Source organism: Sceloporus occidentalis, unplaced genomic scaffold, assembly GCF_023333645.1.
Source record: "Sceloporus occidentalis isolate IW3139 unplaced genomic scaffold, rSceOcc1.0.p SCAF_6, whole genome shotgun sequence".
In the NCBI taxonomy this organism is placed as follows: domain Eukaryota; kingdom Metazoa; phylum Chordata; class Lepidosauria; order Squamata; family Phrynosomatidae; genus Sceloporus; species Sceloporus occidentalis.
In genome coordinates this window covers 101,588,893-101,729,467 of record NW_028316986.1, presented here as the reverse complement: position 1 = coordinate 101,729,467, position 140,575 = coordinate 101,588,893, and the positions used below count along the sequence as shown (strand labels likewise).

The following is a 140,575-nucleotide window of genomic DNA, read 5'->3' as shown; positions in this document are numbered from 1 at the left end:
CTAGTAAGTCCACTGACATTTTGAACTTCATATAGAATATACTTCCCTTATTGTCTTTTGTGGCTAATGACACCATTGGCACACATTTAATACACTCTTGCCCTTGCCATGCCCCTTCTATTTTGACAGCTTTAAACTAATTTAAATTGCTTTTTTAATTTTTTCTAACTTTTCCAAATGCTGTTCTGTACCATCAGAAATGCTCTCATGTAACCTCCTGGTTCTTTTTTTCTTTTCTTCCTTCCTTGCATTTTTTTCCCCAAACACTAAGTAGCTGGTGGCTTATAAAATACAAACAAATCCATCTTCCTAATACAAAATGGGCATATGATTTAGGAGTACAGAAACTTTCCTCTATCTACAGTGTGCTTCCCTTAACATTTTCCTACCTATTAAGAATAATAGATCTGGAAAAAGAAGAGAAATATAGGGGAGGGAAACTATAAATTACAAGTACAGGAAGGTGCTGCATTTGAGGTTTTTGTTTTGCTTTGTTTTTCATTTCTTTCACGTAACTGTCATTTAAAATCAAGTGGAATTTTGCTGACTTGATTTAGAAAAACATTACTCAGGTAGCAACCCTGAAGGAACTGGGAAGTGGTTCTCCCAGTTTATCTGCATTTCAAACATAGCAAATCACTACAACAAAGCTATGTGCTCAATTGAAATATATCCAGTTTTCTCACACAGACATCCTCATTGAGTCTTCATTCATCATCACACCTTTCTTCTTTTTCATAAGAGATGTAGATTATGTCACAACAACTGGGAATATTCTAGGAAAGCCACAGTGCAGGATGACCAACTGAGTGATTCAAATTTGGTTATAGCAATTTCAGAACCATGTAACATACCAATCTGGCCAGTACAATAAGAAAAGATGTGCTTAAAAAGATTTAAAAGAAAGGCAGGTAGGTCAAGATCGTCTGTCCATTTTGTGACGTGTGCCCACAGACCTTGTTACTCACAAGGCTCAACATAGCTACCACTCAGATAGGATAGTTCCAATGATCTTGCTACCTGCCTGGGGTTGCAAAAATGAGATAATGGTCCTATAAGTGTTTGAAATAGTGCTATCTGTAGCAGATAGCAGAGTTTGTGTGTAAGTCATATTCCCATGAGTTATTGTAATAATGAGTTAGTTCTTCAGTAACAAGCTTAGGTAGTTACTTTTCTCTTGTAGAAACAATGATTGTAATTCATGACTTTTCTTTGCAGCAGGAACGGGGTGACCTCGTTACTATATAAATAAAAACTAATAATGATAATGATAACAACAGCAACTGAGTGTATGCCAACTCAGTTTGAGCATGAAAAAAGAAGGATCATGTGCATGACCTGTCTCCTGCTCTCTCTCTCTCTCTCTCTCTCTCTCTCTCTCTCTCTCTCTCTTTGGCGCTGGATAGACGGGCCCTACGGGGCATCGTCATGACATGCGAGGGGCGGCGCTTCCAAACGCGACACGCCCCTCACATGTGACGAGGGCATCAAAATGGCGGCGCCCTGTACATATGGGCGCCGCCATTTTGACGTGATGGATGCATAGCATCCGCACGTCCTGGTGCCTTTGTGATGCCGCAAGTGCACCATAATGACACCGCAGAAAGAACCCGCTTTTTGTGGGTTCTTTTTGCTGCACAAGGGAGCCGCACAGTTTATCCACTGCAGCTCCCTCATGCAGCAAACCAGGGCGGCGGCAGACCACCCTTTTTGGGCGATCTGTATCCCGCCAGAGTGTGCTTTTAAGTGGCCTGCTGACCTATGGCAACCACATTATTTTAATAGGGCTTTCTTAGGCAAGGAATAGTAGGAAACAATTGGCTTGTAGTAGCTTCATCTGCATGGCAGAAATAATGCAGCTCAACACTGCCTTAACGACCATGGTTCAATGCTATGGAATTCTGAAATTTGTAGTTTTGTGGAATATTTAGTCTTCTCTGCCAGAGAACTACAAATCCCAGGATTCCAGAGGATGGAGTCATGGCAGTTAAAGCAGTGTCAAAGTATTATTTCTGCAGTGCATATGTAGCCTAAAGTCTTCTGCCTTTTTCTCATAATTTCTGCAGTACAGTACCAGAGAGCCTATATTTTCCTATGACATAATACAGTCAGCCCTTTGGTTCCACAGATTCTTTATTCATGGATTCCAGCATCCATGGCTTGAAAATATTTTTTAAAAGTATACATTCCAAATAGCAAATCTTGATTTTGCCATTTGGTCTAAGGGACAGCATTTCACTATGCCACAGTATATAATGGGGCTTGAGCATCCACAGATTTTGGAATACACGTGGGTGTGGGTGGTCTGGAACCAAACCCCAGTGGATAACAAGGACCCACTGTAATAAGAATAATAGAAATTTGTTTGTTATTGTTAACTGATGTCATGCTGTCAACTTATGGTGTCCCTATAAATAAGAGACCTCTGAGTCACCCTGTCGTCAACAGCCCTGCTCAAATCTTGTAGATTCAAAGCTGTGGCTTCCTTAACTGACTCCTACCATCTGTAATGCACTTTCCTCTTTCCCTACTGCCTTCTATGGACTTTATCAGACTGGCAAAAAAAGATGGGAGCATAGCAGTATGCTCCGGTCAATACCACTCAATAATGCAAATATTATCACATGTCGTCACACACCGTCACAATTATTGAATGATTGTTCCATGAATGATGAGGCATTCTAGCACTACTTTCTATTCATGGAATTTTCCCATGAATAAAAAGCGACACTAGAATGCTTCTTTATTCATGGAATAGTCACATGATAATTGTGATATCATGCAACATCGTGTGATCATCTTTGCATTATTGCACAATATTGATGGGATCATACCCCTATGTTCCCACCTTTTTTGCCAGTCTTCTAAAGTCCTGCCTTAGTAAGTATTATTGCCTTTTCTAATTAGTCATGCCTTCTCATGATATGTTCAAAGTACAATAGTCTCACTTTAGTCATCTTGGCTTCTAGTGAGAGTTCATAATTGATTTCCCCAGGGCCCATTTATTTGTCTTTTTAGCAGACCATAGTATCCATAGAACTCTTCTTTAGCACCACATTTCAAATAGGTTGATTTTCTTCCCATCAGTTTTCTTCACTGTCCAGTTTTCACAACCATACATAGAAATGGGAAATACGATGGCATGTACAATCCTAATTCAGGATCTTGTCTGGTTCCTTCATAGGTGCTCTTCAAAATCTTAGCCTTCTCCTGATTTCCTTACGGTGGTTTCCAGTTTCCATTCTGATTAATGAGTGAGCAATGTGTTACTAGCAAGTAATTCAGTGAGTTATCTTTCTGTGGTAACAGTAAAAGTAAATATTTGTTGGGCGATGAGCAAATACTTTAAAGAAGTTACATTCCAATCTCTGAAAGTTTGACTATTTCTGGATTAGTGGATCAGTGTGAACACAAGCCTGATCATGTACTTTGTGAGGATTTTCTTGGAAATAGAGAGTAATAATGTTCTGCTTACTTTCCTCTCACTGGAACAAATATTTATGAAGAAAAGGCTGAACAGATAGAATCAGAACATCAGGAACATGGTAATAATTTGCCTAAGAATGGATTTGCCTCACTTTCTTGCATATTTTATTAGCATTGATGACCACTTAGCCACAAGTAAACCACAGCTGCTCTGTTCTGTGGAGCATTCTGTTAGGATCCAACCTGCTTACTGGCATAGAATTGCCCTCTGTAAAGCAAGTCTCTAAACTGAAGACCTGCACATTTGCATCCATGTTCAGTTACAAAGCATTCACAGATAAAAAATCTCCAATTCAAAGTTTGAATGAGCTTAAAGTGTTGAATATTTCTCAAAGCTGCATAGTTACTTCTGGCCACAGAACTGAAGCCAAACTGCTACGTTTGTATTATTATAATACCATTAGTAGTATTGTATTATACATACTACTAAACACTATTATATCCCATTGCACATCTACTATCTGTCTTGTATTAAAAGTAATCACATATGGTAAAATACTAGTACTGATGCTCACAAGTTCTTTTTAATGTCATAGGTGAAACTGCTCTAACAGCTTAACTGTTCAGCTTTATATTACTAATGTAAAAAGTAACACCAGCTATTAGTATTTCGTTGACGATTAATCCTATATGGAACTGAGATGTGCATAGGGAATTAACACTGAAATTCTTCCTTTACTACAGCTGACCAATGCAGAATTTATGGCTTCAACATCAGGCTGCTGCCTCCTCCAAACAGGTCTCCTTTGCATATTATACCTATATAGTCCTGTGATGGAAGGAACTGCTCATCAACAGTGGTTATATGAGAACTTGTAACTTCAGTGCTTAGCCTACATCCCAGTACAGTCTTACGTAATATGGATTTTTGCTATCTAGTGACTGAAGTTTCAGATACATTAAATAAGTTATAATTAAAGTGTTTTATATAAGCAAAAATACACCTTCCTGGGTCCATAGCAATTTTCAGGTATCCAGTTTTCATAGTCTTGGAGATATGGCTCTAATAGACATCCTTGCTGAACATAAATGAAGCAAATAGCTTCTTCAAGCATGTAGAAAATAAGCCAACTTCAGTACTAAGGTTCCAGAAAACACATATATGAACTTCCCTATAGCTCTCTTGCTGCTTCTAGACAAGCCAAATTCATTACTTGCCCTCTATCTACACTCTATTGCATGTTGAAGGGGCTCACCTTCTCAAGACAAAGAGGATGGGGTTTCCAGAGCTTGTTATCCAAAAAAAGGGGGGGAAGGTGAGGGTCCACACCAGGAGTGTCAGCATCTCCTTGAAGTTTGGGGGAAATTATAGCTCAAAAAGAGGCCTGTGTGAAGATGGTTACTGGGATCCTTTCTCCTATGTATAGCAGTGCTAACTGCAGAAACACTCCAGTTTTATTTAGAAAAGTGAAAAGGTTGTGCAAACCAATGCAACCTTAAGAATCATACAAGGCTATCAGAAAGAAAAGTGTAGAAGACTGGATAGAGAGGAATCAGGAATTAGAGAGGACAATGATTACCAGTCCTGAAGATAGGTCCAAAGAAAACAGGCAGTGGCTCAGACAACATCTGAGGCTACCCAGAGAGAGTGAGTGGGATGCTCTGTTCACACATGTGGCTAGAGCTAGAGTGTATATTTATATTCTATTTCATAGCCTCGAAAGGTGATTGAGGATACCACATAGTGTAGCAAAGGCTTTGGTAGTTTTCCCATGGAATTGACAAAGGGAATCCAGTACGGCAGATGGCTTTAACTCCAGAGTGATAAAACATTTATTGGATTTGAGACAGTCCCTGAATAATGGGAAGTTGAAGGCTTTCACAGCCAGCATCCATAGTTTTTTGTGGATTTTTCAGGCTATGAAACTGTGTTCTAGAAGAGTTTATTCCTGACATTTCACCAGCAGCTGTGGCTGGCATCTTCAGAGATCAGAGAATAAACTCTTCTAGAACACAGCCTCATAGCCCAAAAAAAACCCACATAAAGCTATAGTCCCTGAATAACTGGACAGGAAGGTTGAATAGGAACACAGCATAAGATGAGGTAATATATGTGGTCTTTGACTGCTTTTACAATGGGACTCACTTCATCTTCACTGTAAGAGGAAATGCAAAGAGCCAGGGGGGTAGTGGTGGTGGTTGTGGAGTGATCAGCAAACCCATTTAGCATTTTAGTACCATCTAGCTCTCTCACATATCCTTAGGTCAGTGTGACTCTCAAAACATGCCCAATGCTAAATTTTGATTATGAAACCCCATTTCCAGTGGGAGGGGTTTAGGATTTGCTAACAACCTCAAGGGATAGTATTGTTCTTCGGTTACATGGCCAAGCAAATTGTTCATTACTTATTAGTTATCATATTCATCTCACAGCAATTAAGATAACCAAACTCATAGATTTCCAGACACTTTTCCATTCAAGGTTACAGATTTGCATCCCTGCCTGCCTGGCCTCTCACACTTCAAGAACCATTATTAACCTCATACAACCAAATATAATTCGATCTTTTCTCTGTGCGATTGATTTCAGCACAGCATTAACCCTGCCAAGGTACTCATACATACATGGATGAAATGTCAGAATTACATCTTTATTCAGGATTCTGTTTTAGTGCCAGTATATATAGATGGTAAATTCTAATCTACAAAGCAAACATACCTCACATATCTTCATTTATAGAAATTTCATGATTGCCAAAAATGCTAAAAGTATTGATTCCATTTTTACAGTGATATGAATTGTTCATGTGTTGCTTTTATCTTAGTCAAACCATTCATATGACCATATTAAATAACACGCTAACAGATTGGTGGAGTTTACAGGAACAACATGATAAGTCACAGTACCTAAAGTACATAACTGTATTTACCTTCATCATTCCATAAATATATCAAACATTCTTACCACATTCTTCTTGCCTTAGCATTTTAAATTCCAAAGAACACTAATTATCCCAAGTACGCAGTAAGATATACAGTCATCCCTCCACATTCACAGGGGTTAGGGGCACAAGACCCACACAGATGTGGTAAAACCACAAATAACTTCCCTCACCTAAAGAAGCCAATTAAAGGGACTTGTGGGTGGGGGGAAATGAGCAGAAGCATGTGCACTCCTTCCTCCACACTCCTGTCCCTTTAGCTGGCTCCTCATACCTTTGTCAGGAGGGAGAGTCCTGGAAAAGGATGGAGGATTGGTCCCCCAAGCCTCTTCCCAGGAGGGAGAGCTGCCTGGGGAATCAAACACATACACATTCTTTTCCAGGATGGAGAGCTGCCTGGGGAAAGGCAGCTCTCACTTCTGGAAAGGGGTGGGGTTGGTGCATGCCATGCACCTTTCCCGGCTGCTCCCTCCCACCTCTGCTTTTGTCCATCAGAAGGGGGAAAGCCTCGAAGGAAGGAGAAGGAGGGAGAGTGCGCGTGGCAGCCTTGACCTTGTGAATGATCAAAACCACGAGTGTCAAAGGCGCAAACATCAAGGGAGGATTATACAACATTTCTGAACTATTTTATACATTTTAAACAACAGGGAATTCACACACACACACACACACACACACACACACACACACACACCTTTTCTAAAAACCAAAGTGCTAATACTTTTTAAAAAACCAAATAAACATCCAAATATCATAAAATCCAAATGAACTAGCAAAAAAAAATCAGCAGAATCACAGAGCAGAGCAGCAGATAAAATATAGCCCAGCTGGCCTTTAGGAAACTCTAGATCATGATGAGATAAAACCAAAATAAAACAAACATATGACAAGCATCCCCTGTAAAGCTTTCTCATCGTGCCATCACTATAATTGAAGAGGTCCTGCTGCCCCTCATTTGGTAGGGGCAAGATCTCCCATGACATCTGCAGTGTATAGGAGGGGTCATACAGAAGAGACAGGTCTTAATCTACTCTAGTTTGAGTACCGTAGCTAAAACTGGTAGAATTAAGTAGTGAAAACAGAGCAGAATTAATGTAAAAGATGAATGACAATGAAGTTTAGAGTGGCAAGAATTAGTTCTGGCAAAAGATTTTGGAGACATAACAGGAACAAGCAAGAGAAGCAACTAGTGAACTGTGAAATGCAAGTGAGCGCTCACTACTTGAAAGGAAGAGAAATGGGGTGACTTGAGACCAGTTGTTGATTATTTTGATGCTGCTAGAGTAGCAGGCTCATTCATCAGTTCTCCTGTTATATGAAAGAGCCAGAACAGACTGGCAAAAAAGCCTGCTTCCCAGCAGCTTGGAGGCATGGCATACACACGATACATGCTTGCAAGCCGACAGGCAGCCGCCGTGAAGCCGCCCAGCAGTTTACATGGAGCAACTTTACGGCACTCTGGCAGTGTGGCATTTTTCTACAGCAGCCCCAATCCGACATTTTTGAGTAGTCTGTTTTGCCCCAAAGTTGTGTTTATACGTGTGTTTTTTTCCTCCAGTGTGAACTGAAGACCAGTAAGCAATGAATCTTTGAGACGCATTGTGAGAAAGAAGTTGGTAGCATAAGCTTTTGTAGATTTAATGATGTGTCAGTGACAACTTATATTTCCAACTTCTTTTTCTCAGTCTCAGAGATTCTACAAGACCCCTTTGCATACAGATCGAGACTAACATGGCTATGGAGTTTACATTATCTCACTAGGGAGATCCCGATGAAAAACAGGATTTTAACTAGATTTGTTGTGTTTTTTTAAAAAAATCGCAAATGCAGGAAGTTTATCACACATAATGACCCCCAAAGTGAAATAATACAAAGTTAAACCAGTGGTAAAGCAGAGAAAAATGACAGTTTTTTTACTTTCGGGAAGTTCCAAAAGTGAAAAGCTGCCATTTTTATTTGCTTTACCTCTAGTTTAACTTTGTGTTACTTCACTTTAACTGTGACATCGTCTGATAAACTTCCCGCATTTGCCGGGGTGTGTATGTGTGATTTAAATCTCTTTTAAATCAAGTTTTTCTTTGGGATCTCCCTAGTGTGATAAACTTCTATGTCTTTGAAGAACAATATGTTAATTTCAGGCATAAGAACAGTGTGAATTGTCTACTAATCTAAACAGAAAATATCTGGCATAATTGCACAGAGAGTTACAAACTGTTAGTGGTTCAATTTTCCTAAATTGCCCCTGCTGCTATTAGCATTGTACATACATGCCCAGTTTCTGGAAATTATAGCACTTTAAAGTTGCTTTAAATGCACAGCTTGTAGTCTGTTGGTGAACATCCTTTTGCAAATAACATTTTCCCTGATAAAATGCTGCAGTTACTTCTAATTCCATTAAATTCTGTTCCATTTAACTTAGTATCATCTTAGCTCTTGTTTACTTGTACAAAACAATTGTAATGATTAAACATGGCTGTAAAAGATGTTTTGTTTCGTTTTTTGCTACGAAAGGAGCAATCATTCCACAAACAAATTAGGAGTTACTGTAATGCAGGGGAAACCTTGACTGCAATATTATTTTATGTTTTGTCTTTATTATTTTCTTTGCACTGGTTAATTAAATCACAGCTGCAATATAGCTGGAATAGTTTTAACTTATTATTTACACATTAATAGGCAGCATAGTTTATAATGATGTTTTGGAAGACAACAACAAAATGGCCTCCTGTGCTATAGATTAAAATTTGCCATTTTATGAAGCATAGGTTAAGTACTCATTGACAAGTTTACTTTTACAAGGTAGAATTCAGAGCATTTTAGCACATCTTCCAAGCAAATTATGACTTGTGCTTCAAATCAACTTATTTGTTTTCTTTACTTTTACTTTAGTTTAAAATGTATACAGTGTTAAAAGAAAAAAAGAAAAAAAATGGTAATAGAAAAAATTAGCATTATATAATCAAACTTTGTATCCTTTCATCATATCAAGGTGCTGCTGCAAAGCCTTTTAAAAATCCCTTGAAATTGCAGCTGATCCACAAGAATATCATAAATAGTTTATTTTTTGCTAGTAAATAAAATGAAAGGATTATGTGTATTTACAAAAATATATTTGTTTCCAAACTGCCTTATACTCTCAGGACTTTTAGATGAGTTAAACCAACATACCATATATACTCAACTATAAATTTATCTCATGTACAAGTCGAGGGTAGATTTCAGGGGCCAAAATAATAGATTTTGATACGACCCTTGGATAAGTTGAGGGCAAAACCTTGGGGTATGTAACAAAGGATGACGCAAAGGAAAACAATGCTAAAGACTTTGTAAAAATGCAGCAGGCATAACTGTTCGTGCTCACACTAAAGCCTAGATGGATGAGAGAGTAGAGAGGGGTCAGTGCTTTCAGGACAGATTACACTTCACCAGGGGATGGTTCCTTTTTTAAAAAAATAAGAGTTAAAGTACAATACTTACATTCATCCATGGATAAGTCAACTCAGTTTTTGGGGGTCAATTTTTTGACTAAACTTTCTAGACTTATATACATGAGTATATACACTACCTGTGCATTTAAATAAAGCCAGCTTATGTGAAAGTGTTCCATTTGAAGACAGAATTCAAAATCCATGTCTATGTAAGAATGAATACTGGTGGAATGGGACTGGAGTTTATAGGATGTCCACAGAAGGCTGGGAGGGGCACAGACACTGAGGAATAGGCAGAAAAAGGTCGAAATGAAAGTTGTTTGGAAAATATCTAGAGCCATATGAACAAAGCTAAAATCTGGCTATTCTCATTGACTTGGGTTTCAGTTGTACAGTAGGAGCAAGGAAACGTCAGGTTTTAAAGATGTTTTGGATGACAGTTTACCATTGGCTGTGCTCGGTGGGGCTGATGTGAGCTGCAGGCTAAAACAGCTGGAGGAGTAAAGTTTTCTCCGTCCTTGATTTAGAGACAGTATAGCTCAACAGCAAAAAATAAGTTGATAAGGACGGAGTAAAGTTATGATGAAACCGGGAAGGAGAATAGAGATATTGCTACAGTTGCTTAATGCAGCCTGGACTCACTTTCCATGGGAAACAATTGAACATAGCTGTCTTCTCCATTAAGGGAGTTCACCCTTTTTGTATCTTACAATTTTGAGGGAAATACATTGGGTCCTTGGTATTCACTGAGGTTGGTTCTAGGCCCCCTCGTGGATACCAAAATGTGTGGATGCTCAAGTCCCATTAAATACAATGGCACAGTAAAATGATGTCCCTTATATAAAATTGAAAAAAATCAAGCTTTGCCTTTTGGGATTTATTTATTTCTTTATTAATTTCAAGCCATGAATGGTTCAATCCATGAATAAAAACAATCTGTGGATATGGAGGGCCAACTGCCTCTTAAAATATCTGCATGTTGAAATATTTTAACCGAATGCTGAGTAAACTGCCACTCAGGCACCAGTTACATAGTGACAGAATGAAAGACTGCTGTATCTCCTCCCACAAATGAAGGAAGGAAGGATGTCGGTACTTTATTTTTTTAAAAAGAAAAGAAATGAAGCAGCAGTCTTAGAACAGAATTCCTCCTGAAATCAAACAATACAATGTTGCCTGGTTATGTGTTGCAGCATTACTTTCCATTTATAAAAACAATCTTAACAGGCTCTATTTTTAAACATCTGAGCTGCACCAGCCAGCTAAGTGCATGTAGTTTGTGACTTCAGGCTGATCGTCTGAAGTACTTATCTACTGGAACACTAAATCTTGTGGCTGGGCTCCTAGCTTTTCATTTTTTCTGTACTTTAAAGAAAAACTAATTTATTATATCAGGAAATATGTGGCTTTGCTTTTTTACTGCAGGAATTTCCAGTAACATTTGTTTACTTCACTGCTATTAAATGGATTTTTATTTTAGCTGTCGAATGTGCTGATCCTTTGCATGGAGAGTTTCATTAATAGAGTGGCTCAAAAGTAGGAAGTACATAGGCTAGAATATCCAAAGTTCAGATCTCAGTACCCTGACTTTCTGAAATATGGGACCTATTGTGCACATGTTGTGATTTAACAGAGAGTCAAATCACAATTAAGAAGGGACATGGATTTTATAGAAATAACAATTAAAAATCACCTAATATTTGGGAGCTCTGAATTTAGAATTCTAGGAAAACCGGGACAATTAAAAAAAAAACCTATCCTGATTGTGCATGGTCCAATTAATGGAGGGCAATGAGGGTGGGATAAGCATAGTAGTTCCCATTCTCTTGCGTACAACACATGAATAGAACTTAAAGGGGACATGATAAAGGTTTATCAATAGCTCAAGATAGTTTTAAGAAAGGACAGACTGCATAAACACTTATCAAGATGTGACTGGCTATTGGTCATGTTATAAAAGGAACATTTACCTTCTGAGAATGAAGTGCATTTTCGAATACCCATTGCTCAAGTCAAAAGACAAAAAAGGGCCAACTAGTTTCAGATCAATCCAACAAGTTGCTGTTGGAAACATGATACTAGTCTGGTCTAAGAGTCTCATTCCTGCAGGGGAAAACAAGGTTGAAATTGATTACTTATTCCAAGTTTCCAGTTCTTTATTTGGGCAAGTGACACTCTCTCAGCCTTATTTGCACAAAAGTTCAAAACATAGCTAATCGTTCAGATGAATGAAGACATAATTTCTTTCTGAATGGATTATCTTTATTTGTGTAGCTCACAGTCAATGTACCAACCTCTGTTCATTAACTCCAAAATCAAGCTAGTAGAAAACAACATTGATCTTGTGCACCTGAAGACAAGTTGCAAGTCAGACCAAATCACCAATTTCATAATAATAATAATATTTAATAATAATATTTATTTGTATACCGCCCTCTGGCAAACCAATCCGGGCGGTTAACAACAGTAAAATATAAAACATGACAATTAAAAACCTTTTATCCCTCCCCCCCCTTAAGACAGTATTAAATAGTATAACATATTAAAAACACAATATCAAGCATAAAAACAGCAATTAAAACTAAAAACCCTGATATCCCTCTGTTGATCCTCAACCATCACTAAGATGGGGCCACGGGAGGAATGAGGGAATCAGGGGACCTGGGAACCTGGGCCGGGATGGTTAATCTGGAAAGGCCTGCCGGAAGAGATCATATCCATGGATCTCTCCTTTCTGAGGTGAGATTCAACCCATCAGGCATAAAGCAGTTTTTATGCACATAAAACATTCAAATGTGCACACCTGTGCTTATTAGCACAAGATTTATATATATATAATGAATTCTGCACTTCAAAACAAGCAGCCAGTCTTTCTAAATAATTTACTTTCATTTCTGTGGCACTCTGCTATCTGTGATGGCAGTGGCATCCACCCAACCCAAACCTTTAGCTACATGTGAAGTACTTTCATACTGAGAGCTTGTTTAGTAACTAATTACTGAACTTGCCAGATGTTTAAATACATTCAATTCCCAATTACTACTGTAGTAGGGGATGGAGTATGTTTTTGGATGGTACAGATGATTAACCTTTTTCTTCCTTTTGCACACTTTATTTACTAAGCAACATACATTGTTTGTTTGTGGTGCAAATATGAACAAAGAGATTTGGATTGGACCAAAGTGAGCGTTTGTTGCTGTGTGCCTTCAAATCATTTCCAACTTATTTTGATCCCAATGCAAACCTATCATGGTTTTCTTCACAGGTTTCTTCAGAGGGGGGTTGCCATTGCCATCCTATCAGGCCGAGAGAATATGACCTGCCCAAGGTCATTCAATGGGTTTATATGGCCGAATTGGGATGGTCTCCAGATTCCACAACATTGACTCCTAAAGTGACTCCCAAGATATAAGGAGGCTGCTGTTAAGTAAGCCACCATTTTGGCAGGGGTGGGGGGTTGCACAGAGAATTCCTTCTTGTTTATTACAAATTTGTTACAATTTCGACATCTCATAGTAACATGTGCATAGAAACACATTCTATTCAGACATCATTACTGGCATCTTAGGCACGAGACAGACAGGTGCTTTGTGGCATGGTGGCAGCAATTCTAGGGTTAGGGACCGCGCACCAACTGCACGGTCCCTAACCCTAGAACGTCAGGGTGACAGTTTCATGACAGCCTCCCATCCACACGGGGGCTGTCATGATGATGCCGCTGCTGTGCAGCATCCCCACGGCCACGCGGGGAAGCGATGTCATAAGGGCTGCAACGCAACTACACAGCCGCGGGAACGATCCTGAGGAGAAAGGGGTCTCCCCTTTCTCCCCTGTAGGGCCAGAGTGTGCAGGGGCAGCCCCAAGGATACCCCTTTTCCGAGCCAGGGAGAAGCGGCATTCCGTGGCCCAGAAAAATGCCAGATTGGAGCCACAAGGCTGCCCATGAGGCTGCCCTGGCCCCAATCCAGCACAAAAAGGCCTCATCTGTACAGCTCTTTAGTGAAAAGATCACTCTGAACATATGGACGGCTAACACCCCGCCCCATGTCTCTGGATGATTTTGCCCAGCAGCTTCATGTAAATGTTAAGTAGCATTGGGGACAGAATCGTACCTTGCCATATCCCACCTGGGGGCGGGACTTTCCCGGTTTGGGGCGGGTCCACACGGTCCCGCCCCGGTTTGGCCCCGCCCCAGGGACACCCCCCTCCCAGCGAGGGCCTGGAGGCTGGGGCTTGGGAGAAGCTGTCCCCAGGCCCCAGGGAGGCCTTGGAAGTGGCTCCGCAATCGCGGAGCACTCCTCCAAAGCCTCTGGGGCTTGGGAGAAGCTCTCCCCAGGCCCCTTTGGAGGCCTTGGAAGCAGCTCCGCAATCGCAAAGCACTCCTCCAAGGCCTCTGGGGCTTGGGAGAAGCTCTCCCCAGGCCCCTTTGGAGGCCTTGGAAGCAGCTCCGCAATCGCAAAGCACTCCTCCAAGGCCTCTGGGGCTTGGGAGAAGCTCTCCCCAGGCCCCTTTGGAGGCCTTGGAAGCAGCTCCGCGATCGCAAAGCACTCCTCCAAGGCCTCTGGGGCTTGGGAGAAGCTCTCCCCAGGCCCCTTTGGAGGCCCTGGAAGCGGCTCCGTGATCGTGGAGCACTCCTCCAAGGCCTCTGGGTCTTGGGAGAAGCTCTCCCCAGGCCCCTTTGGAGGCCCTGGAAGCGGCTCCGCGGTTGGAGCTCCGGCTGTGGGGTCCTCCAAGGCCTCTGCGAGGCCGAGGAGGAGGCCGCTTGCCACCGCGGCGATGGCCGTGATGACAGGCGGCCCCCACGCTCCTTCCCGGCCTGGGAGCAGCCTGAGGCTTCCTCCCAAGCCGGGAAGGAGAAGGAGGACAAGGTTCAAAAATGTAGGACCTTTTTTTTTTAATTTCCTGGCCAGGAAATTTAAAAAAAAAAAAATAAATAAAAAGGTCCTACATTTTTGAACCTTGTCCTACATTTGTCCCGGTTTGGAGGTCCTCAGCTATGGCAACCCTACCCACGTGGCCAGCCTGCCAGCCATAGGACGAGCTCCAGCCTCCGATAGAGCCCTGCTCGCACGGGGCACAGGGCCCGGGCGGGTGCCAAAGGCTGCGATGGTGGCGGCGGCAGCCAGAGGGGCCACATCAACAGCCGTATTGGCGGCGGCGGCGGCAGCAAGAGCCGCTGCACAAACAAAAACAGCCACAGCGGCAGCAAGTAAGAGCGGCGCCGCTCTAACCCGGGGGGGGGCATCCCGGGAGAGAGGCAAAACCGGACCGTGACCGTGCAGCATGGTCCAAAACTGGGAAAGTCATGCCCCCCACCGGGATATGGCAAGCCTACACGTGGGCCGCTGAGGGACTGAGGCAGCGGGCAGAGGTGGGCAGCGAGAAGCAGCCGCAGCAGCAGCAGAAGCAGCCGACCACTCGCCTCTACCTCCTCCTCCTTCGCCGCCTCCTCCCTTTCCATGGCTGCGGCTGCTCATGCAGACGGCCGGCTACCCTCCTCATCCTCCTCCTCTGTGCGCTTCTTTCCATGCATTGCGCGCCGACCTAAAAAGGGAGCTTGTCCCCTTAAGGAGGCAGAGCCTCGGAGGAGGAGGCGGAGTGGAGGAGGACTCTGGGCGAGGGGAAAGGGCTCTTTCCTGGCCCCATATGGCTCCAAGCAGCAAGAGAGTGCTTCCCAAACTCTACTTTTTTGTTTTTAGGACTTCAACTCCCAGAAGCCTCAGCCAGTTTAGCCAGCTGGCAGGGTTTCTGGGAGCTGTAGTCTAAAACACCTGGAGAGCCCAAGTTTGGGAATCACTGACAAGACGAAAAGCAGGAGGAGGAGAGTGGCCATTTCCGGTCAGCCTTCTTTATTTATTTCTTTTTTCAGGGCAGGGTTGTGTAAAAGAGTCAGTCTGGATTCAGTGTATTTATTTTTATTTTATTTTTGTTTAATTTTATTATTAATAATATATGTGTTTCCCTTGTTTTTTATTTTATTTTTTGTTAATTTTATTACTAAAAATATATGTTTCCTTTGTTTTTTATTTTATTTTTGGTTAATTTTATTATTAATATATAAGTTTGCCTGTCTAGGAATAATGCCAAAATGTCCTCCATTTTGATCATGCCTAAGAAAGATGCATTTATATTAACATTTTTTTAAAAAAGCATCAAACTTTCTGCGTGTCCTCCATTTAAAAAAATGTGCCCTACATTTGAAAATGTTGTCCTACATTTGTCCTACATTTGTCCCGGTTTGGAGGTCCTCACTTATGGCAACCCTAGGCTTACAATCTAAAAGACACGACACAAAAGGAGAAGGGAATGGTGAGGGAGGGAGGGAATCAGGTCCAGCATTCTTCTCTCCCTCTGAGGCCTGGACCAAGGCAGATGGACCGGAGGGAGGGCTCTTCTTCTTCAGGCTAGCCCTTGATGGAACTGGGCCAGCCTACACTCTCCCTCAGAAGGAGAATAAATATAGTATGCCTTCCATATCGACAGGTTCAACCATCCACAGCTTGAAAATATTGAATAAATATACCTCTCTCTCTCTCTCTCTCTCTATATATATATATATATATATATAGCAAACCTTGATTTTTACCATTTTATATAAAGGACACCATTTTTCTATACCATTGTATTTAATGGGACTTGAGCAGGCATGGCTTTTGATATCCACAGGGTATCCTGGAACCAAACCCAAGTGGATACCAAGGGCCCACTGTCACCAATTTCAGCCTCCGCAGAGAAAAGGTGTAGTCTCTAATAATTGCTTTATCACACTAGGGGGCAAACAGGATTTAAACAAGAGTTAAACAGGAAACGCCTGATGTTTATCACACGACATTTCCTGTTTAACTCTCATTTAAATCCTGTTTGCCCCCTAGTGTCATAAAGCAGTTACTGCACTGCAGAAATAATTCTGTTTGACACTGCTTTAAATGCCAGGGCTCTGTGCAATGGAATTCTGGGCATTGTAGTTTGTTGTGGCATCAGAGCAGAGTTCTGAAATGGCTGAAATGTAGGACAAGTCCTGGAAGAGGAGGATGTCTGTTCACCCTGTGAGAGAGAGACTTTTTAGTGGCTGCTTCAAACCTCTGGAACTCCTTGCCATAGGAGGCTAGTAGGTTGGCCTCCTTCCTGTTTCACTTTTGCTGGCAAGTAAAACTGGTTTTATTCAAGCATACTTTTAATATCTAATCATGCCAGGGTGACTTTTATAAGGGGTGTGAGTTTTAGTCATGCTTTTAAACTTCTGTATCTTTTTATGTGGTTTTATACTGTTTTTGATTGGATGATTTTGGTTGTTTAGAATTTTTATTGTAAAGTTTTAAAGATGGTTTTTGTCTCTGAACCACCATAGGAGAGGCCTGGTATGCAAATATATATAATACCATGGATGGCCAAAAAGACAAACAAATGGTTCCTTGAACAGTCAAGCCTGAGCAATCCCTGGAAGCCAAGATGATGAAACTGAGGCTGTCATATTTCGGACACATCATGACTCATTGGGAAAAACAATAATGCTTGGAAAGGTGGATGATAGAAGGAACTGAGGAAGACTGCATGTCAGATGGTTTGACTTGATCAGGGAGGACATGGGCCAGGGCCTGCAGGACCTGAACAGAGAGGTTGATGAGGTGGATGTCTCATCCACAGGAACAACTGGAGGATAGTTAACATATATGTAATTTTTTTCCCATTTCATTCTGTCATGCAGCCCTTCCCTTGATGCCTTCACCCTATGCTTATTTAGCTTAATGGTTAATCCATCCCTGCCAGCCTCCCAACTGGGCAGCAATGAGAGGAAAAAGCATTTTGGTGTGACAAAGAACAGCTTTTGGTGTTGGTGGCAGTGCCCACATGACCACTATGGCAGCATACGCACAGTGTGACTAGAGGTTCTCTCTTTCCAAGATCTGACCTTCATTTCAGCCATCTGTCCAAGAGGAATTCCAAAATGCCCTTCATTTTGAGCATGACGAAGAAGCATGAATTGATATATTTGTATCAGTGCGGTTTTTAAAAAGCTTGTATTTGGTCATGTCCTACACTTTTCTTAAAACGTTCTCCATTTTGTGGTGCCTTGTCCTCCTTTGTGGTTAGGACATCTGGGCTGCATCCACACTGCAGAAATAATCCACTGTGAACACCACAGCTCTGTGCTATGGAATTCTGGAATGGTGATTTGTTGTGGCATGAGAGCAGAGCATTCTGATGAACATGGTTGCCCTTCTCTGGACATATTCCAGCTTGTCAATATTCTTCTTGAACTGTCACACACAAAGCGTGAGCCTTTTTGGATGATGGGTGAGCTTTGTGACTATCTTTGGTCCAAAACACATGGCAGATTTAATAGTTTGAGATTGCTTTAACTGCCCTGGCTCAATGCTAGGGAATCCTGGGAGGTATAGTTTAGTGAGCCATTTAGCCTTCTCTGTTAGAGAGCTCTGGTGCCAGAACAAACTACTATTCCCTGCATTCCCTAGCACTGAGTTACAGCAGTCTCAAACTGGATTATTTCTGCAGTGTGTTTTGGACCATAGCCACTTTCTTAACTTTTCCCATACTGATTATATATATATGTTTTTGGCCACTGGTGAGTCACCTCATCTTGTCCCTTCTCTTATATTCATCTTTCCAGGATGATGCCACTAATGTGGCCGGAATACAATATACAGTAACATGCATAGAAACACGTTATATTGAGGCCCCTGCTTTTTATGAGATGTACTACAATGTGTTCAAATTGCAACAAGTCTGTAAGAAAGAAGGAATCCTCTCTGTGCAAACTCCGCTCCTCTGCTCTTGCCAAAAGCAAAGCTCTGGTGCCACAACCAATTTACCATTCCCAGGCTTCCTTAGCACAGGGGCCATTAAAACAGTGGTGAAGTGGATTCTTTCCTTCTTTTCTGAGCATTTAATGTGACAGAGTCAAAAATACATACATGGCCATGTAACAGTGCAAAGGGTTGCTTTTGGTGGTGTAGTCAAGCGGAAAGCAGAAAGAGCAAAGCAGCCTTGCAAGCTACCCTCTTAAGAGTGAAGACTCTTTCACTTTGTAGCTGATCAGACCGTCCCAGCATCTGGTTTCCTCCAGCAGAGCCAACAGGTAAGATTAATCTTCCGCCAGGCTTTAACTGATCAGAGTTTATCACATGAAGGAGATCAGGATTTTATCCTGTGAACATCCCGGAACAATCGCGTAATTATGCGAAACGATTTCACACGAAGTTGCACAAAACCTGCCATTAAAGTGGTCACTGAGAAGCATCTTTTTATTTTTATGATTTCAGCAACAACACATTTCCGATATCATTTTATTTGCAATTGCATGTAATAATCATTGGCGCAATTACTTGCCATTGTCGCTTTATTTACGGGATGCTTCAAAGGGGCTTGACTCTCTTTAATGCCGAATTTAGCCCCGCTGCAATTGAGGGCTGAGACAGACTGCGGATGTCATCCAGCTTGAAACCGCTTTAACTGCCCCTGCTTAGTATTTGGTAATCCTGGGAACTGTCGTTTATTGTGGCCCCAGAGCTCTTTCTGATAGAGAAGGCTGAAGGTCTCCCAAAACTACACTTCCCAGCATGCCCTAGCCTTGAGCCGGGGCAATTAAAGTGGTCTCAAACTGGATTGTTTCTGCAGTCTGTTTTGGCCCAGACCCAGCTCATAGGGGCTCTTGGTCCAACTGGGGGCAGCAGCTCCTCCTACAAGGGATGGATAGCATTTTCTGATGGTGCTTCGTCGGCGAAAGCGGATTATTTCTGCCGTGTGGACGCAGCCATAGCGGGCAGGCAGGGCTGGAGGCTGAGAATAACTCGGGAAGGGAAGAGGAGGCGGGCCGAGGCAGAGAAGGAGCTGCTGCAGCTGGGGCTGCAAGAGGAAGAGGAGGAGGCCATGGCGCAGCAGTCCTTCTCGCTGGGCGACTGCGAGGTGCTGGGCTTCGACCTGGACCACACTCTCTGCCGGTACCACCTCCGAGAGAGCGCCCGGGTGAGTCAGCCTCCTTGCCTCCGCCTGGCTCTAGTTCTTGGGAAGGAAGAAAGGAAGGAAGGAAGGAAGGGATTGCCAGCCCCTCTCTCTCCCTCCCTCCTCTCTCTGCCAGGATTAAGGAAGAAGGACCCGCTCTGGCACTGCTTCCCCTGCCCTGGCTCAGCGCTAGGGAATCCTGGGAGGGGTAGTTCAGGGAGGCCTTTTGCCTTCCCTTGTCAAAGAGAGAGCTCTGGGGCCCTAGCAAACTACGGTCCCCATAGGTCCAAAAACAAACAAACCCCAACACACTCCAGAAATGCCCCAGTTTGGGACTGCTTCAACCGCCCTGGCTCAAGGGTAGGGAATGCTGGGAATTGTAGTTTGGGGAGAAATTGAGCCTTCCTTGTCTGGTTTCCTCAATAAACTCCAGTTCCCCAGAACTCCCCAGGAAAGAGCCAGGGCATTGAAAGCGGTCTCCAACGGGGTTCTTCCTGCAATCTTTTCTGGCCCTATGATGGGGATTGTGGAAATACTTTCCTTGTGGCACCAGAGCTCTCTGACTAGAGATGAGAAGGCTAGAGCTGGAGGCGGCGAAAAGCCTCGCTCTGACGTCTCTGCTGCTAAATGGAGCCCCTCGGGGGGGGGGGGGGGGGGCGGTTATTTGGCCAGCCTAAACTGCCTTCCTTGCTGGTGCTTTCTGAGGGCTTCTGCTGCTGCCACTTCCCCAGGAAAATCCAAAACACACTGCGGAAATAATCCACTTTGAGACCGCATCAACTGCCCTGGCTCAGTGCTAAGGAATTCTGTCGTGGCTCCAGAGCTCTTTCTGACAGAGAAGGCGAAATGTCTAACCAAACCACACTTCCCAGGATTCCCTAACACTGAGCCAGGGCACTTAAAGGGGTGTCAAACTGGGTTATTTCTGCAGTGCTGATGTAGCCCCAGTGAGCTACATGGCTTAAGTGGGGATTTGAACTTTGGTCTCGAAGGTACTACTAGTGCAACATGCTTCGCTATGAGCTGAAATACTTCTGTTTCCACCACTGTTACAGGTTCAGAAGCTGCAAACCTTTGTCTTTGGCCACCATAAAGATTCATATGTACATCACTTCTTCTTCAAAGCTATAGTAGCTATGTTTATATTGTGAGAGAATTACCCCGTAGGTTGCAGCCTTGTAGGGCCTGAACAGACAAGCCAAAATAAAGCTGCTTTGGGTCACTTTGGAGGTATGCTGTTTAAATGACACACACACCTTAAGAGGCCTTAGGACTGGAGCATGGCTTTGGCGCGGCTTCTGGACTCTTAGGACGCATGCATCATTTGTACAGCATACCTCCAAAGTGACCCAAAGCAGCTTTATTTTGGCCTGTCTGTTTGGGCCCGTAGTTGATGAAATAGATGTGTTCCTGGGCATGGCTTCTCTAACAGAAAATTTGATAGGAGAGAGAGAAATAACATGGAAAGAATAAGGATAGATTCCCATACAACACACACACACACACACACACATACACAGGATAACAGTTCAACATGTTTGAGAAAATTATTTATCCAAAACTTACAATAAGCACATGTGAAATAAAACAACTAGGCCAGGTATACCCTGAGAAATAATAAAAATATATTGAATCTTCTGGAGACCACTTAGAAAGCTTCCAATAAAATGCATGCAGAGATTATTTTTGCTTTCACCAACTTCCACTTTTATTATGATTTCAATTTTGGGGGCCAGATTTATAGACCTATAAATTGGTTGTTATTTTTGTAACATGGTGGGATAGCTGGTAAGGCAGGCTTATCTGCTCCCCTGTTTTCTCTCTCTCTTGCTGTTTATGCATGCGCAGAAAGGGCTTGTGAAGGCAGCTGCTGTTTGCCGTACCTTTTGCAGCAAGGCAGTAGTAGTGGGTAGAGTAGAATCCCATTCTTTTCCAGCCCAAACTTTATTGATTGCTTACAGCAGCATACATAGTACTGCAATCCAACACTGAAAGTCTGTGTTTCTCCAAATTGGTTTCACTATCCTTTCAGTACCAATGGTGCTTAAAATCCTTTTCAGCTAGACAGAGGATGAGGAGGAAAGAGGGGCTGGATTGGGAGGAGAGAGAAGCTTCTTATCAAAAGCTTTGCTAACTGAAATATGCATGTACAAATTTACATACAATCTTCCAAACAACTCAGAATAACATTCTTCTCAGGCATTGTGCATGGGACGGTGCCGCAAATGTTGCCGCAAGAGGCTGTATTGAGACAATATACTCACATTTAGATTGTATCCATGAGAAGGTAAAGATATGATATATTCATAGAGAAGTAGCATTTTTTCCACATTTTATCCCATTTTTCAACTTTAAAAAGTGCCCATGGTGACTAGCACCACTAAAACAGACAACAAAGCTGTTAAAATCACAATAATCTTGACCTGACAGGTCTCCTAGATCACAGGCAGCATAAACCTTACAGCAAATGTGTGCCGACAGGGACAGGTGGTGGTGAGATGCAATGACAATTTCCTTACCACATTCATATACTTAACTATGATGTATGGTAAAGAATAATTATTATTGGAGCCATTATTAGAAGCAGAAATCCTTGAGGCGTGCAAAGGTGACATTTCTGTGAGTTTCACTCTTCATTCTTAAACTGTTAACATTTTGCTAAAGAATCTGACTGTTAACAATTTGAATTGTTGACACTTTTGCATACCAAACATTTTATCTATTCCTAATAAGATAGACCCCAAAGTGTAAAGTAACAGAGTCTTGCAGTGCCTCAGTGTGTTTCGTTTTTATGTAGTGTTATATTTTTTTTCTTTCCCTCTTAATTTGCAGCTTATATATGAAAGCTTTGCTCAGTATATGGTAAAAGAAAAAGGTTATGACAAAGAGCTGCTGAATGTAACACCAGAAAGCTGGGATTTTTGGTAAGTTGATTTCTTTAAAAATTGTAACTGTTTATGTCCATATTTCTTGCCAGTTCATTCATTGAATATGGGGAAAAAAAATGCCTATCTTTCATCGGCACGTTCCGGATACCCTAACCTTAGCACGTACCTAGTACATACAAAATGGCAGCGCCCTATACACATGGGCACCACCATTTTGACGCAGCGGACGCTTAGCGTCCGCACGTAGTGGCACGATTATGATGCCACAAGTGCGCCATTGGCACCTTGCGGCATCATAACCGTGACGCAAGAAGAAGCCGCTTTTTGCGGCTTCTTTTTGCTGCGCAGAGGAGCCGCGTGGTTTGTTCACTGCGGCTGCTTTGCGCACCAAACATGGGCGCTGGCAGACCACCCTTTTGGGCAGTCTGTAAAGCACCATCATTTCTTAGAAAATGGAAAAGACTATGCCTATATTTCATGATTACTCAAAGTGATGGTCCCTCGACTGGTGCCAATCCTTGGCAGGTTTCTAGGAAAGAAAGAAAGCACTGTACCCAGTTGATACAAATTTAGTGCTGGTCTCTGGTACATTGGAAAACAATTGGGCCTGAACAGACAGGTCAAAATAAAGCTGCTTCGGGTCACTTTGGAAGTATGCTGTTTAAATGCTGCATTTGTCCTAAGAGGCCAGAAGCCACGCCAAAGCCACACTCCAGTCCTAAGGACTGGAACGCTGCTTTGGCGCGGCTTCTGGCCTCTTAAGATGTGTGTGTAATTTAAACAGCATATCTCCAAAGTGATGTGAAGCAGCTTTAATTTGGCCTGTCTGTTCAGGCCCAGTTATTACTGGTCCCCCACACCATGTTTTTCTTTGCCTTTAAGTAATTTCTGACTTATGGTAACCCCGAGGTTGCACTTCTTTCTTTTCTTTTGCACAATTTGTTCAGAGACAGTTTCCATTGCTGAGTGGGTCCAACATTCAAAACAATACACTATACTGGCTCTTATTTATTACTAATCTGTTGTTTATTTCTTAAATTTACTATGTATTAGTAATAGCAATAGCAATAGAAAGTACATTTCTATGCCGCTTATCAGTGCACTTAAGCACTCCCTAAGCGGTTTCCAACTGTAAGCTAATTGCCCCCAGCAATCTGGGTACTCATTTTAGCGACCTCCTCGGAAGGATGCAAGCCTGAGTCGAGCTTGAGCCCTTTGGCTGGTATTGAACTTGCAACCTTATGGTTTGGAGTGAGTAGCTGCAATACAGGCATTTAACCACTTCACCGCCAGGGCTCCTACTGCACCACCAGGGCTCCTTATATTTCAACTTCCCTCTGATGCGTTCAAGACAATTTATATGGCTGTCTGCATCCTTACTTAACAGTACTGTTCTTTTTTCACAATAACCTTGTGAAGAAGGTCAGACTGTGAGAGAATGACTGGCCTAAGGTCATCCACTGATTCATTTTTTTAGCTCAATGGGGACTTGAAATTGGATTTCCGAAGCTCTAGCCCAGCACTAACCAGTACATAGCACTGGTTCTCAATATAGCTCACTATTCTTTGGTGAGGGACAGACCTCCCCAAAAGGGCGGCCTGCCGGCAGCTTAATTCTCTCCAGAGAGAAGCTGCATCCACCAAACCACGCAGCTTCCCTCCAGAGGAAAAAGAACCCAGAAAAAAATGGGTTCTTTTTGTGCCACAGGGCGGACGTCATGAGTGTGCCAATGGCGCACTCGCAATGTAAGCACAGTGCGATGCCATGCGGTGCTTATGTCACAATGGCAGCACCCATGTACATGGGATGCCACCATTGTTACACCATCACACCATGCTAGGGTTAGGGACCGTGCATTTGCCGCGTTGTCCCTAACCCTAAAATCAGTGCCAGTACGGCACATTTGGGCAGTCTATACAGCGCCTTAGTCTGCCAAAGGACTGAGATCTGTTGGAGGGGATCCCTCCACTCTATCCCAACAGTGGAGGCAACACACAACAGAGATGCCCTGGTTGTGGAGTGCCCTCTCTTTGGAGGCCCAGTTGACTCTGACATGGGTTTCATTTCAGCATCAATTTAAAACTTAGCTGTTTTTAAAAGTTCTTGCTGATTAGGGATCAGGCCTGATAAAGCTGTGAATTTCTCTTTCAGTCCACTTGGTTTTGATGGTTTTAATTTGTTTTAAGCCATTGTAAAATATTTTCAGACTTCTAAAGTATTAGAAGTTTGTTGTTAGTGTCCTGTCCTGAAGTCTTTTCATAGAAAAAAATGTAAATATTTTAACAAAGATAATAAAAATAAAATCTTTTGCTTACACCTTGTTGCCCCTTGTTTCATTAGTCCCATGGCTCAGTTATGACACAGCATCATCCATTACACTATCAGTGGGTGCCAGAACTTCCAGTTTCCTGTCAGGATTATTGGGCTGAGTAAATGGTTTTGTGTTTTGTTTTTGTTTTTTAGTTATGTATAGTTTTTCTGAGAGGTTCCTGACTGACAATATTTAGACAAGCCTTGTTCTGAATCCTTTTTCTTATGACTCCGCAGTCTCTACAGCAGGACTTACAACCTACCAGAGGTTTTGCCTGACAATTCCCATCAGCTGGACTTAATGTGACTGGTGGTAAATGATTATGGGAGTTGTAATCATATATATATATACACACACACACACAGAGAGAGAGAGAGAGAGAGAGAGAAATCTAAAGGTTCCCCACCCTTGCTCTATATCCAGGCCATTTTGGTTTGAATGTGCAGCTGGCCTGATGATGAGTTCTCCCAAGCCACAGCATGCAGGTAGTATTGAGCTGCCAGGCCTATCTCTATTGCCATAAATTTATTGAAGATTACAGTCTGTATTATATGCTCTGCCACTTGTGTATATATTTAAAATAATAATAATAATAATAATAATAATTGCACACACTTTTCATTTCCCTGTTGCTGACTTCAAATACTTTTAGCTGTAAAGGCCTGGTTCTAGATATGGAAGATGGGAACTTCCTTAAACTTTCGGAAGATGGAACTGTTTTGAGGTAACACTTCAATCTCTCATGTCTCAATAACTTGTGTGTTTCTGACACATTTATATTTTTATAGCACTATTCTGTTTTCTCCTGTGTGTTCTGTATGTTAGGGTTGGAGAATTTGGGACACATCAAATACAGTTTCCACCATAGTTGACCACTGATGTAGCAGATGGGAATTAGAGTCCAACAGCATTGTGGGGCTACAATCTTGCTGTTAAGTATAGAATGTATGCTTGCCATCTTCTGCCAAGTTGCTGCCCTTCTGAGTTGTTGTTGGGTTTTTTCCATGCTGGCTGGGAAAGTTGAGAATTATAGCCCAACATCTCTGGAGAATACCAGATACCACATGGGGGAAGGGATTATATCCTTCTCATATATGTCATGCTCTTCCTGCATGCCATCAGAGTTATCCTTTTCTGCATTGCTGGAATGGTGAAATGAATCAGTTTAATTTGGGAATATAATCTCCCAGAAGTCTAGAGACTGACATTGCCATACAAGTGTCATGCACTTTTATATGAAAGTCAAGGTGTCCCTTCTAAGACTCATGTCTGAAAAAATATCCAGTTATAAAATGCTGAACAGAAGAAGGAAGCTTCTCACTCTGTAGTACAAGCGCAGTTCCTATAGATAGTACCCTATGCTGCACCCAGTGGTTCTATCAGCAAACATATTGAACATGAAATAAGCCATCTATCTATCTGGAGTGTGTGTGTGTGTGTGTGTGTGTGTGTGTGTGTGTATGTGTATGGAATTCCAGTACATACGCTATTTGCACTTCACATGGCTGCTTTGTATATACAGTAACTCCAGTGTTCACATAACATTCTGATTTGCCAAGTGTGTTGCGAAGCCACCTAAAATTGATATTCTCTATTAGTGTCAACCTGGAAGACTGCATACTTTTAGATTTGATCAAGTAACTTTTTAATTGTCATAAAAAAATAAGAACAAATGAAAACATCAACACACTCTTGATTCCTGGTTCCATTCAGCTTAATCTTCTATTACTGACATCTTCAAATATTTTAACTTTCAATGAATTCATTCAGTTAATAGGATCAGCTCATACCCTTCATTAGACAACATTCCTATATCTACCAATTAATGTATGCCACTAAAATAAATATTACTTCTGAATAAATACACTTAGAATTGCATTTCCAAAGACCAATTCAGTAAATTACTTAAGGAAAGGAATTAAAGGGGGGGGGGGGGGGACAGGAATAAGGATAAACCTGTAATTTCTACATTAAACTTAATAAACTCAAGTGGTTGGATACAATTCAGTAAATAACCAGTTCATTTTGCAAATTAATTGGTTCGACTATATAGAATTGATATAACAGTAGGAAAACTCTTTCAATAAAATATCAATAAAATTAATTTGCTCAGAATTCATTTGATAACTTTGTAACACATACACTTGTAAATGTAGCTCATTCACTAAATGAAACTGCTTTAGATGCCCTAATGGGAGAAATGTGGGATATAAATGAAATAAATAAAACAATGGAGCAATAAGTAAACCATTCCTAGAATAAATTTCTTAAATAAAATAAATCATATGCAACTCATTTCTAAGATGCTTGAACTGATAGCATTCATGGGTCAATTCGTCCCCCCCCCCCCCCGAATATATCAATGCAATACAGAAACATTAATAAGATCACTCAGATTCTTAAGAAAATCAGTGAATGTAAATAATTAATTCTTCAGGGAAATAAATACAGATCAGCTGGAATTAATTTCCAAAGAATTTTAGGAGATACTAGAAAATTGGGTGATACTCCATATACTTTGGCTTGCCCAACTCTCTGAGTACCACAAGTTGATATGACAAAGTTGATATAGTACCCAATGTCTGTTACAAAAGATCTCCTAAAGGTTGTGGGTTTCTTCTCTTGAAGAAGTGCATAACCATTAACTTGAGACTATTATGTCGTGATCTTTGTTGTTCAAAGACATCCTACTGCAATTTTGGGGAAGAGAGATAGAAGAAAATTCATACATCTGGTTGAAATGCCTGTTTTTAATTCTGGGTCCATGCATATGTCAAACAGGGCAAGTCATGGGACAAAGCACATGACCCCTGAAGAGATCTTGGAGACATATGGAAGGAAAGAGTGGAAACACTTCCAGACAATGAGTGGAATGGTTTCTCGTTCAGGTATTTGATATAGATGTATAGATATAAAACAATGTTGCTTTGGCCTCACTGACTGACTAAAGGCCAGATGGGATCAATGACTGGATTTCTTTTTAGCCAACTTAACACATTATTCTGTGTGAAGTGGCTCCAGCTGACTAAAGGGTCGTGTGGTGATGCTATTGGCAATTGTGACAATAAAAGGGGAAGAGCAAGGGAGAATTGAAGAGAGTGTGTCAGTTTAGAGCTCAGACTCATTTAACAAGTCAGTTCATAGCTGCTTTGTTCTGTGGGTTGTCAGTTGAGATTCAAGCCAAACCTTAGAAGAATTCATACTTCTGTTAAAGGGAGTTATATTAGAGAGAGTAATTCAAAAGAAGCAGAAAACAGTTTAGAACTGAAAGAAATTCAGTGAGGGAACTGAAGAAGAAATAATTTGTAACAAGTGAAATGCTGTAAATACTGTAACCATACGATCTGTGTACTAACCTTGAAAAGATACAATAATAACATCTGCTTGTAAATAAAGTTTACTTTTATTATTGTTTCCATAAGTAAAGTGGCATTAGTGAATTTAGGAGAATAATTTTCACAGATAACATGCTATCTACAGTAAAACATATATAGGAGAAGGACACTCGGGGACCTCAACCCTACGTGTGAAAGGGATCTAGGAGTCCAAGTAGACCACAAGTTGAACATGAGTGAACAGTGTGATGCGGCAGCTAAAAAGGCCAATGCTATTTTTGGCTGCATCAATAGAAGTATAGTGTCTAGATCAAGAGAAGTAATAGTGCCACTGTATTCTGCTTTGGTCAGGCCCCACCTAGAATATTGTGTCCAGTTCTGGGCGCCACAATTCAGAAAGGACATTGAGAAACTGGAGCGTGTCCAAAGGAGGGCGACAAAAATGGTGAAGGGTCTGGAGACCATGCCCTATGAGGAACGACTTAGGGAGCTGGGGATGTTTAGCCTGGAGAAAAGAAGGTTAAGAGGTGATATGATAGCCCTGTTTAAATATTTGAAAGGATGTCATATTGAGGAGGGAGCAAGCTTGTTTTCTGCTGCTCCAGAGAACAGGACCCGGAACAATGGATGCAAGCTACAGGAAAAGAGATTCCACCTGAACATTAGGAGGAACTTCCTGACAGTAAGGGCTGTTCGGCAGTGGAATGCACTTCCTCGGAGGGTGATAGAGTCTCCTTCCTTGGAGGTCTTTAAACAGAGGCTGGATGGCCATCTGTCAGGGATGCTTTGATTTGGATTTCCTGCATGGCAGGGGGTTGGACTGGATGGCCCTAATGGTCTCTTCCAACTCTACGATTCTATGATTCTATGATTCTATAATTCATTCAAGGAAAAGTGTATTGGGGGTAAAAGCGAGGCAAGTGATAGGACCAAGGAGTCAAGGAATGTTTCTGAGGCATAGGAAAAGCCTCAGAGCATCAGTAGGAAGACCCTGTTGGTCACAGCCATGCTCCCAATGTTGTGCCTGTTCACTTGGCTTCTCCTCACACTAAGAGTGTAGAACCATGGTGAATTTCAACATTTTCTTCTCCTTCATTTACTATGGCCTGTTACAAACAGGCACCCTAGTACGCGACGAGTGCATACTAGGGTTAGAAAGGGGCGTCACTTCTTGATGCCCCTAACCCTAGTACGGACCCAGTCCATACAAAATGGCAGCGCCCTATACAGATGGGCGCCGCCATGACTACGTCACCACTGCGCCGCCTCCAAACGAGGCGTGCGGTTGTGATGTTGTCATGCCGTGCACCTAGAGCGCCCTTTCCGCGGCATGAGAAGGAGCTCTGAAATGGAGCTCCTTCTGTGGTTTGCGTCGCTGGCGCAGCCTTTAGATGGCTGTGCCGGCAAAGCAAGGGAGAAAGGGCCCGAGCGGCCCCTTCCTCCTCCTCCCCGCCACCCTCGGATGTCCTTGGGGCATGAAGCCCCAAGGACACCCCTTTCCAGGCCGCGGGGAAGCGGCCTCTTGCCACTTCCCCGCGGCCTGGAAAGCGGCAGATCGGGGCCTCAGAGGCTGCTGTTGTGGCAGCTGAGGCCTTGGTACAGCAGGGAAAGGGCCGGTTACAGGCCACCCCAAAGGGGCGGTCTGTAACACACCAAAATTTTACTTGCCCACATCCTAGTTTTTCCATACAGCTGGTTCTCCTATCTTAATGTTAAGAGCAGTTTGACATTAAAAACGGTTATTCAAAGGGGTGATATAGCAATAGCAAATACATTTCTGTACCGCTTGTCAGTGCACTTAAGCACTCCCTAAGTGGTTTACCATGTGTAAGCTAATTGCTGCCAGCAAGCTGGTACTCATTTTAGCAGCCTCCAGAAGGATGTAAGGCTGAGTGCATCCTGAACTCCTGGCTGGTATTGAACTCACAACCTGTGAGTGTGTGGCTACAGTAGAAGCATTTAACCACTGTACCACTAGGGCTCTTTGAATGGGTGGTCCCACATTGGAACAAATACTGAAAAATTATCCAGTGCTTTAGCTCTAGATTTCTTATATCGTATGGTTAGACTGGGTACCTACAAGATGCCTTACAACTTTTATGGTAATATTATATTATTATCATTATTATCCCACTTTACCCCCAAAATTGGGATACAGAGTAGCTTACAAATAAAAATATGAGTCTCATATGCACATCTCATAATGGCTAATCATAAAGATTTGACCAGGGTGTAGAGGAGCACCTCTTTAGGCCCACCACTGAAAAAAGTCCACCATGTGGAGATGCACAAGGGTTTTCTCATCTGAAACAGTTGTAGAAATCATTTCTTATGGAGGCCTGACTGGTGTCAACATTGATCTCATTTCTGAAAAAGTTAAAACCTAGCTGTTCACCCAGGCTTTTTGGAAGGCAGTGATCATTTTTGGTCTGTTGAGACATGAACTTTGTTTTGTTGTTGTTGAATTGAGCTGCATACTTTTATTCATTTGACTGACTGACAGCTTCAGAGACAGTGTGGGACAGAAATAATGTTTGCAGATGAGTTTGCTGCTAAAAGGCACAGGAACAAGGTTTGGTTTTGAAAAAAGAAAAGAAAAAGGTAATCCTGCAGGGGAGTGGTCACCAATGGAAAAGTAAGAAAGATCAGTTTACCAAAATAATTAGCCAGACTAACACATTTTCCTGCTTTTTCCAACTAAATTTGTTATAAGAACCTCTGAATTGCATAGTTTCATGTGAGAAGTTGGAATCACTGCTTTTCTAGCAGAATACCTGGTATGATATTACAATTTTTTCTTCTTCTTTGCAGCTAAATATTATTCTTATGACAACTATTTTGATTTGCCAGGGGCACTTCTTTGTGCACGGATTGTGGATGGTTTAAACAAAGTAAGTATTAACCTGATTTACAATCCAATGGAAAGAAATCTCTGTGGCATAAAGTAGTCTTTGTCATATCCCTGCTTCTTGTGCTTCTCACTCTATTCATGTGTTACATTCCAAATTTCTTAACAATTAAATATACCATGGAAATCATGAGTTCCTAAGGCAGAATTCACACATATGGTATATAGATCAGAACAGCAGATCGTGCAGGTCTCCAGAAATTGTTGAACTACTACTCTTATCAGTTATAGCCAACATAGCTAATGGTGAGATTGCTGGTCAACAACATCTGGAGGGCCACATGATTCTAATCTGTGATGTAGAATTAAATCCATACTCCTGTCTGAATTCCCATTGCTCTCCTATTCTAAGACTTGGCCTATACATACAGCAGAATGATAGGGTAGAATACTGAGCAGCTAGAATAGACAAAAGCATTTTGGATATCTGGTGGTGACATTTCATGTTTAAAGGTCTTCTACAGAGGAAACTCTCTGCAAGGACAAAGCCAGGATAGTAAATAACTGCTTGCCCAGAATTTCCTCTCTTGCTTTATTGTTGCAGGATATTTTTTTTAAAGTTTTAGCTTTAAGCAATGATATATCACACCTGTTGTCTGAAGTACAACATCACCTGTTTCCCTTCTAACCTACTTTTTGGTAGATACACTGGGCTAACCACCTCTGTTAGTTTCTGCCCTTGTGGATGGCAAGTCGTTGAAACATTACCACACATTTTGTTATCAAGTGTCTATTATAAACAGAATCGTAACCAGCCGATTTTCCCTTTATTGAGCTGTAAACTGGGCCATTCTGAAATGTTTTACATCAAAATGTTGTTGGAAGACAAATGCATGAATATTACCCTATCAGCTGTAAAATTTTGTCTCTAGCCACTAAAATTAGAGATAATGAATTATGGTATTAAAAAAAGGTCTGACTAATGGCAATATACCCCAGATTTACAATTAATAAATCTTGTGTTGCAACTCAATCTGATAACTTGATTTTATTTAAGTTATTTGGATCTTCCTATGTGATTTCTCTATTTTTATTGGTTTTAAGTTACAGCATGTTTCACTGGGTCCATTGACCCTATATGTATTGATTGATTGATTGATTGAACATCTCCTGTTTATCTTATATACTTATAGCAAACTTCTTTTAAAGTATCTAAATCAGTACCATGAGGTATGTACTTTAGGAAACTGTTTTTAGAAGTTAAAACTGAAAGTGAAAACATTCTAGAACATCTCAATGGTGGCTGAGTGTGCTGAATCCTGACTGTGTGTGCCACAGAGATGGTATAGAAAATGGAGTGATGGCAGTAACAGAATGGAGTGGCCTGGAATAGGACATGATTTGAATCCTGAATAAGGACACTCCCCAATGAAACATGTTGCAGGTTCCCCTTTCTCAATGCTGCTGCTTCTTACATTGGAGCCATTAATTTTGAAGATACTCACAGGATTTCTTTTTACAATTATAGCACAGTCCTAGGAGAAAGTATGACTTTTGGAAGGACATTGTTGCTGCCATACAGCATAATTATAAAACTTCGGCATTTAAAGGTGAGTCAGCACTGCCAAACAATGTCTTTTTTTAGAAAGCTAATATTTTTGCATCTATCACAACATAGCTAACCCTTAATGTTTATCAGAAATATGAGCCTTGGATGTTGGCATTTAGAATTAAAAATGTGGCCTTGTTGACTGAAACATAACTTTATTTAGATTTGTTTGTTTGTAATGATGGGCCTATTTCAATTTTGATGTGTTATTAAGGCTGAACATCTGTACAGACTTGCCTAAAAGCAATTCCCATTGAACACGATGGGATTAGCTTCTGAACAGACCTGGAGTACAGAACTGATAAAAGGGGTAAATCTGGTGTTAGACTAGTATGTGGAAGACTACTTGGGTGTCAGAGCAGAACGAGGTCTTTGGCAGCAGATAAGCAGAATTCCCAGTTTTCTGTTTGAAGCATATAGGCAGGGCTTTTGCAGATAGGAAGTAGAGCAGACATTGGGATGCATAATGTACCACCAGTAGGATGTAGAAGTAGCCTACCTGGGATACAGATTTCCAGTAGAATACTTAAATACAAATTAAATTATTTTCCTTTTTCTAAATTAATAGAAAGAATTCAGAAATGAAATGTGGTTTTTGTAATGTGCATGCTGCATATCATGTACAAGCCTTCACTGGACTAGACATAAGGGAAAACAGCAATAACTTTGTGTCGACATGCATCTGAAAAATTAATTGGGTAAAAAAGCTAAATAAAAAGAGGCCAAACTCTAAACATGTAGTTCATTGTTTTATTAAATATGATTTTCAAATCAGGTTTAAGAAACACAACTAGGTATTTGAAAACAACAAATGGCTGATTTCCAATCAATACAAGAAAGAACATACATTTTCATTTCTCGAAAATGTTGTGCAGTTAACGACTTTGTGTGCAATTAAATAGTAACATAATTTTTAAAATAATTGATCTCATGTTAGTATAATAAGTAACTGTACAAGCACCATAGTGTAAAACTAACAAACATAAACAATATTTTTCTATTTATGTAGCTGATGCATATCATTTTGTGAATGCCATATGTAAAAAGACAACTTTCTGTAGCAGGTAACATTATAACGTATTTTATAAGGCTGAGTTAAAAGGTCAGCCAGCCAAGACTGTTTATGGAAGAGTAAAAATTGTTTCAGTTTAGTATCAAACATGGATACAGTGAACATGACCAAGCAAGATTTGCTACTGAGGGTAGCCTTCTGTGTATGCAACTGATGTGGCTGCAGCTGCACAACTGGATGGACATGTCCATCCAAATTGCAGTGATCATCTGGGTCTTATTTGAACTGACTGGATATGTCCTGTGCTGCAGATACAGCTGCCATTACCCTCTAGCACCATTAGCTGTTGCATTGAATATTCGTGCATGATTAGGCCTGCTGGGATGGGGCCAATGTGCTGGTACATTAAATGGCTGATGACCTGATTTTTAGAGTATGCTGTGTTTGCAAGCAAGTGCTTCGATTCCAATTTACAGACCCCCATGCCTACACAGTCCCAAAGAATGGCTGTTATGCTGGTGTTATGGACAGTGAATTCACTGCAAATGCTTAGAAATTTAATGCCAATTTGGTATGGGAAGTATGATACGCAAAATTTACAATGTAAATTTCCCAGTCTCTTCTCAGTTATGTTTTTTAAAAAAGGCATCCCTCATACCTAAATGTTTACTAATACTCAAGACATTGTATTACAAGGAAATATTAAAGTGAGAAAAGGTTTTTGGAAAGTACTTTAATATATGTATTTTTAGTACTGGAACAACATAAGCTAATTTTATTTTGAATATTCCAGTCAATGTGGAACACTTTGTATTCATTTTATCATATAAATCTCCAAATGTTTTTGCTAATTGACTGATGTGGAAAAAAAGGATCAATTTATATTGAATTATTATAATAATTTCACATTGGATTAGTAAATGATCATTATAGTTGTAATGTGAAAGTCCTTTTATGTAGACTTGCCATCACACTCTTGCATTAAAATGGTTCCAGATAAATTAGCCCTTTGATTTCAGAAGGAAAAAATGTTATTGTTATTGTGTGTTGCTGTTAGGAGTTTTTGCATCTTTTTACTGTGGAAATAATATCTGTAACCAAATAAATACCCTGTGTTAAACTACAATCCTCAAGCCACGTAACCTGCAATAGACACCAGTGTTATTAATCACATAATTCAAAAATAGGATGGCAGGATTAAATTTATAATAGTGCTTCCTTTCTACATATCATGAATGAGAAGGTTTATGCAGGATATAATTATACCCTTTTCTAAGACCTAATCTTGGCAATTATAATTAATATTTCTGTATTTGGACAGATAAAATACATATCTGGGTGTTGCAATAACATGTGGTTATAATGTGTGAATAATTACATTACCCTTTAAAATGGCTTTTAAAAATAGCACCTAAGATATGCATCATGCAACATTTGTCTTAGAAATTTAATTCTGTGTTCAGTTGCTAGTAGACACCTAGCAGTATGAAATACATAATAAGATACTCCTTTAAAACCTTGTTTTTAATGAGCTACTATATTTGTGCAAATAAGAAACCTGAGAAAGAGGAATGGACATACTCTGAAGAAAAGAGGCCATTTGATTCATTGTTGGGTAGCTGCAGCCAGACTTGATCATTTTCCATTAGATCAACAACAGCACTACCAGAAGCTTGATCAAGGTATCCTTTCTTGTATTCATCAAATGTGTACATGATGGGTGAACCATTTTTGTACAGGCCAACCCAAACATGTGTCCCTTTCACATGAACATGGTAAGCAAAGTAGTAAAGTCCTGGTATCCTGCAGGTGAAGATGCCTGACCTGGGATTGTAGTGCTGTTGCCTGTTGTACAGAACCTTATCAAATCTAATGGGGGCAGCTGATGGAGGGTAAGCTTTTGAAAGAATGACAGTGAAAGCTGAGACTGGCATACCAGTTAAGCCTTGAATTGCACCTCCAGCTTTTATAACAGGGACACCTGCCAAGGCCTGACCTTGTGGGATAGCTGGACCAGGGGGACCTGGGGGACCCGGAGGGCCAGGCAATCCAGGCTCCCCACTGTGGCCCTTGGGACCTGGAAGACCAGGAGGTCCCATAGGCCCATCTAAGCCCTTTGTAGCGATGCCAGCTGGACCTGGTAATCCTGGTGCACCAGTTTCCCCTTTACTGCCAGGGAGTCCTGGAATACCTGGAGGACCAACTGGTCCTCTTGTACCTGGTATTCCAGGTGACCCTCTTGGCCCGGGCTCACCATCAATTCCTTCTGCTCCTTTAGGTCCTGAGGCACCCATTGGTCCAGGAAGGCCAGGAGGTCCAGCATGACCAATATCTCCTTTAGGACCTGGCAATCCTGACTGCCCTTTGGGCCCAGGAAGTCCTGGTTCCCCTGAAAATCCTGGTTTTCCATCTGATCCTGGTAGACCCCGCTCTCCTTTAATGCCAGGGAACCCTGCTGGGCCTGCAGGGCCTCTTTCACCCTTTAGGCCAGGCATACCACTTTCTCCAGCTACACCCCGGAGCCCTTGAGGACCCATAGTTCCTGGGGGTCCAGCTGGTCCTGGTTCCCCGGAGGCTCCAGTGGGGCCTTGTTCTCCCTTGGCTCCTGGGATGCCAGGAAGACCTTCAGGGCCTCTGTTTCCTTTCATCCCAGGCAACCCTGGTTTTCCAAACCCTGGGAGACCAGGGGGACCAGTCAAGCCAGCAGGCCCTGGGAGACCTTTTGCCCCAGGAATGCCTGGTAAACCTGGTGATCCACTGGGCCCAGGTTTTCCAATTCCTGGTTCTCCGCGTTCCCCAGGAGGTCCTTGGGGGCCTGAGGTGCCAACTGGTCCTGGAGTGCCTGGTAAACCACGGTCCCCTTTGATACCTGGTTGACCTGGAAATCCCCTTTCCCCAGGCTTCCCTATTCCTGCAAGTCCTGGTGACCCTGCAGGCCCCTGTGGCCCTGGCAAACCTCTCTCCCCTGGACGACCTGGAGCCCCATACCCAGTTTCTCCCTTTTGTCCATTTATACCAGGAACACCTGGCTCACCTTTTTCTCCAGGGGCACCCCTCAGACCCTGTGGCCCTGGAAGTCCTTGTTTGCCAGCAACAGAAATCCCAGCGGGACCAGGAATCCCGGGGGCCCCTGGGGGACCTCTTGGACCAGGAAGACCAGCAGCCCCCATGTCTCCCTTTTCTCCTGACAGTCCTCTGTCCCCAGGGTTTCCTTGTAAACCTGGCAGCCCTGGCTTTCCAAGAGCTGAACGTCCTGGTGGTCCTGGGGGACCCTGTGGCCCTGGAGGCCCTTGGCTTCCATATCCTGGTTTCCCTGGAGATCCTGTAGGGCCCGGGAGTCCTCTTGGGCCAGGAGGGCCAGCTGGGCCAGGTGGCCCTTGTTCTCCTCTTGTCTGTATAACTAAAACCAAATTAAAATAATTAGTAGGGTGCAGCATTTGAAATGTACGTCTGTTTGGAATGAGTAAATACTATTTCACCTTAGTCCCCCCACATAAACATTTTTTTACAAATGCTTTTATAGTTCCAATACTCTGACTTTGAGAAACAAAAGTAAATTAAGTTGAGTAGGTGATGAGAAAGCTAAATCATGAGAACAAAACTGGGAGCATCCCATTGATTTCAGTGTGCTTGCAGTTAAATGCTTCTCAATGTTTGTTTCGGCAGTCACTGATAGCCCTAGGGTTGCCACCTAGTCATGATTTTTATTCATATTTTGGAATCTTTGTCCACAGTGTAGGGAACATGTATTATCACTAGACACTGTCCATATTATATCATAAGAAACAAAATCTCACAGGATGACAGTAAATTTCATGCAAATAGATTACAATTAATACTACATCTCCTACTGATAAAGAGTACAGCCTGCATTATTATCAGCCTCCTGTTTCTTGAGTCTCCCTTTCAGTCTTGGGACAGAGAAACTGGAGGACTAATTTATACAGAAGGGAATGGACATTGAGGAGATTATCAGATGGGTGATGAAATGTCCTTGTCCCATCCTTTCCCCTTTCTCATAGCACAATATCGAGAAGATTTTCATATGACATCACTCTTATCCAGACATTATACCATTCAAAAAGCATGATTGACCACAATCGGGTGAAAGACTTTCAAACTATGTCGCACAGATCCCGTCATTGAAGTGGCATTGCCCGCGTTAATTAGAATTTCTGTTAATGCAATGCCGCTTTGGTAACGGGACAATAGTGTTGCGATCTGAAAGCCTTTCACAGGATCACAGTCAAAGACGGGATAAGGATGGGAGAGCGATCCCATCCTTATACCATTCCTATGTGATAATCTCCTGAGTCTGTTTTGCCTGTGAGTCCTTTTTCATTCCTCTGGCACAAAGAAAGAAGGTGCACACTACAAGTCTCTTGAAGCTCTATTTCCCATCCTCTACAGTATGCAACATTAAAGACCCACCATTCTAGCCTGTTCAGAACAAATTAGTTAGGTAATATGCATGTTTCTTCAGAAGTAAGTCAGTCTGGGTTCAATAGAGCTTACTGCCAAAAATGTCTGTTTAAGACAACATCTTTATCTGGAAAGAAGCACTACTGAGATTTGTCATTTCAAAACATGATTATTTTAACTTTAATTTAATTCCTATGTTTTAATTTAATACCTACCAAAGCAATTATTTTGTTATTGAGAAGAAAAGCAAAAGAAATAATTTGAGTTCAGCTGACTTTAACATGGCTACACAGTCATGGTTGCAATAATTTATATCAATCACCTACAGATAGATGGTTGTATGATGTTTTATAAACCAGCAGATGGAGCCATTCAACCATATGTCAACCACAAGGAAAGAGGATACTGAAACTTTTAAGAGCTTTAAATGAACAATTGAACATGTACATGCTATTTATCGTTAAAAATGTACCTATGACAGAAGTAAAAATAATGCTTAATGTTTCATGTAACACAGATTGCATAATATAAACCACAGCTTTTGAGCCCAATTACACATTTTATCATCACAGGAAACTGAATATCTTCCTAATTTTTTAGTTAGCTAGTGGAGGTATCTTGTCTGTTGGAATGCTATGGAATAGGGATCTTCCAGGCAACTTTCTTGCCAGGGCCTTAAGAACTGTGTTTAACAAATCTAATTCTGCATGGTTTTTATTTATAGTTAGGAACCTTTGCCCATAATGTTTGAAATGTATTGTCACAGGAGTTAGTCCATATTATATCATAAGAAACAAATAAATTACAATTTCACCAAAATTGGTTTGGGAAATTTTTAAGAATTTTGCTTTATTTATAAATAAGAACACAGCCTCCCAATTTTGTACATGCATCGCAAATTAGCAGAGCCAGGGTGATACATATAAAAACCTTCCCAAGGTTTTGATCATTAAGGCTTCAGGAATAACAATCGAATCATTGCCCTTCTTTGTCCTATATTCCAAATGAAGTGAGGTTCTTTTCATAGCACAGTTTGAGACTGTTTCTCTGTTGAGGTCCTGTGTCTGAATTTGCCTCATGAAAACTCAATTTGTATGTACCTAGCTCCTCCACAGAAGTATAAGTTCAGTAAGTTCAGTTTTTGAATCCAGAAGATAATTAGGAGTTTAACAAGGGAACAGTCTTGTTTCCTTAGAATGTAACCTAGATATTGACCTTTAATGAACTGCAGACTGCAATTGGTTTAAATACCTTTCAATATCTCACTTGGTCTCGACATAAATCAAAGCCAAGTTGATGGCAAATAAAAGCAGCAACAAATCTCACTGTTAAAAAACACACTGAATCCCCAGAATATGTCTAATAATGTGTGTGTCTATGGGGTAAAGACCTCATTCAAAATTTATCCCCTAGGAACAACCAGGTTTACCCCCTTTTAAACATGTATTATATTAAGAGAAAAAATTGTGCCTTTTTAATCATAGTAATAATTAGTGTTTCTGTAGTATATTCCAAATGTTTAAAACATCTGAGACATCTCAGAAATCCTTGCAACACTGTTATTATTATTACAATTATATTACAGTTACAAGACTGACATCAGGTTGCCTAGTGAGTTCATGACTGAAGTCTCATTGAACTCAGTGGAATTTAGTTCTGAGTACATAGGATTGTACTGTTAGCTACTAATCTGCACCAGTCAGTTGATGATCCTATGTATTCCTAATGCTCAAAAGTTGGCTGTGGTTCTTCATTTAAGCCTTCATGCTAGCAAAGAGGTGCTTACTTATCTTAATTTTTATGGAACCTTGCAAAACAAACAAAGCATCCATTTGACCACTCCTATTAGTTCAGATTAATCATTCTGAGAAGACAGTGCATACATATTGTGGAAAAAGTTACAAGATTTACTGATTTTTAAAATCACTAATAGACATTGATTTGATGATTATTATTGAAAGAGAAATGATAGGAAAGCAAATTGGCCTTTTTGTACTACCACTCTCAGAATCCACAATAGCAGATACATTTCTATACTGCTTCATACTGAACTAAGCAGTCTCTAAGTGGTTTACAACATGTAAACTAATTGCCCCCAACAAGCTGGGTACTCCTTTTAGCAACCTATGGAAGGATGCAAGGCTGAGTGAACCCTGGACTCATTTGCTGGAATCAAACTCACAATCTTGTGGCTGTGAGTAAGTGGTTGCAGTACTGCCATTGCACCACCAGGGCTTACAAGCCAAACTGTCACTTGTCTGTATTTGAAGCAGTACAGTATTACTTTTCCTCAGCTCATGTTGAGTTAAGAAACCTTTTTTGTTTTGGAGAGTGGGAAACAAGGAAGCCTGCAAACAGTTCTCTCTTCAGCAAAGTGTTAATTGCTGGAGCACATAGGAAGCACCATTAAGTTAAAAATGCAGGAAGTACTGTTTAGCTACTTCATGATCAAGCTGGTCAGGATCAGAATCTAAACACATCAGAAAATCCAGATTGTCTGTGCCTGATCCATGTTTCTGACATGTTTTTCTCCCAGATATCGCTTCAGTTAGTATATTTAAAAATTAAACAAATGAAATTTGTTCACTGGAATGTACACATGATTTAAATTGTCTGGACAAAAAGCCTGGCTACACAACTTACTCAGTGTAATGAAAAAAGTAGGTATGATGGTCAAAAAATTCTGAAGGCCACCTGTTTCTGGACATTTGACACTTTTAAAAAGCTTAGAGACTTGCAGCCAGCCTGAGAGCAAAGAATTTAATGCTAGCTGAATGACTTTTGGCTCTTATTATTTTGCTGAGTTCATTTCCCCCATCAATTGAAAAAGTAGGGTTATGCTAATTTTTTGCTTGTGTGTTGTTGTTTATAGAGCACTTCCAGAATTCTCAACTGTCAAAGCCTATTTTTGTCTGTGTAGGATGAATGTCACTTAGCACTTGTGAAAAGGTGAAAACATATACATTAAGCCATGTATAGACCTGTCCATCAGTACATAAAGAGTACTTCAGCTAGGTTCAGCTTCTACCTTATTCTCACTGCCATAGAGGTGGGGAACATGTGGCACCTCAACATTAGGAGGAACTTCCTGACAATAAGAGCTGTTTGACAGTGGAACACACTCCCTTGGAGAGTGGTGGAATCTCCCTCCTTGGAGGTCTTTAAACAGAGACTGCATGGCCATTTGTCAGGGATGCTTTGATTGTGATATCCTGCATGGCAGGGGGTCGGACTGGATGGCCCTTGGGGTCTTTTCCAACTCTATGATTCTATGTTGTTGGACTTTCAATATCCCTATTGAGCATAACCAGAGGAAGTATGAGAATTTCAGCCTAACTACTTCTGGAAAGTGGTTAGGCTGCAACTAACTCAATGTCCCATCCATGTTTTACAAAGTCAAAGACACCAGTGACCCATGACAAATTTACATGTAACTTATTTATCTTGAATAAAGGGATTATGGGAGCAAAATCAGATTTGTTTTAGCTGATAAATAATGTTAATTATTTTTGAAGAAGAAGACTCTTAAATGACATAAACCCATGAAACTAAAATTTGTTGGAATTTCAGAAAAGGGGACAATCCGATTAGTAGCCTGGGATAAGAATTTGCTGAATGTCAGTTGTAGAGTTCAAATAGCAAAATGCTCAGTTGTTAGTTTTATATGGGCACATCCTTTAAACATGAATTGAATTAAACAGCAAATGGCAATTTTTTATAAGAACAATAAATTTAACTGAAATCATAATGACTGTAAATCCTTTTAATGGAATATGTTTTTGGGTAAGGGACACTTTATGCCTTTCAGCTGGATTCTTATATTATCTCAGCAGAATGGGGCTACAGGAGTGCTAAATCTCCTGTGCCATGAAATCATAGAGCTGGAGGCAGGTAATCTACATAGGTAATCTAATCTAACCCCCTGCCTGCTGGAGGAAATCAAGAACCCCAGAAGATGTTTCTTAAATATTCAAGTGAAACTATATCTTAACAACCTGCTATCTGTGTTAGCTGAGGAGCAAAGCTTTTCCTTCTCTGTCATTACAGTGAAAAACACAGAACCCTATTGCTCCTCCAACCTTGCCAGATCCACATCTTCCCCAAGGAACTGAATCATAAAGGAGTGATAAAATACTGCTACTTTTTCTGGCCTGGTTCAAAACCAAAGCAACAGCCCAGATCAGGGCCGGGTGCATGCAGTTGCCACGGCCCCAATGCAAAAGGCACCATTATGGCTGCCTACTGAGTTATTTGGCCTGTCTGTTTCTGGCCTTTGTCTTCTGTCTGTTTCTGGCCTTTGTCTTCATACTTTGAATTACATGGTGCAGCAGATTGAACCCATTGTGATTTTTTAGCTAAATAAATACAACTCTTTTAAGAGTACCTACATCTATTTGTCACCACCCAGAGTGTATTTACCACCCAACTGACACCAAAGCAACCAGCTGCAGTTATATATCACAGTATCACTGACATTTAATACTATATAAACTTCTAATTATAATTATAGTCCCCAGAAAAGTAACTTAACTGTTGTAAAATATAGTGGGCCCTTGGTATCTGCTAGGGTTTGGTTCCAGAAGCCCCCATTAATACCAAAATCCATGGATGTTCAAGTCCCGTTATATAGAGTGGCCTAGTAAAATGGTATCCCTTATAAAAATGGCAAAATCAAAGTTTATTTTTGGGAAATTATATATAATTTCCAACTGTGGATGGAACACAGTTGGATATGGAGTGGTGACTGTACAGCTAATAGACAATTAAGATCTCATTTGAGATTTCCTTGATTGTGGTTGCATGTTCTGGTTGTCAGGGGTATTCATCCATCGCTATTGTGCATCTATGGTCACTTATGAATGTAAAGGTAATCTATGCACAAGAATAGGGGAATGGTACTACTTCTTTAGGATGACCAAAATGCAGGTGGGAAGCTTTTTGAATGTTTTCAAAATAAATCTCTTTTCCAGCCAACATAACTAGAAAGTTTTCCCTGGGATTTATTTTCTCTGTCCTAGGCTGGAACCTTTTAAACAGAGAGAATTCTAGCATGCATCCCCCATGTATTTTCTGAAGTAGTACAATCCAAGCATGACTCTTATGTGCTTCTTCCAGAATTTAAAGCAGATCTTAGTTGTGTTAAAAACCAGATTCACTTGCTGTTTCCCTGCTATCATTTTCTGTAGGCAATTATTATAACATTGGTTACTATCATTTAAAAAAATATACGTATTTTAACCATGGACAAAATCTAATCTTTGGTACCTCCAAATAATAGTTAAAAGGTAGTAAGTATTTGGCTTAATGCTGTAAAATAATGAACATATACACCACTGAACTATACATTCTCCATTGTTTTAAAAAGGAAATATAACTTACCATGGCTTTTCATGTTGAAAGGTAGGAAAGCTGGCCCTTTCATTGGCAAGCTAGATTGTTTCTGAAATCGTTCAGGATAAAAGCCTTCGCCACCCCGGACAATGTTCATGGAAAGCAGCATCAGCAGGAAGGATATTTGTGACTTCATATTCAGAAATCCACACTGTGTTGAAGAGAAAAAAGTATTTACTTGTGTACTACAAAGCTGAGTTCATGTGTTTTTCACTACCTCCAAAAATAGCAATATTATCCATAGTCTTCTGCTTCAGTACTTTTCCATTTTAATAACTATAATGAAAAACGTGTTTTTAAATGTTGAGTCTTTTAGAAAAATAAAGACAAATCATTGCAGACATTGCAGATATCAGAAATCTAGGCACATTTTCTAGCATGGACATCCTTTCTCTGTGTGGCAGTGCTCTACAAAAATGTTTAGAAATAAAAGGTGGGGTCATAAAGCTATCTTGGTGCCTCACTTTTTTATGCCTGTATAATCCTATCAAAGTTTCTGAGTCCTCCCGATTCAAAAGCAGTAGTCTTTAGAAACCTATTCATATTCAACAAGCCTTCTGCAGTTACTGTAACCAGACTACCCTCAAGTGCCTTTAATGAGCACCTGAAAACCTCTGTCCCACTTAAATGCATTTGGAAGCCAAGACAGATGGAAATGCAGCATACCGGTATGTTGTAGGATTACAAGTGTCCAGCAGAGCTGACTTCAGTCCTGGCTCAAATGTCCTTCTGCCACAGGTGTGTAGAGCAGAAGAAGCTGTTATTCCAAGTGTCATCCTGAGTTATTTATACAGTTTGTGCCTTCTTACATGAGGTTGCCCTGGGTTGTAGTACCGCCCCCAAACCAAGAAAATGCTAAATATGGTGGAAACCTTTCTTGGCAAGACGTTTTGTGTCAGGTGGGACTTTTATTATTTTAGATGCCCTTCTCCAAATATGCTGTCATTGTACTAGAATTGAGACAGGTTAATTTGTCATCAGAAATAACTTGAAAATAGACACATGTAAGATGCATTTTGACTGAAAGAAAAAGTAAGCCACATTAGAACTGGATTTCTTTATTTTCTTTTGATAGGCAATCCTATTACGTAAGGCTGATAAGCCTTCATTAGTGTGCAAGGAGTGCAGAATGTCTTTACCAGCCTTCTGAAAAGCTGAACTAAACTGGCTTTGCGTTCATTCACACAGTAGAAGTAATGCAGCTTAACATCACTTTAAGTGCCATGGCTCCATTCTACAGAATCTGGTTAACTTTTGGCCTCATGCAAATACTTTTTTATTCCTTCAGGCCTCTATGAATAATTGTATTTAGTTAACTACCCATGCTCTCTTTACCTTCCTACTTATCTACTTCTATATAGATTCTGTAGGTGGATAAACTGCTACTAATTAGCTTACTTGCTAATTAGCTTATTTGCTGTTCACCGCTATGATCTTTGGAATAGCGGTATATAAATAAAACAAATTATTATTAATTAAATTACTATGCATTACAGTTACAAAACCCCATTGAATTAAGGGCCTCTTCATAAGTATCCTTCATAATCTACAGTACAACCAAAGACAAGGTTTGGGGTGCAACTGGCATTCTGAGTTATTTTAAAAGTCTATCCTTATCACTAAAATACATCTTCAAAGCAACTTACAATAATAAGAAATAGAATATGAATCAATCTAAAATTAGATCACTCACACAGTTAATATCAACAATAGTGAATACAAAACAGCAGCAATTTCCTGTTAGCTATATCAGTTGCACCAACACTAAGGAAAATATTAATGATAAACACTAGTAGTTAACTACTGATAGTTCATGATAGACTGTGATAGATAGCCCTGCCCTTTTGAAACACCTAACAGCTGTCTATCAGATATCATACTTGTACATGAGAATATAATGTGCATAGAAACCAATGTAAGTAGCCTAAATTATGTGATCTCTAATGACATAATGGAGATCTCATGTTGAGATCACAGTCTGGATCTATACAAATATTGCATCTCATGCAAGGATAACAGTACCGAATTAGGGTATCATGTGTCAGCTGCCGTACAAATATTAGAATGCCTGCTAAATAGTTCATGCATTTGTCTCTATGGTGTTACAGTCCAGAACAATCTGAATACTTTCAGGGGACCTAAATCTTTAGTGGACCAATGGACCAATTAGTTCACAATCAGACAACCAAAGTATATGAAGTTCCTTGTACAGAGAAAGAATTATCAACAGCTACTTCATGTTAAATAGATTTGTGTGTATATTAAAAGAAGGAATGTTATAATCATAATTCCTTGAAGCCCAGAATTAGGTCAAATGGGTACTTTGATATACATGTGTAGTGCTTTGTGCGTGGCATACTCCAGTTGTTGTTGGTTTGGTGTTATTTTTGGAACTGAAATAAAGGTTAATAAACAAATAATAAAGGAAATTCATACCAGCAAAGGAAAGTAATAATATGAAAAAGGGAGCAATGCTTCCAAAAAGTGTAACTCCATAACTGAAGTTGTTGATAAGAAATGGCAACTTCATGTGGTAAGGTGCTTAGCTTTATCCTACATTCATGATGGAGGTTTTATTTTTTATGTTTTTTTAAAAAGCAAAATATTTGTGAAACTAAAAACTGGCAAGAGTAGACACAGGAAGTCAAAGAGACCAAAGGTCATTGAAACATTTCCCACCAAAATTATTTGTAACTGTGGAGGTGAGGGAGCCAGCATGGTGTAGTGGTTTGAGCATTGGATGACAACTCTGGAGACAAGGCTTTGAATCCTCATCATGGAAATATCTTGGGAAGTCACACTCTCTCAGCCTCAGAGGAAGGCAAAGACAACCCCCATCTGAACAAATCTTGACAAGAAAACTAAGTGATAGCTTAGAAATCTGAGAACTTTTGACACCAACTTTTCAGCACCATGGCCCTGGAGATAATGGAGTTTTAGTCCACTACATTGAGGAATACTGCACAAGACTCAGGAGAGTCTGCATTTGCACTAATGCTATGTCAGATCTTCACAATTCTCAGTTATCCATTTAAAAACCATAGCACAGATATTTGGAGCTGGGGAAAATGATCAAGAAAATGGGAAGCATTTTCCCTAATTTATGCATTAGACCTATATTAGTGAGAAAGTACATTCACCAAGGTTTTGGGAAGACTGATATAGACTGATAACATCATAGTAAGAATGGCAAAATATATCCTCAAGCATATCACTCATAGCTGCAAAACTAGCCTTTCCATTAGGCAGAATGGGATGACTGCCTCAGGTGGCAAATGCAAGCAAGGTGCCAGGTGAGAAATTTGTTTTCTATGGCTTGACAAATGCCCCCTAGAATGATAACTTGCTGCTTTCAGATGATGTAGAGAATGTTGCCCTGGGCCGCCATCAGTTCTGAAGCCAGAATCAACCTTTAGTCTACTTTGCTTCTTGTCAGTCGAGTTGATAGAATACCATCTTATTCTTTGCCTCAGGCAGCAGATGTCTTAGACCAGCCCTGTATAGCCTAATTATTGCAATCCACTTCACAAAAGCTGTAGGGTTTGTCACTAAGGGGCTTGACAGATGGGGAGAAGGGGGGCAGCAAGACACCACCCTTTTCTGTCCCGGACAGAGGCCACAGCAACCAAATGGCACGGCCTCCACAAGGCAAAAAAAGAACCTGCTTCCAGTGGATTCTTTCTGGGGTGTACTTGGGGTGCCATTGGCACCCTTGTGTGCACTGATGATGTATGTGCGGTGCCATTTGGATGCTGCGCTACATGTACATCATCATGGCAGCCCCCACGTGGACAGGGGTGAGCCATGTTGGTGCCTACGGCACGTGGTAGGGCTTGGGAGCATGTGGATGCTCTGTTCTCCCAAGCCCTAAAATCGGCCCCAGGCCCGTCTGTACAACACCTAAATAAAATAGGCAATGAATTGATATTATATTCTTGGAAATTTTTGGTTTCTTTAGTTTCAGAGGTTTCTTAAAGGTTTCTTGTAGAGGAAAAATCAATAGCCCCATTGTGGTCATATATATATATATATATATATGTGTGTGTGTGTGTGTGTGTGTGGGTAAGAAAAAAGTACACAAAACTATGTTGTAACTTACAATTATTCCTTACTCTGGAATCAATCTTGGTGTCTGACATAAGATATTTCTATTGTAGGCTTGCATGTGAATTGTGGGAGTATTTGTATGCCTTCCCTGCTATTTGCAGTAATTTCTTGCTTTAAAAATGCACCTGTTTTTCTTATTTGACTATCTGACCAAAATCAAATAATTTAAAATAAATTTGTACCTTCTTGGAGCCAGAGTTAGTAACAGGGCTGTGATTCTACTGTTAGGTCCTCCTTCAATTTATAACTGTGTGTCAAGGCTAGCCTTAAATTAGGCAGAGCTTTGAGGAGCAAACACTTATAGGTGTATAAGTAAATGTGTGTGTAGGGTGTGTAGAGTGTATTTGGGAAGACTGATACAGCTAACAGGAAATTGCTGCTTCTTTTGTATTAAATATTGCTGATATTAACTGTGATTGATCTAGTTTTAAATTTGATTTATATTCTATTTCTTATTATCATAAGCTACTTTGAAGATGTGTTTTAATGTTGTATGGGATAAATTTTTAAAATAAATCAGAATGCCAGCTGCACCCCAAACCTTGTCTTTGGTTGTACTGTAGATTATGACAGCTACTTGAAGGGGCCCTTAATTCAGTGGGGTTTTATAATGTAAAACATAGTAGCAGCTTATCCAGATACAGAATCTATAGAGAGGTAGATAAGTAGGAAGGTTAAGAGAACATGGGTAATTAAATTAAATATAATTGTTATTAGTGTGTGCCTTCAAGTTGTTTCCAACATAGTGACTCTAAGGAAAACCTATCATGGGGTTTTCTTGGCAAGTTTCATCATGTGGGTTTGCCATTGCCATCATCTAAGGCTGAGAGAGTGTGACCTGCCCAATGTCACCCAGTGGGTTTCCTGGCTGAACTGGAAATCAAACCCTGGTCTCCAGAGTCATAGTCTCATACTCAAAACCATTATGCCATACTGGCTCTCTATAATTGTAGGCCTTAGGGATTAAAAAGTATCTGCATAAGGCCAAAAGTTAACTGAGACAGTGCATGATAAAGTTTCCTGACTAAACAATTTCAAAGGAGGGGAGCCACAAGTGACAGGCCGTATAAACGATCACAGTTCCATTGTCATGAGAGGTGTGATTAAGGGTTTCAGATTAGTTTGAAAGAGCTGAGAGTAAAAACTAAGACAGAAGAGCTTTTTTGTCCAGTGAAAAAGACTACCTTTCATGCTACATCATTTTAGGTACAAAGGGGGAGATAGAACTGAGATCTTATTTGAAGTTGCAAAGCCAGCCAGCCAGCCAGATAAAGGCCCAAGGTAGCCAGGGACAGCTGAATTTCATTCTGGTGCCACATAGAAAGCATTGTGGGTCCTGGAACACTGATTGTATAAGGAGGTAGCATATCCTTTCTTACATAGCATTGGTTATGCTAACATAAATTACCATAAAAGGATTCTGGTCCTTGACTGATAGACTCACTGCTAGGGAGAGTTTCTTTCTCCACCCTTCTCTGAATAACGTACACTGTCAATGTACTTTGTGCATGTGTACATACATAAAAGTAAAGTATAAATATTTTTTGTCCACAGACACTAGAGTTTGCAAAGTGGTTCTTGGTTAAAATTGCTAGAAAGCTTTTAAAAATATCCATTGCCCCAATTTTAAGGAGCAGAAATTGGCAGGTTACATGGATTTATTGGCATTATAATATAAAATACTTGTGGATACACATACACAAGTGACAAGTGACACATTTTAAGGTGACACATTTTTGTGTCACCTTAAAAAAGAAAAGAAAAACCTCTGAGCTTACAGGACCGTGTAATTTACCATCCATACTATCTACTTAAAATTCGTAACTGTGAAGAAAATTATTGGGCTTCTTATTTCAAAATAAAAATCTTTTTAAATATATATATATATTCTTGCTTCCTTTTTGCAGGAAACTTATATTTAACAAGTAGCTTGTACAGAACCATGTTTTATTATGTAAGGTAAAGCCCATTTTGTCTCTTCTGAAGAGTCATGAGGCTAACTATACTTTAGTTAAATTGAATGAATTAGGATACTATTGCTATTTAATACTTTGTATCAGTAAAACCCATGGAGTAACATTATTGAGACCCATACTGACATTGTTACAACAGGATAATATAAGCTGGACAGTGAAGAAAACTGACAGGAAGAAAATAAACTCATTTGAAGTGTGGTGCTGCCGGAGAATTCTGAGGACACCGTAGACTGCAAAAACCACAGATGAATGAGCCCTAGAGCAAACCAGGCCTGATCTCTCACTAGAAACCAAGAAAGACAACTAAACATAGGCTTTTGTACTTTGCACCCACCATGAGGTGACATGATTCACTGGGAAATAATAATAATAAAAAAACTTTTATTTATATACCGCTTTTCCTTCCGATCAAATAATGTATGGCAAAGTGGAAAGCAATAGGAAAAGGAGAAGGCAACCTTACAGGTGGATTGATTCAATCAAGGAAGTCACATCTGTGAATTTGTAACACCTGAGCAGGGTTGAAGACTAGAACTCTTGGAGGCTTCTCATTTATAGGGTTGCCAAAAAACTGAACCTGAGTTAATGAAAATTAAAACAAGTTTTACACCTCTGTAATTTGTTGATGGAAGTAAGGGAAAAATGGTAAAGGAACTAAGCAGCATGATAGTAAGAAAAGACCATGTGTTCTTCAGGGATAGATTTTGCATTCCCTGCCAGTATAGACTTACTCCTGGAATATCACTGTTGTAAATGCATATACACACCCACAAATCAAATAAGAACTTCACTCACTGATATCTCTTCCTCACATGCCCCATACATTATCTTTTTCTGCCTGAGGAAAAGGAGAAAATCTCATCTTTCCACACTCAGAATCTCCTCACAAAGCTGACCATACTGGCTGCTGAATGTGAATTTTACTTGAGTGCATAAAACGCTAAGGGGGCACAGGGCAGGCTGTGCAGTGAACAACGTTTAATGCTGCCTCATTAAACCTAATGGCAGTGGCAGTTGTACCAGACATATTGAGCAATAGGATTTTGACTCATTTTGCAGCAAATCTTGACTCAGCGCGCGTGCGCACGCGCGCACACGCACACACACACTGAAAGAAGGAAATCAACATCATACATATACCAAGAAGCATGGAATGGGCCCATGTCATTTTCTCTATGGAACTGTGAGCACTCAACTGAAAGAATACAAACAGAGTCATTCAGGTCACAAATGAGCTCAACATGAGTAGCTGTGAAATCAGCTGTTTCTATTTAGCTTTGATATTCTCCCTTTTAGAGTTCCTGTGTGTTTGAAAACCGTGTGAGGGACAGAAATGTGGAAGAGTTGATGATGAGAAAACTATACCAATTACTTTTCTGTCCATCTTGCATCTTTCAAAGGTATTGCGAGTCCAGTAATGCTACCAGAACCTCCTGATAACTGTTCAAGTAAATACTATGTCTTGGTTCTTACGTTGGTTAATACTGTACATCCTTTTTCCACAGTTTGGCATTAGTGGGCACCAGCAGACACTGGCAAACAACCCAATAAACTTCAGAGAAGCATGGCTGAATGGAATTACAAATATTCTGGGGTTAAACTGAGTCACAAAGTTACCAAAATGAGGCCATTGGTCCCTATGCCTGTCATTGCAGTGCCGGGAAATATTCATAGCCAATTCTCCTGAGATTCTATAGCCAGTAATTGAACTTTGGTTCTCTTATTACTTCAAAAGCTTGTGTTGTACTAAGCTGTGCACAGGGTTTTTCATACTAGTATATAACAGACAACCACTGATCTGTCATGGACTAAGTAAGGTAAGAAGGTAAGAATATGTGTCATGGGCTAAGTTCCTGGAAAACTATAAAGACTTAATTGTGAGCCACTATTTATTGACTTTTATGACTGCAATTGCAGTAAAGTTTTCTGAACTGAGGGTATGGTTATTAATCATATTATATTTTACTTTATCTACCAAAAATATTGTTGCTGATAGGATACCCAAAAGTTAAGTTTTGCCTTATAGATGTCTTCTAAACAGATGCTTTTCCACACATGGCTAATATGGAAACTTCATACTGTGCTTGCATGCCCAGCTAATGTGGCTTTGTTGATAACAAGGAACATTGTGTTGGGTGTGCATGTTAAGGTATATTATTTTCTTCATTTAAATATTTCTAACATTTCCTAGATCTCAGAGTGGGATGGTGTTAATGTTGTTAACTGCCCTTGAGTTGGCCGTGACTCATGGCAGCCCTATGGATGAGACAGTTCCAAGACCTCCCTGTCCTCCACTGCTCTGCTTAGGTCCTGCAGATACAGGCCTGTGACCTCCCAGATAGCATGTATCCATCTGGCATGTGGTTTTCCTCTCTTTCTACTGCCTTCTACTTTCCCTAGCATTATCATCTTTTCTAGTGGCTCATTACTTCTCATGATGTGGCCAAAGTACAACCACCTCAGTGACATCTTGGCGTCCAGAGGGAGTTCAGCCTTAATCTGTTCAAGGACCTATTTGTTTGTCTGTGTTTGGCCATCCACAGTATTTTCTCCACCAATACATCTTGAATGAACTGGTTTTCTTTCTGTACGCTTTCTTCACTGTCCAGCTCTCACATCCATACATGGTGATGGGGACAGGGTGGGATGCAATCAGTAAGAACAATTCTATTTAAATAATAATAATAATAATAATAATAATAATAATAATAATGTTCCGAGGTGAGGTACAACATTTTAAAATACAAAACATAGTTTAAAAAGAAAACAAATAAAACCAGCAGTTAAAATTCAATACTATAAAACCATTAAAATACACTCATATAATTCATTCTTTAAAATATAGCAGTTAAAAAAAACCATGCTTTAAAATAGACTGGGTAGGCCTGCCAGAAGAGATGTGTCTTTAATGTTGTTTTAAATGATATCATTTATATCTCTTCAGGCAGGTCATTCCACAGTTTGGGGGCAGCAGATAAAAAGACCTTCTGGAAGTAATAGTAACAAATCAGAATTGATCTATAGCCAAAAAGAATCTTTAAAAACCTTGAATAAATAGCCTCATTTTAAGTGTAGTCACAAGAGATTCTATAAGAAACACTGTAGGTAATGGCTGGTGCTATGGGAGCAAAGAAATCTAGCTTGTTTTGTTGGTATAAGCTTTATCAGAGGTGGCCATCTTGACTGGCCAATAGGAGTGTCTTATAAGGCCATACTCCTAAATATGTCTGCTGCAGTGAGGGCCAGTGAACTGAGAAGGGCTTAGGCATCAGCCAAAATCTTTAGCATTTTTTACTTTTTTATGTGTCATTCTAATAAAAAAGTTCACATCTTTCATAATGGGACTGCACAGAATCGTAGGATTTCACTGTGATTCGTTCTTTGCCTGAATGCATTCTCCAATGAAGGGGTGGCTTGTTTATTTTGGCTTTAGATGTGTGATAACTAGAGTGGTCATTTCGGTTGACTCTTGACCAAAGTACCTTATTTAGTGCAAGATATTTTTAAAAAAATTTCTCCAGGCAACTCCCAATAGCATAACTATGTTTCTCTTGTTTACCTGCAGTCAATTGTGATACTGTACTTGTGGTTTTAGCTGAAAGAATGTACACATTATAATCCTAGAAAAATTTGATGCTATGACCTGAGTTTACCAAACTCTCTAAATATGCACAGAGTTGCCCTGTATAGATGTATTTATTCAGGTTTCAGTCAACTGGTGGTGGTTAATTTGGTTTTTTTAAGATGTCAGCTTCTCCTGTTTTGTTTTCTGAATGAGAAGTACCTAGTTCTAGCTTCAGGTTTTGCAAGATTAAGTTAATGGTTTCCTGTCATGGTTTCCTGTTCATTAGCTTTCTGAGACTAATCCATGAAACTGCTAAGGTGAGAGTACAAGGCAAGGAGAGGATACTGCTTTATCTCTTCACTCTGATCTTCAAAGAGAAGCAACAGCAAGGCCATGCTGCTTGGGGGGCATCAGTGAGTTGCTTCCCTCAAGTGGGGCTTGGCAAATGCCTAAGAGTACCAACCTGTGGGGATCATTCTGCTGGTATCTAACAAGAAAAATGCCTTTGTATGAGTTATGGCAGTTCCTGGATGTTAACTGTATTTAAATATGGCAATTTTTAAATTGTATTTCAATTTTATTGTTAAGTTAATATTGTTTTATTCTTTGTGGGCTGCCTTAGATCCCACAGTGGGAGAAAAGTGGCATATACAGTACATCTGCACCAACCACTGGTTTACCATAATAAATAATAAATAAATAAAAATTTTATTTGTATACCGCCCTTCCTTCAGATAAGGGCGGTTTACAGCAGTTTAAAATACAATAATAAACAGTAATAACTATACACAATTACAAAAGCATAAAAACAAATGGCCCCAGGGTTAGCCGATCCCATTGTCAGTGCGGCGGAGGAGGCCTATAGGACCTTATTCAGGGAATGCGGTCCGGAACAAAAAGGTCTTCAGGTCCCGTCTGAATTGGGCCAGGGAGGTAGCTGAGCGGAGCTCTATGGGCAGCGTGTTCCAAAGGGCCGGGGCGGCGATAGAGAATGTCCTCCTGGTAGTGGAGGCCAATCTCGCCCCGGGAACCCTAAGTAATTGCTGCTCAGATGTTCTGAGGGTGCGGGGCGGAATGTATGGGGAGAGGCGGTCCTTCAGGTATCCTGGGCCCAAGCCATTTAGGGCTTTATAGGTCATTACCAACACCTTATATTGCGCCCGGAAGCGGATGGGCAGCCAATGGAGATCTTTTAATACCGGTGTTATATGGCTGGCCCTGGACGTACCAGTGACCAGCCTGGCTGCCATGTTCTGCACCATTTGAAGCTTCCGGGTTTGGTATAAGGGTTGCCCCATGTAGAGTACATTGCAGAAATCCAGTCTCGAGGTTACCAAGGCGTGTACCACAGTTTCAAGGTCCCTCTGGGCCAGGTATGGGCGCAGCTGGCGGATAAGCCGAAGCTGATGACAGGTGCTCTTGACCGTCGCATTCACCTGAGCAGTCAGGCGAAGGGACGAGTCAAGAAGCACCCCCAGACTGCGCACGGAGTCCTTCACAGGGAGCGTGACCCCGTTCAGGACAGGTGGAACCACCGCCATTCCTGGACCAGGGGAACCTATCATGAGTACCTCCGTTTTCTCTGGATTCAGCTTGAGTCGGTTTTCCCTCATCCAGCCCATTACTGACTCCAGACAGGCCACAAGAGGAGAGACGCCATCCTCAGTCACTGCATCAGTCGGAGACATAGAGAAAATTATTTGGGTGTCATCAGCGTACTGATAACCCCGCGCCCCATGTCTCCAGATGATCTCTCCCAGCGGTTTCATGTAAATGTTAAATAGCATGGGAGACAGAATGGCTCCTTGAGGGACCCCAGTTTTAAGGGCCCTCTCGTCGGAGCACACGTCTCCCAGCTGCACCATCTGGGACCTCCCGAAGAGGTAGGACCGGAACCACTGGAGCGCAGTGCCCCCGATTCCCACCTCTGCCAGGCGCCCCAGAAGGATACCATGGTCTATGGTATCGAAAGCCGCTGAGATGTCCAAGAGTACCAACAGGGACACGCTTCCCCTGTCGATGCCCAGACGGAGATCATCGACCAAGGCGACCATGGCCGTCTCAACCCCGTAACCCGCCCAAAAGCCAGTTTGAAATGGGTCCAGATAATCCGTTTCATCCAAGACCCCCTGAAGCTGGATTGCAACCGCCCTCTCAATCACCTTCCCCAGAAATGGCAGCAGTGAAACTGGCCGATAATTATTATACACCAGGGGGTCAAGGGAGGGCTTTTTCAGTAAAGGTTTTACTATGGCCAATTTTAGATCAGATGGAAATTGCCCTTCCCTCAGAGATGTATTAATAATCCGGCGCAACAATAAAGTTACAGCCGGACTCCCCTGGGCTGCTAGCCACGAGGGACAGGGATCGAGAGAGCAGGTTGTCTTCCGAACACTTCCGAGGATCTTGTCCACATCATCGGTACTTACCAACTCAAACTGATCCAGTTTAACCAAGTCCACGGAGGCTCTGGATGCCTCTACCCTAGGTTCTGCCTAAATGTCGGCGTTAAGACCTTCGCTTATCCGAGAAGTTTTATCCGCGAAGAAGTTATTAAATTGGTCGCAGCAGGCCTTAGAAGGTTCCAGGATCTGGTTCAGGGCAGGAGGGAGCTGAGTTAGCTCCCTGACTACCCTGAACAACTCTGCTGGACGCGACTCCGCAGACGCGATACGAGCACCATAGAACGAGTTCTTTGCTGCTCGTATCGCCTCTCCGTAGTCCTCTAACCGTTGGGCTAGGAGAGTCTTGTCATCTAAGCGAAGGTGTTTCCGCCAACGGTACTCTAGCCGTCGCAGCTCCCGCTTCCTCGCCCGGAGATCTTCCGTATACCAGGGCTTACGTTTGGAAGCGGGTCTGAGAGGGCGCTTGGGAGCGATACTGTGTATAGCCCTCGAGAGACCGGTATTCCAGATACCGGTCAGGGCATCAACAGAGTCGCCATCACTGCCAACCATGTATCCCTCTAGGGCTTCCTGGAACCTTTTGGGTTCCATTAGCCTTCGAGGGTGGACCATCCTAATAGGTCCACCACCCCCGGGAGGGATCTGGGTAGAGACCTTGACTTTCGCCTGAACCAGGAAATGATCCGTCCATGGCAGGGGGAAAATATTAGATATTTCCACCCACGGATTTTCCGCGTCTGAACAGAAGACCAAATCGAGAGTATTACCTGCACAATGCGTAGGACCCAGAATCAGCTGGGACAGGCCCATGGCCGCCATGGTATCCATGAATTCACGAGCTGCTCCGGGTGGAACATAGCTGGCCGAGAGGGAGATGTTGAAGTCGCCCAGGACAAGTAGCCTGGGCGTCTCCAGCATCAGTTCAGTGACCAGCTGAGTCAGCTCGTTAAGGGAGTCCGTTAGCGCACGGGGTGGCCGATACACCAACAGAATCCCTAGACTGTCCCTAGCTTTTAGGGTCAGGTAGATACACTCGATATAGGACGTCTGTCGAATGTGGTTCCTAGTGAGGGACATGGTGTTCCTATGTATCAAGGCCACACACACACACACCCCCACCCACCTAACCTGGGCTGGTCCTTCACCGAGAACCCGGCAGGCAGGGCCCACACAGCATCCCCTTCAGGCCCAAGCCAGGTCTCGGTAATGCAAGCCAGATCGCAACTTCGGTCCTCCAACAGGTCGTGGAGGATGTGGGTCTTGTTGTTAATCGATCTGGCGTTGCACAGGAGCAGCGACAGGGTTTGTGGCAGGGTTGGAGTGACCCTCAGGTCCCTTGGGTTGGGAGAGGGACAGGAAGGGGAGATAGATATGAGGCATCGATCTCGCCTTCCCCTGGAACGCAAGTCCCTTTTCCCACCGCCATACCTCCCCCTGCCCCACACAACCTCAATAGGAGCTCCGCTCAAGGTGATGTTATCCTCTTCCTCCCCAGCCCATGCATCCCCTGTGTCCATGCCCTCCCCCCCACCCTACACCAACAAATTAAAGAGCAGAGGTTAGCCACCACAGGCATCCTCTGCTCTAAGCTAACCCACAACCTCCCAAGCCCAGTAAAAACTGCGCAGCTGCGCAGATGCGGAGTCCCGCAGCGGAGGCCCTTCAGTCCGTGGGCGGCACTCCCGGGGCGGTGCGCAGATGCGCACCTCCGACACCCATCCTGTGCCAACCACGGACATACTATCCCTTGCCAACCATGGGCTTGTTTGAGCTTCCGCAGATGGCATACACTGGCTTTTTCAATGGACTCATGTGCATGTAACTGTGCGAGCAGGTGTGCCTGCTGAAAGAACAGGACTTAGGGTTCCGGTTTTTTTCTATCCATGGGGGTGTGTATCTGGAACAGATCCCCCATGGATAGCAAGGGACAGCTGTAAATGTGATAAGTACAATTATAGTAATACATTTTTGAGAGGTTTCACCTCAGGAGCCTTTGTGCTGTGGGAGGCAATTAGATAGATGGATGGATGGATGGATAGATAGATAGATAGATAGATAGATAGATAGATAGATAATGTACTAGCAATTGGGAAGCATTGTTACAGTGATTCAATCTTTTTCTCTTAAATGAATTTTCCTTGTGAGAAAAAAGATGGAAGGAATGGGTAGGGTAGAAACAAAGGAAGGTTACAAGTGGAAGACAGTGAAGTGTGAAGCCCATTACTGCTAAAATTTTGTGAATGAGGCAAGGTGATTCTGTGATAAAAGACTCATCTGGACTTGTTCCCAAACATTAATTTCCTAGTTGTTGTCACTCAAAAACATGTAATTAAAAAACATCTTTTAAGTTACAGTTTCTGTGCTGCAAAAGAAAATCAGCACTTTGCCAGTCCTTATTATTTTTCCTGATTTCTTAGCTTTGTCTTTCCTTTGGTCTGTGTATTCTGACAGGACATTGAATCAGAGCTGTAGAGTGGGAGCCACCCTGTCCCCTCAGAGGTAAAAATGTTTAAGATTCCCCACCCCAGTCATGTAAGTAGAGGAATCTTCCACAGTGGCTTAGCAAAGCATATTTTACAGAGTGTACCTTCTACAGCAGGTAGCAAAGTTCATGAATACAGACATTGATTTGACAACTACCTGGCCCTGGGCAAACATCTGATTCATGAAGAAGAACTCCATGTGTGTAAACAGGTGCTCAAGTAAAAACAAATAATTTTTGGATCTTTTGTATCAGAACAAATAAGTGTCTGAATATATTATTTTGAAAAAGAGGTTGGATATTTTACTAAAATGATGTTTTAGAACTTGCTGGTTATTTATGTTGCATCTTCTCTGTTCCTCATTTCCTCATGAATTAGAAGCTCAATTGTATCTTAGAAAATCAAAAACTCCCCTTGGTTTTAGAAGATGTCAATATGCACTTTTCTCATTAGTCAGTGTGGCAGTGGTAATTACCTGATTCAGGGATGTGTAATATGTGACCATGGGCAACATGCAGCTTCTAGTCATTTTTGCAGTTCCCTGTGGTCCTCGACATTCCTGCTGATATGGCATTGGTTGACAAAAGCCTAATTTTTATCATTAGCACAGCCCTTCTCCATGAAAACATAGGGTTGAGGGATCAGAGAGCTTTTTTGACAAGGCAGTTAGAATTTAAAGAAACAAACTTGCTGTCAGTGTGAAATAATAAAATTCTTTTACTGTATTTTTAACCAGTTTCTCAGAATCCAGAAGAAGGAAGGGGACAAATGATTGAAAGAAAAGGAAGAGATGAAAGCTTTATGGGCACATAGTTATTTATTTATTTTTAAGTTTTTCATGATTTATTTCTTCTTCAGTGGTGCTTAGAAAGTACGCTGTAGTGTTCTCAGAAAAAACGTGAACAGGCTGGAGTGTGCTTTTCTGAAGAACAGAAGCCTATTTTGAGCAGCTTTGGGCCAATAAAATCTTAATTTTTCTGCACCACTCTGATTCCATCTACTCTTTTTATATTTCCTCTCTCTTTTTATGTCACACACTAACAAAGAAAAATAATTCTGTCTGGATTTTTGTATAATATAGGAAAGCTGTAACTTACATGGTTTGCATGTAGCAGATTCCTTGTTTTAAAAGAGTCCATCATTTCATTGATCACGGTCAGAGAAAAGCCCTGCCACAGACACTTTGGGGAGCTACTGCCAGTGCTGACAGAAGGTAGTCTGTCAGGCAAAAATCATGCCCGTCGGGACTGGATGTGAATGGGTGCGCGCCGGGGGACGGAACAGGGCCTCTTGGAGGACGTCTTCGTGTGCGATAAACTCTGTTTTGTGCCGGACGCGCGCACACATGAGCGTCCTCCTTCAGTCCCCAAAACGTTGAAAATTGTGTGTGCGATAAGGTCCTCAGTCTTTGTCTCAGTTCGCAAACTGGTAGAACATAGTAATAACAAAGGGTTTTTTTTAAAAAAAATATGTATTTTTATTTTTGATAAAGTCCAATTGATTGCAATTGGACTTTATCATTAAATTATTCATTTATAGTCAAGGATGAGATTTAGTATGTGTTAAGGACAAGTTTCCCTTTTGTCCTTGTGTTTTGTCTTACAAATAGTTGAATAATATTCAAGAAACCTCTCTTTGGATTAATGTAATTAAAATATTTTCCTCACACTATCTGTTCTGCCTTAGATGTGCTACCAAAAAATAAGAAAAAAGTTTGAATTGGTCCAGTCTGTAGCAATTCCTTGCTTCCAGAAAACCTTGTGCTTTTTTTAGTTCCTGTAGAACTCAGCAGTTTCCCACTATTCCTTTTTCTTCTATGTTTGTCTATTCAAAGTGAAAAGAGCCTGGCAAATTTGTTAGGACCAAAAACGGTTTGCATCTCAGCTGATGGAGCCAGAGGTTGGTTCCTGGCTGCATCACGGTGGTTGGCCTGTATTCAGTCAGCTGCCTAAAAGGATCAGGAAGAACAGCCAAAACAGCCTTACATTACTGTACTCTGTTTACTCACACATTAGGGGCAAATGCTCAGCTCTGGTATGCCATACAAACAATTTATAAAGCATGGCTTATTTTATTGATATCTCACAGGTTGTTGAAACCAGCCTATATTAATTTATATTTTTGGTAACAGACATTTATTTCCTCTGTTATTATTTTTTAAAAGAAATTAAATTGGCTCATTAAATATTGAAATCTTTATTGAACATTGATTTTATACTGTAATTTGATCTGCTTTTTTCAGAGCATCCCAAGATACCCTTCTGAGTGAAAATATCTGTTGTTTAACAGAATTTGCCTTTTTCCTCCAAGGAAATACGTTTCTTTGACTAGTTATTGACTACAAACAAATTGTGTCATTACTGGCAAAGGGTTTGATAGTTTTCCCTCTGTATCTGCCATAATTCAATCTGCCCTTAATATAAACTGCTTCTGTAGGTTTTGGCATGTCATTAGGGGATCGGGGTGTTGTGCTACTTATTCATTCAGGAAGCCTGAGTATTTTAGTTAAGGGCTGCATTGGTGGAAGCCCTGTATCTTGCAGAAGTACTCTTTCACACACACATCTTTGGATTTTTCCACATTTTGTTGTGCTACAACCTGGAATTAAAGTGGATTTTATTGAAACTTTATTGGAACCACTTAAAGTATACAAGATGTTTGACCTTATAAAGGTGTAAACCATTTTTATTGTAACAGAAAAATTAAGTAATCAAAACAAACTGGTACTTGTTGAGTGCCTAAATATGCACACTCTGCTTTGACATACCTAAACAAGCTCTCGTGTATCCCACTCCCTTCAACAATCACATAAGTATTTGAGTGGAGTCCACTTGTGAGCAATTCCAGTACCACATGAATTCAGATTAAATACACATGTTTCTGAAAGAGTGAAGAGTTTGTTGGAAAACATATATAAACAAACAGCATCATAAAGACCAAGAAGCTATCCAAACAAATTTTAGAGTGGTTGTGCAGATGTACAAATCATGCTGAATTATTTTTAAAAATCCCAAACTATAATCATTGCTTGGATCACTATTAAATCCATTCTTATAAAATGGGAAAAACATAGTTCAACTTGAAATTGGCTCTCAGAAAGCCATCCAACAAAAGTTATTGACTGAATAAGGAGGACATTAGCCAGAGAAACAGTCAAGAGACAAATGGTATCTCTAAATGAGCTGGAGAGATCTGCAGCTCAGATGGGAGAAGTTGTAGATGGGACAACTGTTGCCTGCATGGCTGGCAGAACTGGGCTTCAGGGAATAGTGTCAAGAAGACAGCCACTGCTGAAACAAACCCATATCAGAACCTGTTGGGTGTATATGGAAGGGAATATAAAGCCCTATATGGCTTGGGCCCAGGGTACTTGGAGGACCGCCTCTCCCCATACATTCCGCCCCGCACACTCAGATCTGTTGGGAAGCAATTGTTACGAGTCCCAGAGGTAAGATATTCTACCACCACTCAGAGGGCCTTCTCTACCTCGGCCCCCAACCTCTGGAACTTGCTTCTGGACGAGCTCTGCTCGGCCACCTCCCTGGACCAGTTTAAAAAGGGGCTTAAAACTTTTCTGTTCCAGCGGGCCTACCCCTAACATTCCAATGTAACCCCCTTCTCTCTCCTCATTGTTTTTGTATATCTGTGCTAGTTGGATAATTCTTACCTGTATTTAATAGATCTTATATTTTGTAATTCTTGTATTTTAATTTTATTGTTTATTGATTGTATTGTGCTTCTCGCTGTTGTAACCCGCCTTGATCCCAGGAAAGGCGGGCTAAAAATAAAGTTTTTATTATTATTTATTTTAATATGAGAGGCACAGCAATCTTATGCAAAAACATGGTGTGTTCTGATGAAGTCAAAGCTGATTTTGTTTTGGCCTTGCTACACTATGGGAAATGCAAAGCCTACAGTGCTCATTGCCCTGAGGAACCATCTTTGCAGTGAAGTAGGGCTGTGGTGACATCATGTTCTTAGGATGGTTTTCCTCACCAGGGACTGGGAAACTGGTTGGGACTGAGGATGGGGACAAATATTGGAGAAAATCTAGAGGAAAATGGTGTTTCAGTCTGCAAGGAAACTATTGCCAAGTATTGACTTGGGGTGTGGATACTTTTGCCTATTTGGTTTGGGTGTTTGACTTCTCTTCCCCAATAAAACTATTTTGCGCTTTACCAGTGTTTAGGGATGCCATAACCCGGCTGCAGGCAGGGCAATCACGCTTTTGGCGGTGCTGCCCTGGTCACGGTCCGGTTTCATGCCAAAAGCAGGACTGCCCCGCCCGCAGACATCTCTGCCCCCGCGCGCGCCTTCTTTATGGCCGCGGCTGCTCATGCAGCCGGCTGGCCACCCACTTCCGCCTCAGCCTTCTCCTCTGCCTCCTCCTTCTCCTCCGCCCCCTGCGCGCTCCCTCTGGCCAGCCAGCCACCCGCCTCCGCCTCCTTCTCCAACATCCTCCTCCCCCGTGCGTCCTCATTGCCTTTCAGGGCCGCGTGCGGCCGGCTGGCCACCCACCTCTTCCTCTGCCTCCTCCTCCGCGTGCCTGCCTAAAATGGGAGCTGGCCCCTTAAGGAGGCAGAGCCTCAGAAGAAGAGGAGGAGTGAAGGATTACTCTGGGCCAGAGGGAGGGGAAAGGGCTCTTTGTCTTGCCCTACCCTCCCTTCAAGACGAGACTTCTGCAGAGAATACGGGGGTTTGGTTCATTCCCTTCCCCAGGTGACTGAAGGGTGTGTGTGTTTTTTATTTGTAAACCTCTGGAATTACCCATCGTTCCCCAAACTTCATCGTGTTGTTGTCAGGCTGCTGGTGAGCACTGGGCTGTCGGAGCTGGGCCTGCTCCAGCCCCCCAAAGATGGACCCTCCCAACCCCCCTCCTCCTTTGGATCAGTCTTAAAGCTGATGGAGCCCAGGAGGGAAGGGGCAGAGTGGGCAGAGTCAAGAAGGTCCAGGGAGGCCTACCTCACAGGGCTGTCCTGAAGACAGGCAGCCAAGCAGGTAGCCCTGGGTCTTGCTAAGAAAACCCAGGATAGGTCGCCTTCCTCTCTCTCTCCAGCACTTGCGGCTACCCTAACCTTTCTCTGTGTGTTACCAAAGTCCTTATCCAAATGGTTGTGTGAGATGTTACATGGATTCGAGGGTGTGGTCCGAGGTTGAAACTACTACTACTGGCTCTGGGTTCAAACAGCTTCTGAGGCATGCCTGCACTCTTTCTGAAGGTGAGACAGTGTCACCATCCAAAGTGTGTTTTTTGTGTATTTTTTGTTCTTACCCTTGATCAAGTACACACTTCTGAGAAGTATAGTTGGTTCAAGAAGCCTGAAACAGCAAATCCACTTCTTGTGAAACCACCTGGACATGTTCAATATGCATAGCCATGTGAACCCATGTTCAGTGTGAAACCCAAGGGGTTTGGTTATGCAATAAGCCTCTGAAATATGCAAGAGGCCATCTTAAGTAAAGCCATGTTCAATGCCCAAATGTGCTCTATGGAATGTGGGGAGGGGGGGTTGGCCAGAAAGGGAAGAACATTTCTGCCATCTGTCTAGGAATAATGCCAAAATGTCCTCCATTTTGATCATGCCTAAGAAACATGCATTTATATTAACATTTTTAAAAAATTATCAAATTTTTTCGCATGTCCTCCATTTTTACAAAAATGTGTCCAACATTTGAAAATGTTGTCCTACATTTGTCCTACATTTGTTCCGGTTTGGAGGTCTTGACTTATGGCAACCCTATCAGTGTTAGATATCTTGTATATATTGAGTGGTAAAAATTTCAATTAAATCTATATCAATTCCAGGCTGTAACACAACAAAATATAGAAATATAAAATAAAATATAGGAAAACTCGAAAGAGTGTGAATACTTTTACAAAACACTATTGTATAGAATGTGCCCAAGTGCCATCAAACAAGTGAGAACTTGGTTATTTATATTTCTGTGTCAGCTTTCACTGAGTGTGTGCCTGAGGCCAGAGAGGTCACCCAGAACTTGTTTAGCCATAAACAAACTAGTTCTGCCAATAGGAAAATAAATAATATTTGTATTCAGCTGTAGTTAATATTTTCTTACAAGGACTAAAAGATTCTGCAGTTGGTGCCAGGTTTCATAGGAAGTGGTTGTAGGGGTGGAGGGTGAAGTAAGGCATACAGTGATGTTTTAGCTGAACTTCATTTTACTATTATTACTACATTACTGCAAGTCTTATACTAGTATTTAAACTTTTAGCAAGTAGAAATATATATGTAAGAATCTAACCTGCTTGCTTCCTGAATTTTAGTTACTAGGTAAGTGTTCTGCTGTGTGACTAAACCATTGTGACTATATTTGTAATGTAAGGGTATGAAGGATCAGAACCAGCATGCATTTTGGCAAATTATTATTGCTATTTCTTATCTGCCTCTCTCTATGAATCAAGGTAGGGAACAACAGATTAAAATATAGGAAGAAATAGATACAGTTAAGAACATGGACATCAATTAAAATACATTATCACTAATTGTCCCCCAGAAGACTAGAAAGTACAGGATGGATTGTGTGAGAGAAAGCAATCCCATAGATAACCTGGACTCAAACTGTGTAGGGCTTTAAAAGTAATAACCAACACTTTGTACCTTGCTTGGAAACTAATTCACAGCTAGTGGAGTGATTTTAATATTTTTATTATATGATCACTCTTACATTATAATATGATCACCAGTAACCAATCTAGCTGCCTTGTTTTGCACTAACTGAAGTTTCTGAAATTGGTACAGAGGTACCCCAATGTACAGTGCATTGCAGAAGTGTTCAGCCTTGATGTTATATGTGTTTGCATTATCATCTTTAGGTCCTCCAGCTTTAGGAAGGGACATAGCTGGCATAACTGCTAAAGCTAATAGTAAGCACCCCTTGCCATCATATTTATCTGAGCTGTCATTTGGAGAGACAGATTCAGAAGCTCCTCCAAACTGAAACGCACCTCCAACCCCAGGTTAGGACCCTTAACAATAAGCACTTCTGTCTTATCTCGATTCAGTTCAGTTTATTTTTCCTAATCTAACCCATTAACTCCTCAAGGCATACATTCAGAGGCAACAGTATCCTTAGTTGATGTTATTTTTGAAGGCATGGAGAAGTGTACTTAGATGTCATCGATATATTGATGGCATCTTGTCTTCCGATGATCTCTCCCAGCAGTTTCATGTAGCTGGTAAAGTTTCTCCGGTCCTGCTCTAGAGCGGCCGAACGTCTTTGGAGAAAGTCCAAACAGTGGGCTGACTTTATCCACTTCAAATTTGTTCTTTCGCCCTTCTCACGCACCCTCTCTATGGCAAAACAAAATTATTACAGATCATTGATCGCCGCCAATGAGAGGCACCCGCAGCGTCTGTTCTCCACCTTCAACACTTTGCTTAAACCTCCCTCTCCTCCTGTCTCTTCATCATTCTCTCCTAATGACTTTGCTAATTATTTCATCTCAAAGATTACCACTATTCGCTCTGAGATAGTCCCTCCTGATTCTTCTTCTGCTCATAATCTTCTATCGCCCTCGCCTAACAAATTTTCTGTGTTTCCCCCTGCTTCTTTGGATGAACTCGCTGCACTTCTGAACTCTTCCAAACCTGCAACTTGCTCTTGACCCAATTCCTACTCGTCTTCTAACCTCTATAGCTCCTTCTTTTCTGCCCTCACTTCTCCATATCTTCAATCTCTCTCTCTCTACAAGCTCCTTCCCATTGGACTTCAAACATGCTCTCATTTCCCCAATTCTGAAAAAACCTTCTCTTGACCCCTCCTCTCTGTCTAGCTATCATCCGATTTCTCTTCTTCCCTTTCTTTCTAAAGTTTTGGAACGGTTTGTTTATTCTCGCTGTCTTGAGTTTCTTAAAGCCAACTCCATCCTCGATCCCTTTCAGTCTGATTTCCGCCCAAGGCATTCTACAAAGACAGCTCTCACTAAGATCTCGAATGACCTTTTACAGGCCAAGGCTAATGGCCTCTACTCTGTTCTCATCCTTCTTGATCTGTCTGCAGCCTTTGACACCGTTGATCACTGTCTTCTAGTTGATATACTTTCTGACCTTGGGTCACAGGTGGTCAGACTTCATCTGCTGTCCCCTTATCTGTTGGAGTTCCCCAGGGCTCTGTTCTGGGTCCCCTTCTGTTTTCTCTCTACACACTGTCCTTAGGTAAACTCATTAGCTCTTTTGGTTTTTCCTACCATCTGTATGCCGATGACACCCAGTTGTATCTTTCCACCCCCAACCTTTCTCCAAGGCTTGAACAGCAAGTTTTGTCTTGCCTCACAGCTGTCTCGCAGTGGATGCGCCATCGGTGTTTGAAGCTCAACATGTCCAAGACAGAGCTTCTTGTCTTTCCTCCTAAGTTCACCCTTCAACACTCCTTTTCTGTCTCTGTGGACAACATTTCTATTCAACCAGTCCAGCAAGCCTGCAGTCTTGGTTTTAACTTTGATTCTTCTCTGTCGTGTATCCCTCAGATCTAGACCACAGCCAAGGCTTGTAGATTCTTTTTGTACAATATTGCTAAAATCCGACCTTATCTTTCCGCCTCTACTGCCAAGATCCTGGTTCATGCCCTAGTGGTCTCACGACTCGATTACTGTAACATCCTCCTGGCTGGGCTTCCTGTTTCTCACCTCCGTCTTTTAATTTCTGTCCAGCATTCAGCTGCATGCATTCTCACATCTGCCCACCTCTCTGACCACATCTCTCCTGTGTTGGCATCCCTTCACTGGCTCCCCCTCCCTTTCCGTATTCAGTATAAGCTCCTGCTCTTGACCTTTAAAGCCCTCCATGGGCTGGCCCCTCCTTACTTATCAGACCTTATTTCCCCTCACCTTCCCACTAGGGCCCTCCATTCTGTTAGTCAAGGTCTGCTGTCCCAGCCCAGGATTTCCTCTGCCCCATCTCGGATTCTCCCCTTTTCACTCGCTGCCCCTCACTCCTGAAACCTTCTTCCCCCACGAACAAGAGCCATCACTTCTTTAACCAGCTTCAAAACGGAGCTGAAGACCATCTTGTTCAGAGAAGCATTCCCAGGCATTGCATAATTGTCACTTGCTATTTGATGCTCTTTTGTTGTCTGTTTTATTGAATCATTTCCTGTATTGCTATGTATTTCATATGGATTATCCTACTAGAAAGGCCCCTTCCCCACCACCACTCCCTTCTCCTTTTGTGTCGTGTCTTTCTAGATTGTAAGCCTGAGGGCAGGGAACTGTCCAATTAAAAAGATTGCATGTACAGCGCTGTGTAAATTTACAGCGCTTTATAAATAAAGGTTAATAATAATAATAATAATAATAATAATAATAAGTTGGAAGCCTTCAGTCATCTTGCCTTAAAAAAAAGATTTGATACTGCCTTACAGTTGTTAAAGCCCAGAGGGTCCAGGGAGGTTTGTTTTTTTAGAAGTAATTGTAACACCACATCTTCTGAACAAAATGGAAAACTTTCCATTAATATGTTGCATCTGAGATCTAACTGCATCTTGTCCGTGGATGACCAACCTAGAAGGACAGGAGTAGAACGAACAGGTTGTCCTCATGCGTAAAAAGAAACTGATCCAGTGTAATGCTACTCATGGAGTCTCTGAGCACCCCATTGTCAGTTTCTGCCATCATGATGGCATCTAAGTCAACTGCTATCCAAGAGATTTTATCTGTGAACCAGTTGTTAAATACAACACAGCAAATTACAGAAGGCTCGAGAACTGGATTCAGGGAGAAGGTGGGTGAGTTAGACTCCACAGTAATCTCAGTAGTTCAGCTGATGTGAATTCACTGACACAATACATGCAAAGAAGAAGGCTTTCTTCGCTACATGTAAGTGTCCCCTCATAGGGAAAAAAGATGTTCTCTATATTGTGTGTTGTGAGATATAAATTGTGTTTTCCTATATCTGTTCTCCAGTTGCCATCCTTCCTGTTTCACCTCACTGAGCACTTCTGTATACCAAGGGGCTTGATTAGTAACGGCTTAATGGGTTAGTTGTAGGCTTTTCTTTCTAGTTGTTTTATTACTCTGTTACTCAGAATGGGAGAGGAGTTGTGTATTTGGGTTTAATTTTTTCCCCTGTTGACATTTTTTCAACATATGACTGAACTGCATATGACTGAATAGTTTATAACTTATTAATAAGCAACTTTTGTTGTTTCAAATGTTATCTGATCTACATTATCTGAAACCTAGGGTGTTTTCCATCTATTTTTAAAATTAAAGGAAGTTACTTTATTATATTTCATACTATTCAATCCTTGAAGTTCTGAATACTGAGTTTGCTTTTCTCACCTCTGTCTTTCTCAGGAGGTGAAATACATTTAACATTCTGCTCCCATATTCATATCCATCACACTTGTCATACAACAAGTCATACTTGTTGTTTTTAAAGGGGGGGGGGGTAACCAGGTTACCAGATCAACCCACACTTTTTACTTTTTTCACCTTCTGTTTCTTTTCTGGCCATTTGTTTCATTTCATAATTTTGTTGTAGACAAGAGAGCGTGTTATCAAATCATCTGCACTTGATATCAAATATGCTAGGTATGCCACTCAGTAGAGGTGCTACTGAAACACTATGGAGTTCATCACACCCGAGGGCTCCCGCCATGCTCCCGTCACGTAAAAGTCACCAAACTGCAATGGGAGCCTCCTCGTGGGATCGCGGATGGTGCTATTAAGGTGGAACGCTTCTGTTTTTGTCATGGAAGCGTTCTCGTAATTGTTTTTAAAAGGACCCTTTTTAAATAACTATTTAATCCATTATTTAAAAAGAGCCCTTTTTCTAACAATTATGAGAACACTTCCATGATGAAAACGGAAGTGTTCCCCTTTAAAAGTGCCATCTGTGATCCCAGAAGGAGGCTCCCGTTGCAGATCGGTGACGCTGGGGTGACAGGAGTAGAGCAGAAGGTAAGTAATGTGATAAACTCCCATGGACAATGCAGACCTCATCACTGGCGCAAAAGAATTGCATTTTTGTTTTTGAATTTTTGCAGCACTGTACCTCAATCATTGACTCACAATTAAAGTAGTTAATAAAATCATCTATTTAAATTAAACATATTAAGGAACAAGAATTATATATATGTTTGAATGTAGTTAGCTAAAATGTGAGGATTAAAAATTAGAATGTAAAAGAAAGAGATACAAAAGCAATTTATCAGTAACCAATATTATATGTTCTTATCTACATATATTTATAGTTTAGAAAAGCATTGCTATGAGCTAGAACCAGTATGACCACTTGGTAGAAGTAAGGAAATCAGAAGTATAAGGAAGGGGTAAAACAGACGGGCAGAAGGGCAGCTTCCAAAGATGGATTGGGGCCATGGCAAACACATGACACAGCCTCAATTGACCTTGAGGTTGGCCAAAAAACAGAGCAGCAAAGATCCACTCCTTTTTCGGTCAGAGAAAAGGCAGCTTTTCCTGCCCCACAACAGCTCCATGGTGGCTTCAAGCTGCTCCAGCAGCATGCAGCATATAAATGCCATGCTCCCAAGCTGCCAAGATGGCAGCTTTAACAGGTCGTCTGTTCCAACCCAAACTCACATTTTTTCTTTTCATGTAACATTGTCAGAGAAACCTGGGCAGTGAAACTTATGACAAATAATTGATTTCTAGACAATTAAATTTAGTTTTTGGAGTCTTACATTTCCAGAGAATTACTTTTGTATCTTTTGGTTTTTTAAAATATGTAAGGTTTCTTCTTGCTTCTTCTTAATAAACCAAGTGAATAATATGTGATGATAAGTGTAGCCGAACATCAGGACAGAAAAGTGTTCTCAAAATATATCTTCCCTGGCAACACATCTTGTGTTAATTATATGCTTGGCTTGATATTTTTAGAAAACAGTTTTGTACATAATTCATCATGTTCTAAACAATACAGATGACTTTTTGCAATGTGTTAATGTTCCTTTAAATTCACATAATTACTCAAAGGAAGGGTTAAATAAAAGCTTGAACATTTTCAATGCAAAATAGGAAAAAAGTTCTCACAAACAGAAGGAAATAATGTGATTTCTACCACTGATGTCTAGACTGACCTCTGTTTTTCACAGCAGGGTCAACACAGCCACTCCTTTGCTATTCCTGTATTGACACAAAGTCCTCCCATAATCAAAGGCCTCTCATTGGAGTAAATAAGCAAGGCCATCAAGTGTAGCCTTCAGAATAGACAACAAATCCAAAAAGTAAAGTCTATGACAGAAAACTAACTGTGGTGACAGAATGAGTCATTAAAGAGGTGCTCCAAGAAATAGTAAGCCGAAAACCTGACCTACATTAAATGCCACACACTGCTTCCATTCATAGTCTTGACAACCCTCAAAGTGAAAAAAAAGTCTTCTAAAACCAGGAAGAACAAAATAGCATTTCAAAAATGGAAAACAAAACATCTGCTGTGAAACTGCTAGGCAGGTAAAGAAACAAACTTAGGGTGCAAAATCTATTTGTAAGGTCAAATATGCCCATCCTTCCATTCCCCTCCTCATAACCTCATTCAGCTTTTCAGAATTATTCCAGAGGTCTTCTGGCACAAACATTAGACTTTTAAACACAAGAAGAATTTGTTATAGCTATCTTAGAAGGGACAACAGCTGGTGGCATGAACATGTATGCATGTGGTACATATTAGACATTGCTAATGTAATTGAAAGAGCCATACCTCCTGAACTGAATTTGCGGTCAACAAAATACCATATTTCAGAACTTGTTTTTGGCAAATACACCATTAAGGTTACCTTTTGAAATCATCAAGTGGTTGCATAATCCTTAAGGATTTTAAATGTGTGGCATCTATGGCAGCAAGTTACAGTTGCTGTAGATGCAAAACAAACTGACTTTAATTTTGAAGTAACCTAATATTGAATGGCTGTTTGCAGCAAGCACAGGTATGAACAAGTAGCCAGTCAATTGAGCTACTTCCTTTGTCCTTTCTTAGTTTAAAATGTTTGCTGTAGTTACCAGGTAAAATACAGTAAAAATAAAGTAGATCAATATGTCCCAAACAAAACTAAGAAATTAAAAGCAGTAGAGGAAAGCTGTACGGTTAAAGAGACAGAATTCAAAAGGGAAAATGCCTCACACTTAAAATATGTTAAGGTGGGTGCAGGCATAAACTGTGGATGGGAAATATAATGGCCCCATTATATTCCCCAGCCCCAAGCCAACCCCATTCAGTGCTGAGGGGCGCCATTTTGCTCAGCAGGAAGTCTTCCGACCCAAACATTTAACCCCCCTCAACACTGAATGAGGTCGGCTTGGGACCAGGGAATGGAATGAGGCCATTTTGAGGACACTTTGGTGTGCGGTAAAATCCATTTTTCTCAGTGATGCGCAACCCCGAGTGTCCCCTTCCCATTCCCATAATGGGGAAAAATGGGTACAATAAGCTTCCTGGTCTCCAGAGTCACAGTCCAACATTCAAACCACTATGTCACTCTGGTCTTCGGTAAAGAAAGCATTTAAAAGTCATGTGAGCAGCACACATATTGGAAACAGTAGAAAAGGGTTGATAAAAGAGGAGACATAAAGATCAGTGGCAAAGCTGAATTAAACAGGTTGGGAGATGAGAGCTTTTACTTCAGGATAGGCTTTCCTAACCTGACAATTTCTAGATGTATTGGATTTCCACCCTCCCTAGGAATAATAGTATCATGAGCCCTGTAGTCCATATGGAGGGAAAAATCCAGAAGGTAAATTTAAAAGAATAAAAAAGCACCTCTGAAGATGCAATGACAAAATGTTCCCCTAGAGTCAGTCGTGACAGCCTCTGTGCCATTCTCTGTAAATCCCATGATCTGCCCCAGAACTAATGATTTAAAGAACAAGTTAATTAATACCTGACATGATTAAAAGATTAAGTGTTATTAGTATTGGGATAATGAATTAATTTTTCAATTTCTGACATTTAACATTGATTTTAAAAGCTTATTCTTTCTGAAAACATTTTATGATGGATAAATTAAGTTAAACTGTAAGATTTGCATGTAACAGTTGTATGAACATTATGTCATCTTTTTGTAGCATAGGTGTGTGTGCATATATATGCCTTCAAGTCACTTTTCGATTTATGACAACCCCATGAATTTAATAGGGTTTTCTTAGGCAAGGAATACCCAGAAGTGGATTTGCCATTTTCTTCCTCTGAAATAGGAATGCAATGGCTTAATGGTTAAGATGCCAATTCTGACGATTGGAAGATCGGAAGGTTGCAGTTTGAGTCCAATGTGCTGCATGATGGGGTGAGCTCCTGACAATAGAATTAGCTTCTGCCAACCTAGCAGCTTGAAAGCATGCAAATGCAAGTAGATAAATAGGTACCACTTTGGTGCAAAGGTAACACTGGCTCTGTGTAGACCAGCCTTAAAGACTGGCTTGGGGGGGGGGGGGGGCGGAGTCAGGACGTAGCGTCCACATGACGCATGCCCCAATGCTGCTCTCAGGGCGGCATGATGCTGCGCGCTGCTCCACACAGTTCACAGAATCACAGCACTCCTCTGGCGCTGTGTTCACATGATGCAATGCCGAAGGAGCACTGTAAAGCTGCGGTGGTGTGGCTATCATGCCCTGCAAAGGCCAGATTGGGGCTGTGGCATGCGGTTGCCATTACCATGTTCTGGCTGTAAAAGGGGCAGCTGGAGGCCACCCCTTAGATGCTGTCTGCACAGCCCCACCATTCAGTGCAATCATGCTGGCCACCTGACCACCAGATCAGTCCTCAGATAATGCTGGCTCTTCGACTTAGTAACAGAGATGAGCACTGCCCCTATACAGATAGTTACAACTAGACATTCATGTCAAGGGAATACCTTCACCTTTCCTCTGAAATATAGCGCGCAGCACCTGGTATTCATTGCCAGTCTCCAATCCAAGTACTAACCAGAACTGACCCTACTTTGCTTTCATGATCAGGCAGGATCTCGCTTACAAATTATTCAAACCAAATCATTAAATGTGGTAAAGTATAAATATATATCCTACTCTGTATGTGTACAGGAGGAAGCGATATTTAGCTGAAAATGTTGTGGAGAACTAAATTAGCCAAAATAGTTGTGGAATCAAGACTTATTTTAATTGACTGTTTTTGGAACTATTCTTATATTTGATGCAGTTAAACTGAAATCCTTATATGCAATGTTCACTTCTTTACCCCTTTCTAAAAGTAGCTCTCAGTTTAAAAATAGGCATGACCCTGCAGCTTTTTGAATAATGAGGTATTACAAATATGTTCCCATTACTAATATAGTTACCCTTTTATTTAGATTTAATAAACTTATAAATGTGTCTTTCAAGCTGACCTTTGCTTATGAAGTATAGCATGTTTATTTTGCTCCTGCTGCTTTATAAGGGGTTTAGTATTTTCCAGAGTTAAGTGCTAAATACCTTTTTAAATAAAACATGGTACCTATTTTTATGGCAGAGAAAGCAATTTTCATGTCTCAACACCACCACAAACCCTTTCAGTTTTAAATCAGAGCTTGCCATGTTTCAAATTATATCTTTAGAGGGTTTCACAGATGACAGTAAATGCACTCAAGGGCTGGTACATGTGGCAAGCCCACATTTTGCCATGTAGTATTACAATACAGTGAAGTTTATCGCACTGGCCCTAAAACGGGCCCAGTGCATTCCAAATGTGTGTGCGTGCACGGAATGGGATCGGGCCCAGAAACCAATTTTATCGCATGCTGGAATGCCGCCTTTGCCGCCGGGCATTCTAGTTGCGTCCCCGTTCTGTTCCAGAGGGCGCCATTTCTGGGAACTGCTTCCAGAGGGCGCCCAGAAATGGCGCCCTCTGGAACGGAACAGGGACGCAACTGGAACGGCAAAGGTGGCGTTCCAGTGTGCGATAAAATGGGGGTATTGGCCCCATCCTGTTCCGTGTGCGCCACACGCGTGCACATTTTAGAACGCACTGGGCCCATTTTAGGGCCAGTGCGATAAACTCCAGTATCATAATATATGGAAAGGAATTGTCAGACAACATACAGCATTGCTTGCTTAGATTCCGGGGGAGACACCACTGCTCCCAGACATCTGCCTTTTGGCAGAAATGAAGTGTGATGATCATCTTCATTGCTCTAAAATGCTAAAAAAGGTGGTGTATATGGGGTAGCCTTAGTTGGAAGAGAAAGATGAGGCCCCAGTTTTTCTTTTTAAAAAAATTAAGAATTATTTTTTTAAAAAAATTAAAAAACAATTTTTAAAAATAAATCTTTCTTTTTAAATACATCACATCTTACCATAATTTCATTTTAACCACATGAAATAATGTTGATATAAATACATTTAGGCTGTGTGAATATTGTAATTTAAACATATAATTTTAATTTTCTAGTTGTTTATGTCACAATTATTACTATTGCATTTATTGATACAGTGCGTCCTTGCCTTACGCAGGGGATCCGTTCCGGATCCCTCCGCGTAAGGCGAATTCTGCCTATGCTCGAGCCCCATTGGAAACAATGGGGCTCGTGTGCAGCGGCGCGGGTGCGCGTGGGGCGCAACGGGCGCACGCGCCCATTCAATTGAATGGGACGCGCCACCCCTTCCGCCCTGCGCGCGCGCCGCGGCTTAAGCACATATGCTCAAGGCCGCGTGTGGCGCGCCCGCGTATGGCGCGGGCGCACTGTATATGGGAATACAATTTATGAGTAACATTAGTACAAAAACATTATTAAGGATTCTGTATGGTGTGTCAAGGGGGGAGGACACCATGAGTTTCCACACTGGGTGACTCCAAGCTTAGTGGCACCACTGCTTACACTTACTTTCATGTCATTTCAGCCTCTGAGAGATAGCCATTCACATCACATGTCACCCTGTGCACAGCTGTATTTGTTCCTAACCTATTCTGCACTGTGAAAAACAGTCATTTCTGATTCTGTTACACAATTTCACTCTGTGAGAATGATTAATTTTTGATACTGCTAAATTTTCTTTACATTACTTGCTTTTACATGCATTCATTTCTAATAACCCTCAGTAGATATGTTCATGCAGATGAGGTTGAGCATACATTTAGAAAATTGAATGACAACAGTCATTTACCTGATCCGACAAAAAGATCACAATGATACTGACAGCTCCATTGTGGCAAAATCCATCCTGTTGCGCTGATTTTCTTTTTTTTAACTTATTCAGAAAATCAATGACAAGATGTTTCACACAGGCCCAAAACACATGGGCTAAATAAAACAGTTTTGGGCTGCATTGGAAGTGTGGCATTTAGAAGCATGCCTCCAACATGGCCCAAAGCTGCTGCGAAGTCATGTACCAGTCCAAAGGACTGAAGCAAAAAGGAGTGGTTTAAAACTGACTCCTACAACATGTAGCTTGAGACCATTTGGGGAATGGGCTGTGCGGTCATCACAGGATGATCATGGCTGGAGCAGCCTTGGGCCGCTTCTTTTGGCCCATCTGCTTTGCCTCACAGATGACAGACTCTGCCCTATAGTATCGTTATTGTGTAGCTTGGTCATGAATGATTCTGCTCCTTTTGATTAAGCAGTTTTGTGAGAGATTGATGACGACTGGTTATATTTATCCCTCTAGCTTTTCCTACTACAGGGATGAAAGTATTGTTTACTTGCTGTTGCTTCCTCCTTTTCTGTGCTGGCCCAGTTTGAAAACTCAATTCCTGACTTGCTAAGATGTTGTTGTTTTTAACCTCTGAGCATGAATTACAGAAACATATTCAGCTTCTTTTTCCCTTCCTTTATTTATTTAGGCCACATCTAGATGGAAAATGTAGGACTGTGTTTTCATGTCAGCTTACTAACCAGGATTTTAAACAAGAGATAAAATTCATAGTAATAACACTTTGAAAATCATCCTTTACATTATAGTTCATTTTTTTTCTATTTTGCACGCTGTCTACTTTGTTTGTTTATTTATTTTGACAACAGATGTACAGCAGCAAAGGGAACCAACAAATGCTAGTGAATTGTTTTAAAGAAAGTAGCTAGAAAAGAGGATCCAACCAGGCAAGTATTTCTGCAGACCCAAAGCAAGGGTGTGGATAGTTGCAGGTATTGACCACCATGCCAAAGTGCATTGGGAGAAGTTCCAAGGGGAATTTCTTATTGTCTATAAGGGTCTGATCTTTAATTTTTAAAAATTAGGCAGATAGATAGATAGATAGATAGATAGATAGATAGATAGATAGATAGATAGTCATTTGGCACCTTAAAGACTAGCATACTGTATTGTCGCATACCCTTTTGTGAACTACAGTGTATTTCATCTCATCCAACATGAACTAAATAATTTTTACCATAATGTCAGTCTTTCCTTTTTTTTCCCCTTGTCATTTTAATTATTTGTTTATTCATTTGTTTGATTTATATTCCATCCTTATTCCAAAACAGGACCCAACATGAACAATACTTAATAGTTTACAGGGCTTAATATTCCATTCTGACCCCTTATTAATTTCTTTCACACGTATACATTGACTATCATACCACCAGTTCAGAGTGCAAATATTTTACACCATGATTCTGTTCTTGATTGCTGTGGGCAGTTTCTCAGCCTTCTCATGATGAGCTTCTCCATAGTTAGCCCACCTGATCTTCAGACAGCAGACATGAAGTTTGCCACTGCAACTGTATCTAAAGTTTTACCTGTTTGGTAGAAACTGGCAGATATTGCAGTCCACAAGTAAAGATCCGAGGAGCTGAGAATCACCATGTCACGAATTGACAGAAAAGTAGGACTTCAAATGTATATTACTGTGGAAGTCTTAATTTGCAGATACCACTGTAATTGCTGATTATAGTAACCCCTCAAACTGTAATTCATCCAAATATGCAGGGTTGGCCATTTAGCAAATTCAAACAAAATTCCACCAAACAGTGATATCTTTATTGGCCAACCAAAATGCACAATATACTTGTTGCAAGCTTTTGAAGCTCCACTGGTGTCTTCATCAGGCAAGATGTTACAAACCAAAGAGGAGAAAAAAAATTGGAGATGTTAGTACGATGCCCACATTTTGTTGTTTCTGTTCTTAGTTAAGATGGTATGAGGAGGGCAAATTTTGCAGGAACTCCCAATTCCCACATGGCCAGAAGGAAGAGAAGCCAGCCTGCAAAATTTACCCTCCTCATACCATCTTAACAAAGGACAGAAACAACAAAATGCATGCATCTTACTAACATCTCCAATTTTTTTTCCTCCTATTTGGTTTGTAATATATATCTTGCCTGATGAAGAAGCAAGTGGAGCTTCGAAAGCTTGCAACAAGTATATTGTGCATTTTGGTTGAACAATAAAGGTATCAATGTAATTCATGCAAGTATTTTCATTCACAAAGGGATGTCATTCAACCCACAAATGTCCCTTTCTCCATGGATGACCACTTCACATTATTGGCTTGACATATATTTACAGTATGTAGACTTGCAACTCTTCTCCAGCTGTTAATGGTATTCTCTGCAGGAATATGTGATAGGGTTATTTGCATATTATTTAAATCGGTTGATTTGTATTCTACATTTGTCTTTCATGTCTAGATGACAGGTAATAGTATGATTTACTTTCCTGTCTCCATTTCTCTTTTGCTTGCTTCTGGCTTCAAAATTAATCTACTATCTGCTCTTAACATGACTGATGGCAAGATTATTGAATGTCCATAGCCTGTTCCTCAATATTAGAACTGGCCTCTCTGTGTCACAATTTTTATTGTTGTTGTTTGCTTTCAAGTCATTTCTGATTTATGGCGACCCTATCATGGGTTATTCCTGGCAAGATTTGTTCACAGGAGCCTTGCCGTTGTCTTCTCCTGAGGCTGAGAACATATGACTTGCCCAAGGTCACACAGTGGGTTTCATGGCCAAACTGGGAATTGAATCCTGGTCTCCAGAGTCATATTCCAACACTCAAGCCACTATGCCATGCTGACTCTCTGTGTCACATCCTACTAGGTAGTCTCTCCCTCATCTGAATAGTTCTATGAAGTAATGCAGAGTGTCACATCTTACTTTGTACCATTTCCTAAAAGTATTCAGATAAGGGAGGGGACATCCCAGTAGGAAACCTTGGGCTTTATGTAAGAGGTATATCACACTGAGCTTTTTCGTGGTTTTCTGGCTCAGTTCCGGCTCACTTCCGAAGTGATTGCACTTCCAACGATGCAGTTTCACGTCGTAAAGTGACTGTGTTATCAGACATGATTGCTTTCTATGGGAGCTCCTAGCGAGGTGCTTCAGCAGTGATTCCAAAGTGACCCCTCATTTTGGTAAAACTGGAAAAAAGTGACTTCACAGAATTCGCTTCCAGGCTCACTTCGATTGCACTGCGAATTGATCTGGTATGGAAAAGCACTCCGATGCCACCCCCCTTAGCGCCTGCATCCTGCTCCGTCATTCCCCTCCTCCTCCTCCTTCATGCCATCTCCTCCTCTCTGCCAACCAGCCGATCCCATCATCCCCTGTGTCCCTTGCGTCCTCCTAGACCCTGGTCTGCTCCCCTCCTTCACCCTGACACCTAACCCATCATCCTCTGACTGCTCCTGCATCCCCATTTCACCCCCCTCTGCCACCTAACCTGTCATCCTCTGACTGCTCCTGCATCCCCATCTCGCCCCCTCTGCTACCTAACCCATCATCCCCTGACTGCTCCTGCATCCCTATCTTGCCCCCTCTGCCACCTAACCCATCATCCTCTGACTGCTCCTGCATCCCCATCTTGCCCCCTCTGCCACCTAACCCATCCTCCTCACATTCATGCAAACACACACACACATATATATGTATATTCACATTCACACAAACACACACATTCACGCAAATCCTAATCCTGGCTCCAGCAACCCCCAGCGAGCTATCCCATCATCCCCTGCCTTCTCCTGTATCCCAATCCTGGCCCCAGGGACCCTCAGTGACCTATTCCATCATCCCCTGCCTTCTGCATCCCACTCCTGGCTCCAGCCACCCCCAATGACCTATCCCATCATCCCCTGCCTTCTCCTGCATCCCAATCCTGGCCCCAGGGACCCCCAGTGACCTATTCCATCATCCCCTGCCTTCTGCATCCCAGTCCTGGCTCCAGCCACCCCCAGTGACCTATCCCATCATCCCCTGCCTTCTCCTGCATCCCAATCCTGGCCCCAGGGACCCCCAGTGACCTATCCATTATCCTCTGCCTTCTGCATCCCAGTCCTGGCTCCAGCCACCCCCAGTGACCTATCCCATCATCCCCTGCCTTCTCCTGCATCCCAATCCTGGCCCCAGCAACCCCCAGCGACCTATCCCATCATCCCCTGACTGTTTCTTCACCCTGATGAAGGATGACAGCTAAGGAGGGGGCAGGGAAGGAGGGCAGTGTCCAGAGCTCCACTGAGCATGCCCAAGGATGCCGATTCGAATCGTTGAACCCTCCGGTGTGGTAATACAATGTGCACTCCCCTTTGCTTGAATCCACATCACATGACTTGCTTGGAATCGAACTGACTTCGCTTCCCCCTCACTTCAGAAGGACAACAGAAAGGCAACCACGTGTGATAAAACATCACAGTTTAATCTCAATCCACATTGCTAGACAGGTGTGACTCCAGATCTGGTGTGGAAAAACATCACACTTTGCATTGCTATAACAGGAGTGACTGCGGATCTGAGCTGCAACCCCCCCCCCCCCATGTGTGATAAGGTCCTAAATCTGAGTATATTTTCTGCTGTCAAGGAGTTGTGGGATCATGGAAACTTTTGCTCCTGTGAGCTGTTTTAAATTCTGCCTTACACCTGGATGTTCAGGTGACAGCTAAACTCAGGAGTGCCTTAACCTATCTTTGCACTTGTGGTCATTGTGACACAGGCTCTAGATACATCCAGGTGAAGTTATTGCAGTGTGCTCTGTATGAGACTACCCTAGAACTTTCTTTAGAGAGTCTAGATGATCCAGAAGACAAAATAATTTAGGAGGCACACTAATACCATGACATTTTCCATCACTTTTGTTCACCTCATATGCATGGAGGACAATGAATCTAACTCAGATTACCTCTGCTTTCCATAGAGGTTCACCATGTGAATCAGAATCATGTTTTCACAGAGTTCTGACTCCTGTGGATATCCTTCAAAGCTAATGGAGATTCTCTGTTTCATAAGTAGAGGGGCAACATATGGGATAGAAGAGGAGGATGTACTTGCTATGCATATTTAGGATTGCTTGAATAGTGCTGTGGATTCCAGAAGAAGTGGAAGCTAATATAAACTGATTCCATGGGACTAAAAACAAAAAGAGCAAGAGCAGGGGAGCATCCAGTGAAATAAACAAGAGAAAAAGGAGACACATCTCAAGATTCTGGAAGGATAGTCTTTCATTCTGGAAATATGATCTGTTAAAAACGGTGATATATTTCAGTCTGTGGATACTCTTAAGGCCTTTTTCGGGGGGCTGTATAAAGGTCACCAAAGTAGATTTGGACCTGAAAATCCATGATTAGATTCCATTTTATTCCAGAACTCAGTGCTATTTATCTCTTATAGCTAGGTGATTTGGGTGGGCGTAATTCTCCCACTCACAGTAGAAAATGGGTTGTTGAAAAGTTCTCACTATGAATCATTAAGCAGCAGAAACTGGGTTTGCTGAGGGAAATAATTAAGACAGCACTCCTCTGCCATATTTACTCGGGAATAGGCCTCACTGAACTCAGTAGGTCTTATTTGTAGGTTAACTTGCAAATGATTGCATTGAATGTTGTTTGGGAGTGTGGAAAGTTGTACAGATACATCCAGAGTTCATCATGAGTCAGTGCTTAAAAAACTATGTCCCTGTTAAGGGAAGAAAATACCATTGGGAACAATGAAGGGTAAATATTGGATCACAAAGAAACAGGAGGTCTTTTACTGAAAGAACAGATAACTCAAGCACATATTGAATAGTGAAAGAATTAGGAGAACATTTCTTTGAATAAACAAGGTAATACCATATAGGTGTAAAAAGTTAAACCTCTCTTTTAATTGAGGTATAATGACTAACACCTAAATATGAATAGTAGCATGACCTTTTATATGAAATTGGTAGATTTAAAGAATTGTCACTGAGTTTTATAGTATGTGAATTTGGAAATAGTTTTGTGTTTACATATGAATGTAATGATTGCCTGTATTTTCATAGTAGATTGAAATAACACAGGTGACTTTCTCATGACTCATATTTTTTTCTCCAGAAATGTTTTCACATAAAATTGTGTGCAATGTTCTTATAATTGAAAAACTGATGGAAAATATTTTTTTAAAAAAATCAGAATTTAAGGCCTGTAAAATTTGTTACCATAATGAAAGCAGCCTTCCTTATTTTGTATTGAGGAAGTCTGGAATCTTTTCCTGGTTTTTAGAACCAGACGTATCTTATGAGAAAATACTGCCTTTTATGAAGAAAAAAAAATTAAGCTGCATCTTCAAATCTTCATGTTTTCCTTGATTCCTGATAAAATTTGGGCATTGTGTCTCAAAAACTATGTAATAGTTAACATAGGATTAAACCAACTATTGCACTAGCACAATCCTCTAGCAAAGTGAGATTTTCTCTGTCTCTCCTTGTTCTCTCCTAATCATCCTAGCGACCTGTCCCAGAGAATTTCCATGCCATCCAAAACAGATTTTAAGGACTGAATCAGGAGTTGTTATCCTGATTCAGCATTAGGAGCTAACTAGCTAGCAGAATGACAGCACTGGAACCAAGCCATCATTTATCCTCGGAAACGGAAGAATTATTAGTACTATAGTTCATAATGAAAATACTGCTTGTGGTATTGAGAAGGTGGTTCTAGGATCTTATTTTGTGTGTCCAATGGGCAATTTTCAAATTTTTAAAAAGTCAACAGATAATAAATCCTAAAGATAAAAGTAAGGGAATCAAAGGCTATCCAAGCTTGAATTCAAAGTGAGGATCAAGTGCACATAAAACTATTTTTTTCAGAATGAGACCACAACCACACATACACAAAGAGTTCCTTTCCATCCCTTCTTTTGGGGTGTATTTTAATACAAAACAGCCCAACTGATTTAAGAAGAAATGTTGGAGAGACATTAAATAATTCTTTCCACTTGAAAGCAGAGTATGTTCTTTTACTGGTGTTTTACGAGTTTGGTGTATTTGCAAGTTTATTTTAAATTGTCAATGACCCTGTGTACATTTTTTTCCCAAGTCTATCTAGTGGGTAAGACAGCTTTTTACAAGCATTTCCTTTCTTCTGTTATATTTTGCAATGTAAGCCTTGCCACTTATTTAAATAAAATGAGTTAATAGGTTATATTTTAAAGATATTAATCATAGGTTTCACTTTCTATATTACATATGAATTTATATGGTAATGTTAACATTTATAAGCTAATGTCTGAAATTGTGACCCATTCTATTTGTTTTGTTTCTGTAATGCCTTTCTGGACAAACTCAAGTTATTCACAGAATTAACACAGTTAATTTGAAGAAACAGTAATAGAATTTTATACCGCGGGGTATTGCCCATTCTTTGTTGAACTGTATCCCAGTGGAAACATATGAATAAGAACAGAGATTTTATGTTTGGTTCTCCCTTCCCCAATTTTTGTTTTAAACAAATACATTACACAAACTATGGAAATATTCACTATCCAAATATTAAATTTCAAACAAATGGAGCAGAATACAAGTGCGTTTATGACAGGATCTTCTGAATTTTTTATTTTAAAAATGGAATGTACTTTTTCTTACTTGCAGACATGTTGGTTTATTTTTTTTAAAATGATGCATGCTTTCTGAAATGTATGAACTAGTGTATCTTAGCCATGATATATATGGTATATTGTGCTATAGATATCACTTTGTTCCAGGCTTTACTTTGCTTTTCATTGGATTCTTCCATTTGGCATTAATTTTCTAAGGAAAGACTGCTTTTACAAATTTTAATTAATTCTTAATGATGGATTCTTTTTGCATCTCTAAGCACATGCCTTCATGTATTTCATTTGCATTTCCTACCTTTAGGTTGTGTAGACGAGGTCCACAGGTAGAGGGAGTGTCACTTGTTAACAACTCCCCACTTTTCTCCAGACTCCTCTTCCAATAGACTTCATTCACAAAAGCTTTGAAGCGACATTTCTGGAATGCTGAAATGAAGCACGCTTTCTTTTCCTCCAAAGGACTCCTTCCCTTGCAGTTCGGTTTTAGATTCCACCACCACCCCTCCCAATAAAACTAAGTTGAAGCATATACTGACTACTGGATAATGGGTTTGTCTTCTGAGTCCATTCCAGAAGAGAATAGCTTTTGTTTTTGTTGCTTCTTCTTCTGCTAATTCCAAACCGGCTGTAACTCCATAAGAGGAGTGGTAACAAGACTGGGGAATTCTTTCACATCAGATCCCATGCCTTCTTCATTTAAAGAAGGATATGCCATTTATTTTGGCATCCAAACATTTTCTTCCCTGTTCAAATTCCAACTATATATGTGCATTATATGCATGCCCAAAGCAGGCAGGAGTGGGTAGGAATGCTGTTAAAATCTCCCTCCTGTAATTTGGTTGTGCTACGGAATCAAATTTCACATTTGTTTCGATGTTGGGCTCTGCTTTCATGTCTGCTAGCTCTTTCATTGTAGAACAAGAGCTATTTCAGTGCAAATTATCCATCTGCCAGAGCTGAGCAGATAACTCCTTGCAGCTGAATAGCTGCCATGTTTATAATCCTGTGATGTGTGTGAGGCAGGAGAGGTGCACTTAACTCTCTAGAAGTTTTGGACCAGAGTTCCCATTATAATCATAGAATCATAGAGTTGGAAGAAACCACAAGGGTGATCCAGTCCAACCCCCTGCCATGCAGGAAATCTCAATCAAAGCATACCTGACAGATGGCCATCCAGCCTCTGTTTAAAAACCTCCAAGGAAGGAGATTCCACTACACTCCGGGGGAATTTGTTCCACTGTCGAACAGCCCTTACTGTCAGGAAATTCCTCCCAATGTTGAGATGGAATCTCTTTTCCTGTAACTTGTATAACCTTACCATTGTTCAGCCTTGTGGAGCCATCCCCTCCTCCTGTCCATTAACTGTGAGGTACTATGCGGTATATCCATGTTAGTCTCCTGCCTTAGATACAATATTCGTATTTGGCACACAGATCTCCACCATGAATCCTGTGTTGGGAGAAATATGGGATATGATATGAAATTTGTTAAATATATGGGATTTATTTTAAAAATAAATAAATTCTAGCCTCTGTTTTTCACAGAAAAACAGATAATTACCCCCATGGTATACATATGTACACTTCACAAAATTAAGAACACATGTCAGAGGCAATGAACACTGCCTTCTTACATGAAGCACTTGTAGTTTGGAATGAATTGGATCTGAGGTTATGTATTCTAGACCTCTATGGGAAAATGTCCTTTAGAATTGCCTTTTAGATTGTGATGCCTCTTGAAATAGTATTCTGGTCGTATTACTTGTGGCTGACAAGCTTTTGCTTGTCAGAGCAAATAGAGACAATTTGATGTGTGAATGAAGTTGAGACATTCCAAGCTGAGAATTTAGGACAAATGGCTGCTTTTCAAAATCTTTAGCCAAGTATAAGAAAATCTTTAGACTGGAGTGGGTGTAAATTCCTGCAAAATGAAATATTGTCACAGGTCTGTGTAAGCTTCTGAGTATTACAGAATTGTTTATCATTAATTAATGGATGGAGCAAAAGCCACAGATGTGTGAGAGGAACCCATTTCTGACAGTGCCAGCTGAAGACTTACACATCAGTGGGCAGTAAATATTTTTAGATGTTACTCTGAACTTGAAAGAAATTGTCCAGGGTACTGAATCATATCCTTCAAACAGGAGTTTGAGCACCTGAATAGGTCCTTTAAAGTTTGGTCTGAAGCTTGGAGTGAATTTGCCATTTTGCTGAAAGAGGAGTGACCAACTATAAGTGATTTCACTTATCCCATCCCTGCCTCTGACATCTTTTGTCTCAACGTTTTCATTCTGCCTTATAAAGTACATATCTGGTTGTAGTCTAAGTTTATGTGTTTTACTCAGGCAGCCCATACCTCCTGTTGCAGTTGCTAAAGCTCTAAAAAGTACTTTGGGATTCACAGAAGTCTGGATTACAGTTGCTCAGATGATCAACTCTTATACAGTCACCCCTCCAAGTCCACAGACTTGAAATCCATGGACTTGAAAATGCACAGAGGGGCGACCTCCATTAATCTCTATGGGGTGCGCGCCCATGCCACGTGTCCTGCATGCATGCACCCCATTCAAGCCTATGGAGCTTGAATATGTGTGCATTTCCGAACTTGCGCGGGGGGTCTGGAACGGATCCCTCGCGAGTTCCAAGGGGCAACTGTAAATTGAACGGGAATCACAAAATACTAGTGAACAGACAGACTAATCTGAGACAACTGAAAATGTTTATATGCTTGCAAAAAGCTGTTTCTTTCTTCTTGATTTCAAATGCATGAGGTTTCTCACCAATTTTCCTCCCCTTACTGTAGTGCACTGAGTCCACTGAAAAGGCCACTCCTAAATTTCTTGTTTTCCACCAGAGGAGTACTCACTGTGTCATGAGGGTTTTCTGCTGGGACCAGCACATCTTCAATGTACATGCCAAGTCAAAGTCATAGTCATAGTAGAGCACAGACCATGTCAAAGAATTGTGCTGCATCTTATATGAATCATCCTCTGAAGTCAGTGGGTATATGTTTATATGAAATTACAGAGACACTATTGCAATCTTTGGGTAGCATTCCATATACAACAATTATTTGACATACATTAGAAGTGGGATGTGGGATGCAGCACTTCCTCCAAATGTTACTGAACTAAAACTTCCATGTCCCCTGACTAGCTATGCTGGCTAGAGTTAATGAAAAATGCAGTCAAATAACATATGGTGAGTCACAGCTAATCTTTATTTTCGTCTCATAAATGAATTGTCCCTTAACATTTACATTCATTACTGGATAACTGTAACTTCTGGCCCCAGTTCTCATTTCAGCATACACAACAATTATTCATTCCATGAAAATATGTTTTATGTAATAAAAAAGGTACCCATGGAAGATGTCAGTTCTCTCCTTCACCATTATAATAGACTATAACAAAATATCAGTAATGCTGGCTTACTCTTAATCTTTAATTAAACTTTATTTTACTCCATCATGTGTTATTTTCTACCATGGCACAAAAACACAGCTTTGCTTAGGACTTGCTGAGATTTACCACAAGGTTCTTTGCTCTTATTATTTTGAAATTATGCTCACAATATATAGGGCTGAGCCATAAAGCCTTTATCCTTTTTAGTAGCCTGTTTGTGTTAATTTGCGGGGAGAGACTTTTGGCAATTTCGGGAGCAGGCATATGAAATGTGGGCTGAACTTAGTAGCAGCTGTGATGTCCTGAAGTAGTGGTTGTGGTATAGTTCCTCTCTCATTCTCCTGTTTCAAGACACCAGAGTGAAGCCAAGTATTTACTTCATTTTTATTTATTCATCATAGACCTGTGATAAAATGGCTTTATCACAGAGACAATTCAAAATGAGGACAGTTTTTCTGTCCTTACTCTGAAAACTCCTGGCAGTCTGATTGTTGCTGTCACACATAGAACAAAACATGGGGTGGCATGAGAAAAGAATTTTGTGAGTTTGTGAAGTCTTTTATTGCTCCTCCAGAATCCGTACTAAAGTATATGCAGGGTACAACTAAATTAAACACATTTTCCACCTGCTATATTGCTCTCTGCCCACAAAAAAGGCAGCAGAGGAGCAAGTGGCAGTGTAACATATCTGGAGCATGTCAAGTTGGGGAAATTTGCTATAAGACAGCCAATTCAAATAATTAATATTAGTAAGGACCAACAAAAATTCATGAAGAAAGAGTCCTTTGTTTCCAACTATTCTTAAAAAGCAGTTTTCTAAGCCTTTAGAACCTAAGATAGTAGGCAATTGTGTCATCACTATTCTACCCATTTGTTTTGTAAGCATTTAAATGGTTTAGTCAATGAAATAAGTTGTCGCAGTAGTTGAGATACCTACTCTCTGAAGCAAAAGTTTCTAGTTAATTTTAAAGTTACTGTTTTAGTCTTCCAGATATGAAGTGATCACTGGCCCATCAAGAAATGAAGAAAATCATGTATTTGGGATATGTTTCTTTATTAATTAGAACCTTTACAGGGATGTTATCACTGAATAAAGGAATTGTCCCTGAATAAGATGTAAAAGTGGCAAGTAACAAATAAATAAATGTCAAAGAGACTGTATAAAAACTTTTTTGGAAAATACAACATTTTACTATTATATTTACAAAAGGTCTCTAACATTTTTGATAGAACATAGAGTTTACAGCTTATCTGGGAGAGTTCCACCCCTGCTCATATGCAGAGATGTACACAAAAGCTACCCCCTTTCTTTTGCCATATAGGGTGAAGGGAATGAGTTGCATTCATAGTTTATGTGTTAAAAATTATATGGAAATCTCACATCTTGTAATAGTTTTCTGATTACTTGAACAGTTCCCAGTGTATTGCGAGTAACTGTGGAAAATGAATTTAGCATTTGTTCCATGATTATATGATAACGCTGTGTGTGCATGTATATTTTATTAGTTTATTTCAAAGATGTGTATACCATATTTTTGGTAACATTTGGAAAGTAGAAACAAAACTCAGAAGTCTAAATAAAATGGAATAAAATAAATTACACCATATTACCATAGTAATAGACATTCAAAAACCTGGGAGATTAACTTGAATGCCAGGTAGCTTATCTGTTTTATTTCATTGCCTGCTAGAAGTTATCAGTTTTTATACTTTAAATGTACAGTTGGCCCTCCTTATCCATGAATTTAAGCATCCACAGCTTGAAAATATTCCAAAAAAGTATAAATCCAAATAGCAAACCTTGATTTTGCCATTTTATACTGTATAAGGGACACCATTTTACTATGCCAGTGTATTTAATGGGACTTGAGCATCCACAGATTTTGTTATCCACCGGGGGGGGGGGGGGGTGTCCTGGAACCAAACCCCAGCAGATACCAAGGGCCCACTGTACAACTTTTCCTTGAGTTGTAGTTGTTGTTGTTATTATTATTATTATAGTTTCTTGAGTTGCCTCAAGAAAATTCTTCAGAACTAGTAGAGCAGGATTAAATATCTGAGAAAAAAAGAAATAGTAGTGGTAAACAAGGCTTAGAAAGTATCTTAAAACTCCACACTATTATCTACTAACTTTACTACTCAAACATGTTTATGGAGTTTATCACACAGGGACAACTGAAAATGTAAACGGGGTTTCTCCTGTGAAAATCGTGCATACACGATTAAGATTTTTACACAATGTCATGAATAAAGTACCATTATCCTGGGAATATCCCACAAAAATTGCACAAATGCGATAAAGTTTTTGATATGATGTCATGATGAGGCGGAATCTCTTTTCCTTGCATTGCATTAATTTCATCAATCAATCAAATATTCTATCAATTTTACTTTAAAAAATGCACTGGCATAAGTACAAAGGCAGCGTTGAGGGGAGGGGGCGAGTGGAATGGTGGATGTACCAAAAACTGAGGAGGGATGGTAAACACCCATCTGCCATTTGTCCCTTCCCTCAAGAATGAATCAATTCTGATCTGTTGTTCCCACTTACTGAACTCACTTCAGAATCGATTCTTCTCAAAAGAACCTCTTTCAAACTGCTGTCTGAAAAAAAAAAACGGGGGTTTTGCCTTTGCTTTGCTTTATCACAACAGGAATTGATCACATTGTGACAGGAACCAGTTTCAAATGGGAACTAGGGTCATTTACACTGATTGGCAATTCGCTCTGTTTCATAGTGGGAACGAACTCTTGGACTCCTAGATCCCTTTCACATGTTGTCTCATTCAGCCAGGTGTCCCCTATCCTATGTCTGTGCATTTTATTTTTCCGCCCTAAGTGCAGTACCTTACATTTCTCCGTGATGAATTTCATTTTGTTATCTTTGGCCCAGCTTTCTAGTCTATTCAGATCATTTTGAAATTTGATCCTGTCCTCTGGGGAGTGGTGAGATACGCGCCCGTACCCCTGAAGAGATTAGAACCTTAATCCAGCACCTTAGACCGCTTGGCCGCACTATTCATGCAGGTAGGCCCCACCACCTCCTGCCATGTGGGTACTGGGAAATTCAGTCCAGGAAATAAATTTTAAATTCCATTAGTAAGAGGAAAATCTATCTATCTATCTATCTATCTATCTATCTATCTATCTATCTATCTATCTATCTTATTTACTTAATTCCTATGCTGCCTTTCTTCCAGAAAGGGACTCAAGGCAGCTTACTGCCTTTGAGATGCAGTTTGCTAATCTAAAGTATCCAACCACCAGTGCCTGCCTCTGAGAAGCAGCTCCTCAGAACCAAGTATTGCAATCTGAGTGGATCTGCAGAGCTGTGCAGTGCAGATAGCACTGCTTTCCACAAGACAGGAAAAGCAGTGGTGAAGATGGCATCATTTATCTTCCTGCCTCAAATGACACAAAAATTCAGCTGCCATTGGATGCAGGAATTACCTATTGAGCTGTGTTTCTTGGTGTTTTCATCTCCTGGCTGGCAGTAGTAAAGAAAGTCAGCATAACTTCTTATAAAAGAAACTTATTAAATGAACTTCCTGACAAAAAATTGGTATATTTTTAAAAGGCTTCCACAGTTGGCTGGAAGGAAGGACCAGTGCTTTCCTGACCATTTACTGGCAGTATTTTAACCTTTTAATGAGGTTAAAAACCTCATTTTGAAAAAAAGATAAATAAAATCTGATTATGAAATGTTTCTTCATGTGAAGCATTAGCACCAGATTTCAGAAATAGCTGCCAGTTATGTTTATTTTTTTATACTTGGAAAAGAATGGTATTAATTATTGTAGAAACTATGAAGTTTCCATGCAAGTTTTGTGTAATGCAGCTTCCACCCCCTAATGGTTAGTAAGAGATTTAGTCTGAGAGCAAGCCATTTATAAGGGATTTTTGTCAGGATGTTAAATAAATATCTTTTATATGGAAATGAAACATAATCTGCATTGATTCCAGGCTATACAACATTTACTAAAACCCATTTTCATTAGCCCACAACTTGTTTGTAAATATCTTCTAATATATGGCAAGGTTCATATCAATAAATTCAGTTCAGAGCAGCATCAGTGGCAATTTGAAAGAGATTCTTTGGACATTAATTGGAAAATGTCTTTTAGAAAGTGACATCATCATCATCATCATTGCAGAAACAAACTGTCAGTTCATTATTTATGGCATTTGTATGTTGCCCTAAAGTATGTTTTCCATACAGATTTTTTAAAAGAACCTTTTATTGAATTGTTGCTTTAGGTTCAAAACACATTGCAGGAATAATTCACTTTGGGACTGCTTTAACTTCCCTTTCTTGTGGTTTTGAGAGACATGTTGCCTTCTCAATCAGAGAGCTCTGGTGCCATAATAAACAACAATTTCCAGGATTCCTTAGCTCTGAGCCAAGGCAGTTAAAGCAGTCTCAAACAATATTATTTTTGCAATATGTTTTGGACCTTAGATCACATTTGGTGGCTCCCAAGTGAGGCAAAAGTGTAGAAACTAAATTTTATTTTTTAAAAAAATCTTGTTTGGGAAACCCACAATCCACACAGAGACATCAATTGAGTGTGAAAGCATCCCTTGATGCCACTCAACTAATCTAAATTTTGGTTAGCAGAGTCATTTACTGCCCCAGACCCTTGCTTGCCAATGGTCCAAAACACACTGCAGGAAAAAAATCCCATCTGAGGTCACTTTAACTGCCCTGGCTCAGTGCTAGGGAATCCTGGGAGTTGTAGTTTATTGTGGTACCAGAGCTGTCTCACAGAGAAGGCTAAATGGCTCACAAAACTACAGTTCCCAGAATTCCCTAGCTTTGAGCCAGGGCTGTTAGAGTGGTCTCAAACTGGATTATTTATGCACTGTAGATTGGATCAATAGCATCAGCACCACCCACAGACCTCAAGCCCTCAATCTTGGAAATGTCAATCAGTTTGCAGACTTGCATTGTACAGTTCTCCACAGTCCCATAGGAGACCAGTGCCAACTCCCATCAATTGCCCACCCCTTATTTAGAGGAATCAGTACTGTACCCTGTCCTTCTGCTCTTTAATTTTTTGATTTGAAACTTAGGCGGGAGCATCATATTGTGAAAGAAGGATAATACTGTACTATTGTGAAATTGCTGGCATTGCATCCCTGAACTAGCCTGTGCTTTAACAATTGCTCACATGTGTGGTTCCATGATTTTGGAAAACTCACAGAGTATGAAGGAAGTGATACCATTGCAGTCTTTCATTGTAGCTTACCATATGCCTGGCCAGTGTACTTTCCCAAAGAACTGTTGGCCTAATTGGCCCAATATAAGGTTATAGTTTGGAAAACCGTCTCCATCCATTTTTTTTATCTATGCAAAACTTCAGAAAATGTATGTAATGTTTGATTTAAAAAAACACTGAAAACTTTTCTGTAGTTTTATAGAAACAATTTCAGTGTTAAGTATGGAAATGAGTTTCAAATTATAGTAGGCTTTCTTCTAACTGCCTAGCTCTTAAGTGAGTAAGTACTACTTCAAGCACAGAACAACTGCCCTGCTGTGTGGCTAATGTGCTGTGCAATAAACTGATAATGGTAGGGGATGGTAAGCCAAAAATATTACTACAGTATTAGTGGGAGGAAAAGTTGACAAAAGAAAAGTGGTTCCTGCTCATGTTTACTCTGTTCTCCTTTTCAGAGTCAGCCTTCTGCTGCCTCAAAGCATAGCTCTTTTAAAGTGTCATGTTCCTGTATTTCTTCTGCAAGTCTGTTACAGCTTGACCAAGGGTGCATCTACACTGTAGAAATAATGCAGTTTCACACCACTTTGAGTGTTGCCCCTTCCTATGGAATCTTGGGATTTGTAATTTTACAAGGTCTTTAGCCTTCTCTCAAAAGAATACTGATGCCTCAGAAAATGATTAATCTTAAGATTCTGTAGGATGGAGCCATGGCAACTGAAGTGGTATCAAACTGCATTACAGTCTGCCCTTGCCACACACAGGGGATCCATTCTGGACCCACCCACCCTCCACTGCGTAAGGCAAATTTTGCATATGCTGGAGTCCCATTGATTTGAATGGCAGCATGCTCCCCTGAAATTTGCCCCCCTAGTGTTGGTTACAGACATGTATTCTTGTTTGCATGATGGAAAGCAGAAGTAAATGTCCCCTACAAGCCTCCAGCTAAATCTAGTGGTACAGCTTGGTCACTTTATGATGGGTGAAGTAATGTCCCACATGACCTAGTAAACCCTTAAAGCCTGTTGTTGTGCATCTTCAGTTCATTTCTGGCTTATGGCAGCACTATCATGGCAATTTCTTGACAAGATTTGTTCAGAGAGAGGTTGCCATTGCCTTCCCTTGAGGCTGAGAGAGTGTGACTTGCCTAAGGCCATCCAGTGGGTTTCATGGCTGAGCTGGGAATTGAACCCTGGTCTTCAGAGTCGAACATTCAAAACCACTATGCCACATTGGCTCTCAGACTTGAAGCACCGGGAGCCAAAAGTGGCTACCTTTCACAAAATCATAATAAAAGAGAGTGGACAATTCAGTTAATTAAAAGGTGAGACTATTGCTTCAGTTAATAATTGCCTTTTAATCCAAACACTTCTGTAAAAATTAATTTTCACCACACACACACACACACACACACACACACACACACACACACATATCACTGCACTCAAAGCAGTATTTCCTAGCGTGCATCCTTGGGGATATAATTCTTGATTTGATTGATTAATTCAAAAAACTGGAAAAAATTTTTATCTCCAATACAAGTACAAGACGGGCTTTATTTGAGTTATCTTAAAGTAAATGTAGTAGCATTTGACAGGTTTTTTGTATCTTATGAGCTCTGTTTGTGTGTGTTTAGCTTCACAAAATGAAAGGGCACTAGTTTTTCACAGAAATAGTTATATTTTGTGCAAATCCCAAGAGTCACAACTCTGCCACATACCCCAAAAAATGGTGACCCAGTCTTCTAATGAGAAAATACTTTTGAGATCATTGCCAAATATTTGCAATGTCATTTCCTTGTGCCAAAATTATCAGAGTCATACAAAATCTCAAGAGCAGTGAGATATTGTCATGTTCCTACTCAAAACATTTGGAAAATTCAATGTGTTGTCACTAGGTGGCAGCAAGTACATAGTTTAGTAAAAGGGTTGACATAATTTAAAGGATTTCACTAAATTCCTAAATCATTTTTGAAAGATCCTGAAGCTATATTTTTACTTTCTCAAGAGAAGGCTGCAGCTTTTTTTCCTTGGCAGGGCTGCAATTTGCTGGACATCAGGAAGACTCTGAAAATTAAATCTCTTTCTGAATTACTTTGTGGTTAACTGCCATCAAGATGGCTTTCACTTATGGTGACTCTATGAATAAAAGGCTGCCAGGTCCTTCTATCATCAACAGCCCTGCTTAGGTGTTGCAAACTCAGGGTCATGTCTTTGATGATTGAGATCCCATCTGGGATCCAGTCTTCCTCTTTTTCCTGATTTCTTCTACCTTACCAAACATTATTGTCTTTTCTAGTAAGTCATTCCTTGTCATGATGTGTCCAAAGTAACAACCTGTGGTATCCACTGAATTATTCCCCTGTGCCACATTTCAAATGATTTGATTTTCTTACTGTCAGCTTTCTTCACTGTTCAGCTTTCACACCCATACATAGACACTAGAAATATGATGGTAGAGACAATCCTAACTTTAGTATTCAATTATTTATCTTTACACTTCAAGATCTTGTCTAGTTCCTGCATAACTGTCCTTCCAAGCCCTAGTCTTCTTGCCAAATCTCGATCACAGTCTTCATTGAAATATATACAGTATTGAGTGCTTTCAATCTGTGAGCCATTGTTTTGTTTCCCCTATTTGTTGACAGATTCTAGTTAGAATGAGAGTGGATTCTGTCTCTGTAGCTCACAGAGGTTCTATTAGTATGTAATCTATTCTGGCGATTTATTTCTCCCAAGCCCTCAGTACAGCTTTCACTTCACCTTCTAAAATTGTAGGCTCATCTTCAAATGGTGTTTCCTTGAATGAATCTGACAGCTTTTTATCTCTTTTATATAGTTCTTCAGCGTATCATTTCCACTGTCTTTTTATTTTTACTTGGTCATGTAATATGTTCCCCACATGTCATAGAGCATTCCTACTCTTGGTTTAAATTTCCCTTTGGTTTCTTGAATCTTGTGGAATAGGTCTCTTGCTATTCCTTTCTTTGTTCTTATCTATTTTTCTGCATCGACTATTATAGTAGTTCTGCTTGTCCCTTTGCATGAGTCACTGAACAGTTGCATTCATAGAATCATAGAATCATAGAGTTGGAAGAGACCGCAAGGACCATCCAGTCCAACCCCCTGCCATGCAGGAAATCCAGATCAAAGCATCCCCGACAGATGGCCATCCAGCCTCCGCTTGAAGACCTCCAAGGAGGGAGACTCCACTACACTCCTAGGAAGTGTGTTCCACTGTCGAACAGCCCTTACTGTCAGGAAATTCCTCCTACTGTTGAGGTGGAATCTCTTTTCCTGCAGCTTACATCCATTGCTCTGAGTCCTAGTCTCTGGAGCAGCAGAAAACAAGCTTGCTCCCTCCTCAATATGACATCCCTTCAAATATTTAAACAGGGCTATCATATCACCTCTTAACCTTCTTTTCTCCAGGCTAAACATCCCCATTACAGTCACCTCTTACTTTTGCTTAACACCTGTTCTTAACTGCTTGAAAGTTTTATCTGATAACCACTGAGAATTTTTTTTCCTCTTTTTGGGTGCAGATAGTGCCTTTTTGCATTTCTCCCTGACAATGTCCCAGGTTCCCAGTCAATTAGGATTAATAGTACAAATCTATTTTTTACATTGTCTTTAAATTCTACAGGGATGTTTTTCAGGTTATATTTTGGCATGATTATTGGTTTAGTGTTCTTCTTTAACTACATTTAAATTGTTTATATTACCAATACATGGTCTATGCCACAATATGCTCCTAGTCTTCTTTTTGTAGACAAAATAGAGCTCCTCTACCTTCTGATTCCAATTATGTAGTCTATTTGATTTATATATTGAGCATCAAGTGATGTCCATACATACAGTTACCTCTTTGGTCACTTGAAGAATGGGTTTGTAGTGAACAAAGTGTTAGCCTTGCAAAACTCAACCAGTCACTCTCCTGCTTCATTTTTTTCTTCCTCAGCCAAATTTTCCTAAAATCTTTGCTGTTGCCTATTTATATATTCCAATCACCTATGATTAGGAGTCCTCTTCTGGTGTGTGATCCTGGACTCCAGCACAGAATCTTTCAGTTTCTTCTTCTTCCTCTGCCTCTGTAGTTGGAGCATAAACTTGGATTTTGGTTATATTGATGGGTTTTTCCTGAACTACTTTTTAAACTACCTTTGTGAAATATCTCTTCACTATTATTGCCACCTATTTTTTTTTTAGATTTTCATTTCCTGAATAAAACATTATGACTGAAAATGTCCCATTCCTGTCCACCTCAGCTTATTTACTCTAATTATTGTAATATATATATATTACATTTCTTGTTCTACTATGTCTAGCTTTCCCTGATCCATGCGTCTCACGTTCCATGTTCCTATAATATATATTGTGCAGCTTTGGACTTTCATTTCTAAGCATGTCAACAGCTGAACATCCTTTTGGCTTGAATCATTAACCACGCTACCCACAGCTGTCATCTGCTCTGCCCCAGTAGCTCATTGAGTGCCATCCAGCTTGGAAGTGTCGTCGTCTGGACCATCTCTTGTTTCATTTGGGATTGTCTCATCACAGGGTTTCCATGTTAAAAAAACATTCAAACGGGGTTTACTGTGCCTCTTTGTGTGCAGTGCTAGCAAGTTAGCTATGGTGCCATTGCTATTGTTTCGAAGAGATTCTCCACCAGTGTCATCCCTATGCCAAACACACACACACACATACTGTACACACTACTGTTGCTGACTGGCACTTTAGTCTGGCTCCTAAGCAAAAGCTTATCTGACATAGGAGACCCTACTAGCAGCACTGCTGCCATCAGCATAGCCTCTTTCCTCACAGTAGCATGCAGTCTCACCACTGTGGAAAAGTAATGCCGTTGGTGAGACTTCTGTTCAGTACTCTGGTCTGAATTGGACTCTATCTGGTTTTGGAGAAACGACAAGTCAAGGGGAAGGTAATTGCCTCGTATGATCATATTATATGGTGCACGTGACCAGTATTTTCTAGTGTGACTAGCCACATCACTCCATATTTACAGGGAGAGGTCTTTCAAGTCACCTCCTTGTAGAACCTCGTCTTTGGTGATGCTCATATTGGAGCTGGACTTTTTCTTTAAAAGTGTGTGCTTTACTATTGAATTGTGGCTCTCCTCTTGTAGATAGGGACTGTTGTGACAGCAATAACATAATGTTAACTTTAATTTGATTATCAAAAATAATCCCAACATCAAAGAAGGAACTACAAAGAAAAAGCCATCATCGTCGTCATCATCTTTTTTATTGATGACCTTGTATTTATTAAACTCCAAAGAATAGCTTTCATTCACATAAAATAGGAGAATAGGAATTTAAAATAAATTAGGATGTGACAGTGTTGTTTCAGTTAATATTCTGTTCTGATTAAAACATTTCTATGAAACATCTCTTTCATTATTGATGGGTAATATTCTACAGGAAACAGGGAGTTCAAATCACAACTAAATGAGGCAGAACTTGTTAAAAAAAGAATTGATGTCTGGCATTAGGAAAAACATGAACTAGTACAATTCTCTCAATTTGTCATGGCTAAATGGGGATTAAGGCAGTTAAAACGATAATCCTTTCTAAACTGTTAAATCCATTTTAGGCTCTCCCTCTTGATATATGCACAAAACTGTTCAAGGTTTGACAGGACATATTTGACCAGTTCATTTGGGAAATTAAATAGTCTAGAAATAGCTCCAATATTTCACCTTATCCAAAAGCTAGGAAGGCATTTTCCTGTCCTCTTTTTCTTTTCAGCGTAATTGGGAGTTCACCCATATTAAAAAGATCTTTTATGGTTTTTAAAAATAGAAATTAAGCAGCAGGTGTCAAATCTGTAGTAAGATATTTGCATTCAGATATAACAACAATGATCTATTGTTGTGGCAATACATTATGGTAGATTTTGAACTCTTGTCCTGCTCCCATTTCCTTATTTTCAAATGACAAAACAAGTTCTGAAACATTAATTTGTAACAAGCTAGATTCACATTTTGTTGTAACACTGGAAACTAGCATGTCAACATTAGAAACTGTGTGGACATTCACATGTTGCTGGTCTGTAGCTCCCACCAGCCCTAGTCAGCATAGCTAGTGGTGTAGAATGCTGGGAGTTGCAGTTCAACATTACCTGAGCAGGTGCACAATTCCCATCCCTGCACTATATGGCTGTGCAAATCATATACTGTATATCACTCTCAGCAAGGAAGATCCATAGCTTGACAAAGGTACCTTTTTATACTATAACTTCTGTACACACCAAGGCAGTGGCCATGCTGGCTTTAGGATCCTGGGAGTTGTAATAAAAATAATTTGTAGTCTAAAAACTAATCTTTGTAGTTCAAAGAGGTAGTCCAAAATAGTAACCATGGACATGTTGGCATGGTGATTCTGGGAGCTGTAATTCAAAAGAAGTCATTTCCTAGCTCTAGGGAGAGCCTACATAAAATGTTTTAAAAGAAAAAAAAGTTTCCATTTTTGTCACTAGTGAAGGATAACATATTTGAACAGTTGATTTCCACTCAAATTAAAAGTCTACATCTTTGGCATATACGGCTCTTACACTCTATGGAGTTGCTCATATTACACCATATTCTCATGTTTCTTCCAGACAAAGTTATAATAAAGGTATTCTTTCTTTTGAAGAGATCAAGCCTTTGTTCTTGGGTGCTTTCAGATGAAGAGATCCTGCTGACATAATTCTCAATCAGCTGACCTTGCATGTATTTCCATTGTCCCCTGCCCTCCCCCTCTTTTTTTCTTACCAGACAAAATGAGTTGTGGACAGATTATTATTATTATTAACCTTTATTTATGAAGCACTGTAAATTTACACAGCGCTGTACATACAGTCTTTTTAATTAGACGGTTCCCTGCCCTCGGGCTTACAATCTAAAAAGACATGACACAAAAGAAGAAGGGAGTGGTGGAGGGAAAGAGTAAGAGGTCTAGCAGTTCCTCTCTACCTTCGAGGCCTGGACCAAGGCAGATGGACTGGAGGGAGGGCTTGGCTTCATAATGGATGGTTAATCTTCTTCCAGGGAAAATACCTACTCTCAAGTAGGATAATACTGTACATATACAGTACATAGCAATACAGGAAATGGTTCGATAAACAGGCACCAAAAGAACATCAAATAGTAAGCGACAATTATGCAATGCCTGGGAAGGCTTCTCTGAACAGGATGGTTTTCAACTCCATTTTGAAGCTGGTTAAAGAAGTGATGGCTCTTGCTTGTGGGGGCAGCAAGTGAAAAGGGGTGAATCCGGGATGGGCAGAGGAAATCCTGGGCTGAGACAGCAGACCTTGACTACCAGAACGGAGGGCCCTGGTGGGAAGGTGAGGAGAAAGAAGGTCTGATAAGTAAGGAGGGGCCAGTCCATGGAGGGCTTTAAATGTCGACAGCAGGAGCTTACACTGAATGCAGAAGGGAAGGGGGAGCCAGTGAAGGGATGCCAACACAGGAGAGATATGGTCACAGCGGTGGGCAGATGTGATAATGCATGCAGCTGAATGCTGGACAGAGATTAAAGGACGGAGGTGAGAAAGAGGAAGCCCAGCCAGGAGGACGTTACAGTAATCAAGTCGTGAGATCACTAGGGCATGGACCAGGAATGCCTACTAGTGCAGGGGCCCACTGTCTAAATGAAGGAGAGTTTGGAATAGGGGAGAGCAGGGGATTCTGCTATAGAAATCCACTCAAAAATTTCTAGCAACATGATACTGTGGTTACCTTTATTTAGGAAAAGAGACTGCATAAGTACTAAAGAGTGCAGAGACTTATATAATTGTTTTATCCGTACATTATTGTTAGCATATATTGTGGGATATAAATTTAAAGAATAATCTTGTGTCTTAATATCTTAAATACCAAAATAGTTTGATTCTTTAATAAAATATTCTTTAATAGAAATATTTTAAAATAAATAATAATAATAATAATAATCTTGATTCTTTAATAAAAAATATAGATGACTGTTGCAAGCAAAAGCGCTTTGAACAGAGTCACATTTTGGATATTTTTTCTCCTGCACACACACATACACACAAAGAGAGATGAAGATTTTGACTGAGAGATTTCAGCAGATGTCACCTGTAAGCATTTATACATGGCTGTAGTCAGTCCCCCTCCTCATAGCTTCACAATCCATGCACAGGAGAAGGGGACACATCAGTAATTAAGAGCCTACTCTCTGTGGCTAGGACCTCTCTGTGGTCTGAGTTCCCAGCCCCAAACCTGCCTAATCAGATTGGTTACTTCTGGATCCAGGTTTTAGATAATTCTAATATTTTTATAGCAGGAGTTCTTAGCCTGGATTCCATGGACCACAGTACATGGGAGGTACATAGATGGAAACTGGTCAGAAAAAGTGGAGCACAACCACCACCACTACCCAGCCCTCTAATTTCTTTCCTAATACTTTGAAAATTGTGCTTATGTGCATTTGGCCGAGGAGAGAAGTCAATAGCTTTCATGATTTTCAGCAGGGTCCATAACCCTAAATTCTGTGAAGTCATGAGTTCTTACAAAGTGTAAAGTAAGGCTGTCTGTGAAATCCCCATGATAAAGTAGGCTAGAAAGATACCTTTGGTGGATCTGAGTGCTTACAAAGACAATGCCTCTTTCTTGGTTCCAGACTATTCTGGGATTTTTACCTCTTTCTGAAGTATCAGAAGCCAAGCATGACTCTTTATCTTGGACTTTGTTTAGTGTTGTGTAATATGTTTGATAGACTTTTTGTCACTTGTTTTGCATGTCTTGAAGTGTCACAGTGCCCATTTCTTCTTTCATTCATTAAAAAAATACTAGAAGTTTATAAAGAGCAAAGACACTGAGTGAATGAAATAAATATACCTTCATAAAGGTGTATCTGTGGTACACTTGAAAGGTTTGTAATACATCAGAGGTACTGACAGGCCTAAAATTAAAAGAAAATAGTACAAGTCCACCTTTCAGACAACAGCACCATGATGCCAGAGTACAGAAAACCTTTGGAACATCTTTGTACCAACTGGCCTTTGCCTTTCCAACTGCTTACTCATTCCTGCCAAAATTGTTACAGTGCCCAGGATGAAACCTCTGCCAGATGGTCTGTATTTCCTGTGGCAGAGCTCTTGGCTGGAATAATGGATGATGTAGCCAGTGCTGCCTGGAGCATTTGGCTTTGTACTGAGCACTTTCTTTCTGCTCTTGCTGCTGCCTCCTTCTATTGAAGTAGCCAAGCCCTTTGCAGTGGTGAAGAAATAGGCTGAAAATTTCCTATGCGATTTGAGTGCTGTGCATTGTATAATAAAGCACTAAAACCTGTTTTACTAAGTGGAAATCATCTGTGTACATCATTGGAACCAAGTTTGCAAAATGGCTATCCAAACTATTTTTAAGATGAGATGTTGCACAGGGTGTGGAGATGGTGATGCATACATATAGACTCGGCCATGCACGTTCCCTGCCCATGCCCAGAAAAGAGACAAAAGTGTGTGCGATAAGCTCTTTAGATAGGAGTTTATTTGGTGTAGAAATATTCTCACAAACTACTCACAAACCGATGAAGTGAAAAAACTGTGACTCAAATTACCCTTTCATATAGCAGACTAGGGAGAAGGTAACTCTTACATGGGTAGAAGACATATTTCCTATCACCTATTTTTCTCTGAGTGGAGAGGAGTGGAAAGAAAAGGACAGGAGCATACAACTCAGACATATGTTTACCTACTCACCTAGTGTTTTGTGAAAAGGACAGAGCAAGCCTAAGTGGAGCAAGAAGAGCAATGAAGTAGATTCATCATATTATCCAAAGACATACCACCTAACACTTCAAAGCAGAGTAAGGGATGGCTGTTCATTTAACAGATCAAGGTGGCACCCACTGTACCAGGTCCAGAGTGGATATAGTGAACCCAGTTTAGGCCTCTCTGGGGAAATGGAATGGTTTTCAATCCAGTGCATCCAGAGCAATCATGTCCATTTCTGCCCCACTTGTGGAATTCCTCATTTTGGGACTTTTTGTTAGTGAAAGATCCACCTGTGGTGGTTGATTGACCACTAAGTCATTAAACAGATAAAGCCAGAAATTCCCCAGGAAGCCAAGATGATCAAATTGAGGTTGTTGTATTTTGGCCCCATCATGAAAGGCAAGACTCATTGTCAAATAGTGTGATATCACATGTAACAGAAAGATATATGAAAAATGAAAATGAAAAATGAAAGAAAATGACTTTTGTCATTATTAATATTTTGTCTATACTAGCTTTATTATCATTATTAGATAACAGGAATAGTTATCTATCAGCCATAGAAGATAGTAAAGTTAATATTTTCTTCCAGTTGCTGTAGACGCATTTACTGTGCAACAGTTCCAAAATATTTTAGTTATTACTTTGGAAGCTAGACCCATAAGCTAGCTAAGATTTGGAAGTCCACTGAGTTTAAGCTATTTATCCTATTGAAATCAGTGGTTTGCCATGGGCTTAATCCAAGTGCTGCTTTGCAGCAGCTGGCTTTGAGTCAACTGCCAAGACTGTTTCATTCCCTACAAGATATTGCAATTTCAAATACCCTTCTGCTCCTTTTCATGAAATAGTTGAAGGCTAAGAGGCTTAAATCTTCACTTTTGTTTTGTTCTGAGGAGGAACACTGTGCACATTCCACACAGAAAAGTAATGTCTAGGATTTGGTAAACCATTCTATGAAACTGACCACAGATATTTAGCAGAGGGGGAGGGTATATAGAAATACTAGCAAAAGGGAGTTTGCTTGCAGCAAGCAGAGGTGCATGTTACTGGCAGCCATTGGAAATTCTGCCCTGGTCTGATTCAAGGACATAACTGGGAGGGAAACCCCCAGCATTCCTTCTCTGTGTGTTTTTGCTTACTGTGTGCTAAAAGATTGTCTTCTACTATGAGGTAAAGTTCAGTCTCTCAATTTTAGCTTTTAGATGCATGACTATAACCATTTGAAGACTTCTCTATGTGTTTTAGGTGACCTATGTCCTCAGTTTCAGCTTTTTGATTAGAAAGAGCCAAAAGTTTGGGTAGGGGGCATATTTTGCTAGCTTGGACTGTACCAGAGCATCCAGATGCTCCAGTGCTGTTTTGGCACTTTCTCTCTCTCTCTTTCTCTCACTTCACAGATGAAAATGAAGGATTTCGGTAGGGTTGAGTGTTCTGTGAGTTGGGAAATATGTAGCCACCCTATTTTGTGTGTGTTAAGTTTGGAGAAGTTTTAGGACAGAAAATCACATAAAAATCACACACATCCTTTTTTAAAAGTGGGGGGTTCAGGAGACTGATGTGGGTTTTCAGGGACTACAGAAATGAGGTTAAAGTGCACAGATCAGATTTCCCAGCAGAGAGGGTCCTGTCCTCCTGTAATCTGGGTTTAGCTCCTCCTATTTGCTCCTGTAGGCAGGGACTATAAACAAAATACCGGACCCTATATAGGGAGGAGCTAGCCCCCCTGAGCCTCAGTCTTGTTCCTGCCTATGCTCCTAGCAGGATGTGTCTCTTCGAGCCAGCAAGGTTTTTCCTTCTCCGAAAGCGGTTTGAGAGTTTTCTTGGCCTTCCCTTCTCCTCTCTCCTGCCTTTCCCCCCTTCTTTGGTGGTGGCTATGGCAGAGGACCCCAAGAGCACTGGCTAAGGGTCATCCTTAGCTCAGGCTTCCCTAGCTCAGGGTCTGCCAGCTCAACAGAAGGAGCTGGCTTCAGAGAGAGACCCATTGGGATGGGTTTGCTGTTGCTCTGCAGCTTCTTCACTACTGCCACTCCAGTCCTTTTATTCTCTTCATTTCTCTTGCTGCCTTGGGAACATGAAGAAGGACTTAACATGGCAAGGGCTCCCAGGATTGGAGAAAGGTCTTGGCTTTGCCAATGACTCTCCCTCTCCTCCAAGCTGCCCCCTATCATGGTGGGAGCACAGGAGATTTCTGCAAACAGCATTGCAGCACATGGGAGCCGTGGGAACAGATGGTGAGGGGTTTCCCCTCCATGTCTCTGTTTCTCCACATCACCTCTGCCCAGCCTGTTTAAGGCCAGGGATCAGTGAGGAAACTGGCCAGAAGTCATGGGAACTTCCCTCCTCAGCATCTCTGCCCAGCCAGAGTTCAGAGGACAGGCCAGCCAAAGCCATGGCAAAGGATTTCTCTGCATCACCTCTGCCCAGCCTGTTTAAGGCCAGGGATCAGTGAGGAAACTGGCCGGAAGTTATGGAAACTACCCTTCTCAACATCGCTGCTCAGTCCATTCGGGGCCAGAGTACAGGGGACAGGCCAGCCAAAAGCCATGGCAAGGGTTTTCTCTGCATCACCTCTGCACAGCCTGAAACCAGGGCCAACGCCAGGGAGTCAAACCAGCCAGAAGACACAGGATAAAGGTGAGTACCAGGGGCCCTCTCTCTCTAGCCACCATATAACCGTTGCCAGATCTAATGCCCTCGCTCGGGACAGGCATGGCCATGAAGCCTCTGCCATGGCCATTGCAGGCACTATGCCTAGCATAAGGTTTGGGACTCTGCCAGGAGGGCAGATCGGGACATAAACCCTTGGTCTCCCCCTTCCTTCCCTTCTCTGGCTCCAATAGCACCCAGGACCCCAACAGGTGTGGGGGATCCTTTTGCAGACTGCGAAGCACATGGTGGTGTTGCCAGGGCTCCTGCACTTTCATTTTGAATTCTTATAATGTGATGGTGTGTAAGGAGGCAGAGGACTCCTCTTCTATGTTGTACAGCCGCATGGCTGTAAAGGAAGCTAGACTTGGCCCACCAGGAGCTGAAGCTTCCAACTCTAAAATGGTCTTTTTTGGCTACCACAGACCATCCCACAATAAAGCACAATATGGCTTCATGTCCTCCACAGAGAGAGCATGGCCTCTACCACCCACTTCTAAACATAGGCTGGAGGGCCATCTATCGGTTATGCTTTGATTGAGAGTTCCTGCATGGCAGAATGGGGTTGGACTGGATGACCCTTGGGGTCTCTTCCAACCCAAGGATACTATGTGAGAACACATGGATACAAATCCTCCTGTGTTCCCTCCCAAAAAATTACAACAACAAAAAGGGTTAAACCACTTGTGGATATCATGGGTGGAGAGTTCCCTTCACCCCCAATTGTGTTTGGCTGCCCCAAACTATGGCACTCTTGAGAGAGCAGCTTGAGCGCTTGGCCTCTCCTTTCCATCAGAGATTTCTCAGGATACAGACATACCTCAGGTAAATGGGGGGCCATGTCCCACAGCAGCCCCTCTGCCCTTCCCAGCTACCTATGCAAGTGGGAAGGGAGTTGACGACCAAGCCAGCTTCTATCATGCAGCCAGGTTACTAAAGCCTGCCTGAGATAATAAGGGCTAAGCTTGTAAACCCCAGCTTGAAGTTGGGGCTGTTTCAAACATAAATAAAACAAAGTGCCCTGTGAGTATCAGGGCTACACTACAGGCCATGTGCAGTTATCTACCCATGTTTAGCAATGCTCTTCAGTCACTGCTAACCCAGGAGCAGTTTCCTCAGTGCCTGGAAGAGGCTACTGCCCAGGCAGCCTCCCTTGATGGGGCAAATAAAGGAGGGGAGAGCCCCCAGACCAACAGGTCTGGGGGGTTCAGATTTACAAGAGATACTGGTTAACTTTTTCTGGTGTTCATTTTATTACTGTTAGCCCATGAAGTTTGAGTTGTGCTGTTTCTGCTCACCCCCCTCTCCTTTTTCCAGGCCAGAGTAGATGCCTGGAAACTAATTCAACAAGGGAAGGGGCTAGCCATAAGCCAACATGATGATTTTTCTTCCTTCCTCATGGGCCTCCATCTCTGTCTCCATTGGGGCCAGAGCCCCTTTTGCTTTTGCTGGAACAGCCTAAGACATAAGATGAGCACATGGTTCTACCTCCTTTGTGCAAACTGTTATCAGCCATAGCACTTCTCATTAAGAGCATAAGCTTTAACAATTCAGATTCATTTAAATGCTAATAGACAGCGTGACTCTAGCAAGGAGAAGGCCTCTGGTCACTCAGCAGACCTCTAGTGCTTACATGCATTGAGGATCTTTGGTAAAACATTTCATATGAGGTGATAAATATATTGGATTAAGGTGACCAACCAAGCTCCACTTTATTGTCATAAGGGTTATGTTCCTGTTATAAAACACAGGGAACCTCAGCCGGCTAGCCTCAGGAGAGGTGGCTTCCCTTGCCTTCCCTTCTTTCTTGGAGAGATGTCTGTTAAAGGGAAGAAACTAAAAAAATACAGTTTCTTCCATGAGATGGTTCTCACTAATACAGGGGGTTAAGAAAAACTCTTATCAAAAACAAACAGACAAACAGACTCCTCTCCATGGGGGGAGAAACCCCCCCTTCCTCCATGAGTGTTTTAAAACCATATAGTCAGTTTTTTCTGCTAAGAGGTTGCTTCAAATCCTATTCAGACATCCTACAGAGCCCTGAGAAGTCTGCCACAAAGACCACAATTGCCTCTTACCTTGTCTAGATAGTTACATTTTAAATAAGAATGCCTGCTGATAGGCTTGCCATTCAACTGCTTCCTGACTTGGATAGGCCTATTGTACAAGGTCTATCTTGCATATGATGAATTGGGCTCAAGGCCATGAAGGTTCATGCTGCCAATCTCTTTCTTTTAGTGGTCTCAGGAAGCTACAAAATTCCTTTGCATATTGTTGGGCATGCGTTGATTGTGATTTCCTGCATGGCAGGGGGTTGGACTTGATGGTCCTTGTGGTCTCATCCAACTCCATGATTCTATGGTTTTATGGTTATAAGGTTAGCTGCTGTGTGGGTGAGTGTCTTATCCCTGGCTGGGTTTCATGCCAAGGTCTGGCCCAAACAACACCATAGTCCACTGCCTTCTGAGGCTGGGAAAATGGACTTCCCAGTGCCTATGCCTTGGTTTTTCTGCTAGCACAGCTTGTAATATATATATATATATATATATATATATATATATATATTCCAAAAAACAAACAAACTGTGATTTTACTATTTTATACAGGAGACTCCGTTTTACTATGCCATTATATTTTCTGTGACTTCAACTTCCATGGATCTGGTGTCCATGCAAAGTCCTGAATCCAACTCCAGTACATATCGAGGGCCCACTATACTATTTAAAATTTAGGTTTGTGTTCCTTTGACAGATCCTTTTTGTGGAGAAGATTCTCTCCTCGAAATTAGATACCAGAGGGCTATCCTTGCCAAGCCCTCTGTTCCCATTTCGTGACTCCTTAATCAGCAGTTCATTCAGCCGGGAGACCCCTCAGCCTTCATACAGGTTGATGATAGCCTGCTACATGGAGTTGGGGTGATTTTTGAAGCCTCTAGACTAGTTCATCCTCAGATGAAATCAGACTTAATTCTGACCACATGCCCTGTTAACACAGAGTGCATCTATGCTTCTGCATGGATTCACAAATGTCTGTGAGATAAAGGTTAATCCAGTGTCTTCTTTGCCTAACCATGGGATTAGTCTTATTTTACACAGGTTCACAGATGTTCCAGTAAAGAACTGCACATTGTTTTAAATTTTAATTGGAGGTCAGACATTAACATTCCTTTTTCAGAGTGCTAAGTCTTAATTGCTACAGGTGAAATCACCTTAATATCACCTTCATTACTATAACCAGTTGACAAGGTGATCAGAGATAGGCTGGAAGCTGCCATAGGTCCAGATTAGATCAGGTTCTATTCTGATTGATCTCATAATCCACTGCTTAGACAAGTTAGAATCATAGAATCGTAGAGTTGGAAGAGACCACTAGGGCCTTCCAGTCCAACCCCCTGCCATGCAGGAAATCCAAATCAAAGCATCCCTGACAGATGGCCATCCAGCCTCTGTTTAAAGACCTCCAAGGAAGGAGACTCTATCACCTTCCGAGGAGTGCATTCCACTGTCGAACAGCCCTTACTGTCAGGAAGTTCCTCCTAATGTTCAGGTGGAATCTCTTTTCCTGTAGCTTGCATCCATTGTTCCGGGTCCTGTTCTCTGGAGCAGCAGAAAACAAGCTTGCTCCCTCCTCATTATGACATCCTTTCAAATATTTAAACAGGGCTATCATATCACCTCTTAACCTTCTTTTCTCCAGGCTAAACATCCCCAGCTCCCTAAGTCGTTCCTCATAGGGCATGGTTTCCAGACCCTTCACCATTTTTGTCGCCCTCCTTTGGACACGCTCCAGTTTCTCAATGTCCTTTCTGAATTGTGGCGCTCAGAACTGGACACAATATTCTAGGTGGGGCCTGACCAAAGCAGAATACAGTGGCACTATTACTTCTCTTGATCTAGACACTATACTTCTATTGATGCAGCCTAAAATAGCATTGGCCTTTTTAGCTGCCACATCACACTGTTCACTCATGTTCAACTTGTGGTCTACTTGGACTCCTAGATCCCTTTCACACGTAGTTTCATTCAGCCAGGTGTCACCCATCCTATATCTGTGCATTTTATTTTTCCGCCCTAAGTGCAATACCTTACATTTCTCTGTGTTGAATTTCATTTTGTTAGCTTTGGCCCAGCTTTCTAGTCTATTCAGGTCATTTTGAATCTTGATCCTGTCCTCTGGGGTATTAGCTATTCCCTCTAATTTGGTGTCATCTGCAAATTTGATAAGTATGCTCCCAATTCTGTCATCCAGGTCATTGATAAAGTTCTCATCAACTGCTTCAGGTTTTCAGTGGCTGACCTGCTATAGTCCATCCAAGATGACATTAAGAAGGGACTTGACCCAACATGGTTATAAGGCAGGTGTCTGCCATCACGTCGTTTCTGCTCCATATGAGAGCAGCTAGAATGGCAGCCATCCTCACATTAATGGCTATTGAGGGGAGTTTCCAACAGGGCCAGCCCACCAGACATCGTTTTCCAGCTTGGGGTGTGAACACGGTCTTAAAGGCGCTGACGGTTGGGCCGACCAAGTCCCTTCGGGAGGCCTTCCTCAAACACCTCTCCCTCAAGGTCATCTTCCTCACGGCCATTCCCTCCGCCAGATGGGTGTCAGAGCTGGGGCCCTGTCGGTACATAATGACTTGTATATTTTAGGCCGGTCTCAGTGTGCCTTCGTCCAGATCCTACCTTCGTGCCTAGGGTGAACTCAGCCTTTCAGGTGTCACAGGACATTCTCCTGCCTTCATTCTGCCCCAGTCCTAAGAAGGACTTGGAAAAGACCTGGCACACATTGGCTGTGCGCAGAGCCCTCAAAATCTACATCAAGAGGACTTCAACCTTAAGGTCATCTGAAATGTTGTTCGTTTCCTTTTTTCCAGGCTCTTTGGGATACAAGTTATCTGCCTCAACTCGGTGGATCAGGTCTTGTATTCAAGAGAGCTACCGAACTCTTGATCTCTCTCCACCCGAGGGGGTGATGGCACACTCAACCAGGAGTGCATCTACCTCTGCGGCCCTGGCCACTAGCGCCTCCCTGTCAGACATTGCAGGGCGGCCACATGGAAGTCGCCTTCAACCTTCATAAGACATTGCAAACTGGACATGTCTCAGTCCGCTGTGGCGTCATTGGGAAAGAGGGTCCTCCAACAGATTGTGTCGGGGCCCACAGTCTCCTAGCAGCACCTCCCTCCCAGTTCGAGAGGGCTTTTGTAAATCCCAGATTACAGGAGGACAGGACCCTCTCTGCTGGGAAAAGGAACGTTGGGTATTTACCGTGACACGTTCATTTCCTGCAGAGAAGGGTCCTGGCATCCTGCCCACCCGGGTGCTGCATGCGGCCTCCGACCCTGCCTGCCTGTTGGTGGACCTGCCTTGTTCTTCTTCTTGTTGCTGGATTGGTTTTCTGAGTTCTTGTTTGTTCTTGGACTAGTTTTTTCTAAGGTGTTCTAGTTAACCCTTAGCTGATGTTACTAAAGTTCAGTTCCTTGATTTACCTTGCTACTCACTTGGCTTGTTATTGACTGAGGCTCAGGGGGGCTAGCTCCTCCCTATATAGGGGCCGGTCTTTTGTTTATAGTCCCTGCCTACAGGAGCAAATAGGAGGAGCTAAACCCAGATTACAGGATGCCAGGACCCTTCTCTGCAGGAAATGAACGTGTCACGGTAAGTACCCAACGTTCCTTTTTCCCCACACCTGATACAGAACTAGCTTAGCTGTGTGGAGATACTACAATGGTCTCCCATTGTGATTTTTAAACATGGATTTTAGTGATCATGTTCATTAAATTCCTGTTTTGATGAAATTCCTGTTTTGATATACCATAACTCTTTATCTTGAATTCTCTATTTCAGAATAAGAGTAGGGCTTGGAAAGGTTTTATTACCATTCCCAGAATCCCTCAGCCAGTAATGTTACACAACTGTTCCACTTCAATAATTTTTAGATACTTATGCATGTGTACTTGGATTTGTATGGATGCTGAATTCTGCTTTTTAAAACAAATATATTACTTTTGCTGCCCCATGAATAAGTAATTGAAGCACAATCTTCTTCTTCTTCTTCTCTCTTTCTCTCTCTCTCTACACACACACACAGAGTTATCTCTTTGTAGGGGATCCATTCCAGACCACCACCACCCGACGCAGATAAGAAAAAACACAGGACCACAAATTCTGTTGTTCCCTATGGCAGTGCAAAATGAACATGGCCTCTAGCATAACCATGTGCACGCATCTCCATGAAGAACAACAGGGCTTGCTGTCCACTCAAATCTGCAGGTGGCAAGCCTGCAGATAGCAAGAGCCCACTGTATATATGTATAATTATGTTTGAAACTAATGAAGTTATTCATATAAATTGTACATTCAAATTTCTCTTATTTCTTCAAAAAATGTTATACATCGCAATTTTAAGGTTTGTGACACTTTTTTTACAGATCACAATTTTATAATACTTTTTTTTAAAAAAATAGATCGTAATCCATTTTATGCAAAGTCTATAGACCAACTGTGGATTTCTATGACAGCTCCCTCTTGGCATCTGTGCCAGTGGAATCTTATCAATGTATTATTATTATTATTACTATCATTATTATTATTATTATTATTATTATTATTATTATTAAAACTCAAAGCATTTTGTAGGTATTTGGGTTGTAGAGAGGGCTGATCAGACAAATGTTAAAAACAGACCAGTAAATGAGCAGATGGTAAATATGTGTAACCTTATCCTTTACTTTTCAGAAAATTGTGGGATATACTTTCCAGAAGTGAAAAGAAATCCAGAAAAATATATACAGTGTTGTCCTGATTCTGTGAAAAAGTGGCTAAGAAGGCTGAAGGACAGTGGAAAGATTCTGCTTTTAATTACAAGCTCTCACAGTGACTATTGTAGACTTTTATGTGAGCACACCTTAGGGTGAGTGTAATGTATCCATAAGGAGTTGTTTAATTGAAACGTCTGCCTTCCAGATAGTAAAAAAATGTAATTAATGTTAGAAATTAGGTGCTTAATATTTCAGGGAATACACACTTGTATCAAAAGATGTATGTAAAGATAATATAGAGCAAGTTCACCTATTACTCTTAATGAGAGTGAAACAGCCCAACTGTGGCATTCTCCTTGGTAAAACCAGTTGGCACCAATATTATACTCATTTGCACACCAGTGTAAAATCTGGCTGTTTACCTGGCTGTTCACCTGAGTATTTGAGGCCTACTGAAGTCATGAGTTAATAATAATAATGATAATAATAATAATAATTTATATCCCACTATCCAAATGATTGAAGTGGCCTACATTAAAAATATCCATAAAATACAATAACAATCTGTTTCATTATATCCCAAACCCTCTCATCCACAATAAAATACAATTAAATTATTGGATAATTGTTAAAACAATTATTAAAACAGGGGTGAGACAGTTTTAATGGCAGATTTTATGTATGGGATACATTATTTTTATAATTCATAATCTGTTTTTTTGTTTTTGTTTTGAGGACACCAGGCTGACAGTAATGGGTGCAGGAAAAAAAGACAGAAAAAAAATCCTTGAGACATTCACACGTAATTATCACCGGGCTGTTGATAATTTTGTGCAGCATCTCTCCCTTCCAATGATACGAAAAAATTACAAGGCAAAACACCCGATTATCATCGTCCTTTAGGAATGATTGCTTCTACTTTTTCTTGTTTTCCTTTGCTGCAAAAGATATCAGGAGAATGGGCCATAATGCCACAAATATATAGAATTCCTCATGGTCCCTTATGAGCCCCTCATAGTTATCGCTCAGCCTGCCATCACAACAGTCTGAACTTCCATGACTGATACAAGAACATACAAGGAAAAGAAGTTTTCCATTTCCCGGGTCAGAGATTAGAACAGACATTGGCCTCAAATAAGGATAATAGTTTCCATTTTTAACTATTCTTTGTTGCACTAGCATTTAAATCAACCTGTTTTATACAATATAAGGGTTTTTCACCAGACAATAAAATATGGTCAGAAGAAAGAGACTTAACTTCTTAAAAACATGTGAGAATCTTAAGAATATTAAGAAATTTTTAGTAAGAGTTAGTTTTGGGACTTTTTAATTGTGGCTTTTATTTTGATTAAATTGTCTGGAATTGATTTGAAAATGATTTCATTTATTATATCCCATTCACAGTCAGATATCTTTTGATATATAATGTATAAACATATTTTGTTGGTTTGTTTTATCATTACAGGAATGATTTTGCAGACCTTTTTGACATTATAATTACAAATGCCCTGAAACCAGGTTTCTTCTCTCAGCCACCTAATCAGAGACCTTTCCGAACACTTGGTAAGCTAAAATAATACTTAATTATTCACGACACATTAAGACAGGAGGGCATATGTCTTTCTAAAATCATCAAGCCTGTAAGGAATGGAAATGATAAAGGGTTGGTTTTTTTAAAACATACACAGCTAGTTCCCTAGAAAATGCATTATGTCAGAAAAGAAACACAGCTGAAGCAAGTCAGGCGTGAAACAGACAGGCAAAATAAAGCTGCTTCAAGTGTTTAGACAATGCACAAGGTGAAGAGAAAGGAAGCCATACTTTGAGGCTAAAAACCAGAACAAAAAGAAGCTGGGATACTCTGACTCAAGGTAGAAAATGTACATCTTTGTATGAGCATATAAATGGCCCAGCACTAGTGTGGGACTGCGGCAAAGCAAAATCTTGATGGCCGATAATTCAATGGATGTAATTGCAATACACACAGACAGTCCAGGGGGGCATGGGGTGAAAGGGGCATGTATCGGGGGGAGCTCCATGATTGTGTTTGCCACGGGGCACACTGATGTACAGGTGGTACATTGCATGTGCGACTGTGTGACCTATGATATGGGCAGGTGTTTAATGGACTGGCATCTAGGGAGGAAGAGGTAAGTAACTGGAGGTCACTGGTGATGTGTGCATGGTGGGCAGGTGGCAAAAAATAATAATTGCATGACACGGCTTGACACCTTCATTGCGGGTGGTGCAACACCAGGTTTCTGACCCACTTTCAGATAATGCAAGATGGAGCCGCTTTTTCCTACCCATCTGTTCTGGCCCTCAGAAAGTAAGGCAGTTTTAAGGTTTGAATCATTGCTGTCAGGAAAAGAAGTCAGGCAAAACTCCTTTGGGAGACTATTTCCCTTGGTGTCATATTCTGGCTCTGATATGTGCTTGCAAATATATGCTTCCCCATTTATGCACAGCAGTTACATACTTGTTTTGCTATAGGTGTATCTCGATTTTTTTTAGCTGTACATATAAAAATTAAGATAATTAATTATTCTGTGTAACAAAGTAGACTGTATTGTTCCAGATGGATATCTATGTATATCCATTTGAAAAAGGAATTTGGGTAGCCCTCCACAACTACTGATTCACTGGCCAAACAAGGCCAGCTCGCCATAGTTCGTGGCTTTTTAACTGCTTGACAGACTTCTCTGTATCTGTAGACCTCTGCTGACACCAAAACCAGACACCATACTGTCAGATCTCCATTTAGCTTAGTGTATTAGTGTTGAAAGCAAGCACTTTTATTTATATTTTATTTATTTTGCCACTTTTATGACTCACTTTCCTATAAGCTACTAGAAGTAGCATAACAATATGAAAACATAAATTGCTATAACACTGAATACTCATTTTGATAAAATTGCATCCAGAAAACAATAAATTTTAAGAGGTAGTATGGACAGGGTCTGAGAAAATATATATTTGATATATAGGATGGGGGGAAATCAAATTTCTGCATATTTAATGAAGTTGTAGCATTATAAAAATCGATATTTCTGAATAAATATAAGAGATTTCACTAGGGAATTACCAACAACAAATTACATTTTGTTACGAAATTATAGTACAAGGCATATAGTTCTAATATAGCTCTTGAATCTGCAATGTCAAGTCATACATTAAAGATATAAAGCATCTCCCAGTTTATCCTGTAATCTGATCCTATCTGACCCTTGTATCAAAAATATGTTTGATTAGTTACTTGGACGCAAAGATTAGTTAGGTTAAACTAGGGCTGCATCCACACAGCAGAAATAATCCAGTTTGGCACCACTTTAACTGTCATGATTCAATGCTGTAGAGTTCTGAGAGCTGTACTTTTGTCAGACATTTAGGAAAAATAATTAGCATTCTTTTTAGACAGTATGGATATCTAGAAAATGCTAGGAAGAGGGATCGATGTTGGCCTGTTCTCTCATGGACATACCAGTCTTAGGCATTCTAAAGCCATGTTTTGGAAAAGTTACTTTTAAAGACTGCTGCTCCCATAATGCCCAGCCCACATGGCCACTAGTGCCTACAGCTCTTGAATGGCAGTTTTCATCAGGACATGGAAATGACTGATAATTGTCCCCTCCCCTATCCTGAATTGATTCCTTTTTATTGCTGTTTTAAATAATGTAACATAAAATGCCCGTGTACATTTAACACATGTAATCTGTCAGAGTCTGTTGCTCTTTGCTGTTGTGACAAAAGCAATCAAATTACAATAGGTTTTCTTTAGCCCTTGATATTCCTGGTGTTTACAAGGTTTACAGATTTGCAAAACATACCCTGGTGGTGTACAAGAAAGTAGGGTTATAGATAAAGGTCTGAGTGATAATATATCATAAAATTAATGATGCTGTTTTAAGATCCAGTTTTCCTGGTCTCTTTTCTAGTGATTCTCTGCATAAAATAATAACTGTTCTCTCAAGCCTTAGCCAACCTTATATATCAGTGATGGCAAACCTATGGCATGCGTGCCAGAGGTGGCACTCAGAGCCCTCTCTGTGGGCACATGTGCTGTCGCCCCAGCACAGAGTTTACCAGAGTTTGTTACTAGAAAGACAGAGGGACATGGCACTTTGCAATAAATAAGTGGGTTTTGGGTTGCAGTTTGGGCACTTGGCCTCTAAAAGGTTCACCATCACTGTTATATATTCTGTGTCACAGTGAAATCTTTTGGAGTTTCTTCCTCGTGTTTATTTTATTTATTTTTAAGTTTGTGCTGAAAATGTAAGTTGCTGTGTTTAGTCATTTCCCCCCGATTGTTAGTTCCAGCTAGAATAGATGCACTGAATATAACATCATTGTCCACTTACCAAGGCTGCATCCGTACTGCATAAATAATCCAGTTTGACACAACTTCAACTACCATGGCTCAAAGCTATAAAATTCTGAGAACTGTAGTTTGTGAGACATGTAGCCTTCCCTTCAGAGAGATCTGGTACCACAACAAACTGCAAATCCCAGAATTCCATAGCATTGAGCGATGGCAGTTAAAGTGGTGTCAAGCCAGATTGTTTCTGTAGTGTGCATAGAGACCAAGTTTTCATTAGTTCAGTGGATTTACTCTAGTTCAGACTGTCACTTGGCTTTCAAGAATAACATCATCAGCATCATTATCATTATCATCACCATCATCAATAACAACAACTTTATTTGTATTCTACCTTTTTCTGAAGACTGGGATTGAAGGCACTTTACAAATTAAAATGATTACAGTATATTTTTTAAAAAATAGAACTAAACAATATTAAAAGATGCACTGAAAATGGATAAAAAGCAATCAAAACAGTACCATTTAAAATAATATAGCACCCTATTAAAAGTGCTTTCCTTAAAAACCTTCAGTTCTAAAAGTCTGTCAGAATAAAATTTTTAAATACGTTTTCTCTCCTGACAAAAGAAAAGCAGGGGGTTAGCCAAAAGGGAGTTTCAGAGCCTCCGAGCAGCCAATGAGAAAGCCCCATCTCATGTCCCAACCAGCCATACCTGTGGTGGGACCAAATAAACGGCCTCTCCTAAGGATCTTAGGGTCTGGGCAGCTATATTATTGGCTTGCAAGATGCCCATAGCAATATGAAATATGCATATCTCTGGTAATCATTGTGAAAAACCAAATAACCATAGTTTGGAAGCAAAGTATTCCACCCGTTGATAGAAAAGCTCTTTTTATTTGCAGTCTAAAGCTCAGCAGGAGATCCCATGGGAGGAAAGAAGAAGCAGTTTCACTTATTTCTCCTTCCCTTTCCACCAGCTCCCATACTTCAGCCCCCCCCCCCCCCCCAAAACTACCTGGAACAATTTTTAGGAGAGAGGAAGATGAGGAAAAATTGGTAAAAAAAAAAATCCTTGTGTGTTATATTCTGTCCCTGGGATCTCCATTTAGAAATCTTAATGCAGTGAGAGTTCAAGTACAGGGTTCCTTGCTGTAGATCCAGGGAACCTGTCCATCAGCTCTGCTTTGAAATTAAATGCTACATTTGGCATTCAAGCAATATGAGAGCTATGCAAAATTCATTTCCAAGAAAACTAATGCTGTTTTCCTCCAGAGACTACACAGACACAATATTCCTTTTGTTGAGGGATGAAAAGGTTTTTAACTTATTCAGCCAAATGAGCCTAATATAAATGTTCCGCTCTGGAAATAATGTCCTCCTCAACTGAAGATGCTACAATATTCATTCTACATAATAAATGCCTGGATTTATTTAAAATTTGGATCAATTTAGTGCTAGTAAAAATTTTACTTTGTTAGCTGAGAAATACACACTGTTCAGCACTCATGCTATGCTTCTATGGCATAGACAGAACTTTTCCTTTCAGTATCCAAGGCAGCCTAATATTTTTCAGATTATTATTAACTGCCATCATGTCAACTTGAGTTTACGGTGACAGTAAGAATGAAAGATCTCCAAGTCACCTTATCATCAATCCCTACTCAGGTCTTGCAGACTCAGGGCCATGGCTTTATTGGTTGAATCTATCCATATGGAATGTGGTCTTCTTCTTTTCTTGTTGCCTTCTACTTTGATAAGCATTACTGCTTTTCTATTGACTTCTCATGATATGCCCCAAGTATGACAGCCACAGTTTGGTTGGCTTTTGGAGAGAGTCCAGGTTTGATTTGCTCTAGGACTTATTTATTGGTCTTTTTTGCATTCCATGGTATCCACAGAACTCTCTTCTCTGGCATCGCATCCCAAATGTCTTAATTTTCTTCCTATAAGCTTTCTTCCCTGTCCAAGTTTCACAACCATACACAGAAATCAGAAATACAATGGCATGGAGAATCCAGACTGTATATCAATGATATACAGTATCTTTACATTTCAGGATCTTTAGTTCCTTCATAGCTGCCCTTCCAAATATTAGTCTTCTGATTTCTTGACTGCAGTGTCCATTCTGATTAATGATTGAGCCAAGGTATGGAAAATCTTGAACTATTTTAGTGTCTTCACAGTCTAATTTAAAGTTATATAAATTATTTTTGTTGTTATTTTCTTAATGTTCAACTGTAAATCTTCCTTTGTACTTTCTTCCTTGACTTTGTTCAGTAAACATTCCAAGTCTTTGATATTTTCTCTTAGTAGTATGGTGCCATCTGCATATCTTGAATTGTTGATGCTCCTTCCTCCAGTTTTCACCCCCCCCCCCACTCCAAGTGTAGTCCGGCTTTACATGTTATATTTTTGGCATATGAATTTAAAAATTAGGGTGATAAAATGCAGCCTTGCCTGAACCACTTGCCAATTGGAAACTGTTCTGTTTTTTGTCCTAATGGTAGCTCTTGTCCACACCAAGCCAATCAAATGCTGTAGAACACCCATTTCTTTAAGAGCAATCCATGGCATATAAAAAAAGGAAAGTATTAATGGAATATGTATCATACAAGCACATTCTGAACATTCTTCAGAAAATTGTGATTGGCTGCCCAGTGCCCACTGAAGGTCAGGCAACCATTGTGTTGAATATAGGATCGTATTTAATTTGTCATCTTAGTTTTTTTAATAGAAGCTTTTAGACATGGGAAAGATGTGGACCATGGAGTGGCATTAAAACTTTTCCAGTGCCATGGTCCCAGTGAAAAATACCCTTTTCAAAGGTGCAGTTAGCTTTGAAAAGGCAAATAGTACTGTGCAATTTCAAATGGTATTTTCAGGGGTTTCCTTTTTTGTCACCACCATGACTTAGGGAAGGAGTTAAAAACTTTTCAGCAAGCTGGTCTTGTTCCCCGCAGCTGCTATGATTTCTTTGTATTTAAAATAGTTTTTAAAAATAACAACAACCATTATGTGTTGTTTGAGCCCGAATTGGGGGGGGGGGGGGGGGCTGAGTTTGTTAGTGTACCATGTATGAGATGAACTTTGAGGACAGGGAAGCAGTTATGAGAATGTTCTGTGAACTCTTGTTCCAACAAAATTATCTTTCCCCTTAAATAAATGTATACTATAGGCAAAAAAAAGTGTTTTAAAAAATAAAATGTAGAAGCTGTGAAAAATATTGTTTGTGAAGGAGTAAAGAGGATAATTCCTTCATAAAGGATTTGGGGGGAGCAGGTGAAAGGTGATAGCATAGCATTTGTAAATTTACAAAAGAAGGAAGTCTCCCCCACCGCAAGCAGATATTGTTGTATTAATATAATTTACTGTAAATATTAGATGGTGTGTCACAGTTCCTAAAACACAGTTACATCACTAGTACAGCTAGTAGTGGGATTTTCAAACCAGAACTTGAATCAATTAATGAGAGAAATAAAATGAAAGGTTTTGCATACTACATTCCTTACAGATTCAAATGTGGCAGCAACTGCCAAAATGCTTCCTTTAGGCATAGTTTCCATGCATCTGTGTGTGCTGGTTTTCATTAAAAGCTTCACTGTTCATTTGTGCATGGTCTTCCCCTCCCCACCCCCCACAAAAAATACCTTAGGTTTTTTTCCCCCTGTTAGGGCTAGTCCTTAAAATAAACTATTTTTTCACAGGAAACACGTTCTGCTTTTTATTACCATTAATATCAAGTCAGCTATTTTAAGCATGTTATAATTAGTTCTAAGAGTTTCTGGTGATGAATGTAACCCATAAGACAGAGAGAGAGAGCATCATATTTCGGCAAGGATCTAAATCCAGGGATTAGGAAAGTTTAAAACCCTGCCTATAACTCACAGTGGCTGTCTTCTCTGCTCTTCTATTGATAAAAAGTGCTGAGTTAACCCACAGCTGACCTGCCTTGTATTGTTCTGAATATATCTGGGAAATAGGACCACTAATTTTTTTAAAAAAACCAAATAGATGTAAGTTAGATGTAAATCAGTAGATGTAAATTAGGGAAATTTGCATGAAAATACAAATCAAACAATTTTTCCCCACCCCTGCTTTTTAAAAGACATATACAGGATTGCAGTGTTAAAAGTATCTTTGCTCTTTGGCTGCATCTGCACTGCAAAAATAATCCAGTCTGACATCACTTTAACTGCCTTGGCTCAATGCTATGGAATTTTGGGATTTTTAGTTTGTTGTGACACCAGAGCTCTCTGACAGAGAAAGCTAAATGTCTCACAAAACTACAATTCCCGGAATTCTATAGCACTGAGCCATGGCAGTTAAAATGGTATCAAACTGATTTTTTTCTGAGTGCAGAGTCAGCCCTAGCAGATTTTTTTAGTTTGAAAAGTGAGAGTATTGCTGATTTGTGATCGTTCTTGAGAAAAATAAAACCAATGTGATTAGTTTATCAAGCTTATCCTAATTATTGTTTCTTCTGGCATAATGATATGTTATAGAGGCAGAATGAAATTCCCTAAGAGAACACAATCTGTCAAATGGCATTCCACTCTGCCAGCCAACTTTCCACTTTTATGAAAAAGTCATTAATCCATTACAAAATGTCGACAGAAACTTCGTCCTTCTAGTAGCCTATTAGAAGAAAATGCATTTGTCACATATTAAGAATATGTTGGTATTGATATATTAAGCATAAAAAAAGATATATTAAGCATCATGCGTTAGTTACAGAATTTTTGATGCTTTCATCAAGGAATGCTGGGGGACATTAAAGCACTCAAAGAAACTTCCATTGCTCTTAATAAACTGCCAAGACTGTTCCATTCATTTAAGATGAGCAGTATTTACTGTCTATATTCATGTATAGGTCTAGAAATTTTAATGAAAAAATTACCCCAAACCCCTGAGTCGACTTATCTATGGGTCATAGTAAGTACTCTTATTAAAAGAAAAGATAAAGATAAAAGGAGCAATTCCCTGGTTAAAAGCAGAGCTAGAAGCTCTGATACCCCCTCCCCCCAATACACATCTGCTAAATTAGAAGTGTAGGGTGTTGCCTATTACTAAGTCAGATCTGTGGTCCATCTAGCACAATATTGTCAGTTCTATGAGTCAGTGACTCTATTGGGTTTTAGGCAAGATTCTTTCCTAGCCCTACATGGAGGTGCCGTGGCTTGAACCTGGGGCCTTCTGCAAGCAAAGAACTGTGGCCTAGCAGTCTTCAGCAAAGTACTAATCAGGTCTGACTGTATCATGTCCTTGACCATGTGAAGACAATCCCCCTGAACTGGAGCTATATACATTCGGCCCTCGCTTTATGCAGGGGATCCATTCCGAACCCACCACCACCCCCGCACGCGCAAAGCAAAAAGCAGGTATGCTCAAGCCCTATGGGCTCACTGTATTTTGGCCGTAAACAGAGTCAAATAGGAGCCATTGGAATGGGAATCATTGGAATCCAATGAGGAGCAGTAAATATAGGCATTTATTTTCAGTTTAAAAATAAGTGTTACATTTAGGAATGTGCTAATTTAAGCAAGACCTTATTCCTCCTTTAATAAAAACTTCTTAAATCTAATTCTCTTTTGTTGCCACTCATAAGCCTTTCTCCTGAATTAAAAAGAAATAATGCATTAATACTGAGGACTGTTACCACACAGCTGCATTTACAGATGAGACAGGTGTGGAACAAAAGGAATCTGGAGATACCAGAAGTTCATAGGGATCACACAATCGTCATAAAGCTTGTATTTTCTTTCTTATGTAATGCTAGTCACATGGCATTCTGCTCCCTAAATGTAATATATTTGAGGCTGCAGTTATCTTGGAAAGAATGTTTTATACTTAACCCCTTTGCTTCCAGATAGTTGGTGTTTTACACATTTCAGGACTGAACTCTAGCAATCAGCATTAGTTTGGGGACTGAAACAGCTCTATGGATAGTGTATTTTGCATGGGAGCTATGGCATACTCACCTAAGAGCATCTCCCTATTTTCTCTTCTGATTAGCGCTTCATGTGTTCCAAAGGGTTTCCCTGACTTTTTGATGCACCTTTTCTGGTAAGGTGCAGGGCTACCATAGCAAAAGGCTCTGAGGACCATCCCACAAGATCCTTTGAACACTGCTTGGGGTTTCTTTAAGGTTCCTTCCCTGAGGGACTTAGATAAGTGGAGCATTATTCAATAGTAGCCTCTGTGTGATCGCTACTTTCAGATTCTTGCCTTTTTTATTGCCATTATCATCCTGACTGAAATAATGTTTACAGTTCTCAGAACAGATTTGCACAAACCCAGATTTGTATGGCTATATGTGATTCTTGGCAATATCTGGAAAAAATAATAAATACTATCTTCTGAGACTGAGAAACTGAGACATATATTTAAATCATTTGGCAAAGCACTCTGGTGAAGTATTGTGTTTTCAAATAAGTAGAAGGGAACAATAACAAAACATAGATCTCCTTCCGCCTAAGAAGAATGAATGATCAACAGTTATGGAAGTTTTGAGAAGAGCCTCTTCCCTTCCCCATCTTGATACCAGGGTTTGGGGATGGGCCATGATTTCTCATGCTTGGAGTGCCCAATTTTGTCCTATAAGATTCAGTGGGAGTCAGAAGACTGGCAAATATACTTCTAGCCTCTATACTTGCCCTAGATTCTGTTTTTTGTCATTCCCAATAATGACAAAAACATGGTACCAGCCTTTAAATATATATCCGCATTATAAAGCGTTTAGTCAGCCCAATGTAATTAACACAAAATGAATTTCTTGGCAACTTCTAAATCTTCTAAAATAATTGATTGCATTTCTACACATATACAAAACATTGTTCTGCTGAATGTATCCCAGTTTTTGAAAGCACTTCTCATACAGTCAGTGTGGACCTTGGCCAAGTAGATGTGTACAGTACTAAGGTTGCCTCATTTGACTACAGAGTAGGGCTCCTGAAGTTTCAAGCCTGAACAGATTGTGGAGCATAGAAGGTACTATAAGGCTCTTTTCTACCACAGCAAAGGTACCTGTCTTCCCTTCCCTTCCAAACCTGAACTTTCAGCCTTGGCTGTCCCCTCCCAACACAGTAAGGAAAGGGAGCACAGGGGTCCTGGTGACAGTGAGCAGGGTGCCCCGCACATGTCCTCTGCCTGCTCTCTCCTGGGAACTCAATAACCATGTTGGGAGAGGATGGTGTGGTTGGGCTTTTGAAAGTAAATGAGGACCTTCAGTCCACTCGACAGAGCTTCATGGTACCTTGCCCTGCTCCACAGTTTATTCAGGGTTAAAGTTACAACCCACCCTCTATCCAGCCATATGTATATCTCTAATATTGGCCATTATCCACTAAGAAAGGTCTGGGTGGACTTCCCATGTGAAGAGTCTTGGAGCAGTTGAGGAACAAAAAGGTAACTACATAAAATAAAATAAATAAATAAAAAAGCAAGCAAGCAAGACAATAAATTGTGTCATTGGTATTTTTAGGAACATTTCCCCCCCCTTAACAACCCTTTGAAGAACTGCATACAATAGTTTTCTATCTCCATGGACATGCCATGCATCTGAAATACTTGATATCCTAAAATGATTGTCAGAAAACCGTTAAAAGAGTGAGAGAGAGCAATAAATACTGTATTTCTTACTGAAATGTTTTCCAAAGTGTCCAACAACAAAGTGTTTTAAAATAGTGATACAATTATAGAACAAAGAAGGGCAGTCAGATGGATTTGATGTGTTTGAACTACTCTGGAAAAATAAACCAGGAAATGATAAGTTAAAAATAACAAATCTTACTTTGACCATAATACTGATTGTTTATGCAAAAAAGCATGAAAAGGAAACAGTCTTTCTTCATGACTGATGGGGAAGAGTCTGTTTTTACTTGGGCTTTCCTTTCCTTTTCTCTAATTTGTAGAGCATTTCTAATAAATAACTATTTTGTCTAGAAATCAGCCTTTTCCATTTAAAAATGCTACTGGAAAATAATGGTTGGTTGAGCCCACTTTTGGCTGTTCTTGTAAAAGCATTAACACAGAGCATATTTGGACAAGTTGGCAAGGAATAAGAACAGCTTTATTTGTATTTCCATGTCAACACTATTAGATAATGTGTGCAAATGCTCTTTGTGAAAACGCATGCTAGGCCATTGGTTAAGACAAGGAAGAAAGTAGTCCACTGGTAGCATTATGGTGTGGCTTCCATGTCTGGATATGCTGAGAGAAAACAGGTACGTGACAGTGCAAGCATGGACATGTCTACCTGAAAATACTGTAAATCAGTCTTACTGCATTCCATGAGATCTGCTTCAGTTAAGTGTGTGTAGAAAGTAAATAACCAATGGTCTAGCATGCTTTTTCACAACCAGAATCTCATATGTTTTGATTTTCTTTCCTATATTCCTTGCCTTGTTTATTTCTTCATAACTTCCTACTCTGGGGTGGATCATTTATGCTTTCATTTGAGGACTAAATCAGAAGTAATCAAAAATGCAGATTAAACATGGTAATTCATAAAGCCATGAAGATGATAGAACTTGCACTGATCCTTCGGTGACCCCAATCTGCCAAATGCAAGGTTGTTGGATTAATCCAGGGTTCACTATGATTCTAGACTCATATCATTCAGGCATGTTGTGTAAATATATTCTTGGGAGAGCTGTCTCTACTGATACATTCATTATCAGAGGTACACAATACAAATGTAAGGATGCAATTCACAGGAAATTGCAGCTGAAGCAAATGTTATATTTGAATTTGATGCAATGACCTTTCTTTTTTATTATTTACATCCATTCCTCAGGTCCACAAAATGGCCTTCTTTCTCATTTTATCATCATAATATTCAGGATAGCACACAAAAACGAGTAAAATTGTATGCTAAACATGTGTTAGAATGAGCTTTGGGTGTATGTGCCTTCACATCAGCTGTTGACTTATGGCAACCCCATGAATATCATAGGGTTTTCTTAGGCAAGTAATACTCAGAGATAGTTTCCTGGTTCCTTCCTCTGAAATATAGCCTATATCACCTGTTATTCCATGGCAGTTTGCCATCCAAGTACTAACTGGGGCTTCTAAGATCATTATCTTCAGGTTATCTACATTTTCCACTCATTCTAGGCATCCAGGATGAACTAGGAGGACTCAAACCAGGTCTATACACTGGTGTCCCTTTGTAAGGATATTGAGAATACTTGACATTATTCAGTAATACCAATCCTGGCCAGTGTCTTGAGCAATACCTGCCCTATAGTGTGTTAAGGTTCTGCATCCTGGTTCCGGATTCCTTTGAATATTTCCTTTTCTACAATCAGTTCTGTTTTGATCCAGCTTGATATAAACCAGCTTAGTATTCCCATTATTCCATCCTAACCAAATTGCCAGTCCTGTGCAAGTGATCTTGTGGACTGTCAACATTGGTACAAGGTGTCTGTGTATTTGTATCAAACCAGTCACTTGACTATATGGCCCAGGATGGTTGGGAAGGCAAAATGTTGGGCAAGGCAAAATCCTGTAGCTGTCACACATTTGGACATTATGCGACTCCATTAATACCACCACTGACAATCAGTGTCAAAGGTTTTGATTAAACTATTGGACACAGCTAAATACACCCCCCCCCCTCCCAGTTTTCTCTCCATCAGGATGGCATCCTGCAGTTGGCAAATCAATTGAACAAGAATTCAAACTGGTTAGGAAGATCGCCTTTGGGGCAAAAGGTGATCAGCTCAACACTTTTCTTTTTATTAGTCAGAAATTTAATAATGAAAATGCAGCAATTTTCCCTAGTTTAGAACACCTGAGCAGGGCTGTTCAAAACAAGGTGACTTGGAGTCTCTTATTCATGGGTTCACCATAAGTAGAAGTCAATTTGACAGCAGTTAATAACAACAATAACAACAACAGTAATGATCTCTGTAACGTGAGCTTTAGTCAGCAAATGATGCAATATCCTGAGACAGTAAAGACTAGTGATATATGCATACTTAGGGAAACCTTTTTTTTATTTATTATGGTGTTTATTTCCTGCTCTTCAGCCCTAAAGGCTAGCAGAGTGGCTTACAATTATTATTTTTAATTAGACGGTTCCCTGTTCTCAGGCTTACAATCTAAAAAGACGCGTCACAAAAGGAGAAGGGAATGGTGGTGGGGATGGGAATCAGGTGCAGCAGTTATTCTCTCCCTCGAAGGCCTGGACCATGGCAGATGGACTGGAGGGAGGGCTCTTCTTCTTAAGGATAGGCCCAATGGCATTGGGCCTGTCTTTTCATTCCCTCCCAGGCCGGATGGTATTTTTCTACTTGAGGTATACAAAAGGCAATTTGTTCTAGCAGAAAGGTCTGTGTCCATCTTTAATCAAGATCCCTTCTGGGAAGGGTCTGCTTGAAGCTTCCATTTTCAATCACAAATTTCAGTTCCTGAAAAAATGCCTGCCTCTAGCTTCTGGTGGCCTCTTGCTGAATTACTGTCTAGGCTTGTACCTTACTCCTTTCAGGCTGGGATTTTTACAAAGTGTTGTAGGAGAACCAAGAATACTATGGAAAAAGTGAAATCAAGGTTTCTTCAAGGCAACTTGTACAAACTGACACTGGAACAGTGTTTGCTATTTAGAGCTTCCCAAAACTAGTTGCTGAGGTTGCAGTGACTTCAGAGATAGTAGACAACACTTATGCAAACTGGGAAACACTTTAAAATAGTGTCAGATACATGTTTGCTCAATTTGTGTTTGTATCTGTTGTTCCAGAGGAGTGTTTGGCTTCCTTGGATCTTCACTTAAAATAAGCAAATGTGCTTTATTTCTCCAGACAATGATGAGGAACAAGAAGTGCTCCTAGCCTTGGACAAACCTGGATGGTACTCCCAAGGTAACTCAACCCATTTGTATGAGTTGCTGAAGAAGATGACTGGCAAACTAGAACCAAAGGTATTTAGAAAAAGATAAAGTGTGACAGCAGACCACTATAGAGAAGCTTTCTCAACATCAGCATTAATCCAATATATTAGTAGCTAATTTTTCAGACAAAGCAGACTCATTTGTAGTTTTTTTTTGGGCGGGGGGGGTTTCGGGCTATATGACCATGTTCTAGAAGAGCTTATTCCTGATGTTTTGCCAGCATCTGTGCCTGGCATCTTCAGAGAATGCTGGCATGGAAGAGAGTGGGGCCTGAGGCCTTGCTATTCAACAACAAAACAATACACAGATTAACATGAAAACCACTCTTCCCTACCTAGGATCACACAGTATATATATATACCCCAATATCTTCCATGCCAGCATTCTCTGAAGATGCCAGCCACAGATGCTGGCAAAACGTCAGGAATAATCTCTTCCAGAACATGGCCCCTTAGCCTGAAAAAAAACTATGGATGCCAGCCATGAAAGTCTTCACTTCACATCAGACTCATTTGTATTCAACTTTGGTTGCAATTTTAATTTGGAAAAAAGAAAAATAAGCAACCTACCTGTTATAATATTTTAGCAATTTGTTTCATAGCAAATAAGAATTCAAGCCTGTGCATGTTACAGCCCAAAATTCAGCATGTCTGTTTGGAAAGAAATCCAGCTATATTTATTGAAGTTAGCCTACCAGTCAGGTTGCATTAGGTTTGGAGCTTAAATGGTTATTTTCAATGTGGACTTTCCGTTAGGTAAATGTACTGCTTCTTTAGTTTCCTTTAAGTCTCATTTCACATCATTTCTAGTGTACAATTAAAATAAAAAGTAATCCACACAAGTCCTATCTACTGTTTGTCTTCTCTGAAGTTACTCTTTTCAGCTAAAAGTGGCTGAGGGACAAGAAAAATATTTTTTACCATTTCCCCTGCCCATAACATGGGTTTTATAATAAAAGTAGCGCCCCCTAGCTGTGCCCCCCTCCTCTTCCTCCCATCTCTTGCTTCTCCTCCTTCTCTTTGCCACCTCACCAAGGGCTTGCCATCCATGAATGCTTGAATCCGCAGATGGGAAGTCTGTGGATACAGAGGGGGTCTGTACACCATGCTGGCTCACTTGATCTAGCTAGGCTTTTTTATGTGAATAACATTTCCTTTGCTTTTCAAATTCTTCTGCGCATCTCATAAAATATACTCAGAATATCAAGAATCACATCACTAAAATTGTGAGAAGGGAAGACCTGGAAGTGCTTCATGTTGTATTCATGTTATGTAGTCCCACCATCCTCTGTGGAGAAGTTCTGGGACACTGTACAATTTAGAATTTTGTTCAAGCATTCTAAATTATACAGGGAGCTTACACACATGGAGCAGGCTCATCTCTTTAGTCGAGTGGGTCTCCATTTTTGTCTTCCAGATGTTTTGGACTCTGGCTCTCACAATTCCTGACCATTGGCCAAGCTGGCTGGGGCCTCTGGGAGTTGAAGTCCAAAAGAACTGGATGACCAAAGGCTCAGAACTGCTTTAGACCTTCTGCAGTGGGTGGTGGATAACAGAGGCCAGGCAGTGAAGATGCAATAAAGGGAATGCAGTTGGTGAGCATTTAGGCTGGGAGGTCTTAAAAGTAACCTTTCCAGGCTCTGAATGAGACCAACAAATATGGCCCCGCTCTACCCCGATGCAGTTCTAACTGTGTGGTGTCTGAATGTCCAAATATGTATATACTCATTCCTAAATTCAGAATGTAACTGTATTGCTATTTCACTTCCAGGTTGTTTACTTTGGTGACAGCATGCACTCAGATATTTTCGCAGCCCATCACTATAGTAACTGGGAGACTGTCCTCATCTTAGAGGAGCTTAATGGGGACCATGTTATGTCTCCTACAGAGACAGAATCTGAGCCTATAGAGAAGAGAGGAAAATATGAGGTAAGGATGCTAAGTATTAAAATCTGATGTAACTCCAGCTTCACCTCTATTATATGGAAAATGCCTTTCATTTCTTATTTAACCATATATGCATGCTCATGCATTTGGGTCAGTGTTGATATTTTTATCCCAATCTAAATCTCATTACCCTTTGAAGAATTCTTAGGCACTGCTAGGTGTGCCTGAATGTAGAGGGTGGTATACATTCAAAACTGAAAACAATATAACACAGATACATGACATCAACAGTCAGTGTAATTTCATATATATTAGAAGTATACACACAGTTCTGACACATATATATCTGTAGATATATTCATTTTCAGTAAAAACTCAATTCACCAAGAAGTTCTCTTGCAATGGTTGAGTGTTATGCAAGACAATTCTAGTTTGAATCTAACTTTTATATAATAGTCCCATGGTGAGTTGCCCAGAACATGCCATCATAAAGTTTCCATATCCTTTGTACGTGTAGCAAAATAAAGTTCTTTGGCCTGTTACAGACTGCCAAAATATAGCTGCTTCGGGTCTCTTTGGAGGTATGCTATTTAAATGATGCATGGGTCGGTCCTAAGAGTCTGGAGGTCGCGCCAAAGCCACACTTCATTCCTAAGCACTGGAGTGCAGCTTTGGTGCAGCTTCCGGATTCTTAGGATGCATGCATCATTTAAACAGCATACCTCCAAAGAGACCCGAAGCAGCTTTATTTTGGCAGTCTGTAACAGGCCTTGACTACTTTTATTTCCCATGAGATAAGGAATATTACCTTTCTTTTGCCAGTGGGCACAGATGAGTAAAATTTAGATTTTACTCATCTGTGAGTCATTGTGCTCAGGCCCCAAAGACCTGGATTTCTGTCCATACTCATCCATTAATTTCACTAAGGCCTGATACAGACAGCCAAAATAAAGCTGCTTTGAGTCACTTTGGAGGTATGGTGTTTCAATGATACATGCGTCCTAAGAGTCCAGAAGCCACACCAAAGCCACGATCCAGTCCTAAGGACTGGAGTGCAGCTTTGGTGCAACTTCCAGACTCTTAGGACACATGCATCATTGAAACACAATACCTCCAAAGTGATTTTGGCTGTCTGTATAGGGCCTTACTGACCTAAGAGAGTGCTTCTTAAACTGTTTGGTGTGAGGATACCACTATGTTTTTTTCCAATGTGGGAGGAAAAAGCACCACATTTTGTACCCATTGATAACAACTGTTTCTTTCCAGGAAACTTGCTGCAAACTGGCAGCTAATAGCTTACAAATAATTACCTACCTCTCTCAGAATGGTAGAATACATAAAATAAAATACTGTGAAGGATTTTTCACACCCAAGGTGCTAATAAATGATTCCTAATTGTAACATTAGTGAAAACAATTTATTACTTCTCTTTTTGTCATTATTTTTAAAAAAATCCTTTCTGTTTTGCTTGAAAGTCTTAAATAGCACATCAAAGTCAGGGGACAAGATAGAGACTGTGTTTCCTTCCTGTGTTTTTCAAAGAAAGGAAAGAAGACAAATACACTCTTATGTTTTTTGCTTATTATACGCATCCACATGCACTCACAAAAGAAATGCCTCTTTGTGTAGGTCAGGCAAAGGTACTGATTTCAACAACTGCATACATATTTATATTTCCAAGAAAAATGAACAACTGTTTAAAAGAATGCTACCTCCAAAGTTTAGGGCTTACTCCCTCCTCCCACCTGCAGTTTTGGTTGTTGCTGAACCAACAGAGGGAATAGTAGTGGTGTTTGTCATCTTCCATGCATTCCAAGGAAGCTAGTGTGATGTCCAGTGCTTTCTGGACTTGCTGTCTGATCTCTTTCTCAGAGCACACTGTATGGAAAGAGTTCAGCAAGGCATCTTCTCTTCTTCCACACTTCTGCAAGTTGTGTTGCATTATGGATTTCCATCACTAATGACAGCAGGCAAGCAGAAGAGAAGTCAATTGGTTTGATCAAAGGATTCTGAACTGAGTGGGGATATATTAGGTCAGCGAAGGGTGGTAGTTCACAAGGGAACAGCACATTACAAGTACAGCCCTGCAACTAAATTAGCAAAGACTTATTACCAAGGGACTTCATTCTAATTCCTATACAGTGTTTTGGGTTATTTTAAAATTATCCCTTCCTACCCCTCCTTTTTTTCATCTTGCAAGATTAAAAATGAGAGGAGGAAACCTATTTTTTCCAGCACAAAATCAGTGTGTATGAATGTGAGTCAGAATTCACTGATGACATATCTGATTAAAATGCACCCGGTTCTCCTCCAATTATTATATGAGACAACCTAATAGTAGCTCTGTGTGTTTGTTTCAGGCCTTAAACTTTATAGTACTCTGTGGCCCTGATGTTTATGCCTATCTTTGTATTTTCATTCTAATATATATGTACTGTTTATATGCTGAATTTTTTCTTTAATGTACACTCCCCCTAAGAATTAGCTAGCATCATTGCCATCATTAAGATTGACATCACCCAGTGCGTAACTCATGGTGCCACCACCTCCATTGGCCTCTTCCCATTTCACACCATACAGAATCTTCAGTAATGGTTTTTGTACTAATGTTACTCATAAATTGTAATTCCCATATATCAATGAATGTAATGGTAATAGTTATGGCATAAACAACTAGCAAAATTAAAATTATACTTTTAAATTACAATACCATATGTACAACCTAAATGTATTTACATGTACATACTTCCATGTGGTTAAAGTTATTTTTTTAAATATATTTTTAAAGATAAACAAAACTTTAACTTAGTTTTAGAAAAAACCTTGGGGCCTCTTCTTTCCCCTTCCACTGAGCCTTGCCCCACTCACACTTCCACATTTTAAAACATCACAGTTTTAAAGGGATTTAGGCAAACATCACAGCTTGTTTCTGCCAAAAGGCAGATGGTTGGGGAGTAGTGGTGTCACCCCCTCTTAGGATGTCATCAGGTGCTGCCTGCACCCACCTAGTGATAACCTGATTGGCATGAAATAGGAAAATACATAAAAACTACCTGGAAATTCTGCTCCATACAAGGGGGACCTGACATGTATATTGAGTATGTTATGTGCAGAGGGGGGATTGTTGCACACCGGTAGAATGCATGTTTTATGTTCAAAAGGTCTCATTTCAGTCCAGGTAAAGCTGGGAAATATTGCTGTCTGAAGCTCTGAGGAACTGCAGACAGGGTCAACAAAACTCAGTGGGATATTTGTTGGAATAAAATGGATTGTAAATTGTCCTGAAAGCTATGTTAAAGGAAAAGCAAACAAAATAGATTATCCTTGAAGTAAATGTGATTTTATCACTTTGGTTATTCTAAGGAGTTATTCAGGTTGGCGATGATTAATTGAATTTGAGTTCATTTGACTCTACTGGAGTTACTGAATTAGAAAGTGTGGTATGCTGCCAATCCATGGGGAATTCAAGAATTTCTCCACAGACTTTGATGTTGGGAACATCTCTAATTGTGCAGCAGCCCCTGGTGTGTGTGAGATACCTCCAACACCAATAGTCACAGAAGATCTCATTCATGGATTCCATTACTATCTGAACATCTACATTTATGTTCATGTTAATTTATATTTCAGAGACATCATCCAAAAGCTCTTAATTGTGCATCTAAACAGTGGGGCTCTTTCTTTGTGGATGCCATTTCTGGAAAAGAAGGTGCAGAGGAAGTAAATACTTGGTCCTGTAAATGTGTTAGTGCACATAGCACCATCACAATCCCAAGTATTGAAGCAATAGCAGGTAAGAGTGTATATCATTGAGTCCATCTATGAAAATTCCCAAAGTCTTAATTTTAACCAAAAATTGATATGTTATGACTAATATCAATGCCCAGAACTCTAAACATTTTCCCAGTTTTAGATTTGCAATTTATTGTTTTCTCAGTGGCTGAATAGTAATATATAAGTATTACATTATAAATCTGAACTGGTGACAGTTTGAGTGGAGGCAAGGGGCTAAACAGACAAGCAGAAATGAACGTCCAGAAGCTGCTCCTGGTCCCATTGCCCTGGCGCTGCAGTGCCAAGGGCGCCCACTGCCACAGTCCCAAATGGAGCAGAAAACATCCACTCCTTTTTGGGCCACTTAAGGTGGCCCTGGGGTGACTTCTAGCCACTCTGAAGGGCTTGCATAGCCTAAAGGCCACACCCCCAGAGTGGCCGGAAGCTGCCCCTTCTGCCCATCTGTTTTGGGCTTATGTTGTTTTATTTCATTCTTAAAACATTTTTATCACCAGTTTTCTTTTTCCTTTCTGTAATGACCATTAGTTTCTTCATAAAGTTTTACTGACTGTGCCAAAGTGTATATAATTATTAATTAATGAAACACATCCTCAACATGGGAAAATTAGCCTATTCCTAATTGTCACTTAAATATTTTTCCAATGGCAGGGAAATAATTGTTTTTGTTTCACAAAATAAGAAAAGAGAATGAGACTGTTCTCTTATTTCTGCCCTCTTGGCAAGAATCTGGCATGGTGTTTCTAAACTTCATGATAAAGCAAACAGCTGTTAGAGTTTGTTTGCCTTCCATTGCTTAGGGGGGAGTATGCTAATACCATGCACAACAGCAGTATTTCTTTGTTTTTAAGGGACTTTCCTATTTAATTTTTAAAAAATAAAAACCAATAAAGACCTTTTTAAAGAGGAATTTCTGCTGCAGCTTGATCATTTGGGTTCTTCTTTTTGTACCTTTCCCACTCGACAGTGTTCTTTTTGAAGTATAGTGACAAGAACTTCACACAGCAATCCTAGTGTGGTCTCAGAAAGGCATTAGGGTACTGGCAGTTCTGTTTTTCTTTTCATAATTCTCCCCAACATGGAATTTGGCTTTTTCACAGCCACTGCACACTGAGTTGACATTTTAATTGAGCTATCCAGTGCAACCTCAAGAACCTTTTCCTGCTCAGTCATCTAAACTTTCCCTTTGAACTTCCTTTTTACCAGTTTCTTCATTTCAGAGAAGTTTCCTTTTTTTAATCGAATTCTAACTGTGTTGAAATTCCATGGTAATTTTCCACTTCAGTATGAATTACATTTGATGACACTGTGGTCCCTGTTTCCAATCAGTTCAAAGACACTTCAACTGAAAGAGGAACTGTACTACATGTGGAGTTCTTTCTTGCTAGTTTGCATTTCTAAGAAATCTTCACGTTGCTTTTTTTTAATTTGGGGGGGGGAGGAATAATGCTTAGGAAGGTTTGAACTAGTCTCTCTCAGTGTACTTATGAACTCACAAACTATTAAAACAGATTAGCATCACAAAATGTTAATCAGAACTGAATATTCAGATATCAGTTGGTGGTTAGTCAAACATTCAAAGAATTAACTCTCCCAATAACTATAATCAGATCCAAACAGAAGTCAAACTCAGAAACATAATGCACCTCACTAAATCCTTTTTGAGATATTCTTAGAGCTTTATAGAATATTAAAGCAAATTAATCTCTGTAATGACTTCAGATGGGAAGGGTTTCTTCACAAACAGTAATAGCCAGGACAAAATTTTTTTGTGAACTGCCCAAAGAAATGTTCATAAAGAATGACCTATAATAATTCAGATCAGTCCAATGGGAATCTAAATTGTCTGTCAGTTCCCAAGCTCTGCTGGCTCATGCTGCCCAGAAGAGGGTGTAAGCGAGATTTACTGAGCTTTTTACCCTGGTAGATGTTTATCTATCCGCACCTCACCCATATATATTGAAACCAGACATGGGAGAGACAGACTCTAGGATCTCTCAGGGGGTAGAAGGGTTTAGGTTGCAGTGGATCCTGCCTCCATTTCATCCCCCGACTTCCCAGTTTTGAACTTATAGGAACAGCACCAGTTATAGGATAATGTATTCTGAGATTTCCACAGATGGATATGCACCTGTTTGTCAACAGAATTCCTCCCCGTTAATACTTCACTGGGACACAGTGCAGTCAGCCTGACTTCCTACAGCCAACAAGACTGGAAGTACAGAAAGTACATGCAAAAGATAAGAAAAATAGAATGAATATTAAAACCCATAATGGTGACCTGGCAGGGACAGGGTTCAGCATTGCTCCTGTGATAATAAGCTGTCACAAAGGGAGCTGCTGTACTTATTGTGTGTGCTCTTAGAATTGCATTTGTACATCCATTCCCAATTCAAAACTTTTTTACAGGTCCTCGACTGCAACTTGTTGTCTGTTTTCAAAGAGAACCAAACTATTTCATCCTCTTGCCCTTAAAATCCTGAATCATACTATTCTTGGAGGTCCATGTGCAAATTTCTGTTGCATACTGACTCAGCTTCCTTCTTCTACTGCTTAGTCCTTATTTGCACTCAGAATGTGTGTTCTCTACACAGACTGCATTTAGACTTTCTCTTTCAATGAAAGAAAACCAAGAGCAAAAGCAGTGTTTCTGAGCTTGTAAACTCCATAGAAAACAGCTTTGGCTTGACACTTGGGAAGTACAGGAAGCCCCCACTTAACTGACAGGTTAGCAAGCAAAGGTCTGTCAGAAAGTGGAATTGATGAAAAAGTGGAACTCAGGGGTTTCTAGCTTACAAATGCATTTTGGCCACTGAAGATATAAATAGCATACTAGTTATCACTTTTGAAGGCGTGCAAAAGCAAAATTAACACAAACTATACACACACACATACATATATCTCTCTGTGTGTGTGCACATGGGGGTGAGAGAAAGAGTGGTCCCAAGTGAGCCTCGTATGCAAGAAGAACTGACAAAAGAGTGGAACCCTTGTCACATTAATGGAACTTGTCTGCAATTTGCAGATATTGAAAGAGTGGGTGGTTGAAAAGTGAGGCGTCAAAAAGCAGGGAAAGTCTATACTTTTGTGTATGTTTTTTTTAAAAGGGATCTGAAATTGTAAGGATTACTCTTGAAGCTTGACCATGAAGATTTTCACACTTGCCTGCATCGCTGCTAAAATGTCCCTGAAATGTCACTCAAAGGTGGAGGAAGCACATGTGTGTGGTAGCCAGCCGCGCTTCTGCAATAGTCAGAGAATCGTCGCTCCCTCTAGCATCCCTTAATCATCACAAGGGGAGCAGATTTCCTATGAACACAAACTTTGCATTCATAGGAAATACATTCCCCAGGAATGATTCAGGGATGCTAAGGAGAGAGCAACGTTTCCATGACAATTGAGGAAGCGTTCCTGCCTTCCACACACCTGTGCTTCCTCCATCTTTGAGCGATGTTTCAGGGATGTTTTAGCAGTGATGCAGGCAAGTGTGGAAATCTTCATAGACTTTCCTGCTGCTTTAGCCCACTTGTTTGTAGGATTAATGGTTATAGTGTCAGACCATTGATGGATACTACAAATTTAAAGTCAAAAAGTCATTAAAACAAAAAGCATTTGTGTAAAAAGGGCAGCAGGGGGTAAAGTGAAAAGTGATTATGAGAATAGACTCAAATTTTAAAATATTTAGTGAAGGGGGATTTTTTTAACCCTTTAAGCCTCATGAATGGAGCCTCATAGCAGACTGAAATCAACAGTTTATTTAATTGCATAGTGGCATGTGGATTCTGGCTTGGAAGCATAAGGTTTATGCTGTATGAGCAACTAGACCAATTTTATATAGAATTCTTACAAAAATATGCAATAGCAGTAATTTTGAGCAACAAATGGCTATGACATCATACAAACTGACCAATAAGGAGCAAACACTCTTTTCAATCTATGTGTGTCACACTTGGTTTTTGTATCTTATTCTGATGATTATCATATCAGAAGATGTCAAGATATTTTGGCACATAGTCAAGAACATTTTGTAGATATTTAACTTAACTTGAAATCAGAAGGAATTTACAACATTTTTTATATTCAAGCAAACTGTTTTCTTCAACATGTCTCTACCTCATTTAGACCTTAGTATTACTTTCTGACTCTTCCTCTTCATCAGCTACTCATATGGAGCTCTTGTATCTTGTGCCACTACTGCTTTGCTGTGACCAGAATCAAAAGGAGGGAGAGCATTATCATTTAGAATGGCCTAGGAAAAGATAACCATGCTGGCTTTGTACTTGGAGGCCAGCAGAGTGCACTAGCATGGCTAGTCCCACTTTCATCTTGTCTTGTCTACAATGTTGTTGGCTTCAGGACCAGCCTTTAGCTGAGAAGCATAACAGTGGAACTGTGAAGAGTCAGAATTCCTTTTAAAAACATCCACAGACATATGTCCAATTGCCCATAGTCCCCAGGATGGTAACCAGTTACTTTGTAGGGTTTTATCATTTTAGTATGCCAGGGAGTCAAGGTGATAAAAAGGAGGCACAAAATCATCTGTACAAAGAAGCTATTTAATCTGAAAACTGGAGGGCATAAGTGGTGGTGACTTCCCGGAGAGCCTTTTCAGCTGCCGATCCAGAAATCTGGAATTACCTGCCGAAGGTGGTTTGTCAGATAACATCTCCTGACACTTTTAAAAAGGTGATAAAAATGACCCTCTTCCAGCAGGCCTTCCCAGACTAACCTCTCCTAAAACAGAATCAACCACCCATGTTAATCAGCCTCCCCCCCCCCCCCATTATTGTCTTATTGCTGTCACTTCTTGCCGAGCTGTTTTAACTGATGTTAATCCAGTTAAATGTTTTTATTGTTATTATTTTGTATTGATGGGAGGGAGGGTAGAAGGGTGGGGTTTTTCAGGGACTGTTTTGTTATTATTTTCTGTGACTTTTATATTTGAAATTTTCCTTGCTGTTACCCGCCTCGATCCTCAAACAGGAGAGGCGGGATACAAATAAATATTTTATTATTGTTGTTATTGTTATTATTATAAACTTCAAACTTTGAAAAAATGTGATGACCATACATTAAGGCTCACACATGAATAGCTAATAAAGAAAACTTCCAAATGTAAGTTATGGAAATAAAAATCATGCACAGATTCTGTGTCTCTGTGCCTAGATCAGCTTTCTTAACTTCATTCAGGTTGAGGATGCCAGGTTTTGGAAAGCTGGTGCTGTTAAATATAACGTTAATGCCTTTCAATTAACAAATAAGATAGCAAATATAGAAGTAGATCTCCTGAATATCATTAATGCATGTTATTCAACATATTTTTAAGTTAGTGGATGTTGGTTTGAAATTAGAGAGTAAATAATACATTATTTGATAGGTATGTTGGAGTACGTTGCTATTCCTACAAGAAAGCAAGTTTGGGCTTATCTTCTCTAATCCTGACAGTAGTTATCTGAAATAAAATTTTATGTAGCATTTCTATGCCTTGACGTAATCTGTATTTAGTCTTAGTTGAAATCTGTCCATCTTATTTATCAATATCTGCATCCTAACAACTCACTGTTTAAGATTCAATAGCATATTTTATAAGTGGTTTAGAAAGTTCCTCACAATGGCAACAGAACTATGGAATTAAATTGGTGTGATTGCCCACCTTTTTTCAGTTTCCGAAGAAGGTCACTGTTTGTGAAGCAAAACTATCAGAGTCAAATTATATTTTTATACTATTGTTTCTTCATATTGTTGTAAGAAGAAGAGAGAATACAAGGACATGGCCACAGTGGGGCTACAAGAAACAAACTATTGTTCTTTTTCATTCACATTAGTTTGTGGGTTCAAATTAGAAAATATAGAGTGAAAGTAGAACTCCTCCTCCTCCTCCTCTTTCTCCACCTCCTCCTACTGTTTTCTTTCATATCTTAGCATATTTCGGCGCGTTACACACCACCATAAGGGACGTCCTTAGGACGTCCCATTTTGAAAAAGGGGCATCTCTTCCAGATGCCCCTTACCCTGTTACAGACAGAGTCCGTAACAAATGGTGGCGGCTGTTCCACACAGCCGCCACCATTTTGACGTAACGGACGCTCTGTGTCCGCACGTCGCAGCCCGGAAGTGACGCTGCGAGTGCGCGCTTTGGCACTTGCAGCGTCTCTTCCGAGTTGCCAGAAGGAGCGCGATTTTCACGCTCCTTTTTGCAGCGCGGAGGAGTCGCGCAGTTTGGCTGCTGTGACTCCTCCGCGCTGCAACCGGCAGCAGCCCGAGACCGCCCCTTTTGGGTGGTCTGTAACGGGCCATAGTCTTGTTTATTATTATTAAGCAGTACTTTCTCATATACCATTGTATGTATGTGACAGAATATAATGGTAATTTGTTTTTAAATAATACAAAAGCTATATAACATACAAGCACATTTATCCTATTTTAAACGTTTCCCATTCCCAAAAGGATAAGCCAAAGTATCATCTTCACAAAAAACATATAAACCTTGTATACCAAATATGTAATCATGTCATCTGATTACATTCTTGGAATAATACGCACACAGATAAAGAGCTTAAGGGGGGAAACAGTGCTCTTCTTAACTTACTGGGATTGTTTAGATTTGATATAAGCTGCATAACTAATCAAGTCATTGTATGTTTGTTTCTTTCAGATTTACCACTGGATTATAGATTCACCAGATTTTCTTCCAGTAGCTCAGTAACTGCTGGCTATTATCCCAAACCTCCAAGATCATTATTATTAAGTGGTGAGCCAATGGTTACCAAGTAAATCATATGGAAGGAAAAGAAAATGCAGATGTCTTTATATTGCTTAGATGAATATGGCAGGTGCTAAGTGCAAAACATGCAAATGAAATGCAGTCTAAATCCTCAATGGCAATGTAAGAATACTTTGTATTTGTCTACAGCATTTCCTCACTCTTCCTGTTGAGAATTTGCTGCAGTCTTTTCTGTCTGACCCCTTTGCCCAGTTCATACTAAGCACTTTCCTATAGTGGGGGAGCATGCACAAAACCTTCACCACTACCAGCACCACCACATACTTCTCATAAATAGGCAACAAAAAAGAGCTTTCTGAATACACAGATCTTGCATGATCATGTTTGCATGATTTCTCCCAATAAAAACAGAGAGAATGTGTGTGTATAAAACTGTTGCATGTAGTATTTGAAGATCAATGTAGAGGGAATGCGTGTGATTCCTCTTCCCAAATAGAGTGAGGATGGGGGGAGATAGCGATGACCCAGTAATAATTGGCCCACAATTTCAGACTGATTAAACTTCAGTACTGTGATGTTAAGTCACTAATTTCAATCAGAAATCAGTTGTTCTACTCTATCCTAGATGTGTTCCAAATAAAATTATGAAAGAGAAAAACCACAAAAACATGTTTATTAGATTGTGAATGTACCCATTTTGAAACATCTTTTTAAAACTAATTCTAACACATACAGACTAGACATAATGTATGTTGTGCTCATCTGGAGAACAAAGGGCTAAATATATGTGAGCATGGCATGGGATCACTATACTGCCCCTGTCCTGCTGCTTACCTTTATTTAATCTCTAAGTCACTCATCCACCAGCAGCCACAAGGTCTGGTTTGCATCACCTCTTGGTGAATTTTAATCAGTGTTTTGGAAAACTCTAGCGAGAGGGTTTTGCAACCTAAGGCTGCATTTTATGAACACTTATTTGGAAATAAGTCCATGGGCTCAGCAAAACTCACTTCTGAGTAATTATGCCCAAGATTGGACTGAAAGAGACCCAAAGTGTATGTTAGTATACTGTTTTCTCAGCTAATGAACGATTAACCAGATTGCGCACAATCTGTCTTGCATGTGGACTGCTTCTGTGGTGGAAATGTTGATCTTTGTTATAATATTGCAGTCAAAGGATCTGGCTGAATAAACTTGAACATCCCAACATTTAAAGCCTTCTGTCTGCTTTGGCAGTGCTCATTTGTGTGAAGTTCAAAATAAAGGTTATTTATTTCTGACAAGCTCTGGATTATGTTACTTACTGTTCTGTGGAAAGGGGAGGGGGAAGGAAGATAGAACAGTTTATCTTTTAAAAATGCAAGAAGTTTTTTGTTTTGTTTTGTCAGTGTGGCCTTAAACAAATATGATTGTTTTCATTGATTCACTTCTGAGCACAGATCAATCCTCATAAGATTAAAAATAAAGATCCAAACTCATGGTAACGGTTTAATTTCCTCCACTTTAAGGTCTTGTTAAGGTCAGAGAGGAGGTGAATATTGAAAGCTGTGGGTGCTGAAGTCATTGACATCCAAGCCCAAACTTTTCCTAGCATACAAATGTTTTAACAGATGTGCGACCAGAAAGCCTTGTGAGAGACGAAAGTGATCTAATGAACTGCCTGTGTCTGAACTAGGGTTGATAGGTCACAAGCAGAAAAATGTTTATACGGCTTGAAATTCCCCAACTCATGAAAATAAGAGGAAATTATGATTCTGCTAATTATTGCTCTGATTGTTCTGTCCAATTCATAACTACCTGCCACATGCCCAGTCAGATGTTATAACTGTAGTAGTCCTTCTAGTTAAACAGCAGATTTCAATATTAAAGAAGGAATTTCTGGATTGCAATCTAGCAAATCCAATTTGAATGTCTGCACATACCTTGTATGAGAAATGCTTTTGAGGTTGCTGGATGTTGTTGTCGCAAATATGGACGTCAACTGTATCTCTTTAGCAGTATGAAAATACAGTGACAAGAAAGTCTGTACTTCTTACACTTGTCATACATTGTTCACCAAATTAATCTGCTGCCCTCAGGTATATTGGAGGTGCAATCTCACTACTAGTGCAGAAGCAGGATTCAGCTGTCACTGGGCAGTGTCTGTGTAAGGAACTGGGAATGGAGAGGCTAATATGTTCTCCTCTTTTCTCTCTATTTTGGTGTCTACACATGCCCCATAATGGATTCTGGAGGCTTCTGTTTACCTTACCTGTTGTAGCCAGGCCCACACAGCTCCAGTAGGGATCAGCTACAGTATAATCCCATTTGTACCAGCTCAAGCTTTCATTGCATTGTTTACTACAGATACACTGCTTCAAGATGACTCTAAAAGTCAGTGTTGTTCCATTCCTCCTTGACCATC

The 140,575-nt window shown here is 40.5% G+C and overlaps 2 protein-coding genes across 5 annotated transcripts; one reads left to right on the top strand and one right to left on the bottom strand.

The window, feature by feature from the left end:
• The first annotated feature begins 19,400 nt into the window (after positions 1 to 19,400).
• On the top strand, positions 19,401 to 139,446 carry LOC149311198 (5'-nucleotidase domain-containing protein 1-like). 4 transcript variants are annotated; one of them, XM_089530541.1, is made up of 12 exons: positions 19,401 to 19,780; positions 22,589 to 22,680; positions 25,609 to 25,680; positions 27,738 to 27,844; positions 31,103 to 31,182; positions 32,668 to 32,749; positions 110,539 to 110,713; positions 112,027 to 112,124; positions 125,680 to 125,798; positions 127,539 to 127,697; positions 131,286 to 131,448; positions 135,944 to 136,089. In XM_089530541.1, exons 1-12 carry the CDS (start codon positions 19,685 to 19,687, stop codon positions 136,036 to 136,038), a joined length of 1,338 nt encoding a protein of 445 aa, XP_089386667.1. In that variant the 5' UTR covers positions 19,401 to 19,684; the 3' UTR covers positions 136,039 to 136,089. The 4 variants fall into 4 exon arrangements, with proteins under 4 accessions (XP_089386667.1, XP_089386669.1, XP_089386668.1 ...); XM_089530543.1 differs by lacking the exon at positions 135,944 to 136,089 and adding an exon at positions 134,800 to 134,900 and having other exon boundaries at positions 19,403 to 19,780; XM_089530540.1 differs by lacking the exon at positions 135,944 to 136,089 and adding an exon at positions 138,103 to 139,446 and having other exon boundaries at positions 19,405 to 19,780.
• Positions 35,296 to 43,719, bottom strand: LOC149311199 (uncharacterized). The gene is made up of 2 exons (XM_089530539.1): positions 43,562 to 43,719; positions 35,296 to 37,160 (listed from the first exon to the last, which is right to left on the bottom strand). Exons 1-2 carry the CDS (start codon positions 43,707 to 43,709, stop codon positions 35,296 to 35,298), a joined length of 2,013 nt encoding a protein of 670 aa, XP_089386665.1. The 5' UTR covers positions 43,710 to 43,719.
• Positions 139,447 to 140,575: the final 1,129 nt, after the last annotated feature.

Coding starts and splice junctions, on each gene's coding strand:
- LOC149311198 (XM_089530540.1), top strand. CDS start 19,685: ATGGCGCAGCAGTCCTTCTCGCTGGGCGACTGCGAGGTGCTGGGCTTC. Junction 27,845..31,102: donor TGGAATGGTTTCTCGTTCAG/GTATTTGATATA, acceptor TCTTCTTTGCAG/CTAAATATTATTCTTATGAC. Junction 110,714..112,026: donor TTATGTGAGCACACCTTAGG/GTGAGTGTAATG, acceptor TTATCATTACAG/GAATGATTTTGCAGACCTTT.
- LOC149311199 (XM_089530539.1), bottom strand. CDS start 43,709: ATGAAGTCACAAATATCCTTCCTGCTGATGCTGCTTTCCATGAACATT. Junction 37,161..43,561: donor TTTCAACATGAAAAGCCATG/GTAAGTTATATT, acceptor ATTTGGTTTTAG/TTATACAGACAAGAGGAGAA.